At 46.0% G+C, this 136,570-nt stretch overlaps 17 protein-coding genes and 3 pseudogenes across 24 annotated transcripts; 10 read left to right on the top strand and 10 right to left on the bottom strand.

Moving 5' to 3' along the window:
• Positions 1-4,332: 4,332 nt before the first annotated feature.
• Positions 4,333-6,386, top strand: LOC117860385 (uncharacterized; annotated as a pseudogene).
• A 3,726-nt stretch (positions 6,387-10,112) lies between these two features.
• On the bottom strand, positions 10,113-14,086 carry LOC117859726 (uncharacterized). Its single transcript, XM_034742906.2, has 6 exons — positions 13,965-14,086; positions 13,507-13,865; positions 12,459-12,671; positions 12,083-12,231; positions 11,944-12,012; positions 10,113-11,739 (listed from the first exon to the last, which is right to left on the bottom strand). Exons 2-6 carry the CDS (start codon positions 13,804-13,806, stop codon positions 10,407-10,409), a joined length of 2,064 nt encoding a protein of 687 aa, XP_034598797.1. The 5' UTR covers positions 13,807-13,865; positions 13,965-14,086; the 3' UTR covers positions 10,113-10,406.
• Positions 14,087-45,983: 31,897 nt separating this feature from the next.
• Positions 45,984-50,557, top strand: LOC117860964 (uncharacterized). Its single transcript, XM_034744408.2, has 7 exons — positions 45,984-46,262; positions 46,941-47,088; positions 47,469-47,660; positions 48,334-48,462; positions 48,921-49,090; positions 49,657-49,787; positions 50,191-50,557. The coding sequence occupies exons 1-7, from the start codon at positions 46,079-46,081 to the stop codon at positions 50,266-50,268; spliced, it is 1,032 nt and encodes a 343-aa protein (XP_034600299.1). The 5' UTR covers positions 45,984-46,078; the 3' UTR covers positions 50,269-50,557.
• A 402-nt stretch (positions 50,558-50,959) lies between these two features.
• LOC117860961 (WPP domain-associated protein) lies at positions 50,960-55,333 on the bottom strand. 2 transcript variants are annotated; one of them, XM_034744404.2, is made up of 5 exons: positions 55,091-55,333; positions 52,359-54,046; positions 52,053-52,179; positions 51,773-51,874; positions 50,960-51,341 (listed from the first exon to the last, which is right to left on the bottom strand). In XM_034744404.2, the coding sequence occupies exons 1-5, from the start codon at positions 55,316-55,318 to the stop codon at positions 51,291-51,293; spliced, it is 2,196 nt and encodes a 731-aa protein (XP_034600295.1). In that variant the 5' UTR covers positions 55,319-55,333; the 3' UTR covers positions 50,960-51,290. The 2 variants fall into 2 exon arrangements, with proteins under 2 accessions (XP_034600295.1, XP_034600296.1); XM_034744405.2 differs by lacking the exon at positions 55,091-55,333 and adding an exon at positions 54,903-55,063.
• A 124-nt stretch (positions 55,334-55,457) lies between these two features.
• Positions 55,458-58,872, bottom strand: LOC117860962 (2-succinylbenzoate--CoA ligase, chloroplastic/peroxisomal). Its single transcript, XM_034744406.2, has 10 exons — positions 58,453-58,872; positions 58,298-58,370; positions 58,006-58,180; positions 57,801-57,899; positions 57,595-57,692; positions 57,192-57,385; positions 56,978-57,105; positions 56,322-56,692; positions 56,022-56,230; positions 55,458-55,860 (listed from the first exon to the last, which is right to left on the bottom strand). The coding sequence occupies exons 1-10, from the start codon at positions 58,710-58,712 to the stop codon at positions 55,734-55,736; spliced, it is 1,734 nt and encodes a 577-aa protein (XP_034600297.1). The 5' UTR covers positions 58,713-58,872; the 3' UTR covers positions 55,458-55,733.
• Positions 58,873-59,024: 152 nt separating this feature from the next.
• On the bottom strand, positions 59,025-61,309 carry LOC117860963 (large ribosomal subunit protein uL10). The gene is made up of 4 exons (XM_034744407.2): positions 60,833-61,309; positions 59,927-60,025; positions 59,452-59,844; positions 59,025-59,353 (listed from the first exon to the last, which is right to left on the bottom strand). Exons 1-4 carry the CDS (start codon positions 61,157-61,159, stop codon positions 59,213-59,215), a joined length of 960 nt encoding a protein of 319 aa, XP_034600298.1. The 5' UTR covers positions 61,160-61,309; the 3' UTR covers positions 59,025-59,212.
• An 826-nt stretch (positions 61,310-62,135) lies between these two features.
• LOC117861697 (respiratory burst oxidase homolog protein B-like) lies at positions 62,136-66,538 on the top strand (annotated as a pseudogene).
• Positions 66,539-67,974: 1,436 nt separating this feature from the next.
• On the bottom strand, positions 67,975-73,141 carry LOC117860830 (BTB/POZ domain-containing protein At1g30440). The gene is made up of 5 exons (XM_034744216.2): positions 72,711-73,141; positions 72,183-72,581; positions 70,911-70,980; positions 69,572-70,798; positions 67,975-68,731 (listed from the first exon to the last, which is right to left on the bottom strand). Exons 2-5 carry the CDS (start codon positions 72,239-72,241, stop codon positions 68,126-68,128), a joined length of 1,962 nt encoding a protein of 653 aa, XP_034600107.1. The 5' UTR covers positions 72,242-72,581; positions 72,711-73,141; the 3' UTR covers positions 67,975-68,125.
• Positions 73,142-73,395: 254 nt separating this feature from the next.
• On the top strand, positions 73,396-80,792 carry LOC140223164 (uncharacterized; annotated as a pseudogene).
• A 739-nt stretch (positions 80,793-81,531) lies between these two features.
• On the top strand, positions 81,532-85,942 carry LOC117860597 (hydroxyproline O-galactosyltransferase GALT2). Its single transcript, XM_034743928.2, has 7 exons — positions 81,532-82,474; positions 83,053-83,285; positions 83,387-83,677; positions 84,349-84,477; positions 84,776-84,949; positions 85,094-85,201; positions 85,294-85,942. Exons 1-7 carry the CDS (start codon positions 81,694-81,696, stop codon positions 85,498-85,500), a joined length of 1,923 nt encoding a protein of 640 aa, XP_034599819.1. The 5' UTR covers positions 81,532-81,693; the 3' UTR covers positions 85,501-85,942.
• A 357-nt stretch (positions 85,943-86,299) lies between these two features.
• LOC117860596 (pentatricopeptide repeat-containing protein At1g53600, mitochondrial) lies at positions 86,300-89,785 on the top strand. Its single transcript, XM_034743925.2, has one exon. The coding sequence runs from the start codon at positions 87,737-87,739 to the stop codon at positions 89,783-89,785; it is 2,049 nt and encodes a 682-aa protein (XP_034599816.1). The 5' UTR covers positions 86,300-87,736.
• Positions 89,786-90,308: 523 nt separating this feature from the next.
• Positions 90,309-92,938, top strand: LOC117860598 (cytochrome P450 703A2). 2 transcript variants are annotated; one of them, XM_072294383.1, is made up of 3 exons: positions 90,309-90,450; positions 91,083-91,954; positions 92,120-92,938. In XM_072294383.1, exons 2-3 carry the CDS (start codon positions 91,106-91,108, stop codon positions 92,768-92,770), a joined length of 1,500 nt encoding a protein of 499 aa, XP_072150484.1. In that variant the 5' UTR covers positions 90,309-90,450; positions 91,083-91,105; the 3' UTR covers positions 92,771-92,938. The 2 variants fall into 2 exon arrangements, with proteins under 2 accessions (XP_072150484.1, XP_034599820.1); XM_034743929.2 differs by lacking the exon at positions 90,309-90,450 and having other exon boundaries at positions 91,029-91,954.
• A 2,283-nt stretch (positions 92,939-95,221) lies between these two features.
• Positions 95,222-96,187, top strand: LOC117859519 (non-specific lipid-transfer protein A). Its single transcript, XM_034742642.1, has 2 exons — positions 95,222-95,634; positions 95,821-96,187. Exons 1-2 carry the CDS (start codon positions 95,273-95,275, stop codon positions 95,828-95,830), a joined length of 372 nt encoding a protein of 123 aa, XP_034598533.1. The 5' UTR covers positions 95,222-95,272; the 3' UTR covers positions 95,831-96,187.
• A 3,402-nt stretch (positions 96,188-99,589) lies between these two features.
• On the bottom strand, positions 99,590-103,568 carry LOC117860869 (glycerol-3-phosphate acyltransferase RAM2). Its single transcript, XM_072294410.1, has one exon. The coding sequence runs from the start codon at positions 101,387-101,389 to the stop codon at positions 99,893-99,895; it is 1,497 nt and encodes a 498-aa protein (XP_072150511.1). The 5' UTR covers positions 101,390-103,568; the 3' UTR covers positions 99,590-99,892.
• A 136-nt stretch (positions 103,569-103,704) lies between these two features.
• Positions 103,705-108,192, bottom strand: LOC117860870 (uncharacterized). Of its 4 annotated transcripts, none has more exons than XM_034744274.2 (10): positions 107,977-108,192; positions 107,675-107,865; positions 107,408-107,552; positions 107,155-107,245; positions 106,207-106,404; positions 105,862-106,097; positions 105,402-105,533; positions 105,151-105,218; positions 104,835-104,896; positions 103,705-103,954 (listed from the first exon to the last, which is right to left on the bottom strand). In XM_034744274.2, exons 2-10 carry the CDS (start codon positions 107,833-107,835, stop codon positions 103,821-103,823), a joined length of 1,227 nt encoding a protein of 408 aa, XP_034600165.1. In that variant the 5' UTR covers positions 107,836-107,865; positions 107,977-108,192; the 3' UTR covers positions 103,705-103,820. The 4 variants fall into 4 exon arrangements, with proteins under 4 accessions (XP_034600165.1, XP_034600164.1, XP_034600166.1 ...); XM_034744273.2 differs by having other exon boundaries at positions 107,675-107,886; positions 107,977-108,185; XM_034744275.2 differs by lacking the exon at positions 107,977-108,192 and having other exon boundaries at positions 107,408-107,541; positions 107,675-107,814.
• A 367-nt stretch (positions 108,193-108,559) lies between these two features.
• Positions 108,560-113,040, bottom strand: LOC117860872 (probable sugar phosphate/phosphate translocator At3g14410). Its single transcript, XM_034744277.2, has 8 exons — positions 112,635-113,040; positions 110,913-111,020; positions 110,726-110,760; positions 110,050-110,162; positions 109,690-109,951; positions 109,340-109,608; positions 109,052-109,242; positions 108,560-108,951 (listed from the first exon to the last, which is right to left on the bottom strand). The coding sequence occupies exons 1-7, from the start codon at positions 112,773-112,775 to the stop codon at positions 109,097-109,099; spliced, it is 1,074 nt and encodes a 357-aa protein (XP_034600168.1). The 5' UTR covers positions 112,776-113,040; the 3' UTR covers positions 108,560-108,951; positions 109,052-109,096.
• A 3,142-nt stretch (positions 113,041-116,182) lies between these two features.
• On the bottom strand, positions 116,183-122,111 carry LOC117862139 (uncharacterized). Its single transcript, XM_034745654.2, has 16 exons — positions 121,676-122,111; positions 121,464-121,576; positions 120,796-120,952; positions 120,586-120,724; positions 120,235-120,328; positions 119,949-120,077; positions 119,700-119,800; positions 119,502-119,615; positions 119,042-119,259; positions 118,465-118,521; positions 118,206-118,387; positions 117,994-118,117; positions 117,822-117,877; positions 117,178-117,323; positions 116,894-117,067; positions 116,183-116,782 (listed from the first exon to the last, which is right to left on the bottom strand). The coding sequence occupies exons 1-16, from the start codon at positions 121,960-121,962 to the stop codon at positions 116,501-116,503; spliced, it is 2,373 nt and encodes a 790-aa protein (XP_034601545.1). The 5' UTR covers positions 121,963-122,111; the 3' UTR covers positions 116,183-116,500.
• Positions 122,112-125,084: 2,973 nt separating this feature from the next.
• Positions 125,085-128,082, top strand: LOC117861476 (E3 ubiquitin-protein ligase RGLG4). The gene is made up of 11 exons (XM_034745041.2): positions 125,085-125,546; positions 125,764-125,848; positions 125,947-126,087; positions 126,250-126,363; positions 126,473-126,570; positions 126,652-126,731; positions 126,825-126,930; positions 127,062-127,189; positions 127,292-127,418; positions 127,561-127,617; positions 127,723-128,082. The coding sequence occupies exons 1-11, from the start codon at positions 125,370-125,372 to the stop codon at positions 127,807-127,809; spliced, it is 1,200 nt and encodes a 399-aa protein (XP_034600932.1). The 5' UTR covers positions 125,085-125,369; the 3' UTR covers positions 127,810-128,082.
• A 699-nt stretch (positions 128,083-128,781) lies between these two features.
• Positions 128,782-129,834, top strand: LOC117861479 (major pollen allergen Ole e 10). Of its 3 annotated transcripts, none has more exons than XM_034745044.2 (4): positions 128,787-129,022; positions 129,125-129,180; positions 129,259-129,499; positions 129,593-129,834. In XM_034745044.2, exons 1-4 carry the CDS (start codon positions 128,953-128,955, stop codon positions 129,616-129,618), a joined length of 393 nt encoding a protein of 130 aa, XP_034600935.1. In that variant the 5' UTR covers positions 128,787-128,952; the 3' UTR covers positions 129,619-129,834. The 3 variants fall into 3 exon arrangements, with proteins under 3 accessions (XP_034600934.1, XP_034600935.1, XP_034600936.1); XM_034745045.2 differs by having other exon boundaries at positions 128,792-129,022; positions 129,128-129,180; XM_034745043.2 differs by having other exon boundaries at positions 128,782-129,022; positions 129,128-129,499.
• A 180-nt stretch (positions 129,835-130,014) lies between these two features.
• On the bottom strand, positions 130,015-132,158 carry LOC117861478 (mediator of RNA polymerase II transcription subunit 21). Its single transcript, XM_034745042.2, has 5 exons — positions 131,781-132,158; positions 130,910-130,981; positions 130,755-130,806; positions 130,573-130,656; positions 130,015-130,219 (listed from the first exon to the last, which is right to left on the bottom strand). Exons 1-4 carry the CDS (start codon positions 132,069-132,071, stop codon positions 130,580-130,582), a joined length of 492 nt encoding a protein of 163 aa, XP_034600933.2. The 5' UTR covers positions 132,072-132,158; the 3' UTR covers positions 130,015-130,219; positions 130,573-130,579.
• Between the last annotated feature and the right edge of the window lie 4,412 nt (positions 132,159-136,570).

Below are 136,570 nucleotides of genomic sequence, written 5' to 3'. Positions count from 1 at the left end.
GTAGGAGTAGCTACACAAAGAGTAAGAATGATTCTTGTACCAAGTTGAGTAGTGAATAAAGGTTTGAGTTCTCATATAGTGTTGATCTCCCGTGTTGGTGTCAAGAGAAGGTCTCCTCAAAGTAGTATGGGTATAGGATCCATAGAAGAAGTGGTATCGTAATACTTTGGTGCCACTTGAAGTCGATGTCAAGGTTGGGCGCTGATTTCTCAACAGTTGGGATCATAGTAGGTAGGTTAGGGACCGTCATTAGGAGGAGCGTGTAGTGAGTACAGGGCACACATAGTGGTCGGTGCATGGGGCTTACATTACTCGGTGTGCCACCTAGAGGCACTATTAAGGAGAGACTCTATCGGATATCACAGGCTGGGACTGTGAAGGAACGTTAGTCTGAGACCAAGCGTAGGTGATGCAGGGCATCAGTCGAGATGTTGGATCTCTTAAGACTTGTATAGAGTCCTACTTGATGGGTCAGAACCTATGGGAGATAGTGGCAAGCATCGAGACTACTCCTCCATCAAAGGACAATATGGAAGCCTTGAGGAAGTGGAGAATCAAGGCAATCAAGCCTATGTTCGTGTTGAAGATGATGATGGAGGAAGACCTAGTGGAGCATATCAAAGATGCGGAGACACCTAATGCAGCTTAGGAGACATTGCGAAGCTGTTCTCGAAGAAGAATGAGGCACAGCTCCAGCTCCTAGAGAAAGAGCTTGACTTGTGTGGTGGATACTTTACTAAAGGTCGATGTTACAAACTGGTACTAATGTGGCCATTTAGTACCGGGTGAATGATCCGGTACTAAAGGAATCCCCCTTAGTACTGGATTCATGGTACTGGTCACGAATCCAGTACTGGGGTTCCCAACAGGTACTAAGGCCCCCGTTTGGAAGGGCTTATCTTAGCTTTGACTTTACCTATTTTACGCAAAATGAGGCGCTGTGGCATGAAGCCGTTTTATAAGCCAAGACTAAAATGAACTAGAAATTGGGTGAAGGCACTATTTTTAGCTTCACCGGTGAAGCTGTTTTGGGAAAAGCCCTCACAAACGGCCCCTAAAGGTCATTTCTATGGTAGTGGTTGTTTTGTAGACATGAATCAACTATGCAAAGAACTGAGCCTAGGTCAGTTAGTTGTGGATGTAAGCTCATGCTACCCAAGTTCAAGTACTTGCTGAGAGAAATTTAGGTCGTATTTTCTTCTTAATATTAGCCACCTAATTCCCCCTACGTTGGTGAGGTGAAGCAGCTTTAACAATCTTCCACCACACATCCAAGTAAATGGTCAAAAACTCCCCTTTTTCCCTCCGGTAAAATGGTGGATTTTATATTTTCTAGAAAATGATGGAAAAAAATACAAAGCTAGTTCCTTTTACACGCAAGACCAAAGTTTTGGACCTTGCGTTTCAGGCCGCTTAATTTGTGCAAAGCTAGCTTTTGGTAGAATAAGGGCACGTACAACTCGTAGAAAACACCTATCTATATAGTGCCACGCAAGAGAAATCAGCTGACGTGTACAAGAATTAATGATGACGAGACGACAGCTGCTGCGCGTGCTCCGAGGAAAAATCAACAGATCAAGCCGCATTGTACGCATCATCTCTTCCTGACGACGGAGCCGGTCGATCTGCTGCGGTGAGCGCGTTTGGCGCGGAGAAATCGGTGATGGCGTTAAAAAACCCATCGCGAGCACATCTACATCCGTGTTCTCTCCAAGTCAGGCCATGGGGTGAGGGCAGCGCAAGGAGGCAGCGACGTGTCGAATGCTGGATGCGGCGGTGGGCCGGCGGCTCGGGAGCGGAAGGGTGCGGCATCTTCAGCACGGCTGAAGGGGGCGGCGCGGCACCGGAAAGATGCCGCAGCAGTGCCGGCCTCCATGTCTAGATTTGAAAGCGGCAACATGCTAAGGTGGGATGCGCGGCCAGGAGCTGTGGCTTACTCCATCGATGGGATCCGCGGCTAAGGCGGGGTCACGACAGCCACGGGCCAGGAGCCCGACCAAGCATGGTTGCCGTCTTGGCACAAAGTAGATATAGTACTATAACAATATATTTAATGAAAAATCTAATAATATTACTCCCTCCATTCTGTTTTGATAGGGATATTTCACGTTGACAGAATGATCAAGAAAAATAACTCTACTTATCATCTAATTAATGCAAACAAGCTTTTCTCATTAGTCCTCCAATGGTTGCCGTGATGATTTCTCATTGTTGATGTAGTTTATTGCTACGGCTCACGTTGTTGGCAAATAGGACTATCATTGTGAAAATTTTAATTTTAGAAATATGCCTATCAAAATAGAATGGAGGGAGTATTTGGTATAATAAATATTAGTAGTTTATTGTATAAATTTGATCAAATTTGTAATGTTTTGACTTTCCAAGAAAGTTAAAATGACTTGCAATTTGGAACGGAGGGAGCAGCTCCAATATTGTCCATCCTCGTGGAAAAGCTTATGGTCATGTAATTAAGCATCAAATTTAGATCATGCACGCAGAGAATATACCTGCCGAATCTGCATGGACAGTCTATATTTGGAGGGTGTTTTGAAGGTTGAGAGCAAAAGAACACAGTAGTTTATGATTATTATTACTCCTTTGTCGCCCTTTTGGGTGGACAAATCGGGGTCTATCCTTCCTACTCTCACTATACCAAATTATAAGGAGTCTAAATATGTCTCAAGTTAAAACGTCCTACGTTTGATCAAATTTATCGAAAAGAAGTAAACTTTGAAAATATACTTAACGATGCTCATTTAATTTGATATCTTAAATGTTATTGATGTTTTACAAAGTTTGCTCGAATTTAGGACAAATTCAGAAACGTTTATATTTTTGTACGAAGGGAGCAGAAGACACAGCGGTCTAGTTAGTATCTTTACCTATTATTAAAGCAAGTAATGCCTCTGTCTTGATTTTCGTCCGTCGTGATCATTTTGCAAAAAAACCCCTGACGTTTCGTGAAATCAACCCGCAGTCCACTTTTGAGGAGACGGGGGGCTCGGTTGCTAAAAAGTGCAAAGGGAGGGTGTTAAAGGTGAAACGAGTAACGTCTCTGCCACATTATTTTCGTCCGTCATCCTATTTTTCAGAAAAGCCCCTGAAGTTTTTAGAAATCAACCCGCAATCCATATTGTAAAGAGAAAGGGGTTCGGGTGATAAAAGGAGAGAAGAGGGGGAGGTTCCTCGAAATAGTGCCAGCATCAGTCCCCACCCGGTCACTGCGTCAGCCACCAAGAAATCGCTAGGTGCACCCGGTAAGTGCACACGTCTTTTTACCTAGAGCCCTTCCCTTGTCCCAAAAATTCCTCAAAAATTCTCAAAAATACTAAATAATATCCTATGCCTGTCCACGCCTTTATTTTCTATTTTTCATCTCATATGAGCTCTATTTTTCTGTATCACTGGAGCAACGTGTGAGCGTGTCCATATCCAACCGCGCGGAGACCGCACACGCAACAAACTGCCGGAGCAACGCGATAAAAATGTTACGCAACATGATAAAAAATATGGTGCGCTATATGACACGATAAAAACATTGTGCGCTAAGTAACGTCGTTTCGCCGTAGCAACGCACGGGCATCTTGCTAGTATTAATAATTAATAAAAATAGTTATATTCTTTTTTTGATAAAAAAATTAGTTATATTCACGAAAAAAAATTTCTCGCAGCCGCGCAGCAGAAGCAGCAGCTCGTTGGGCTGAATCAGGTCAAGGCCCAGCCCCAGGCGCCTGCTGCCTTCTTCCTTCGGGCCTAAAGGGCTCGAGAAGCTGCTCAATCAGCACGCCCTCTGGGCCGAACCATGCTTGCATTGCTCCTCACCCTGGCGGCGGCGGCAGTAGGTTGGTCCGGCGGTGGCAGCAGGACGTAGGCGACGTCGGCTGGGTGGCGGGGGGCCGGGGGCGAGGCAGCCGGAGCAGAGCGGTCAGGGGAGGGCAGAGGAGAAGACAGTGGTGGCGGAGGACGGCGCTGCGCGGCACGGCACGACGGCGAGGTCAGCTTGAGCGGTTTAGTTTCCATGGGAACATTCAGAGTTCATGTTCGAATTTAACAAGGATTTTCTAGAACGAAGCACAGTCCGCGCTAGGGTTGGGAAGCTCTTCTCCGATTACTTGCCGATCCGGGATTGCCCCCCGTTCCCTAATACGTCTCTCTGTTTCTTTTTGTGTGTGTACTATTTACAGAATAAATGAATTATTGAATCACAGTTGATATATGATTTGTTGCTGTCAGTGGCAGGATTTGTTGAGAAACTTGGCCTGGTGGAACACGAGGAGAGGCTAGCCTTGATGAAAGCTTCTTTTGGCATCCCATCTGGACCTCCACGCGACCATGGCTTTGATTACCTTCCTGAATGCAGTAGAGACCAGAGGCATGTTGGGGATCGAGTTTGGCATAGGTACTACCACATGAGTAGACTTTCAGAAAGTAAGTTATGTCTACTTCCCAATCTTATACACATTCCAATCTTTACTCTCTTTTTTTTTAAAAAAAAAGATTCAAGTCGGTGGTTGTTTCAATTGCACTGCTTCTCTTAGACTATTTGTCTACATTGGTACATATGAGATTATTAGGCTTTAAAATTTTATTACTATTTTAATGTCATTTACAAATGGTAAGGTATTAGTGCAGATGAATTCTTGATGTATTATTAAGAATTAGAAACTGAGCAGTTAATGGGGAGTGTGGGTGTACACCCCCACAAAAGAAAGTCTTTTTTAGCTACTGACACATAAAAAATTCAGGGTATAATTGAGCATCTTGGTTTACATGATAATCTAATTTGCAATCATATAATAGTATAATTTATTTAAAGTCCATCATAATGCATGGTCACTTTGCTAGCTGGTACTGATCTCTTCATGTGTCCTTTTATGACTTGCCGGCAATGCGCTACACCCAATGCAATGATCCATGGGTGTAACGGTGTTTTTATCGTCCGACCCCTATTCTACAGATTTTCAATGTGAAAGTGCAAACATGTCTAGCGGATGTGGCTGGTCTGGTCGAGGTTTACGGGATTCTTGCTGTCCGTGATGACGAGGATTACTGTCGTGATTATTTTTTCAACCGATCTCGAGAAAATACACTTGATATCAGTCTTGTAAGTAATATATTCCTTTGTTTTGATGTTATGTTTTCAAAGTAAGGGTCTTTAGGTATGCGAGAATTTTTTAATATATCATTGTAGAATCTACTAGTTGCTACATTGATGTTGGGTTTTGGGTTCATAAGTCATCTCAAAACACTAGGTTATAAATAAATACACTTACAGAACATCAGGGATATTGTGCTAGTTATCACAAAACACAAAACTAAGTATTTTCCACTTAATTCTTAAAACTACAAAAAGTTGTATAAAAAATCAAGCCATCTTTGGTATCGAGAGTATATTTATGATCTATGGTCTTGTAATATTAAGCACGATTTTTGGTGATTTTGTTTGTGTAATAAACAACCCTGCTGTATACAGATGATCTCTCTCTCTCTCTCTCTCAGTTTTTTAAAAAAGTTAACTCGGCTCAGCTTGGCTCATTCTTTTTTTAAAAGCTTAACTCAGCTCGGCTATATGACTAGTTCAAAGGTGACAACTGGACCCACACAGTATACAACTTAGGCCGTACAGTCTGGTCATAATGCATAGTTATTTCCACGTGCAAAGCTGTGAAGATGAAATAATGTTTCATTATTCATATATTCTTGTTTCTTACAAACTTTCAGACTGGTGGCTATCTCCGCCTGTTGAGCCCTAGAAGAGGCATGTCCATGAAAATTAATTGCCTGATTGAAGTTGATATCAGAGTGAAAGCAATAGGGGATGACGATACAAAGGACAAGAAGGACAAGACCCTGGCTGATGGATGCATGCAGTTCATGGAGGATAAAGTTTATTTCGATGCACTCTCCACATCCACTATAAGCGGTCGATAAGGTTCCGTGGCTTTTGATTATATTATATTTCGGTATGGTTTTGAGGCAACCATAGAGCTGGACTTCCTGCAAGTACCGGAAGGCGGTTTCAGCATGCAAATGTGTGGGTACACTACTGCTCAGAAGAACTACTATGATTTCATTGGCAAAAATTGTGAGTGCGATAGCTTCGTCCGCTCGACCAGGAGATTTCCACAGTCCACAGTATTATGTGGCAGCTGTGGAAATGAATGACTACTTTCTCGTGGACATTGCGGGAGGAAAATCACCTCTTATTTTTAAACCAACTATCCATGGAAGTGAAGAAAAAGAGTACTCTTTCGACAATGGTGCTCTGGTGTCCGTCAAAGTGTCATGGTCCACGGCCTACTACTGACAATGTCCACAGCCTACTACTGACAATGTAACGTTGACGTTTTAGATCGGCTGTCATCTTTAATAACGCTGCTCCTTAATTTTTCTGTTGTTGTCTATGGATCATTTTTGGACACATATACAGATAGAGGGGCCTCCAGCGCGTTATGTTAAGGTATAGCCTTGTGGGATTATATCATCTCACTTTAACTGAAAGCTGAGATTGATTTTGGGCGAGACCTATGAGCTGTATAGAAACATATATAACTTTGCAATGTTGTTTGTAGCCATGAATCAGCTGCGCAAAGAATTTAGCCTAGCTCGGTTGTCGGTGTGAATATACGCTCAGACTACTAATACCCAAGTTCTAAGTATTTGTCAAGACCGATTTAGATTATATTTTCTTCTTAATATAAAAGCCACCTAGTTCCTCCTTAGTGAGTCTAGGCCTTTTATGAATTGGCTGCACTACGCAATCTCCACATGTTTCTACTCTCATTGACGGCATGGATGCATCCATTTTCAAATCTCATCATTCGCGGTAAGGTGAAGCAACCAACTCTAAGGCCAGTTCGGCTGGGCATTTACAGCGGCTTTTGGTAATGCCCTGTTAAACGGGCACAAATAGAAAATGGCTTTTGAAAGCAAGCTTTTGGTAAAATGGTTTTGAAAATAGGTAAAAGAACAAAAGGCAGCTTCAATAGCTTCTTCTCCCTCCCCAAGCATTAAGTACCCCTAAAATCACCCACATTGCCACTAAAAAGCCATTTTACCAAACATTTTTCCAAGAGTTTCAGCTCCATAAAAAAAAGCTACTTCACCATTGAAAGTAAAGGCAGAGCCATCTTAGAAGGAATCAGAGCACTGTCAAACAGACCCTTAACAATCTTGCACCATGGATCAAAGGAAATGGTCAAATTTTGCGTTTCTTTAATAAAAAAAACAATGGAAAAAAAAAAGAGCCAGTTCTTTTTACAGGGAAAGGCTAAGTTTTAGGCCTTACGTTGTAGGCCGCTTAATTCGTGCAAAGCTAGCTTTTTCTTTTTTTTTTGAGAGAGAGAGAGAGGCAAAGCTAAGCTTCTGGTAGAATAACAGTGTGTCCTTGTTTTTATTACCACAGGTAAAATTAGCTGCAGCGCAGATTTGAGAAATGCCATGAACTAACTTCCTATCGCTTCTCTACTGTTTTTTTTGTATGTATATTTCTTGTATGTCGGGGATCTTCCTTCCAACCTATCACACGGCCTATATAAAGGCTGGGCACCTCTACCTCCTTCCTTCACCACAACAAGCATTCTCATCCTTAGAACAAGAGCTTTGATTCACTAGACCACGCTTGCATTGCATTGGCAATGGCAATGCCATGGTTTGAAGCTGCAAGGGAACTACAGAGATCTTCTTTCTACAGGCAGAGTAAGCATAGGTGGCGATGGTTTGAGATGTGCCTGGCTCCCTGTATGCCACTCATCTAGAGCAACAACACCAATCCTAATGTTGCCTACGATGGATGGCGTGCACGAAGCCAAGCATCTCTCTATTTCCGAGCTCCTTCTCGATCCCTTCTCTCATATCGCCTCTTTTCGGATTTAGTTTTTGTTGCATTTATTGTGGTTTATCTAATTGTATACCACTATTCTTTCTATGGCTTGGTGAGGCACAATGGTTGTTTTTCATGGTATTTAAAAAAGACAGTTTTTCCGACATTCAAATCAATTCTACTTAATTTCCATTCTCCATAGATGTTTTTTCTGATGTTCATGTATTAAGCCGAAATTTCAATGGAATATTTGCATAACTTCAATCAAATATCAATGCAGATTATTTTCCGTGGCTAATTACCCCCACACAAAACGGGGTTATTCCTGATTGTTTGTTGCGCACTGAAATATTGTGCTTTGTACTGAGCGTGGCATTGTGAGCAGAAGGTAACAGGTATTGAAATGGATAAGGGTCAACTACATGGACTGAAATTTATACCATTTTATTTCAAAATCTTGCAATGTCATGATCTCCTTATTAGCCAAGCACATGTTGCAAATTGGTCATAACAAACGGAAGCATTTCCGAAGAGGGGGAGGAGGGGAAGCAATGGAAGCATGGCTCAGATAACCAACACTGACCAGCAAGTATGCCACAAGTGTCCTGATGAAATAAAGGGTGGGACATCATCAGATCAAGACCACCTTGATTCAGAGTTTGTGCCAAGTTATGGAGAATGAATTCAAATGATTTTATCACTGTTACGCCTTGTATTTTGTATTTGAGTGTTTCACTACTCTGCAGGATACCAAGAAGCAGTTGGCAGCTTTGGAGAAGTTGATTCCCTATTTGAAGAGCTACATGGCTTGCGGTTCTGAATCTTCACTGTGTGGTTCAAATGTAACTAATTCATTTTGTCAGCAAAAAGAGCGTGTATAAGTGAGTTTACATCCACATCTGTATATTCAGCCAGTCATAAATGTACAGTGTAAACCGTGTACGAAAGAATTCAGTCCAAATTTTTTGCAATCTGCCAATACTCTTGAGTGCCATCAAATATCTCTCTCGACATTAGGTTCAGGCTTAAGGACTGTAAACTGCAACTTGCCAATTACCACTCGATCGCAGAATCGGCACGTGAAAACTGTGCGTTCCTTGTCTTCTCTCTTCTATATCTCCCCCCTGTCAAAGAAATTAACTGAAGAAGATGGCTGCACGACATGATTGAGCCCGGCTGAACAGTTGCCCATATAGTAGTCGCCCTGGAAAAGCCATCCGCATGCAGATGATTCAGGTAATGGTCGGCGTACCATCACCCAGGGAAGGCCCGCCGGCTGCCACTCTGACGGCCGCACAGTTTATATAGCAGTAATTGTGTGTACCTCAGATGTGTGCCATGGCCTCACGTGCCCTGTGCAACCCTACCTCCAAACGCATGCATCCATTGGTGCAGTGCTTACTGCTCATACTGACCAGGCAATGCACACCGCGGATCACTATGTCATCAATCATCACAAAGAGAAGTGCAGAAGCAATGGCACTCCATTTCGCATTCGCAAATCCGGGATCGAGTTAATCGAATCACATTCATCCGTTAACGGATGAAAAGTTCAGGTCGGTGTCGCGCCTGCCATGGCGTCCCTTGAAGAACAGTATCTCAAAAAGGCACCAACCATGGACAACCTTCCATGCATAAGGGATGTAAGAACAGATATAGATACATGTGCATATAAACGAGGACCAGGATGAGGATTCAGCATGCACCAGGCAGACAGCTAGCTTCTCCATGTGTGAAGCCAACAATCATGAACCCAAATTATTGGAGGCCAAAGCCCTGGCGCCGGCGAGGCTCGCCGGCAGTCTTGTCGCCCACGTCGAAATGCCGACACAGCGCTACACGTCATGACCGCTGAGCTGGTGGCATCGTCGAGGCCTCAGCGGGCCCAGCTTGCTGGTCAGGCTGCAGATGAAGCTCAAGGCTGCCGGCCGGCCAGCCAGCCAGCCATTGCTGCCCCTGAGGAAGGACAGCCACCATGTTAGGACACCCAGAGCAGCTGCAGTGATGGAATCCGCCAGGCTCCAGTGTGTAGACAAGCTAGAAAATGCCACAGGGGGTGAGCACTATGCAGATGCAGGAGGCTGCGTCCATTTGCAAACTGCAGGCCTCGCCATTGCTTGTTCCTGCAGTGGACAGAGGAGGGAGCACACTCAGATCTTGCAGCAGCCCATTATGCAGGAGATGTCCAGCCACAGATGGAACCACGTACTAACATCTAAACAGTAGTGACAAGGCTCCAAGAAATTTTCATGGCAAGCCACCTTGTGCAGACAATGTGAGACCAGTGGAGGAAAGATTCTCCCCAGTCACAAAACAGTGACTGCTGTGAGAAATTGGTAACCAGGCAGCAGTTTTTACAGATACTTTGGCACAATAGTGACAAGGAAAATATATACAGCTATGATGATCGGTATGATTCGTCAACTTGCTAGAACTACGAATGATTGGTTATGATGGTATTTGGAGAGTATTCTCTAGATCTGAGTCTCAAAAACAGAACCGAACCATTTGACCAATCTCTCTGTAGTTCAAACAACATTCTACTGGAAAGAACTTCCATCAACGGCGAGGAACACGGACATGGTTACACAACATTTTGGTTGATCTCATTTGTGATTTCCTGGAAGACCCGCAGACGGTTCTGTGGCCTCCATGACACTGTACCTGCCGCATTATTATGCCAGCGATGAGTGGCCTCGGTGCGACTAGAACCCTGAGAGTGCTCATTATCACCAAACGGCACATAACCATGGCCATATCCTTCACCCTTTGATTTCCAGTCAGGAAAAAGCGCACGCTGAGATGCGCTGCTTCTCCATGGTGCTTGTTTGCTGCCTGAAGTGTTCTCCTTGAGATGAGCTGCGTTAGGCCTTTGGCAAACTCGACCACTGTGATCCTGTACCTTATGCTTGCTCCATGTTGGAGCAGTCCTGACAAGATCCCAGTTCACTTTGTTATCCATGGAGATTTTGGAATTGCTGCGTCTCCATGAATTCGCTGAAAAACCTTGTTGGTGACCACCTATGACTGGTCTGTGGAGGGTGCTGCTTCCTTGAGAGGGTGGTGGTGTTCTGTACTCCTGCTTACTTGCATGTTTGCTGCTTTCAGTTTGCTCAGTAGTGCCCACACCCACTGTTAACTTGTCATTGCGCAATTGATGTTCACCCTTAGCCACCATGTCAGTCCATGACTTGTCCTCACCCAATTGTTGCTCCTCCTCATCAACCATGTCAGCCCACGTTTTTCTAACACCTTTGGTCAATAGCTTGCCCCCTTGCACAGGATTCTCGCTAGCTTTATGGTTTCCCTCAGAGTTGGGCAAGCATTCAGTTGGAGTATGAGTCTGAATCTGGTCATGAATGCTACTTTTTGGTGCCTCGTTAACTAACCGCTTCCGAAGTTTTTCAAGTATTGAATGAGGTGTAGCAGCATCATTGAAGAGTCGAGAAAGATCTTGGAACTCTGCACAGCCTTCATTCTTTTCTGCATCAACAGTAACCAAAATTCGTGGTTCTTCACGCTTCAACTGACTTATGGGAGATGGAAACCATGAACTGCACTTCTCATGTTGCTCTGCATTTGCTGAAACTGAAATATGTGGTTCTTTATATTTCAGTTGACTCAAAGGAGTTGATAGAGTTTGTGGCTGTGGATCTTCAAGTATCTCCACATCAGTAGCAAGCAAAATCCGCGATTCTTTGGACTTCATCTGAGTTATGGGAGAAGGGAGTGATTGCAACTCAAGGTCCCTAAGCATTTCAGTAGCCCGGGAAAGAGATTTGACATGACTTTCATCATCGCAGTTGTAAGGTATAGCTTGGAGCAGGTATTTAGCTTCAGCCAACTTTCCAGTCTTCATCAAACAGATGGCTAAGTTACACTCTTTGTTGTAGTCAGCTTCTATAGCAAGAGCTTGCCTGTTCCAAGTCAGTAGTATCCAAAATTAGTCTGTTTTTCCTTTTGAGATATAAGGGAGGTGCACGCAGCACACCACACGCACACATGCGAGTATGGCCACGCATGCTCTTAGTATTGTGGAGTGTTTATAGGTCCATTCACGATATGCCATTGAGAAAATTCATGATATCTAAAAAAAGAAGAAGAATGAACCCAGGATGTACCTGTAGAGCATTTCTGCTTCATCGTAATTTTCAGACTGCATATAGGCCCATGCAAGGTTCCCCAATAACCTTTACAAGAAGCAAGGGACTTAGTGTTTACAAGTCAAATTTCAAACGGGAATATAAAGAATTTTAGTACCTTGCTTTTTCATCTCTAAGAGAAAGGTACACTACTCTTCCATGAGATTTAGAGAGTTTTGTTTTCCACCGGCCAGAAGCTAGCTCCTCATCAACAACTCTCAGCTTTATCGTCAACATCTCAATCTGCTCTTCTGTCCTACCACATTTCTGGTTTAACATGAAAATTATTGGTTTCAGAAAATTGTATTGGTGACATCTTCATCAAAAATTCATGTGATAGTTGATTATTTTAAGATGACTCATTCACAATGGACAATGCAATATTCTAAATGTGTTCCATATCTATCGGCATAACCTAACCTCAGGACAGAAGCTACGGGGGAAGATTTAGCTTACAAAACTTAACATTTTTCTTTGAAAAAGGGCAAAGATACCTTGTAAAGGTCAAGAAGAATATTGTCAAGGGAATCCTGAGCTTCATAGGGACAACGATCACGAAAGGATCTTATTGCCTCAATGGCTTCTTCAGCCCTATTTGCTTGTTTCAGTACATTGGCCATATCTTTCAATGCACTCTCAATCCGATCACCGCTGTTTATAGCTGCCCAGAACAATGGAACTGCCTTGTTTGGGTCCTTTTCAATTACCTGGAATGGATAGAAACAACATAAGGAAACAAAAACCTTGCATATTTCAGCTTATGGTAGTTCCTATATTCAGGATGGCAAATGCAATTTCCTTTACAAGAGCTGACGAACATGTAGTACGTTATGTGCAAAATAAGCAAAAGAGCATGGAAATGAGCATCCACAATTGAAAGAAACAGCTGATGCCAGTACACATAAAAATCTTGACTTAATAGTGTCTGTCTAATCTTTTGGTACAACAGGTTTCTCGTAAAATGAAGCATCGTCAGCAGGACCAAAATTTGGTTTTCACTTCCTTGGTTCATGCTAATGCTCATTTAATCTACAATTTTATCTGTGCAGTGCAATTTCCTGGTCTTTTGTTACAGCTACATGGTGTCCTAAAATGATGGGAGTTTTAGCACGTAAAACAGCCAAGGTTTCCTTAAAGGCTACTGCATCCTTATCTCCTGATATGTTACTCTCGAGTTTGCAAACAAAGAGAATGAGCATTGCACACACAGCAAACCAAATGCCATCACAAAGACAGCTTGCAGGGTAATCATGCGTTCACTGACACTGACAAGCTAGAAGGCTTGATAGAATTGAAGTGTTAAGGGACTGCATGTCAAGGTACTGATCACTGCAACCTTGTTGAGGAGAAATGCCTAAACCATTTCGTGGTAGTAGTAGCAGAGGACAGTTCCATACTTCCATGTGTGAGTCCAGATAACGATTTGCACTAATTGCCGACTATGGTAGGCTGGTAGCCATGCATAGCTAGTCGCGGAACGATCCAATTCTGAGCCAAAACATGACCGGAATGGTACCCGAGCCACGGCGATCATGAAATTACCTGCGCCTGCTTGGCCCGCACGTAGGGCGAGTCCAGGGAAGGTGGCGGCCTCGGCGGCCGCGACGAGCACCCCCCGGTCGACGGCGGCGTCACGCGCGCGGCCCCGCCCCCGCCCCCGCTCGTCGGCGGCGTGACGCGCGTGCCGAAGCAGCCTCCCGCGCTGACGGGCGGCGTCCCGTAGCCCGAGCCCGGGCCGCAACCCGCGCCCGCGCCTGGGGTACCAGCAGCAGGGCTCCACCTCGGCGCCCCCGCGCTCCTCGGTGATGTCCACGGCGGCAGCCGCCTTCCGCCGCTCGGCATCGGCCGGTCGCGGGGTGTCCCAACTTCCGTCGAACACCTGGCGAGCGCGCGGTGCGGGCCTGCAGCAACGTCACGATGAAGGCGCCGGAATTAGCTAGCCCCAGTGGTTTGCCCCGCCAGGGTCAGCGCGGCGTCGGGGAGGGGATCGGAGCGCTCACCTCGGTGAAGCGGAGCCGGCCGGGCGCCGCCGCGAAACCCTAGCCGCCCTGCTTGCCTGCGCCGCCGCCGCGGCGAGGTGACCCCGAGACGAAGCGCGCGCGGAGGGAGGGGAGGGGAGGGAAGCAGCGACCCAACGAACGGAAGCAACCGCCGCGTCTTATACGACACGCGTCGCGTGGGGGAGCGTTTTGAATTTCGAACGGGCAGCAGGGGCAGGGGGTGCCGACGTGGATGGGGCAGCGGGGCCCGCCTGCCGACGTGGACGTCGCCGCGTCACGGGAAACCCGCCCCCGCCGGGGAGGGTGGGCGCACGAACGTGGTGACGTGGCGTAGTTAGTGCAGCTCATGCCGTCATGCGTTCTCTGTGAATAGAGATCATCTATGAACATGAACATGGACCAGAACGGTTAATTTTGCTGTACCTCATTTTTACTTTTTCTTTGCTTGCGAGGAACCTCATATTACATTTTAGAATGCGAGAAATGTATCCGGAATTCAAATTGGATTGTTCATATGATATGAGTGTGAATCTTTTCGTCGAATCGCAGTGTTCCGAAAATACACATTACGTGAAAAACTATTTTTATTAAAAAATAAAGTAATTAAATTTATGGTAACCACGTGCACTCCTTTTTTTTTACATGTCACATTTAATTTGTCTTAAATCAAATATGTTTAACTTTTACAGAGTTTGTAGAAAAATATAAAAACAACCATGACACATGGGTACCATAAAAAAAATCGTGACACATGAGGCACGATGAAGGTTTCAGAGTTGTGCACTGAACATCCAGTGTCGCATTCTGAAAAACGCTGGAGGCATGAACGCATTGAATCCAGAGCAGAGCAATAGCACCAAGGAGGGAATGGAAAGCCACACAGGCCGCCTGTCATCTCTGGATCAGAAGCACGAGTGCAGGCTAGGTACGGCTTCACCCAACCATGCAGATTGCAGAGAGAAGCACTAGTGCGGGTACGGCACGAAGATTCTGAGAAACACCTGTGGCGTGAACGCATTCAACTCAGGCCTTGTTTAGTTGCCAAAGTTTGGAGGTGCCAAATTACTGTTACAGCACTGTAGCACACTGTAGCATTTCGTTTGTATTTGTAAATTATTATCCAAACATTGACTAATTAGGCTCAAAAGATTCGTCTCGCAAAGTACAATAAAACTGTGCAATTAGTTTTTAATTTCGTCTACATTTAGTACTGCATGCATGTACCGTAAGTTTGATGTGATGGGAAATCTTCTTTTTCATAGTGCCAAAGTTGGGAGTTGGGGGCGAACTAAACAAGGGCTCAGTTCGTAGTTGTTTTCTGCACACTGCAACGCGCATTCAGTGTTGTGTTACTTGCCAGGGAGCAGGATAAGTAGACATACCCATCACTCTCTGGTAAAAAAATTCTTCCACACATGAGATGTGTGAAAAGTTGATTTTTTTTTGTTTTAAGCATACCTATAACAATTCACTACCCTTGTGAAAAAATCGATTACATCGTAGCGTTTCCGGGGCCGAATTCATGCGGAAAAGCCTGGAATCATCGTCGGTGAAACCACTGGTTTCAGGAGCAGCCCATATCCATATGTTGAAGCAATAATGATTTTTTCCTAGAAAAGAATCAAGAATGGCGACTTGGTTGATCTCATTTTGCATTATAGGGCGTGGGCTTTTGGTAAACGGCAATTGGTAAATAAAAGTTTTAGTTTTGAAACAATTTTTTTGAAATAGTAAAAAAATTAGCAGCAAGCAGTTTATTTTCACCACCTTTTTTAATTTTACCTCTTCAAACAAAAACTTACTGTCCTGCGAAGAGCAGTGTGCACCAGTCATCTCATTTCTAGTTTCACCTTGTACCGGTGCATGAGCTGACACACGAGCAAAGAAGGTATCACAAAATAAAGGTGCTAGCATGCATGAGGGTGCTGAAAAACGCTCGAGGCATGAATGCATTGAATCCAGAGCTGCGTTCTGCACACCCTGCATACCAGACTGCACGTTCAGTATGTGTCATTTGCCATCACCAGGGAGGAGAGAAGAAGAACAGAGACTGTGACTCTGTGAGAGAATGGAAGTCACACGCAGGCTGTGATTTCTGAAGGCAGTGGAACATGAGCAGATACGGCATGCAGAGAAGAAACTGAATGCTGGTGCCATAAAGATTCTGAAAAGAAAAACGCTTGTGGCCGTGTGGGATCAAGGCATTCAATTCAGACTTCAGAGATCGGCACGCGCAGATGTGGAGGAGCAGATTTTCACGCAGGCTCATTGTTCTCTGGTAAATTATTCAAAATATGGCACTTGAAAAGTCAATACATAGCAAATTTCAGAAAGAAAGATCATTGGGAGCGGCTATTCGTGCTGAAATCCTGGTTGGTCAAAATGTATCCTAATACTTGTGGAATCATAGAAGTTTTTGCTTCTGTGATAATTTTGTCAGTTACTTTTTTCTTCCAAGGCCATTTTACCTAAGTCTTGCTGTGGCAAAGTTCGATGATATGCCTACTCATAGGGGCAGTCTTCTCATTTGCTTACAATGAAGCTCCTGCAATTTTTTTTCGATAAGGGAAGTTTTATTAAAATCAAGATGATTACATCGAGTTGATACGAAGCTCCTGCATAGAAGAGACCTTCAGTTCTTTTCTCTAAATACCATTATAATGCTTAATTGTTTACAAGTTTATACGAAATTCTTCTTACCTTGTAATTGAAATATAAGGATTGGACATGTCGAGGATGTTATACAAGTGATAAATCACGTACTCATAGACAATAAAAATCCAATCTCTTTAATTGGTTGCTTCTAGATTAATGCATTAACTTCGATTCCATTGTTGAAATATCACACATGCAGACTGAGTGGCCGGTATATGCACGTGCTTGAAAATGCAATCTTTAGTTGGTAGTGTGAATGTGTATGCAGGCCGCTAGCGGTTGAGGATGGCCCAACAGGCGAAGCTGCACAATAATAAAAATATCAGTGAGAGCGGATAATGAAAATATTTAGGAGAGTGGATGTCCTGTGGGGACAATAATTAGAGTAATTATTATGGACCTAAAATTAAACTTATTCGTTAGCATGTCCCTAATTAGCGATTGTTTGCCAAGTTGCAACTATGCGACGCAAAGGCTGGCATCTACGACAGAACTCTCAAAGTAGATGCTTCACTCTAAATTCGGCAGTGCATTTGGTCGCCTTTTACTAGCTTTTGCGAAGAAAAGAAGACTACCGAGAGACACTAAGAATCCTTTTCCATTGGGATTGTTACACATGCTAGCCACGGATTAGTTGGTCGTCGCTACGTCAGAAATGATTAGATGCTGACAGATATGATTGCCAACCGCGAGCAGAAAAGTTCAGTGACCAGCCCGTTCAAACCTGTCACTACAAATGCATTTATGTTAGCAGGTGATATAAGCACCGCCAGCATAAATGTATTTCAATTTATATTGATTGGAAGGCCTAAATATTTCTAACTAGCCAAAAACTTAATCGAACATATCTCAATATCTTTTTAACATGTATTAGACTATGTATATGCATTTGTGTAGGAGTTTCAAAATTTTAGCAGTGATTTGTAATTTTCTAATATTCAAATAATTATAACCATGTTTATTGAAATTAATTGATCTTTGAACTAAATTTTTCACAAATAAGATAAAAAAATTGCAGAAAATGACAATAAGAAAGTATGTTCCATTTTAGCTCAAATCATGAAATTACATGGGAAATTTCAAAAATTTGTTAATCTATTTATCACTTCTATTACAACTTTTGGTGGGAAAAATTCTAATAATATCTAAATATGGTCCGAAAATTATATAAATTAGTAGGGAGCCATTTTGTGAGTCCACAACCTTGACATAAAAATTTTAGCATGTTATGAGAAAATTGGACTATACATTGTTCACAAATATATACGTCACATACAACATTCCGTATAACTCCAGTCAAACCTTAAGCTTATGAACTAACTTAACAAACAAAACTATCATATACATATCGATATATTTTTTTTACATGCATGAGACTATATATATATATATATATATATATATATATATATATATATATATATATATATATATTCTTTCGTAGAAGTTCCAACAATTTTTGAAGTTATATACTTGCATTAAATAATTAAAAGTAAAAAAGAAAAATGTAGATAGATTTGTACTTGCGGGTGATGATACACATATGTCACCCATCAGCAAAAAAACAAAAACATTTCGCGAACATAGAGCACGCAGTTGTGGCGGAACCGCCCAAATTAACCTGACTAAAATGCACTTAAGTCGCCTGACACGCGATCATGCACTTTAAGCAAGTCAACTTGGTTGTTCATCGGATTTCATCCAATAAACCACTTACTCAGGATCGAGAAGTATTGCTCACACGAAGGTGAGTAGGCACAGAGATTACAATATTCCCATCATATTAATATAGTTCAACAATTTATTACATCAAAGTTTTCGAAATTCAAATAGAGTTTGCAAGGTTGTAAACAACGAAGAAGTAAAACAAGCGGAAGCTACACGATGATACACAATACCATGGCGACGCCAACCATGATATCAATTCCCACGATCCACACTGTCTGAGGATGGTTTCCACTCGACCGTCCAACCCGGAGGGAGTTGGGTCGGCCAAGTCAAACTGGCAACCATTTTCTCGAAATCAGCACTACCTGAAAACATAGCCACAAGCAAGGCAACACGACTGACCTGACAAGTGATAACTACTTCACCGACTCCTAGACATGCAAGGTTTTTTTTGCTGTGGGTTTGTTTTGCCAAAAGTGACTAAAGTTGGTCCTTACTTTCAACAATTTAGCTCAAATTCTAAGTTCATTAACCAATCTAAATTAGCAACTTTTACTAAGCAAGTATAGTCAAGATTTATATCATCATCATGTTCCATCTTTACTCAGTGCGGAATAGCGATCAAGCAGTCCCAAACTGTGAGAGGCAGACGAATCGATCTGAATTTCTTAACCATGCATGGGGAACCTAATCTCACGACATCCGCGCACCACGAAGGGTTTCTTCACTTGTCAGCCGTCCCCATCGATCCCTTAGGCACGTGTTAGGTCCAAACTTCCTTTAGCATGCAATGCTCCATAGTCCCGATCTCTGTCGTACTATGACCGCACTTGCACCCACATGATGCACTATGGGAACGACGTTCCAAGGACAGCAGGAATATAAGCCACGCCCCAGTTCAATCAGGTATTAGGCTTCCCCATCCCATACTAGGTATGAGATTAGTACTTTCAAACACTTGATCACGAACGCCGACACGTTTCGACCTTAGCAAGTTCATCTAGACAGACGGGGCAAACCACCATATTGGAACCATTCCCGATCCCGTCCGTCGTCCTTATAGTTGTAGTATGAGTAACCAACAACTCCTATAGCTCGCGAGTGATAGGCAATCACTCGACTTTTACCAAGTCCTATTTAGCACAGCAACTACTCGACTTTAGCAACTAGTGTTCAGATCATAGGTACTAAGTTCATGCATCTAAGGTTTCAATCAACTCCTATAAATGTAAATGCACAATCATAAGCATCAACATATTGCATAATTTAAAAATAGGAAAACATGCACCGGGGCTTGCCTTCAGGTTCAGAGAAAGTTAATTGGTCTTCGGGGTGTTGATCTGGCTCAACTTCCACGTGATGTAGCTCTGCAGCGGGTTCCTCTTTCGGCGTAGGGTGGAGCTCGTAGGTTCCGTCGGCGATATTAGCTTCTACACGACATGCGTATGCAGAAAGTTCAAATTTCCATGCTTTCGTATGAAGGATGCAAGACATGACTTATTGTTGAAGTGAAAGTTGCATTTTGACCACATTCACCTAAACAAGGTTCTAAACTTTCATTATCTTCATGAAGTAAGGTCTGCTGTGGTTTAAAACTCAGGGCTAACTTTGATGGTGATTGTGTACATAGTTAAGGTTCTTACAACTTAGAACTTCACAAGGAAGGTGGGGGTCGCTTTTAGGATTGTTCGGGATTCATTTGGAAGGTCATTTATTTCTGAATGTTTCTACGTACCTCTTCCAAAAATTACCAATTAAGCTTACTAGGACTTAACATTTTCTTTATTCATTTAAACCGATTCCTCATCCAAAATTTGTTTCCACAATCAAACAGTAACATATAACATTGAGAAATTAGTAGTACCTCACTCATGTCATCAATGAGTTACTGTAAAAATTTGGGATCCACTGGATTAGTACAAAAATTATTTTATTATCCAAGGGTAGCATGTACTTAACTATTTTTATCTCAAAACCTACAGTGATTCTGAGGGTGAAACTTTAACAGTGGGTTGAAGGCGTGTTATAGAGACTTTGCTGAATTTTTCATGATTTTTAGTGAAGGACAGCTATTTCCCATATATTAATCCTATTTATTTTTCTCTAAAAGGAAAAGTGGGTTTCTTTCTATTTTTGACCAATTTCTAAATTTTTCCTACAAACTACACTTCACCACCAACCTATTCCAATTAGTTTCACATTTTTATTGTTTTTGGATTAAAACCTATGCAAAAAGAAAGGTCTACCTGCATATTTCAATTAATAAACTAAAACAGTGACTTAAAAGTCTATGCTAGACTCCTAACCATTTTTCTAAGTTCCTACTCTCTGAAACATACACCTGAGAGTTGGATTTACCTTTTTATCTTTTTTTCAATTTACTATGATTTAAATGGCCCAGACAAGAAATAAAACATAAAAAAATATTTCTAACAGTAACATGTGCAAGATCATTTTTTTATATGAAACTATATAGTTCACTGAGCCCAACAAAATTTATTTGGCATTTTTTTGAGTTTTCTACGATTTATGGTGCATTTACAAAGTTTAATCTATTTTCTACCAATTTAAAACAATTAACCGAAACAAACTTACCATCTAACCCTTACGTCTATGGTTTAACTGCGCATGGGTCCTTGGTTTTTGTGCTAAGACCCCTGGATAAAATGCAACCGATGCAATGTGGTCCCTATGGCGTCCACGGCGGTGGGCGAAAAAAGTCCCGGTGATCTAGGGCCGGACTTGCGGGAACAAGGGGTCAGGGGTGCGGGTGTGCTCACCGTGAGGGGCTTGGGGCAGGTCTCAGGCTGTGGCGAAGGCGAAACGATGGCAAACGGTCATGGGGACGAAAGGCGGGTGCGGCGGCGGGGAGCTCCGGTGTTCCAGTACCGGCGGACTTCCTGGCGGGCAATGGGCGGTGGGGAGAGCTTCGCAGGGTGGTGCGGAGGCGATTAGGGGCAGTGGCGAGTGAGGGTGCTGAGCGGAAAGGAGGTCTCCACGGTGGGATGCACGACAGAGTGAAGCAAAAAATAGAGCAGAGGCGAGCTCAAGTGCGGGGAGCTTCGGGTGGCGCATTGGTGCTATTTATAGCGCCAGGAGGGAGTGGGGGAGTGAGGCGAGGCTCCGGGCATGGGTGGATAAGACCGGAGGGGCGCTGGTGGTGCGGCTGGTGTGTGGGGATTGGGGCGGACACCATTGGCGACGGGCACGGAAGCTCCAAGATAGGATCTTCGGCTCGCTCGGCGTAGGCGATTTGGGGCGCTGAGTAGCGGCTTTGCCAGGTGGAGGGATTGGCGAGTTGGGCGCCGTCGAGTCACTGTCGTGGTGGTGCATTGGGCGGAGGCGCGGAGCCAGCGGGCAGCGGCGGCGTGGCGCAAGCAGAGGGGCAGAGCTTGGCAAGCGAGATCGCGGGGAAGGGAAGAGATAGGCGCGCCGCTTGATTGGGTAGCTGGGGCTCATCATCGTGTCGAGTCGGGGCCAGGGGTTGGCCAGCGGCGAGCCACCGGTGAGCAGAGGCCACGCGGCGGGCGGCGCACGAGCGAACATGCGGGCGCGTTCTGGGCGCGAGCTAGAGCAGGGTGTGCCTCGGGGCAGGCCAAAAGGGTCAGGTTTGGGGGCCTTCTGCTAAAACATTTTCAAAAGAACTCGTGAAACTCCAAAAGTAAAACATGTAACCCTAATGTCCAGCTCAAAATTTTACAAAAAGAGTTTGCTCAAAAATGAAATGGATTTAAAGTTATGTGGCTCCAAAGTCAGTGGGAACGCACTCCTCTCGGACTTAGGTGTTTCAGCAGTTTGTCTGATTTTTAGGAATTTTGGCCGGTTTCGATGCAACTTTTGAGGGGTTTGGGATTGAATTAGGCAAGGGTGTTATTGAAGGAATTGTTCTTTGACCTTAGGAATTCAACTTCTACTAGAGACTTTTCTCGAGTTCAGTTCAACTTTTAGGAGGAACGGGCTTGCCAAGATGCGCGCTCTGGACGTTCTTCGAGACTTAGCGCAGAAATGCATTTGCGCTGGTTTGACTATTTTGAGTGACTTTGACCAAGCTTTTGAACAGGTTTGGCTGTGAATTAGACTTGAGTCGGTATAACAAAGTTGTAACACACTTGCAGCACTACAATTTTTATTAGGATCTGACTCAAGTTTAGATATAGAATTGTGAGATAACAGATTGCAAAGTTGAGGAAAAATATGAATTCCAGGACTTAGGTCATTTGCAGGATTTTGATGTACTTCTGATTTGATTCTTATTTTTGACCTTCTCCCACTCCAAATCAGCCAAAGTGCTATTAACAAAAGTTATTTGAAATTTAAAGTTTTACAACTTCTATTTGGACAAAATTTCAAGTTTGTATATAAAAACTCAAGTTTCCTATTTAACTCCAAAAAGAGCTTTTTAGGGGCAATTTGGACATTTCACTTCCTCTACTTAGTGACTAATGACTTTCTTAAGTTTAACAACACCTAATTAAGGTAGAGTTGTTACAGCAGTGAAAAAAATGGTGCGCGTTTGAGCAGCTCCGTGCCTCTCTCTTATCTACTCTCTCTCCCTTATCTGTTTGCTCATTTCTATCTCTTCTGCTGCTCCTCTCTCATCCTCACATCTCTTCCTTATCTCTGCAGGAGCCGCAGGAAAGGCGGCCGGTGGGTGTTGGTGGGCACAAGCACAGCGGGCTAGCAGGTGCAGGCGTAGGAGCAGCGGCCAGTGCACCTAGGCGGCGGGCTCATGGGCACTAAGGCCGGTGTGGCCGGCCGGCGGGCATCGACGGGAGCAGTGGCCAGCGCAGCCGGACCTGCGAGTGCTGGGCTGACGCGCCGGGGTGTGGCAACAAGGACTGGTGGGCGCGGGCCCAGCGCGGCCGAGCCCGCGAGTGCTGAGGCCGGCGTGCCCAGGCGGCAGCAACGACGACCGGTGGGCACAGGTCCAGTGCGGCTTAGGCAGTGGGGGGCTTGCACGAGCTACGGCCGGTGCAGCTACGGATGGCGCAGGCGAAGGAGGTGCGGTGAAGGCGGGTGGAGGAGTGTCGGCAAGCAACGGACCACGCGGGCGGATGACTAGCAGCTTGGATTGGCTATTTGTGTCTCCGTCCTTCTCACCTCGATCCCGGAATTGCTGATTTGTTTGGAATGTGTAACTAAATTTGACACGTGGATGAATTCGTGTGGCGAAAGTGTTGATTGGCTTGGGATTGTGCAAGTGTTAATTTGCTTGGGTTTGTGCAAGTGTTGATTTCCTTCGAGGATGCATGTTTCTTGAATGCTCATTCTCGGCATCGAATACGGCAATGTGAGCTGCAGCGCGGCTACGAATATAGCAGCACGAGCGGCTACAACTGTTGGAGGTATACCCTAGAGGCAATCATAGAGATGATGATATTCCATTTGTATCCATGATTTGTATGTTGTGTTCATTGAATATCCATTGAAGGCTACTTGAATTGATTTGCAATTATGTGAATTGTATGTGAAACTCTTTACTTGTATGGTTATTCTAAAGTTGTCCCTAGTCGGAGTTCATGTGAGGACACACATGAATATTAGACTAGCACATGTATTAGTTGATGACTATGTTTCACAAGTCATGGACATGGAGATGTTGAACTAATAATGTGGACACTTAAGGGGCTGGAAGCCCAATTCGGATCAGATCCGAGTTGGATTAGGTTTAGAAGTACTAATGAGCCTCGGATCAAGAGGTCCGTCAGGAACCTCTATAAATAGAGGGGTGGGGGCGCCCTAGGGTTTACACCTTTTTGGCGAAACACACCTACGGCGCCTCCCACGCCCTCGCCTGTTGCAACTCGCGGATCTAGCAGTGCGGCTTGCGATGCTTCCTCCCTGCACGTGTGGATACCTTGAAGGTGTTGCGCCTGCAGCACTTGGACGAGCCGCCGACGAATCGCCGACGAGCCACGACGAGCCGACGACGAGCCGCGGCACCGGAGGCGATCTTGCTGCACGTGGACGAGCTGCTGAGGAGCTGCTGGACGTGATCGACTACGTACGACTACGTTGATCAACTACGTACGACTACGTGATCGTCTTCACTGCATCGACGCATATCTACATCTTCCGCACCAGTAGTGCGTCGAGTGGTAATCCCGTGATCCTTATGCGGCAGTTCTTCCTGGTTATACGCGGTAGAATTTTTGAATTGCGCTAGTGTAGCCTACCTCGTATCCCAACAGTGGTATCAAGAGCCGTAGCTGCTTAGTTTTGGATTCGGGATGTGTGCATATGGATATATGCGAGTTTTCCATTTGATCTATGTCCTGTTTTCGTGCCCTTGCTGCAATGGTAGTGTAACGACATACTACTACCGGTCGGTTTCCACCATCGGAGTTAAGTGATACACGTAAATCCAGTTGCAGTGAGCGAAGATCAATATGATTGGTCGAATCGAAATCCACGGTCATACACCAGGCGCATTAGATGTGCAACAGTAGATGAGATCTACTGCCGGGGTCGGGATTTTGCCGTTTGCGTATGCTTCGGTAAATCGGCCGTAACTTTTCGGTACGATCTCGGATTGGGGCGAATTTTATATGAAAATTGATCTACAGAAAAAGTTACACATGAAATTCAACGGCTTTGCCGTTTTCGGCGAAATTAGATTTCCCAAATTCGGCTTGGAAGATGGAGTTTTCGGGCATCCGAAGTTTGGAACGTTAGGACGCCTAACTATGTTTTGCAGGATGTATGTTTGTATCTTGTGATCAGTATGGCCCCCTTGTGTATGTGATGCATGTGTGTAACTCATTCGTGACCTGCGTGTCGCGCGTACGGCAACACGGCAGGAGCCATATGTGTTGTCACTTTATTGTATTTAATGGTCTGCGTACCAATCTGTGATGATCCAAGCAACTATGTAATCTACATTACTAGATTCTTTACTAGCTATTAGGCGTAATAGCATGTTCTAGTTCTTGGAGGACTCATCACCAGGAGGATGGCGCACATAGAACATGGAGATGGAGATCACCATGGTGAACAGCTTCTATGGAGATGGAGATCACCATATGAAAACGGGGCCATACTGTGTCACAACTGTGTGAATGCTATTCTGTTTATGTTTTACTTTCTGCATGCTGTGATGTTAGAAGTAGAACGATCCCTCACAAAGTTTAAGTTAGTATGCCCTCCCAACTAAAACTTGCACCGTCCCATGTCTTGTACAATTAGTGGTGGGTCTATAAAATTAGGGTACCACTAGTTTTCCTTGACTAGACGGGTTTGTGTCGGACACTTACACGCATAAGGGTTGGTTTGCTTAACGAAGTCATCTTAACGGTTAAGGACCTTAGGGCATAACGGTTGGGCGCCGAGACATGGAGATGTCACCCAACAACAGGAGTCATATGTGATATGATTAGCAAAAGTTGCTTACCGATCTACCTTGTTTGCTAGCGGTGATGCTAAAGCTCACTAGTGGACTTGTTAGTTGTGGATCCTGAATCACTAAGTTTCAATAGAGGGATATTGATTTTAGTGGGAGTAGATTCTGTTAAAATAGTTTAATGTGATTTGCTCTATCATGGATACGTTTGTCTTAGTGTATTTTGCATTACTTTGTTGTAGATTAAATGGCACCTAGCAGCACTACACCGTTTGCTTTGCGTTCGGTCCTTGAGAAGAACAAGTTGAATGGAACAAATTACTCAGATTGGATCCGTAACCTGAGAATCGTTCTCAGGGCTGAGAAAAAGGAAGATGTTCTAGACAACCCACTACCAGAAGAACCTGCTGATGATGCACCCGCTGCTGGTAAGAATGCTTACAAGAAAGCATGTGATGCTAACCTCGAAGTAAGCTGTCTTATGCTTGCTTGCATGGAACCTGAGCTGCAGATGTAGTTCGAAACAAACCATGAGGCGCACGATATGATCGTGGCGCTTAGAGACATGTTCCAAACACAGGCCAGGACTGAAAGGTTCAATGTGTCTAAGACCTTTGTTAAGAGCAAGCTAGCAGAAGGCGCAGCAGTAGGACCACACGTAATCAAGATGGTTGGTTACACTCAACGGTTGGAGAAGCTAGGCTTCCCACTGGGCCAAGAGTTGGCCACTGATTTCATTCTTTCGTCTCTTCCGCCTAGCTATGGGAACTTCATCTCGAACTACCATATGCATGGGACGGAGAAGGGTCTGAATGAGCTGTGTGGCATGCTTAAAACAGCAGAGGCTGACATCAAGAAAAATGCTAGTACCAGCCATGTGATGGCGATACAGAACAAGCCTAGCTTTAAGAAGAAGGGCAATTCTTGGAAGAAGAAGGGCAAGGCTGGAACGTCCAAGCCAAACCCACCGCCCAAGGTTAAAGCTGGACCTGGGCCTGCTCCAGACAAAGAGTGCTTTTACTGTCATGAACTTGGTCACTGGAAGAGAAACTGCAAGCAGTACCAAGCTTCCTTGAAGAATGGTGGAAGTAAGAGTACTCTACCTCAAGTACGCTTGTTGTTAATGTTATAGATAACATATTTCTCGCTGATACAATTATTAATTCTTGGGTATTTGATACCGGATCGGTTGCTCATATTTGCAATTCGATGCAGGGAATGATAAGAAGTAAAAGCGTGGAAAGAGGAGAAGTTGATTTCCGCGTGGGCAATAATGCAAGAGTTGCTGCGTTGACCGTCGGGACGATGCAACTCCACCTCCCGTCAGGATTTATTATGGAGTTGAATAATTGTTATTTTGTTCCTAGTTTAAGTCGAAACATTTTATCTCCTTCATGTTTGATGAAGGATGGTTATTCATTTGCGAGTGAAAACAATGGTTGTGTGATCTCTAAGAATAATATGTTTATGGCTTTTGCACCCATTGTGAATGGATTGTTTTTTTTTAAATCTTGATGGTTCACCTGTCTGTAATATAAGTGCTAAAAGGTCTCGGCCTAATGATTTGAGTCCTACCTACTTGTGGCATTGTCGTTTGGGTCATATAAGTGAAAAGCGCATGAAGAAGCTCCATTCTGATGGACTTCTAACTTTGTCTGATTTTGAATCATACGAGACATGTGAGGCTTGCTAGGCAAGATGACCAAGACGCCTTTCACAGGATTTCCTGAGAGAGCAGTAGACTTGTTGGAACTCGTACATAGTGATGTATGCGGACCAATGAGCACGACGGCTAGAGGAGGATTCCAATACTTCATAACTTTCACTGATGATTTTAGTAGATATGGCTATGTCTACTTGATGAGGCACAAGTCTGAAACCTTTGAAAAGTTCAAGGAATTTCAGAATGAAGTTGAAAATCAGCGTGGCAAGAAAATTAAGGCCTTACGATCTGATCGTGGAGGTGAGTATTTGAGCCACGAGTTTAGCAATCATCTAAAGAGTTGCGGAATTGTTCCACAACTTACGCCGCCTGGACACCTCAGAGAAACGGTGTGTCCGAGCGACGTAATCGAACTTTGTTAGACATGGTTCGATCAATGATGAGCCAGTCGGACCTACCGTTGTCATTTTGGGGATACGCTCTAGAAACAGCAGCTTTCACACTTAATAGGGTACCATCTAAATCCGTAGTTAAGACACCATATGAGATATGGACTGGAAAGGTTCCTAGTTTGTCTTTTCTAAAGATTTGGGGATGTGAAGTGTTTGTCAAGCGACTTCAGTCGGACAAGATCACACCCAAGTCAGATAAGTGCATTTTCGTGGGATATCCAAAGGAAACTTTAGGATATTATTTCTACAACCAATCAGAAGGCCAAGTGTTTGTCGCTCGAAACGGGGTTTTCCTAGAGAAAAAGTTTCTCAAAGGAGAAAAGAGTGGAAAGACAGTGCATCTTGAAGAAGTTCAAGATGAGCCGATCGGGCAAGAATCAATGAGTGATGCTAACGTAGCAGAACTGTGGCGGAACCACCTCGGATTAGCTTGATTAATCAGAGTTTAGCCGCCTAACATGCGACACTCCTGGTTAACTCGAGCTAACACGAAGCGTCGTCGGACTTCATCCGATTTAACCACCTAAACAGGATCGAGTTCAGCAACCCACACAAGGTGAGCGGTTACAGAGAATACAACGAGTCCACGGATTTAAACAAGTTTTACTCATTTTGGTTCCACCATAAAATCCAACATTAGGGTTTACAAACAAAGATCAACAGAGAAAGCTAGCGGAAGACTTCGTCGGGGTCGGATGTCCGGGCAAGGCCAACCAGAACATCACTGAGTCCTCTCCTCGCCGTCCGAGGAGGGGTCCCACTCGACCGTCCAGCCTGGCGGGAGCTGGGGCGGCCAAGCGCCAACAAGGGAGGGGTCGGGAACTGCAACTTCACCTGAAAAACAGGAGCCACAATAAGGCTGAGCTACTAAGCTCAACAAGACTTAACCGGGGAGGAGCCAACTACTCTTCCAACTAGACATGCAAGGCTTCTTGGCTGAGGGGTTTGTTTTGCCAAAAGCACTAAGTAACCTATTTTCAAGTTTTAGCTCCGGTTCTAGGTTCACTTACCGGTCTAAGTTGTGCAACCTATTCTAAGCAAACATCGAGTCAAACATGATGTGTAGATAAAACAACAATATTGCCATCATCAGATTCCTCATTTACTCAGGGTGACATAGCGATCAAGCAATCTCAGACTGTGAGAGGCAGACGAATCGATTCGAGTTCTTTAACCATGCATGGTGAACCTAGCCCCACGACATCCGCGCACCCGGAGGTCGCTTCCTGTGTCGGCCTTCCCCATCAATCCCCTAACCCGTGTCGGGCCCATTTCCTTTGGTGCAAGGTTCCACAGACCCGGCCTCTGCCGTTCTGTGACCACACATTGCCACCACGTGCGACAACCAGCAGGGGAAACTCCGTTCCAAGAACAATGGGGCGATCGCTCACGTCTAGGTTCAATCAGGTACTAGGCTTCCTCATCCCATACTAAGTATGAGGCTAGTACTTTCAAACACTTGATCACGAACACCACCACTGTCGGGCCTTAACCAGTTTTTATAGACAGACGGGGCGTCCATCCGACCACCAAAGAGTTACCAACCCTACCCCGTCCATCGTCCTTATAGTTGTAACAGGAGAGTAAAACATGCAACTCCTATAACTCGCGAGTGACAGGAGATCACTCGGCTTTTACCGTCTCCTATTTAAGCAATGCAGCTACTCGGTCCAACAGCTAGTGCTCATATCAAGGGTTACTAAGTCATGTATCTAGGGTTTCACACAACTCCTAAACGTAAATGCACAAACATGCTATTCGGAAGGCATGCGCAAGTTTGACAAAACACGTAGGATTTCCATGCAACCGGGGCTTGCCTGCAAGCAAAGAGGGCTGGAACTGCTCGACTTCGGGGGCGGCTTCGACTTCTGCGGGCAGGAACTCGGCTACTGCTTCTCCTTATGGCGCCGGGTGCAGCTCGTAGAAGCCGTCGGCGAGGTGCAGCTCTACACGAATGCAATGCAAGGGTTAGCTTAACGTTTGATTCGACAGCAACACTGGCTCTCCTGAGCCCAGAAACTTGCGACAAAGAGCAGGAGGTTGAGGCGGTTTGAGAGAGCTGATGATAATCAACAGGTAAGGGTAGGAAGGGAAACTAGTGGTCTGATCCTTGAACTAGAGGATGTGATAACTGGGATCCTCAGACGTAAGCGCTGAAGGGTTCCCACGTTTTACACTTACACCCTCGAGTTGAAGAAAAAGATCACAGCCAAGCCCTCGGGCGAGGCGGATAAAGGTCGGCGGAACAGACAGGGTCGGACGAGACGGAACTGGGGTCGGGCGGATAGGAGGGGTCGGGCGAGGCGGACTTAGGGTCGGCAACTCACCTTCTTCCTGAAAGGAAAGCTTGGGGCCGAGAAGAGGCAGACTTGGGCGGAGGGACTAAAGCTTCGAGCAGGGACTAAGAACGGCAATGCTCCGGCGGCGGCGCTTCTTGCGGATCGCAAGAGAGCTCTACGCAGCACAAAGGAGCAAGCTGCAGGGTGACTTGGAAGAACTGAGAAGGAACTGGGAGAAGAACTTCTCAAGAACCGGGTGGGTGGCGCTAGAAGCTTGAGCAGGGAGCTAGAGGAGACTAAAGGCAACAAAGGCGGAGGGAACTCCGGCGACGGGGGCATTCCTTTTATAGCTGTTGGAGCAGAGGAACGGAAACGTCGCGGAGAGAGAGAAGAGGAGCGGCGCGAAGGCCGGGGAGAAGCAATGGAGTGCTCTGCCGTGGCGGCGATTGAGCAAACCGGGCAGTGCTGCAGAACTCCGGGGGTGACGCCAGCGATCATTGCGCTACTCCGTCAGGGCGGCGTAGGCGCGGGTAGACCGGTGGTTGGGATTTGGCGGAGAGCGGGCGTCGTCGTGCGGAAGAGGTGATAGAAGCGACCGGTTAAACGGCGCTAGGATCGAGGGCGCACAGGTGGGAAGACAAGCGGACGTGGCGCGGGGGAGAGCGCGGAACAACAGATTGTCGGGCGGCTTCTGACAGAGCGGGGAAAGGAACTATCGCGGCCGCGGTCGGGGTTGGCGGTGGGGGAATCGTCGTGTAGCGACGACCGGGCGGCGCAACTGTTGCTGGAAGGGACGGAAAAGACGGGCGACATCGATCTCCGGGGCCGGGATCTGGTATCGTGATGATGGGCGCGGGAGACGAGGGTCTGCAGAAAGGGGTGCAGAGGGCTTCCGCTGCCATTGGGGAAAAGGGGCGTGGGAACCAACTCTGTTGCTTGCCAGAGACAAAACTGGGCGATGGCGTCGGAGAAGACGAGCCACGCGGCAGGAAAACTCTGGGGCGGCCATGCAACTCGAGTGCGGCTGACGCGGGGGATCTGGAAAAAGATCTCACGGGTCCACCGGGGGATAGATCGGACGGGCGAGGAAGATCAGCAGGATCCGACGGCGGGCGGAACTCGCCAGAGTCGGAAGAGGAACGAAACGGTAGGGGTCGGATCTCAGGGGTCGGAACTGGCGGAAGACTGAGCACTTAGGTGCGGTCAAACAAAACGGCTGACTAAGGTTAAGGGCTGAGATCGAACCTAACTGGGAAAGGTTAGGGGTCGGTCGTTACAGCCTACCCCTCTTAAAAAGAATCTCGTCTCGAGATTCAAAGATCAAGGGTGTGTTGTCCTTACCTCTTTGATGGGATAGAAAACCTGGAAAACGCTTGTTCAGGTATTCGTCCGTTTCCCATGTTGCTTCATCTTCGGTGTGGTTTCTCCAGAGGATCTTATACATCTTTACCACTTGGCGTCGGGTGTGTCTTTCCTTTTGGTCAAGAACTCGATCTGGGTACTCGGCGTAGGTCAGGTCAGGTTCTACTTGAAGCTGTTCTTGTTCTAAGATCTCTGCTGGAACTCGGACACATTTCTTCAACTGAGACACATGGAAAACATTATGTATGGCTGATAGCTGTTCTGGGAGTTGGATCCGGTAAGCAACGGGTCCACATTTCTCCACAATCTCATAAGGGCCAACATAGCGGGGAGCTAACTTGCCTTTTATTCCAAACCGTTGCACTCCTTTGGTTGGGGAGACTCGAAGGTACACATGATCACCAAGGTCGAACTGCAGGGGTCTCCTCCTCTGGTCAGAGTAACTCTTCTGTCGCGATTGGGCAGCCTTGAGATTCGCCTGAATCACCCTTACTTGTTCCTCGGCTTCAGCCACTAAGTCAGGGCCATAAACCTGTCTCTCTCCTGGTTGGGACCAGTTCAAGGGTGTCCTGCATCTTCGGCCGTATAGGGCCTCAAACGGTGCCATCTTCAAACTGGCCTGATAGCTGTTATTGTAGGAGAACTCTGCTAAGGGCAGGCACTTGTCCCAGTTTTTGTCATAGTGGATGACACAAGCTCTTAACATGTCTTCGAGGATCTGATTTACTCTCTCGGTTTGGCCATCAGTTTGGGGATGATACGTTGAGCTTCGGATGAGCTTGGTGCCCATGGATGTTTGTAATTGCTCCCAAAAACGGGCCACAAACTGAACTCCTCGATCAGAGATGATGGTCTTGGGTACACCATGTAGGGAAACGATACGGTCGAGGTACAACTCTGCATATTGCCTGACTGTGTAGGTGGTACGAACAGGAAAGAAATGTGCCGTCTTGGTCAGACGGTCCACTATAACCCAGATGGAATCATACCATTGAGTTGTAAGGGGTAACCCAACTATGAAGTCCATGCTGATGTCTTCCCATTTCCAAGAGGGAATACGTAGCGGCTGCAAGGTCCCTGCTACCTTCAAGTGACTGGCCTTGACACGTTGACAAGTGTCGCATTCTGAAACATAACGAGCTATCTCCGATTTCATCCCACTCCACCAAAAGGTCTGACGGAGATCATGGTACATCTTGTTGCTGCCAGGGTGGATTGAGAACTTGGAAAGATGAGCTTCATCTAGGATCTGCCTCCTCAACTCGGGGTCGGCGGGCACTACTAGTCGGTTTCCATAGTACACACCTCCCGTTTGGTCCTGCCGGAAAAGCTTATATCCCTCGTCTTTTACCAAGACCTTACTGATGATCCGTTTTACTTCTTCATCCTTAGCTTGTGCTGACCGAATTCGGTCCTCCAAAACTGAGTCAAGGATGAGGTGATCAAGGGTTCCATGGGGAACAATCTCCAGACTTAGTTTTCCCATCTCGTGACACAAAGTGTTGGTGAAGGCTGTTGACAACAAGCAGTGGCAATGGGGTTTGCGACTGAGGGCATCGGCTACCACATTGGTCTTGCCAGGATGATAGTGCACTTCCAATTCATAATCCCTTATCAACTCCAGCCATCTTCTCTGACGCATGTTGAGGTCGGCTTGCGTGAAGATGTACTTGAGGCTCTTGTGGTCGGTGTAGATGTTGCAGTGAGCTCCCATTAAGTAGTGCCTCCATATCTTCAAGGCATGTATCACTGCTGCCAACTCAAGGTCATGGGTCGGGTAGTTCAGCTCATGAGGTCGCAACGCACGTGAGGCATAGGCAATGACTCGGCTGTCTTGCATAAGAACACATCCGAGTCCAGTGCCAGAGGCGTCACAGTATACGTCATACGGCCTGGAGGGATCGGGTTGAGCCAATACTGGGGCGGCGGTCAGCAAGTGCTTCAGGGTTTTGAAAGCTTCTTCGCACTTGGTGTCCCACACAAACTTGACCTCTTTCTTCAACAACTCGGTCATCGGCTTAGCTATCTTGGAGAAATCCGGTATAAAACGCCGATAGTAACCTGCCAGTCCAAGGAAACTCCTGATCTGGTGTATCGAGGCAGGAGACTTCCATTCCATGACCTCTTGCACCTTACTGGGATCCACGGCAATACCGTCCTTGGAGATAGTGTGTCCCAAAAACTTGACACTATCTAACCAAAACTCACACTTGGAGAACTTTGCATAAAGCTGGTGATCTCTCAGTCGCTGGAGAACTATATGAAGATGGTTGGCATGCTCTTCCTCGTTCTTCGAGTACACTAGGATATCGTCAATGAACACCACTACAAACTTATCCAGCTCGGGCATAAACACCGAGTTCATCAGGTACATAAAGTAAGCGGGTGCATTGGTGAGTCCAAAGGACATGACTAGGTACTCATACAGTCCATATCTGGTAGAGAAAGCTGTCTTGGGTACGTCGCAAGGTCGAATCTTGATTTGGTGATAACCAGAACGAAGATCGATCTTGGAGAACACTTTTGCTCCGGCTAACTGATCGAACAAGACATCAATGCGGGGCAGTGGGTACTTGTTCTTGACTGTTACCGCATTGAGGGGTCGGTAATCTACACACATCCGTAAACTGCCGTCTTTCTTCTTCACAAACAGGGCGGGGCAACCCCAAGATGATGTACTGGGTCGAATGAAGCCCTTTTCCAACAGATCATGCAACTGGGTCTTCAACACTGCCAACTCAGCGGGTGGCATCCGATAGTGTCTCTTAGATATCGGGGCCGTGCCAGGAACCAACTCTATAGAAAACTCCACTTCTCTATCAGGTGGCATGCCTGGCAAGTCTTCTGGAAACACATCTGGGTACTCACAGATAACAGGGAGGTCGTCTAAACGGGTTCCCAAGAGAGGATAAGCACAAGGAGTCGAAGACTCACGATGGGTCAAGGATAGGGGAGAACTGCCATGAGAGGGCGAGCTGATGAAAAGAGATCGGGCTGATGTATTTAAAACAACATGATGTCGGGCCATCCAATCCATGCCAAGGATGACATCTAGGCCTTCGAGGTCAAGGATGATAAGGTTTTCCTTGAAGAGGGTGGGGCCTAGCTGGAGAGGTACAAGAATAACGACCTGATCCGACGTTATCCTTCCTCCAGGAGTGGCGATCACATAGGGTTCCTTAGTGTGACCTACACTCAGCCCACATCTTTCCCTTGCTTTACTCCCGATAAAGCTATGAGAGGCTCCCGAATCAAACAACACAACAACAGCTTGATTTAAAACAAGGAAAGTACCCGTCATTACTGACGCACCTTCGGGAAGTTCGGTCAAGCTGGTGTAGTTGAGTCGGCCTTGTCGGACTTGCACCTTGGGCCTTCTTCCTCTGGCTGCCATGGGGTTCTGGCCTTGCTGCTGAGTCTTGCTCCTGGGGCAGTCCTTTGCAAAATGTCCCTCATTGCCGCAGGTAAAACATCTGTTACTGGCTGCCGGACGAGGTGGCATTGGCAAGGTCCGCCGGGGTACTTGCGGTTGGAAACCCGGGAAACTAGGCATCGTTGCCGGCGGGGGTCGGGCGATCCATTTCCCTGACTGTTGGGGTCGGCCAGGGGCTTGTGGAGGGATCATCCGAAACCTTCGGGTTGGCAGGCTCGGAAGAGCCACAGAGGCTTTCCTCTTCTGGTCGGCCTTGAGAGCTTGCATGCAGTCCTCCTGGGAGATGGCCAGGTTGACCAACTCGATATAGGTGTCCACCCGGATGGGGTTCAGCCTTTCCCTGAGCTCCAAGCTCAGTCCTCGGCGGAATCTGTCCCGCTTCTTCTCATCGGTGTCCGCATGATATCCCGCATAACGGCATAAGTCATTGAACGCCTGGGCGTAGTGCAGCACATCCCGAGTTCCTTGGGTGAGGGCCAGAAACTCATTGAGCTTGCGCTCCAGGAGACCTTCAGGAATGTGATGCGCCTTAAACGCCGTCTTAAACTCGTTCCAACTGACCACGTGACCAGTAGGTAGCATGGCATGGTAGTGGTCCCACCAAAGCCGTGCGGAACCACGCAACTGCTGGGCGGCGAACCGCACCTTGTTGTTGTCAGGGCAGGGAGCGGTGAGGAGCTCGAACTTGGATTCGATCGTACGAACCCATGCATCAGCGTCGAGCGGTTCTTGGGTCTTTTGGAACAGCGGGGGCTGCGTCCCCAAAAAGTCCTCATATCTTGCGATATGCTGCTGCTGCTGTGCTCTACCACCATGTGGCTGCTGTTGTCCTTGCACCAGATGCCTGAGCAGCTCGGTTTGAGTTGCTAGGATTGCCTCCAATGGCGATGGTGGCGGGGGCGGGGGAAGATCCTGGCGCTGGTCACTGCCGCTGGGCACAGATCCTGACCTGGTGCGGTGCGCCATCTGCAAGAGTTAACGCCCCATCAATCTCATAACCTTAGGTGTACTCCAGCAATTGGGAACGTATGAATTAAATCCTTTAATGCGACTCTTGCCAGTGGGGCATCACACGTCCTCATAGAGGAAGCACATTCCTCCCATTTTCAACATAGATAGCCTCTACTTGCCCTGATATTCCACTTTAGGCACACATACCACATACAGACTCCTAGGGTCTGATCCACTCGAACCAAGGGGTCGGATACGGTCCGTACTCAAAGAGGGTCGAACGAAGCGGTAACTGCCTTAAGGGTCGGCGCACGCTGGCTCGCAAACTAGGGTCGGCCAACTGAACAGGCTCCTCGAAAACAACACAGGGTTATGGCACCACTCACTCAACCCTGGCATCCACACCATACGAAGGAAAGGATGAAACTATGCACCGGGTTGACTTTATACACACGATGTTTCAACACAGGGAGTACTCAACTCAAGGCTAACCTATTACAGCTTTCCAAAACTAGGCTGCCGAGGAGTACAACAAAAGAAAGAAGGTTCCCGGAGAACCCTTAAGCTACCACTGGACACTATGAGTCGGAGAAGGGGCGCCATCTTCTTCTATGTCCATGCTGGACGCTCCCTCGTCTTCCTCAGGGTCCTCCTGAGCTTCAAGCTGCATGTTGAGGGCATGCATATCTTCAAGCTCAGCTTGGTGCTCCTCTAGGTGGGCATTGGCAACGGCCAACTCCATTTCCACCTCCATCTTCTCCTCCAAGAGCTCGATCAGGCCGTCCACGAGGTCGGCAACTTCTCCTTCCAGCTCGGAGATCCGGTCTTGCATGTCGTGGATCTGGATTCCACGTTGGATCAGCTGGTAGGTTTGGTCTACCAGGTCTCTTCTAGCTGCCTGGAGGTACCCGTGGGTGTCTGCTGCCGTCCGGGCAAAGAGAGTCATGGCTCTTCATTGGAGCTCTATCAACCGGTAGAAAGCAGTCATGCAACGGACGTTGGTGGAGATGGTGACCGTAGCACAGGTAGTGGCCAACACCTCGAGGTTTCCGATGCGGTCCAGCCAGGCCGGGTCCAGCCGACTCCTGACGGGAAAAAGACCGATCGGGTCCAGGGTGATCTCCACAGGGTGGAACTGACAGAACTGCGTGAGCAACTGAAGAGCGGCGGATTCCCACGTATCTTCCGGAGAAAGACCGTAGGCTATGATGCCCAGAGAGGGCCAGTCGGGCCGCGCAAAAGGGGGTGGTACCAGCGCTTGCACCTGGCACGTCTGGATGCCCTGCTCCACATACAGCCGCCCAAAATACAGGGGCGGGGACTGATACCCAAACCATCTCAACGTATCCCACAAGATCGCGGGAAACCCCTCGAAATGCAGGCATGTTGATTGGAAGGTACCGTCCGCTCCAAACACCACATGCTCGGGAACAGCCATCTGGAACCAAGAAAACCGAAGCCACGTGAGATAACTCCGAGGATCCGGGATCGGATAGAGAAGCAGAAGGGCTTAACCGAGAGCAACTAAGAGGAGCTAGAAATCCTTAGATCCAAAAGAACTCCGTCGGACAAGGTTGCTGTTGAGAAGAAAACATTACAGATTTTAGGTATGACGCATGCACGGCCTACCGTACTCTTAACCAAAAACAACTGCCCGAACCTTGGGTCTTACGCGGTCAGCGCCGGTGACAAGGCAACCATACGTCTCTCCCTATATTAACTAGTCGGTTCTAGCAACATCTTAACGAACGCGGTTAGCAACCTGCAGAAAACACACACACGAAGCTTTCGTGCCAGCACCCACGAAAGCGTTCCCAAACATTACCGTTCACTATAGGAATGGCACCCATGCGTCTAAGGCTGCATGGACAGCACTCAACCGTGGAAAATAGGTTCCTTCCGAATAGAACCATATAACCCTTCGCATACTCGTGATGCGGCATCGGCACACGTATGACAAACGTGGCGAAACAACCGTGCCGATAGGTTCGTTGGAATCGAACTGTATCAACCTTCGTCTGGATCACATACGGAACCTGCGCACGTATAATAGACGTGGGCGAAAACAACCGCGAAGATAGGGTCCCTTGAATGGAACTCCCTATCAACCCTCGCATGCTCGCGATGCGGAACTCGGCACACGTATGATAGACGTGGCAAAGTGCTGGAGGAGTTAGCAACATAACCAGATATTTATTAGTCACCTAAAACAACCCCAAAATCCCCTACGGCCTCTCGCACTAAGTCATCCTTAACGTTCCTACGAGATTTTCGAAAGGCTCTTGCAACTTTTATATTTTCAAAGAAGTGGTTAGGGCTCATTGGGTTCCCTGATATGCTAAACTCGGCTCTGATACCAGCTGTGGCGGAACCACCTCGGATTAGCTTGATTAATCAGAGTTTAGCCACCTAACATGCAACACTCCTGGTTAACTCGAGCTAACACGAAGCGCCGTCGGACTTCATCCGATTTAACCACCTAAACAGGATCGAGTTCAGCAACCCACACAAGGTGAGCGGTTACAGAGAATACAACGAGTCCACGGATTTAAACAAGTTTTACTCATTTTGGTTCCACCATAAAATCCAACATTAGGGTTTACAAACAAAGATCAACAGAGAAAGCTAGCGGAAGACTTCGTCGGGGTCGGATGTCCGGGCGAGGCCAACCAGAACATCACTGAGTCCTCTCCTCGCCGTCCGAGGAGGGGTCCCACTCGACCGTCCAGCCTGGCGGGAGCTGGGGCGGCCAAGCGCCAACAAGGGAGGGGTCGGGAACTGCAACTTCACCTGAAAAACAGGAGCCACAACAAGGCTGAGCTACTAAGCTCAACAAGACTTAACCGGGGAGGAGCCAACTACTCTTCCAACTAGACATGCAAGGCTTCTTGGCTGAGGGGTTTGTTTTGCCAAAAGCACTAAGTAACCTATTTTCAAGTTTTAGCTCCGGTTCTAGGTTCACTTACCGGTCTAAGTTGTGCAACCTATTCTAAGCAAACATCGAGTCAAACATGATGTGTAGATAAAACAACAATATTGCCATCATCAGATTCCTCATTTACTCAGGGTGACATAGCGATCAAGCAATCTCAGACTGTGAGAGGCAGACGAATCGATTCGAGTTCTTTAACCATGCATGGTGAACCTAGCCCCACGACATCCGCGCACCCGGAGGTCGCTTCCTGTGTCGGCCTTCCCCATCAATCCCCTAACCCGTGTCGGGCCCATTTCCTTTGGTGCAAGGTTCCACAGACCCGGCCTCTGCCGTTCTGTGACCACACATTGCCACCACGTGCGACAACCAGCAGGGGAAACTCCGTTCCAAGAACAATGGGGCGATCGCTCACGTCTAGGTTCAATCAGGTACTAGGCTTCCTCATCCCATACTAAGTATGAGGCTAGTACTTTCAAACACTTGATCACGAACACCACCACTGTCGGGCCTTAACCAGTTTTTATAGACAGACGGGGCGTCCATCCGACCACCAAAGAGTTACCAACCCTACCCCGTCCATCGTCCTTATAGTTGTAACAGGAGAGTAAAACATGCAACTCCTATAACTCGCGAGTGACAGGAGATCACTCGGCTTTTACCGTCTCCTATTTAAGCAATGCAGCTACTCGGTCCAACAGCTAGTGCTCATATCAAGGGTTACTAAGTCATGTATCTAGGGTTTCACACAACTCCTAAACGTAAATGCACAAACATGCTATTCGGAAGGCATGCGCAAGTTTGACAAAACACGTAGGATTTCCATGCAACCGGGGCTTGCCTGCAAGCAAAGAGGGCTGGAACTGCTCGACTTCGGGGGCGGCTTCGACTTCTGCGGGCAGGAACTCGGCTACTGCTTCTCCTTATGGCGCCGGGTGCAGCTCGTAGAAGCCGTCGGCGAGGTGCAGCTCTACACGAATGCAATGCAAGGGTTAGCTTAACGTTTGATTCGACAGCAACACTGGCTCTCCTGAGCCCAGAAACTTGCGACAAAGAGCAGGAGGTTGAGGCGGTTTGAGAGAGCTGATGATGATCAACAGGTAAGGGTAGGAAGGGAAACTAGTGGTCTGATCCTTGAACTAGAGGATGTGATAACTGGGATCCTCAGACGTAAGCGCTGAAGGGTTCCCACGTTTTACACTTACACCCTCGAGTTGAAGAAAAAGATCACAGCCAAGCCCTCGGGCGAGGCGGATAAAGGTCAGCGGAACAGACAGGGTCGGACGAGACGGAACTGGGGTCGGGCGGATAGGAGGGGTCGGGCGAGGCGGACTTAGGGTCGGCAACTCACCTTCTTCCTGAAAGGAAAGCTTGGGGCCGAGAAGAGGCAGACTTGGGTGGAGGGACTAAAGCTTCGAGCAGGGACTAAGACCGGCAATGCTCCGGCGGCGGCGCTTCTTGTGGATCGCAAGAGAGCTCTACGCAGCACAAAGGAGCAAGCTGCAGGGTGACTTGGAAGAACTGAGAAGGAACTGGGAGAAGAACTTCTCAAGAACCGGGTGGGTGGCGCTAGAAGCTTGAGCAGGGAGCTAGAGGAGACTAAAGGCAACAAAGGCGGAGGGAACTCCGGCGACGGGGGCATTCCTTTTATAGCTGTTGGAGCAGAGGAACGGAAACGTCGCGGAGAGAGAGAAGAGGAGCGGCGCGAAGGCCGGGGAGAAGCAATGGAGTGCTCTGCCGTGGCGGCGATTGAGCAAACCGGGCGGTGCTGCAGAACTCCGGGGGTGACGCCAGCGATCATTGCGCTACTCCGTCAGGGCGGCGTAGGCGCGGGTAGACCGGTGGTTGGGATTTGGCGGAGAGCGGGCGTCGTCGTGCGGAAGAGGTGATAGAAGCGACCGGTTAAACGGCGCTAGGATCGAGGGCACACAGGTGGGAAGACAAGCGGACGCGGCGCGGGGGAGAGCGCGAAACAACAGATTGTCGGGCGGCTTCTGATAGAGCGGGGAAAGGAACTATCGCGGCCGCGGTCGGGGTTGGCGGTGGGGGAATCGTCGTGTAGCGACGACCGGGCGGCGTAACTGTTGCTGGAAGGGACGGAAAGGACGGGCGACATCAATCTCCGGGGCCGGGATCTGGTATCGTGATGATGGGCGTGGGAGACGAGGGTCTGCAGAAAGGGGTGCAGAGGGCTTCCGCTGCCATTGGGGAAAAGGGGCGCGGGAACCAACTCTGTTGCTTGCCAGAGACAAAACTGGGCGATGGCGTCGAAGAAGACGAGCCACGCGGCAGGAAAACTCTGGGGCGGCCATGCAACTCGAGTGCGGCTGACGCGGGGGATCTGGAAAAAGATCTCACGGGTCCACCGGGGGATAGATCGGACGGGCGAGGAAGATCAGCAGGATCCGACGGCGGGCGGAACTCGCCAGAGTCGGAAGAGGAACGAAACGGTAGGGGTCGGATCTCAGGGGTCGGAACTGGCGGAAGACTGAGCACTTAGGTGCGGTCAAACAAAACGGCTGACTAAGGTTAAGGGCTGAGATCGAACCTAACTGGGAAAGGTTAGGGGTCGGTCGTTACAAGAATAAGTTGAGATACCCATGGCAAGAGAAGTACCGCCACAACCACGAAGGTCGGCAAGGCTCCGCGAAATGCGGGAAATATTATTGTTGGACAATGATGAGCCTGCGACATATGCAGAAGTAATGATGGACCCAGACTCCGAAAAATGGCAGAATGCCATGCAATCCGAAATAGAGTCCATGGGAGACAATCAAGTTTGGAACTTGGTTGACCCGCCTGATGGTGTTAAAGCCATAGAGTGCAAGTGGATCTATAAGAAGAAAAAGGACATGGATGGAAATGTTCACATCTATAAAGCACGACTTGTCGCAAAAGGTTTTCGACAAGTTCAAGGAGTTGACTACGATGAGACCTTCTCGCCCGTAGTGATGCTTAAGTCCATTCGGATTATTCTATCTATAGCTGCATATTTCGATTATGAGATATGGCAGATGAATGTCAAGACAGCTTTCCTGAATGGAAACCTAGCTGAGGACGTGTATATGATACAGCCCGAGGGTTTTGTTGATTCGAAAAATGCTGGAAAGGTATGCAAGCTTCAGAGATCCATTTATGGATTGAAGCAAGCATCTAGGAGTTGGAACATTCGTTTTGATGAAGTGGTCAAAGGGTTTGACTTCACCAAGAACGAAGAAGAGTCTTGTGTTTACAAGAAGGTTAGTGGGAGCTTTGTAGTATTTCTAATCTTATATGTGGATGACATATTACTGATTGGAAATAATATTCCTATGCTTGAGTCCGTAAAGACTTCACTGAAAAATAGTTTTTCGATGAAGGACTTAGAGGAAGCGGCATATATTCTGGGCATTAAGATCTATAGAGATAGATCAAGAAGGCTTATAGGTTTAAGCCAAGATACTTACATTGACAAAGTGTTGAAGCGGTTCAGCATGGAAGAGGCAAAGAAAGCGTTCTTGCCTATGTCACATGGCATACATCTCAGCAAGACTCAGTGTCCTTCGACTGCTGATGAGCGGGATCGCATGAGTAGAGTGCCATATACCTCGGCTATTGGATCTATCATGTATGCAATGATAAGTAATCGCCCAGATGTTTCATATGCGCTAAGTATGACAAGCAGACACCAATCTGATACAGGTGAGAGTCACTGGACAGCGGTGAAAAACATTCTTAAGTACTTGAGAAGGACTAAAGATATGTTCCTCGTCTATGGAGGTGAGGAGGAGCTCGTTGTAACAGGTTACACCGATGCTAGTTTCCAAACCGACAGAGATGATTCAAAGTCACAATCAGGATTTGTGTTCACGCTAAATGGTGGTGCTGTTAGTTGGAAGAGTTCCAAGCAGGAGACGGTGGCCGATTCTACGACAGAAGCCGAGTACATTGCGGCTTCGGAAGCTGCGAAGGAAGGTGTTTGGATAAGGAATTTCCTCATTGAGCTTGGTGTGTTCCCGAATGCGTCCAGCCCATTGAATCTCTACTGTGATAACAATGGGGCAATTGCGCAAGCAAAGGAGCCAAGGAACCACCAGAAGAACAAACACGTAATGCGGCGATTTCATCTCATTCGAGACTTCGTTAACCGGGGTGAGATCAAGATATGCAAAATACACACGGATCTGAACATTTCTGATCCGTTGATAAAACCACTCCCGCAGGCTAAGCATGATGCGCATGTAAGAGCTATGGGTATTAGGTACCTTCTAGATTGACTCTAGTGCAAGTGGGAGACTGTTGGAGGTATGTCCTAGAGGCAATCATAGAGATGATGATATTCCATTTGTATCCATGATTTGTATGTTGTGTTCATTGAATATCCATTGAAGGCTACTTGAATTGATTTGCAATTATGTGAATTGTATGTGAAACTCTTTACTTGTATGGTTATTCTAAAGTTGTCCCTAGTCGGAGTTCATGTGAGGACACACATGAATATTAGACTAGCACATGTATTAGTTGATGACTATGTTTCACAAGTCATGGACATGGAGATGTTGAACTAATAATGTGGACACATGTGGAGACATGTGCTAGGACTGACCCAACACGAGAAGTAGTTCTCTCTTTAAACAACATATACGCTTTGTCCTTAGACCTGAGATTGTCGCATGTATTCTAGATGTGGATCGACCTACTTAGGGGCTATCAAACGCTACGCCGTAACAGGGTAGTTATAAAGGTAGCTTTCGGGTTTGTCAAAAAGCATGCTATGAGACATGGTCAATCAAGATGGGATTTGCCCCTCTCTGATTGAGAGTGATATCTCTGGGCCCCTCGAGTGATCGGATCCGAAAATGCATGGCCATGCTACGTACGGTTAAGAGTTAACCTACAAAGGGATTCCGAATCACAGGATCGAGAAAGAGCGGTCGGCTTGAAGCTAGACCAAATATCGTGAGGCAAAGGGAATAGCATGTATATTATGTTGTGATGGTTCGTCTGATATGATCTTCGTGTGCGTATAGGAGTTGGCACGTCTTGCTAGAGGCCGCTACCGACTATTGGGCCGAGTAGGAGTACTCGGGCCATGTCTATACGTATCCGAACCCATAGGGTCACACACTTAAGGGGCTGGAAGCCCAATTCGGATCAGATCCGAGTTGGATTAGGTTTAGAAGTACTAATGGGCCTCGGATCCAGAGGCCCGTCAGGAACCTCTATAAATAGAGGGGTGGGGGCGCCCTAGGGTTTACACCTTTTTGGCGAAACACACCTGCCGCGCCTCCCACGCCCTCGCCTGTTGCAACTCGCGGATCTAGCAGTGCGGCTTGCGACGCTTCCTCCCTGCACGTGTGGATACCTTGGAGGTGTTGCGCCTGCAGCACTTGGACGAGCCGCCGACGAACCGCCGATGAGCCACGACGAGCCGACGACGAGCCGCGGCACCGGAGGCGATCTTGCTGCACGTGGACGAGCTGCTGAGGAGCTGCTGGACGTGATCGACTACGTACGACTACGTTGATCAACTACGTACGACTACGTGATCGTCTTCACTGCATCGACGCATATCTACATCTTCCGCACCAGTAGTGCGTCGAGTGGTAATCCCGTGATCCTTATGCGGCAGTTCTTCCTGGTTATACGCGGTAGAATTTTTGAATTGCGCTAGTGTAGCCTACCTCGTATCCCAACAACAACTAGCCTTTTTTTCCCAAAATTATCTTTGCTGGCGGGCTTCTTAACCATCCGCCAGCGCAGATAGTATCGGTGCTGGCGGGTGGCTTGAGAGGCCTGCCAGCACAAATAGCCATTTGTGCTAGATCAAGGTTGCTGGTGGGTGCGGTACCCGCCAGCATAGACCTCTTCTAGCCGCTAGCATAAAGTTTTTTTAGCGTAGTGTGTTTTAAGTTTTATGAGAGAGAGGAAAAGGAGAGACTAGACGGAGATCAGGGTACGCAATCTTGCCCATTGATATTTCCAGACGAACGGTCTCGATTACACACTACGTAATGAATGTAATCACGATGAACAATGTACTAGAATGTTACACAGTACCAAACAGTGCTGGTTCTAGCTGTGTGCAGTACAGTGCTGATTCTAGCTCTGTGCAGTCTCAGGAGTCGGAACTATTTTCAAAAAAAGAGTAAATTGTACCCACCGTACAAGAACTTGTGAGGCGGGTATAGATTAGTCCAATAACTTATAAAATGCTCAATTTAGTAAGTAACTGATAGGGTGCGGATTAGTTCAACAACTTGTAAAATGCTCAATCTAGTACAATAACTTGACAGGTGGTGCAAACTGGTCCAAGAACTTGTAAAATGCTTAACTTAGTGCACAAATTGGTGCATCTGCAGTCCAAATATTATCACAAACAACATATTTTCTAATATCGGACTAGAGTATATTCGCGTCAGAATAAGTTATTGAGCATTATTTGATAATTGATATTCGTGTCGTGATGGTAACATATTCGGCCAGGACTGAACCTCCAGTGTTTAGGAAATTATTGTCATGTCTTCGTATTAGCTATTTTTTATACAAAGATTAAATTTTAATTAGGAATATTTAATTTCATATTCAATATTGATTCCATGTTTGATTATATGCATTTTTGTTCAACTAAAATATCCAATATGTTAATACGTACTAAAAATTAATACCTTTGAGAAGTTTAGCATAAATATTTTTAAAGCCTCGTACTTGTTTAGAAAGAAAAAATGAGCTAAGAAACAGGCATACTTCTCTACAGTTGTTGAATACATGAGCAAAGGTGTTGAAGAAACCTAAGGTTATAGGATCTCTCTTGTAGACTTTAGTCTCTCACTAATACTAATGGTGTAATTGTAAAATTTGATTCAATTTTAACTAATGAACACAGTTGAGTCATCTACTTTGTTTAACACGATGTTATTGTAAAGTTTGAACTACATGTGCACCAATTTTTTAAGTTATTGCACTAAATTGAGCATTTTATAAGTTGTTGAACCAATATGCACACATATGTCAAATTATTGTACTAAATTAATTATTTTACAAGTTGTTCGACCAATTTGCACACACCTCACAAGTTATTGCACTAGATTGAGCACTTCGGCCAATCTGGTAAAAAAACAGTGCTGGTTCTCTCCTCTCTGCACCGGATCCTGGCCCTAACGATGCTCTCAACTCCAACAAAGATTACTTTCACTAACAGGGGATGTTCTTAGTGAATGAACATACATGAGTTTATAAAGAAAAAACAATGCTCTCAACTCTCAAGCACACTGCACACGCTACAAAACGAATCCTTCTCCTAATCCCGGGAAAAAAAATCTTCGTCAGAGTTTGACTCCCTCTCCCCGTCTACCTCGCCGCCCGAGAAGCGAGGAAGGGGGGCCGAGAGCCAAGCGCGAGATGGGCGGCTACGAGAACGGCGACTCGCCGGCGGAGGACGGCGTCATCCTGGGCGTGGACGGCGGCACCACCAACACCGTCTGCGTCTGCCTGCCGGCCGCAATGCCGACGCCGGAGTCCCCCGCCGCCGTCCCCGTGGTCGCACGCGCCGTCGCCGGCTGCTCCAACCGCAACTCCGTTGGAGGTAATCGCCCGAGGATCTCCCCGGTCAGAGGGTGGCTGGCGCGTGCCTCGTGGGAAAAAAAATGGATCTTGGGAAATTGGCGACGGGTCTTCGTGTCGGTTTTGGGGGATTTCGTGTCCGTGAAGTGCCGCGCGGTCGCGGTTGATTGGTCATATCTAGCGTGCGGGTGTCTTGAGGCGTACGGGAAGCATTGGATCTTGGCAATTAGGGGAGAGTTTCAGGGAAATAGATGAATTTGCTTGCGTAACACCGATTGTGCATGCTCCTTATTTTGTTTTAAGCTTTTGCTCGAATATTATCAAATTATCCTGCCCCATCTTGTTTGCTGTGAATTCTTTGGTTTCCTACACGTTAATCATTAGTTGCTGAACAGATAATACCATTACTTGTGCTAAGCTTGGTGACTATAGAGGAATCTTGTAATTTTACCGATGGAAACACATTACTGCGTCTTGCACTTCCTCTGTATTGCTAAAGGAATACTGCACCCAATGTTTAACCAGAATCTATAGTTCTTATGCAGATCATATATGTTTCTGTAAGTCGTAACACAGTATATAATTGGAGCATGGGAATGTTTTTCCGATGATATGAAATCATTTTTTTCTTGCCATGTATGTGTATATGTCGGAATTTGTTGCTCAAATATGTACTGACCTCTATGTCTCTATTTATCAGAAAGCGCTGCGTTGGAAACTCTAGAGCAGGTCATGACACAGGCTCTCGCAATGGCCAACACAGATCGTTCAGCTGTCCGTGCAGTTTGTTTAGCTGTATCTGGAGTTAACCACCCATCAGATCAGCAGAGGATGCTGGAATGGATCCGGTATGGTTACTCTATATTGATTAAAATTCATTTCCCCTAAAATGTAACTTGTTACATTGTTTTCGTACATATCAACTACTTGATTTCATTTGATATCTTCCAAGCTTCAAACCCATGCTGATATCTCCAAACACGTAGTTGATGCTCAAATGACCGAGCTAATTCTTTTGTACATTTGTGACACCATGGATAGTTAGAGTGAGTGGTGCTGTTTTTGTGTGTATCATTACAACTCACAGCAAGCTGACAACTAATAGATAGGAAGTCATCATTTTGTTGTTCATTTGCATTCACCCAAAATGTTATCAACCAAAGAAGGAACCCCTCTAATTTCTTCTCTTTACAGTTTTACTGCTAAGTGAACCTTGTCTCTTCTCCAGGGATCTGTTCCCAGGCAATACCAAGTTTTATGTGGAAAATGACGCTGTGGCAGCTCTGTCTAGTGGGACAATGGGAAGGCTGCATGGCTGCGTGTTGATTGCGGGCACTGGATGCATTGCTTATGGGGTCACAGAAGATGGAAAAGTGGCAAGAGCAGCTGGCGCTGGGCCTGTTTTGGGCGACTGGGGTAGGTGAGTTATATTATTTACATGAACAGGGTACATTAAACGATCCTCAAGACAAATGCCTTGTTTGAACTTTGAAGTTGGATTGTTCGAACATCATTCTTCATTTATGATTTGGATTTTAGAATATATATATATAAGCACTTTCAGTTGCCATGTGCTCTTTCTTCAAAAGTTTATGCCTGATTTGCAACATGAGAATCTGATATAAGTGTAGGGGACAAGCATCAATTGTTGGTCACACACCCAGTAGAGATTATACAGCTCTATACCTTTTAGTCCCTAGCATATGGCAGAAAGACTGTTTATATGTGGTCGTTGCCGAACTGTGAATTGGGAAGAATGATGACACTAGTTGCTCCGGTTAAGGAGGCCTGATCGGGAATTTGGATTCAGTGTGAGTGATTCTGAGGTGTTAGGGAGAGACCATGAGTGAATAGTTGGCCAGATAGTTTGCACGTTTCTCCTTCTTGCAGTCCATTTGACTCAAGTGTTGCAGCTCCTGCCTCCCACAAGAATTGCTGGGTCCTCGAATTGTTTGGTATTTGACTGTTGTAGTTAAAGTGATTTATTTCTGTGCTTGTGAAACCTATTATTGTGTCACAAATTTGTGTGATTCCAATACCACTTGCTTGTGACAAAGGAAATTGTAGGTGACTATATGTGTACATTAATGCAGTGGATATGGCATTGCTGCACAGGCCCTGACAGCAGTAATAAAAGCACATGATGGTCGTGGACCACAAACTAGTCTTACAAGAGATATCCTTGAGAAGCTTGAACTTTCGTCACCAGATGAAATCATTGGGTAAGTTATCTCACAGTAATGCATCCTTTGTCTACAGGTCAGTTATATTCCCTGGGAACTAGAATGATAGCTTAATATGTTAAGAAAAAGATACAAAATAGTGTTATAGCATAGCATGGTTCATTCGTGTAAAAAATGCATGCAGTATTCATGTGACCACTCTATGGTATTATATGGCTCATCAGAGTTAAAATAAAGCTAACCAGGCCTGCATTGTTTCACCAGGCCTTTGCCATTAGGCATTGATCCTTAACTTTATTTGACAGTGGTGCACTAAGCTCCTTGCATTCAGTATTCATAGTTTTACGCTCCTAGAAAGATCAGTAGTGTAGTATTTCATAACTTTGTAATATCTGGAGCTTCTAGAAGTTTGATGAATAACCAATATGTGGAATCTTATACGTTCGAGAAAAAAGAATGTGGAATCTTATACTTGATTGTCACTGTATCTTGCTCAGGTGGACATATGCAGATCCGTCTTGGGCTCGTATTGCAGCACTTGTACCTGTAGTGGTATCTTCTGCTGAAGATGGTGATGAAGTAGCTAACAAAATTTTGCATGATTCAGTGCAAGAGTTAGCTGATACTGTTATAGCTGTTGTTCGGCGTCTTAGATTGTGTGGTGAAGGTAATGTTTATGTTGATCATGGAACATCACTTGGTTTTAATTTTGTCCACCAGCTCTATTTTGATTATTCTAATGGAGTAATTGCATCGTAAGTGTAGATATTATTTCTCTGGTGTTGAGACATCAAGTAACATCCATACAAATGGATGTCATTATGTCTTATTAATTAAGCAAAGACTGAACTGGTATTTTCCCTGCAAAACGCTCTTTAGTTATTGCGTTGTAAATGAGCATTTATCAAGTGATGTAGTTTGCTGTTATAAGTGAGCAGAAGACTTAAGATGCTCTTGTAGGGTTCTTTTTATGGTCCAAAGATATTGTACACTACTTTTTGGAGCTGAGACTTGGAGAGTATTAAGAATTCGGCTTAGATTCTGTTCCCATTTCCAGATGTGGTGCATGACACATGCTGATGTTACATTCTGAATAAGGTTTATGCCAGGGACATGGCATGCATGTTGCTAGATTTCTAAATTGTTAAGTTGCTAACCATGCTACTAGAGTGTTGGGACTCACAGTAGGAAAGCATACTCCGTATACCTGAATGTGTTTTTTTAATCTGGCAGATGAAAATGACAAATTCCCTCTTGTTTTGGTTGGAGGGGTCCTTGAAGGAAATAAAAGGTGGAATATTAGTGGTGAGGTCATAAAATGCATTTCCAAGGTCTTCCCAGGCACCGATCCTATTTGGCCTGAGGTTAGTATATTCGCTACTACGTCTTGTTCAAAACTTTTATCTCTCTTCTGGGCACATAGTCCCGTTCAAAATAAAAGGTGGGATATTAGTGGTGAGGTTTTAGGATTTTTTTTAACTTTAGCATTCCAGGGATTCAAAGGAAAGATATAGCCATTCTCAGGAATAATAATTTTTTTCTCAGTAATTTGAGATGATACATGGCATCTGTAGCTGATATAGTTGGATTAAATGTGCATACATTTCTCCACCACGAAAGTAAATAGTTTATCAATTTGAAAAGCACCACCAGATAACAAAACATTTACTCCCAAGAAAGTTGGAGTAGGCATCCAGTCTACTTGAAATTTTTCCCAATTCAGAAACTTTGTTTGACAAAGCTAACAATTTTGTAATGAAATTTAAGGTTGAACCTGCAATTGGTGCCGCCTTACTCGCTTGGAGCCATCATCGCAAAGGATTGAAGCTGGAGAATGGAAGTTGATTCCCCATGTGGGAGGATGTGAATTGTACATTGAGAAGTTGGCGAACCTAAGGATAAATTTGGTCCCAAATACATATTTATCAGCATGATGGCTGCTGTTGTGTAAATAATAAATATTGGATTGATGCAAACATAAGGCGGGGATGAAAACATATTTCTGATGTAAGTAGGTAGAGTGTCAAAAAAGTTGTAAAAGTAGACCTTTGATCCTAACTCTTGGTTATCTTTGTATGTGTGCTGTTTGAGTTTAGAGGGAAAAAAATCATGGATAACTGATCTTTAAAATGTACGATACTTGGCCTCCAGACTTAGTTGACATGTTGAACTTGTGATGGATTCCTACCATTTGTTCTCTTTATGATTATGTCAAGAGGGACGGGTTCTGTGCGAATTTGCATTGAATTACATGAATTCAAAATAGCCTTCATTACAATCCACAAGTATAGTGTTTGACAACTGCCAGGTCTGAACTTTTCTGAAATTCTACCTGCATTACAGTTTCACAACAACATTTATAACATCGCAAAGTTCCAAAAACAGAGCAAAATCCAAACAATGTCTTTCAACTCAAATTTCTCATCAGGTTACCATCAGACCGTCGAACTAACAAGTGAACGACATGCATCTTCGCTCTTCAGCCACTGAGCAAAAAGAAAAAAGGGAACGCCATACATCAGGTTCCCAGGAAGAGGAAGAGGAACATCAATCCATTACAACTCTTGCTCATTCAAGTAGGTCACTGTTACAAGAGTTCACCTTAGCAACCGAGCATAACGGGTGACAACCAAAAGCCAAACACAACTAACAGCTAAGGTTGGATCATTTACAAAGTGGTAAAAGGCTACCAAGACTAGCCTACAAAACGGAGCAAGCCACTCTGCATCACCTAGTCCTTGAGTTGGAAACAAAAGCTATCAACCTTCTACAAAGGTTATCTCAAACTGCTGGAAGTACGATGTCAAGCCAACAATGCCACGGTTATAGTTAACATTGACTACCTGGTGTTAACAGGTAGAAGCATTTCAATTTGCCATGCTAATATGTTTCTTAATCATGGTCAAGGTCTCCATAACCTACAAGAAAGTGATAGTGCAGTTAATAAGGAACAGAAAGACTAACTCGTAAGGATACATGATGCAAATTGGGTGCGTACAATTTTTTGAAATTTCTGGTAATTGAAATTTCTGTTAAAATCTGTGCTGGGTCACTTCATATTTTTGCACTGAAAATTTTGAGAACATGATATGGGCTACAATAATCTATATATTTTAGCAGGATAATGAGGAAAATGTACTTCACTGACAACATCCTTCTTGCAACTAAAGCGTGAACCTATAGATATCAATGGACATCAGTTTATAAATAGAAATATGAGCACAATGAAGCAGTTCATGCCCAAGATTATTTTAGGTAGAACACTTGTGGGAGAAACAGAAGCAGAAAACAAGGAAATCATGTCAAAACTCGAAAGTACTGTATGCTACAACACAAAAATGAAACTTACACCAGTATAGTGTTGCAGGACTGGAGAATAGTGGTCGAGTGCAATGTAAACTTTTGCAAGAAGATCTGTTAAGGCCTCAACCTCATCACCAAGTAAATCGACCTGCACACCAAATAAAATTAATTAATTTTGTTATTGTGTTTCAATCCTTGATCCCTTGCCTTAGCTAAATGTGAAACTGAACCATATTACATCACTTTTACCCTCATCGTAGGTTAAGCTTTGAAAAATGAAGCTAAATCACTACTAGCTACTTAGCTAGGCTTCACAAATAAATTACCTCGAGCTCAGCTTTCTGAAGATTAGAGCCTCTTGTCTCAGATATCTCTTTGTATCGCAGTGCCTTCTTCCTTAAAAGATTGCCTTCTTTTACAAGGTGTTTACATTGTTCTTTTAATACACAGAACCTGTGAAGAAAAGCATACTATACTCATTATTCACAGAACATTCTATAAATAGGTAACAAGGATCAACAACTGCAGAGGTAATATTAAGACCAAATAGAGATAAAGACAAAACTTTTAATCCTATAACCAGCACATTTGCCTAGAATGAATAAGTTCAGGGTGAATGAAAAGACAGGCACCTTGATTCATTGTGCTGGACTTTATTCGCAATAACAGTTAGTTGATCCGACATGAATTTTTCAAAACCTCTCACAGATTTAACAACACTTTCCATGAATTCATTCAATTCCTTGTCTTTGGAAACAGCAGATGTCAATCCCTTCTCTTTTTCTTCAATGATAGTATGCAGAACTTGGTTTTGTTTCTCCAACTCCTTTAGGGAGGCTGAAACGGTTCTGAATCTATCATTCAACTCACTCAAAATAGCATCATCATTCTGAACATGCTGCTGAGCTTGCTCCAACCTGCCCATAATGATATCAAACTCCTTGTTTTTTTCAGATATGTAGGAATCTTGCTTTCCCACTTTTTCTCTTAGCAAATCAATTTCATGGCACAGAGAGCCCACACGAGCCTCCATTGCCCTCAATCCAATCTGTGACACAAATTCCTCCTTTTTCCTGACTACTTCAGTAAAAGAATCCACAATTCGCTTCAAGTTCTCAATCTTTTGCTTCTGTTTAGATTCCTCTTCAGCACAACCCTTTTTCTCCAACAACAAAGAATCAAACATTGCTTGAGCAACAGCCTCATTCTGAATTACTGAGCAAACTTCATGCTTCATATCAAGCTCCATCTCATAACCATGCAATCTTATTTTCATTTCACTAAAGAACTCTTTCATGACAATCTTTTCTACCTCTTCTCTAATGGTGGCTGCAGTGCTGGCATCTTCAATGTCAGATTCAAGCCTTATAATATGCTTTTTATGATCTGTCTCTACATGCGGAGCCTGAGTTGGAATAGACCAAGGTTCTTCGTTATTAGTTGCACCACCTTGTAGCTGCATGACATCGGAATCTACTACATTGTTCTTGTCATGTTGACCAGGGAAGGCATCTATCTTGCTGCGAACGAAGGTTCTTTTATTCTCTAAGAGAAGCACATCCAACTTTGAGAGGACTTCCCCTATTTTCTTCCTCATGTGCTCAAGTTCTTTGTTGTTTCGTAAATGCCAAGGATTAGGTCCTTCTTTTTTCAGGAGGTCGCGCTTTAGTTTGAATATCTCTTCTGTCTGCCCATGCACAACTGTATCATGCTGCCTTTTCATCTCATTCATCGATTTATTAAAATAGGCTATCAAATTATCATTATCCATGTGCTTCAGCAGTTTTGGATCAGCAAAAACCTCTTCTTCAGAACATATTTTCTTTGCTACACCATTTCTAAATTTTTCCTTGCTCCTCTGCTTGCTCGCATCTTCTGAACCTTCAGAGTTAAGCTGTGATCCCAAGAAACCCCATTCAGAACTCAATAGTGACTTTGAAATGGTATCAAGCTGCTCGCGAAGATAATAAAATTCATCATATCTTTTATCCCGGCCCTCATGTAAAATTAAGCTGCTATTTTCGAGCTGCTGAACCTTTTGGTTCAGTGATGCTATATCTGCATCCTTGGAAGCAATCTGCCAAGCTGCTTCTTGCTGCACATCAGCTAAAATCCCCATCATGACTGTGTCAGTCATAAACTTTGAAATGTTAAGCCCGGCAATGACTTCATCATACAAAGAAGCCATACTGTCAAGGTCATGGCACAAGACGTCTTCATGGGAAGGTTCAATCTGAACTGCAGCACTTCCATTGGCATCATCAGGCGCTACATCCAAGCTCTCTGCCATTTCTATCTGACTGTGAGTCGATCGACACAGCTGCAGAAACGGAAAGACACACAAAAAAGAAATGTTAAACTCATGAATTATAACCAGAGCAGGATACTATGGGGGTGTTTGGATCCCCGGTCTAAACTTTAGTCCCTGTCACATCGAATGTTTAGATACTAATTACGAGTATTAAACATAGACTATTTACAAAACCCATTGCACAGATGGAGGCTAAATGGCGAGACGAATCTATTAAACCTAATTAGTCTATGATTTGACAATGTGCTGCTACAATAACCATTTGCTAATGATGGATTAATTAGACTTAATAGATTCGTCTCGCCGTTTAGCCTCCATCTGTGTAATTAGTTTTATAATTAACTCATATTTAGTCCTCCTAATTAGCCTCCAAATATTCGATATGACATGGACTAAACTTTAGCTCCAGGATGCAAACACCCCCTATTTCCCTCAGAAAATTCATCTTAACTTTTATAGCTCAGCTGCAGCCTCACATGTACTATTAATGAACCACATCAAACATGACGTGTGGTATTAACCACACCACCCCGAAGCTTCTGACAATATTCTGTGAGCAAAACCCTACCTTAACAAGAAGACCAAAAGGTCACAAATTTCCTGTATCAACTACTACTTCTACCTCCAATGCTCGGCAATTAATGGCATGGGAACCCAAAGAGACAGAACATCTGGGTAATGCTAATTGCTAACCATGACAGGGGCATGGACCGAGATAGTCCAAACGACAAAGAGGAAACAATCAAGCTCTAACTAAATTACTACTCGAATTGGTTAAACAAGACAAGCAGCAAAAAAGAGTAAATCAAAGCCTAACCAAGCTACCCACCCCCTTAGATTAAGGAGGCCGTCTGAAGCAAGCTACCTTATGCTCAAACCATGGGGATGCGACGAGACAAGCCACAAAAAAAAATCAATCACCACAAAGGTTGGAGCTCCATCCGTCTCCCAATCCGCAGAGCAAGAAGCGGGTACCGCGAGGCGAGGAATCCCTGCCCAAAAATACAAGCGGAAAGGGGAAAGAAGATGGTGCGGTGGCGAATCATGCTCTACCTTTTCTCGCTTGCCGCTGCCAGTGCCGCCGCCAGTGGGGGCGAGGGGTGGTTCGGGGACACCGAAAGCAGCCGCCTTTCTCCTCCTCCTCCACCCTATTTTCCCCCGCCACCGTTCAGTGCTGCCTTGGACTGCGACTGCTGCTGCCGTGCAGCCGTGGTGGGGTGGTGCTGGGCAGGTTGCCGCCGCTGAGCGCTGACCTCCCCTCTCGTTTGCGGCCCGGCCCATGGTTTTGGCCCAAACTTCAGCTTCACTCTAACGGCCCAATATGAGAATGCACTTGTTCCTTTTTCGGGAGAGAAATTCACTTCATTTTTTTGCTCTTTTTATTTCTCTCAGGACTCAGGACCATGTAAATTTTGTCACATTGAAGATGAGTCATAGATATCATAATTCACCAAGAATCGCATACATCGTTTTCAGATTTGTGATGAACGAGGCTGCAAAATTTATGCACTAATGCCCAGAAAGGCAGAAAAGACTCTAACCTGATCAACTACTGAATTACTGAACTACATGACATAAAATAACTCAAAAAGGAAGGGAAAAAAAAGAACACATCATTGAGACGCCAGGTAAACTCAAGGCCTCAATTCGAAGTGAATCGAGCCACGTTCAGAAAACCGATCTTTGCCTCAAGAATCTACAAGTTGCTGGGTATTTGCATTGTTGCTAAGATTTCCCTCTTCAGCTCCTCTCTTCTGATTTTGCCTGTACTGGTCACGGGGAACGGCTGCGTCCACTGATAGTACGACCTCGGTACCTTAAATCTGTTACACAGGAAATTGAGAACAGTGATGAACTGATGATAGCTTCATTGATAAGGAATATTTGTTCTCAAACATTGCTCGGGAAAAAAATGTTCTCCAATAGTTCTGCATTCGGTTTAAAAATGGCACTATGTTCTCGGAGGAATATATGATGAGATCACCTGCTCAGTTTTTTCATCCTACAGTGGTCATGAAGGATCTGAGAAGACACTTCTTTGGCTTCGCCTTGGTTCTCAGCTCTTGCATCAACCCACTTCCAGCCATCCCTGATGCTAACACAAGCAATAACTTTCTCACCAAGACGACTATCCGGTATACCAACTACCACAACTCTAGCTACTCCAGGGTGCTGGGACAGTATCAATTCAACCTGAACAATTTTCAGCCGTTACATTGTCAAATTAAATGTTATAGTTGAAGATTGAAGAATATGTTGAATCGACTAGTTATGGAACAAGCACCTCTTCTGGGTATACATTTTCACCTCCAGTTTTGATGCGGCCCTTTTGCCGACCCATGAGCCACAGATTACCTGCTTCATCCATCCATCCAGTGTCACCAGCGTCCAGCCATCCATTCCTGACACAATTTGATGAATCCACCTTGTTGTTTGCCCAGTACCCGACCATGGTATGCAAGCCTCTTGTTAAGATATTCCCAGTTGGTGAAGAACTAGTGTTGTTACCATCCAAGCCGATTTGTATCTCGACATGGGGTGCTGGTTTACCGACACAAACGCCCCCAGAATGGCTGCCTGGTTGGTTGTTGGGTTCTTGGAGTTTCGGTTTGTTGAGAACCATGAATGTCAGAGATGAGCAGGCCTCAGTCATCCCTGTTGAAAAGAAGGCACTATTATTTTTTTTTAACAGCAGGAGCACTGCTATACCATTTTAAGGAAAAGAAGCATCCCAAGTTTTACAAATGTGGTTAACATCTTAACATGAGGGATTTTGGAGTAGATAAATGTGAAATTAAGGACAAGAATCTAAACGTGAAGAGTCATTAGCAACAGAATTTTGGAGTTCATGAGGATAAGGTATGACGAGTAGTAGGTTATGCTTGCAAACAGTAACAGTTAAGGAAGTCCAGTGTAGTGGTAATTGGTAAGAAGACATACCATAAGCAGAGAAAATAGCAGCATGGGGAAATAATTGTGAAGCTCCATCCATCAGTTCCTCAGACAATCCACCACCACCATTCAGAATCTTGGTCACTGTCATCACAGGGCCTGATATCCTCTCTTTTCTGGTTGACAAAGTCCCAACAAGTTAGTGACTCACCAACAAATTGTGGATTCCTAGACTTTTAAAAATTCGAGCACTCTTCCGTACCGAGCATAGGACAGTAGATCAGCCATGATCGCAGGGACAGTGATGAAAGAAGTGACTCCATGTTCCTTGATGGCATCGAAAGCTGATTTGGCATCAAATTTTGGTATCAGGACATGACAGCCTCCAGCCATCAGGATGGCCATACATGAGGAGATCCCTCCTATATGGCACAGAGGCGCTGTATGCAGGTAGATCTGCAGATCAACAAGGGCAAACATTCAAGTACAACACGTATTGTTTCTTCTGAAAATGATATCTAATTACATTACCACGTCATAAAAGTTTTTTCCTTTTTGGTGATTTATCAAGTTGGCAGCTACAACTACTGAGCTACAGCCTACAGGCCAATGCAATTTTCAGGGGAAAGCTATTACACAAAAGTACTTGGATCCTGAAAGCATACATCATCCTCACCGTAGCCAACAATGGCGATCTTCGCTAGGGATTGAATGATCAAAGATGTATGGCTTATCGCTACACCCTTTGGTCGTCCAGTAGTACCTGAATCAGAACAGCTTATCGCATCGCATCAATTATATGAACCCAGTTTCAATTCAAACCGGGTACACAGCTTGAGGTAGGAAATCAGCACAAAGTCTGGAGATGTACCAGATGTGAAGCATATCAAAGCAACATCCCTTGGAGCCGACACGGGTTCCATCGCCGCATCCCATCTCACGCTCCTCTTGACGCGATCAACTGATTCGACTGAAACAGCATGTATGAAGGAAGAACATGAGCATGTAAAATCACCAAGCTTCATACAGATCAACCCAACAGGAACAACAGGTTCCAGCTCCAGCCAAATCCTTACAGTCTGCAGCGTGGCCTGTGCTGCAAGTGTCCCCCACCCCCAGGATGAGGTAGAGGCCAATGGAAGAACACTCGTTGCTGCCCGTCAGCCGGAGCGCCCAAGAGCTGAAGCCGCCGTCGAAGACGAACGCCGTTGGCCGCACGAGCTCCAGCGCCTGCACCGCCTCCTCGAAGCTCTGTCTCACAAGAAAAATCAACTGCCGTTTCAGATGGTGAAGAGAACTAGTTGAGCAGTAGCTGCTGAAACTGAAGATTACTGAAAATCAATTGCACGAGAAGAAGAAGGTAGTTACCCAGCGGTAGTTGAGAGGAGCGATGATTGCTCCGACGTAGGTGACGGCGAGGAACAGCTCGACGTACTGGATGCTGCGTGTCAGAGAGGGCACAAGAATGGTTCAGTGAAACCCAGTACTCAGCTTTGCCCGCCGCTCCGGCTCCCCGCACGTACCTGTTGAAGGCGACGACAGCGACAACGTCGCCGGGACGCACTCCGCGCCCGACGAACCCGGCGGCGAGCCTCCGCACGCCATCGGCGAACTCCGCGCCGGTAAAGCTGCGGCCGCCTGAGTCGACGGCGACGGTGGCGGCGCCGCGGCGCGCGAGGATTCCCCCGAGGCACTGCGCAATGTGGCCCCGCGCCATCGCCGACGACGCACCACGTCGCCTCCCTCCGTCGACGGTCGTGTTTTTGTACGCGGGTTTGCACATGTGGCAGCCAGCGGAGTGAGTTGCGGCCACAGACGGCAGGTAACCAGATCGGGAGACGACCACGTTGTCATGTTGTTGATAACATTTTCTTTTTTAGATCACGTGTTGATATCATGCAAGAGAGGTCAGCTTGAAGATTCGTGATACCTGGTCCATCAAACATTATTTGATTTAGGTGATCTTGAAGATTCGTGACACCTTGACCATCAAACATTATTTGATTTAGGTGAACTTGAGAGCATGTTGCTTTGCCTGTCAATCTTGCCAATTTAAAAGGTCATCGATGTCAAGGATGACACAGACACAAACAAATAGGACACGGGCAAATGCTTAACATAACCAGATTCCCATCGTCGATTACACACTACTAGAGACACAACTGAGTTCTTTGTCTACTAATAAAAAACATGATTCGCTAACTGATAAGATGACAATACTTTGGTGGCGCTGTAATAAGAGAAAGCCTAAAGTCGCAGCAGCGTAGACGGATGTGAGCAGCTCTAGTCGTCGAACAGGCTGAAGCCCATCTCCTCGTCCGACTCCTCGGCAGGCTCAGGCGCCTTCTCTTCTTCCTTGGGAGCAGCAGCCGCGCCAGAGCCCGCAGCAGCAACAGGGGCAGCAACGGCGAACTTGCTCGGATCCTGCAAGCCAAAAGCATCACAAGATTAGGACCGGCTTAAACACTTGCAAAAATACAATAATCGCTGGCATACTCTCTCTGCTGCACGAAGAGGATTACCTTGAGGTACTCCTTGATCTTGTCGGCATGCGGGTACGAGTAGTCTGTCTCCACAGCAACGGCAAGCACGTTCTTGTACCCATTGATGAACATGTGGGGGGCAGCAGCAAGGGTCGGGTACGAGAGCGCCAGGGAAAGAGAGGCAACCATGGAGACACCAGTGGCAAACTTCTCAACCAGGTCGTCCTCAGTCAGGTCGAGCACCTCAGGGCTGAAGACAGACCCGTCCTCGTAGACATTGACGATCTGAAGACCATACGAGAAGGGGCGGATACCCAGCTTGGCAAGCAGGGCAGACTCGGATGAGCCCACCTTGTCACCCTTCTTGATCAGCTCCACAGGGGTGATGATTTCCACAGTACCCTTGTTAATCTTGGTGGGGATGTTGAGCACCTGGAACAAACAATAGGTTTGAAATTCTGATGTTGGTACTTCCAGCATACTGTTACAGAGATGTATTTCCTCCAATGCTCACCTGGAAGAAAGAGGTCTGGGAGGGATCCAGACCAGTGTTGCCAGGGGGGACAACAACATCCACAGGAGCAACCAGACCAACACGAGCAGGAGCGCCAACCTGTATTATGGCAAAATAAAACACAGTCAGAACAAATTGACATGATGGATTCTACAAGAATTACCGATGTTCTTATTAAGCTTCTTTTATACAGCAATAATGTATCTGAGACAAGAAAAACAATGAAGTGCAATGTACATACTTCAACATGTGTTATAGATTGATGAACCTCAAAATACTATGCATCATAAACAAGAATGCCACTTGACATGCCTCTTCTCAATATTTTAATGAGAAAACTGTTATTTTCAATGTATTAACAGACAGTCCAATATTAATTTTGATCTACTACGAACAGTAGCCACAAGCCCTACAACATTAGTGACAGAGCAATGCAACAGATAACAGAACATACAACTTTTTCAGAGTACAAACTTTTACAGCCAACTAAATACCTGTTTCAAAGCAGATAACCACCCAAATTCACAAAGAAGAATAGTAAGCACCATATACCTAACAAGATAGTATTCTGAATCTGCAACCCCCAAACATCCCAACAACCCAAATCTGCTACAAAAATGCAATGTACAAGTAACCTACTAGCACATATCAGTGCATCTTAATTGACAAGCAGCCACAGGCAGCACAGATTGAACTATGAACATCACATCAATAAACTAGGTGTGATGTATATATAAAAAAAACTGGTGATGTGAATTTGGATCTACTGTGTGACAAGAATCCACAAGCATCGGACAAGAGACAAACAGCATACAGAACAGTAGAAAATCGCGCAGTTTCTGAATCGCCCAATCCACCATATTCAGAACAACAAAATCGCACGCGAGGGGAGAAAATCCAATTCACCTTGTACTTGGCAACCTCCTCGCGGACCTCCTTGAGGTCACCCTTGGTGAAGATGAGGCCGACGTTCCCGACAAGGAGGTCCATGAGCGGGTCGAAGGTGTGGTTCCCGGTCTTGTCGGCGTACGCCTTGATGCAGCGCCTGATGAGCGTGTTCTTCCCCATGAGCACCACCGAGTCGCCCCTGAGGCCGCGGCGGATGTCCTGGAGCTGCTTGGAGCCGACGTTGTCAGCGAGGGCGATGAGCACCTTGGTGTACTCGTCCAGCAGGCTGCACAGCTTGCGGTCGTACGCCTGCTTCTTCTCCGCCTTGGTACGCTTGATCGCCATCGCTGCTGCAGGGGGTGGGGGAGACGAGACCTAACCCTAGGGGATGGTGGAGGTGGGGATGCGAGGAGGAGGACCAAGCCTTCGAGGAAGAGGAAGGGCGAGGCGGGCGGCGGCGGCGTCGCTTTAACCTAGCGGAGGAGGGGCGGCTGGCCGTGGGTTTCTATAGGGGAGGGATGGGGAGGCTGGGGGCGGGCGCGATAGGGTTTGTTAGTGGGCTGCTGTGGGTGGGCTGTTGCAGTTGGGCCGGGAGGCAAGGCAACTGAGTAGTTGGGCCTTAAGATGGACATCATTATTGAATATTGAGGCAACTGATTTAACTAAAAATTACGAAATTTCTCAACAACACAGGGTGTTAACTTTTTTTTTATGTCATAGAGCGCAACTACGTGGTTCCATCGTCTGCTACTAGTAAATGTTTACTCTCAAAGGATGCCTGGGGCTGAACCGCTGCTAGTAAAATACATGTGCCTCATCCCTCAGTTCGAAATTAGCAATAATGCACTTTTTGGCTCCCAGAACCTCAGTGCTTAGCGTTTGTTTGCACCTAACCCCGCTCCAAATAAAGCTCTTGCTGCTCACTCTGCGGCCACCATTCCCTGCGTTTCGACTTCTGAATTCTGACCGTGTGTTCCCGTCAGCTCTGGTGGCTGCTCCAGCGGTGGAGTTGTTGCTGGCCTGCATTCCTAAGGTTTTCTTTTCTTTACCTTTTTCCATAGAGATGAACTTATCCTTGGCAAAACTTCAGCAGGATGTATACCCCTTCCTCTTGTTTTTGCTTTACTTGACTGATTGTATATGCATAGACGAGAAAGAGACATTCTGTAGCTTCCAAGAAATGTATTGTAGTTGTACTAAACTACTAACTAGATTTTACTTGGGTACTTATTGCAAGGTTTTCTCCTATTTTCATCCTGGTTGCTAACTTATCCTTTGATCAGATAACAAGAAGAACTTGTCCGGAGCAGTAGCGAAGAATATGGCAGGCACTGAAGCTGCTACAGACCTGGGCATGAGTTCAAGGAGGTCACAAGAACATGATGATGAGATTGTGGAGGTCGCCCTTGATGTACAGCGTGATTTATTGGCAACCGAAGATGTCAGGGCAGTCGATGAGAGTGAACCGGGGCAATTTGTCATCACTTGGGTCACCTTCGTCATCAGGGAGTGGCAATCTCATGTCAAAGTTAACGCAGGTGACAAATGGGCTAAAGGAAGCTCATGAACTCGAGGAAGAAGGTGCCACAGGCACAATTGGGAAAGAACATTTGGAAGAGGTTGGACAGAAGCCTGTTGCTGTAGCGCTGAAGGGCCTGCAGCTTGTGACTGCGATAGTTGGCCATGCTGATTGGGCTGCAGTGGAGCAACGATTCAACCAGATACAGGTTGATGGAATGCTGCCTCGTTCAAAATTTGGGGAATGCATAGGTAATTTCAGCAGTACTGTAGTGAATTTGTATCTCCATACAGTTATTTGAATTTGAAAAATGCTAATACAAGAGTTGCTTTGGATTGTGCAGGGATGGAGGAAGGATCCGAATCCGATGACTTTTCAGTGCAAGTGTTTGATTCATTATCAAGGAAGAGAGGGATGGTGCCACAAGCGCTGACTAAGGATGAGCTGAAAGATTTCTGGGAGCAACTCAGTGATCAGTGCACGATCTTCACAGGTATCACTTTTCACGATACCTAAACTTAAAAGGTGGAATAGCGATTTTCGAACCATTTCCTATAAGAGAATGGTTTCCATTACTTTGAGAAATGGATTCTATATCAAACTATAGCTATTGCATTAAAGAAGAAACTAATAGAAGTCGAAGACGCGGAATGGTAGTGAATAGAGAAAAGATTCTTCTGATTTTCTTGTTCCTGGAAATATTCTATCTATCTCCTAGACGCCGTAGAGAATTGAGAATTTTCATGTCTTTCAATTCTCGTACTCGTAATTGGAAAGTACTCGTAATTGGAAAGTTACGGAAGGAGATCCATATCTTAAAAACAATCAAGCAAACCCATTGTAAAAAACTTACATTTACTCTTTCTGAGTTCAACAATTTCATATTGCACTTTACATTTGTTATTTTTCTGTTCAGGGTTTTCAAGGATGCTGATGGGAGGATCACATTAGGGGAGGTTAAGGAGGTATGTCAGAAGGCTCGGATTTAAAATATAATATGTTCATGCTGTACATAATTAGGTGCTAAACAAGTGATAATATGCTCTTGCAGATTATTGCATTTGGTGCATCAGCAAACAAACCTCCCATATTAGAGGAACTAGCTGATGAGTACACAACACTCATTATGGAAGAACTTGACCCCGACAACCTGCGATACATCAAGGTCTGTCCATCACTAACCCATGCCAAACCATTAACAGCTCGAGGATCTGAAGGCACTTTTGCTGCAGTCATCATCTCGAGCTGCTGCAAGATCAACTACCCATAGCTTGGAACTTAGTAAAGCTCCTAGCATGAAGCCTGCATCAAACAAGGACACTAGCAACTGGCAAAAGTTCACGTACTTCCTTGAGGAGAACTGGCAGCGCATTTGGGTTATGACTCTCTGGCTCTCAATCTGCATTGGCCTTTTCATTTGAAAGTTCATCCAATACCGTAATCGAGCTGTGTTTCACATCATGGGCTACTGTGTGAGCACTGCAAAAGGTGGTGCGGAGATCCTCAAATTCAATATGGCCCTGGTTCTTCTTCCTGTCTGCCGAAATACAATCACCTTGATTCGATCAAAGACAAAGATCGGAGCTGCTGTGCCCTTCAATGACAACATAAACTTCCATAAGGTAAAACTATACGTGTGCAGTTACATTATGATAGATAATTCTGCAATAATCATGCTGTGAGCTACACATGCTAAGATGGATGTTAATTACATTATGTAATATGTGTGCAGTTATTGTGCAGATAATAGCAGTAGGTGTTGCAGTAGGTGTTGGTCTGCATGCAGGTCCTCACCTTACATGTAATTTTCCTTGGCTGCTCCATGCGAGTGAGGCTACCTATGAACCAATGAAGCCTTTCTTTGGAGACAGAAGACCGTCAAATTCTGGTGGTTTGTGAAGGGAACTGAAGGCTGGACAGGTGTGGTCATGGTCCTACTTATGACTATAGCTTTTGTATTAGCCCATCCATGGTTTCGGCGTAACAAGCTCGATGATTCCAATCCCCTCAAGAAAATGACTGGCTTCGATACCTTTTGGTTTACACACCACTTATTCGTTATTGTGTATGCTCTGCTCATTGTCCATGGAGTCTCCTTATTTCTAAGCAGGAAATGGTACAAGAAAACGGTAAATATCTGTACCTCATAGCCAGAAAAAATTCTTTTCTGAAATTTAAAAATTACAGAGCAATTGTACCATTGCAGACTTGGATGTACCTCGCTGTTCCTGGGCTCTTGTATGTAAGTGAGCGCATTCTTCGTCTGTATAGGAGACATAATGCTGTTAGGATTAAGAAGGTACCAAATATTCTATCCCTTAGGTTTTGCCATGTATTTTCCAACTTGCATATGGTAAGAACAAAAGAAAATTTCAGTTAGTGGGTGGTGTGCATGTGCTGTATTTTTTTCATGATACAAAGAAACCATCTTACTCTGTAGCATTTTCATTTTCTTTCTAAGAAGTCATTTTTTAAGAGTTCTTTTATGGTACACAATACTACTACTTAGTAGTGTATATATAGTATACAATTACTACATTGTAAAAAGTGATATTTCAAATGGAATGTTCTTTTAAATATTATGCTAGTGTTAAAAATAAAATTAGTGATGCCATTTGTGTTCTTTTACCATGATATCTTTATACTACCTACACTACTCATGTATACTGCTCATACCACATGTGAAGGTTTGAGTAGTATACAATTAATCTTGACAGTCGGATGTTTTTATACTAGTCATTTTCGAACACTAGTACATCCTAGTATTGTGTACAGTAAAAAAGCTCTTTTTAAAAGTTTGGTTTTTCCATTTTTACTTCTAATTTTGTGCGCCCACAGTAGGCTGTAATATATCCAGGGAATGGTTTGGCTCTCCATATGAAGCCACGTGGATTCAGATATCAGATTGGGCAATGTCTTCATAAACTGCCCTGCTGTGGCTCGATTTGAATGGTAGCCAATTACGCCCTTCCTCTATGAAAATGATGTAACTCAACTATGTGATCAGCAGATGATGCCTAAAGTGGACAATTCGGTTCTCTTGCAGGCACCCATTTTCCTTTACATCCGCCCTAGGAGATCGTTCTGTTAGTGTCCACATCCGCACAAAGGCTGATTGGACTAAACGGCTTAAGGATGACTTCGTCAAGGTAATTTGGCTCCTAGGTTTTAAATCAATAGTACTTTTGACGAAATAGCATTGTTTTCTTGAATCACTGGTGCAACAAATATTGTGGTTAAAGTTTGAGAAAAAAGTTAACAGTGTTGCACCTATATATTTAAGAACTGCCGGCCTCCAATTGATGGAAAAAGTGGGCTCCTTAGAGCTGACTTTTCCAAGGGGAAGAGCAACGCGAGGTGAAAAAAAAATACTTTGATTTGTTTCGAAAATGTAGTACAGTAAAAAAAATACATTTCTTACATTCATCTGATCAAGAATCTTGACATGCTCTAGCTGCCCAAAACTCTTCATGGATGGACCATATGATGCTCCGGCGCAAGACTACCGGGAGTACGATGTGGTCCTGCTCATCGGGCTTGGCATTGGAGCAACTCCATTGATCAGCATTATAAAGGATGTGCTTAACCAAATCAAGCGGGGGAGATCCGTTGCCGAGGCCAAGAAGAGGCCCTTCATGACAAAGAAGGCCTACTTGTACTGGGCGACCAGAGAAACAGGATCCTTCCAATGGTTTCGTAGGGTTATGGACAAAGTGGCTAAGAAGGACAAGATGGAGTGCTTGAACTCCACATCTACTACACGAGTACCGTGTACGAGGGAGACGTCACCTTCTCTAGAGCTAGCATCAAGATGCACTTTGGACGGCCCGAGTGGCCAGACGTCTTCAAACATGTTGCAGAGAACCATGAGAACCAACGCATCGGTATGTCATCTTGCAATCGTATTATTGAAGTATTAGGAACGTCAATTGACTTCATCACCTACTTAACATCTGAATCCAATTCAGGAGTTTTCTACCGTGGTGAACCCCGCCCGATGACAGATATACGGAACTTGTCAACAGATTTCAACCAAAAGACGAACACGAAGTTTGAGTTCCACAAGGAGAACTTCTAATGGCACAGCTACCTGGGGAAGCTGGGGTGCGCGCTAGGATTAGTGGGCTGCGACGGGTGTGCATGGTTCAGCCACTTTTCCATTATTGAGAAAATATTCAAGGGAGAGTTTTCCATGTTTCAGCCACTTTTTCTGAACAGCAGAAACAATAATCCAGCTAGTTATTTAGCCATCAAGAATCAACTGGAATTCTTTTTTGTTCCTGTCAGTTTTTTTATTTTTTGAATGTTTTTTTGGTTAATACAGTTTTTTTTATGCGGCACATGATCATATTGTAAGGAGAATTTTTTGTTTCATGGGCGGATTATATAATTTGGTCTATATGTGCTAGATTATATAATCCAGATTATTATAAGCTGGAAAGAATAGCTGTAGAGGTGTTTGGCAACCTAGATTACTGGAGGTTTAGATTATTGATTTGGAATATTTATTCTCTAAAATGTCCTCGTTGCTACCGTATCTCTACGTACTTCACTTGCTTCTGCTGCTAGCTGCACGTTGTGCTTGCTGCTGCCGTTCAAGGACTGTGCCCTTGCACATCTAAACTAGTTGCGGAAATCATCAACATATAAACCTAAATGTCAAATGCCTAACCTCCGGGTTAACCTTTTATGTGAAGCGAGCATAAAAACATAATTAAGCGGGATTGGTGCGAGTGTGTGTTTTACTCAGTACACGAGCAAGGCTGAGCCATATTTTGTACCGGAGCGTTACATATGTCATTGAAACTTAATGTATTACTACTAAGGGTTCTCATACTATCAATGGCATTATTAGGAGAATATCAGTGATTAATTAAGCGCGGTACAGAAGGTATCGCATACTTTGTTGTTACCTATCTATAATCAAAATTTCCCTTACAAAACAATCTATCTATAATCAGATCATAGCTAGGGCATCTGCCGGTATGTGTAGTATATCATGAAATCGTTAAGCCACAGTTTGTAGCTAGTCTGAAGATCATAAGACAGTCAAGATTGAAAAAAAAAACCATACGACACTTTCTATTCTACAGCAATAATCAAATTCCAATCTACTAACCTTTTCACTGCTTGGCCGTTTTTCCATCTGGCACGGGATTGATCTCTTGGGGCCTGGGGCTGCCTGCTTCTCTGCAATCTCGTTGATGGAGCAGCCGTGGCTGCAAGCACCCCTTTCCACTCGGCTTCCCTCCAGAGTTCCGAACCTCCCTTCCCTTGCCGCCTAGGGTTCCGCCGCCTTCGTCGGCCATCTCTCGACCTGGCACCCGACGATCGCCGCCTTCGATTCTAGAAGACGATGCGGGGACGGGGGGGATAGATGGGCTGCGCTTGAAGCCGCAGCGGGGCCAAGGCAACTAGGCCCACGTAAGCGGAAGGCAACAAACAAATTAGCCCGTGAGCAATTTCGAGCAAATGTAATTTAAATCAGAGCTCTTTTTGAATTTTGTACAAGAGTTAGTTTGGAAATTAGTAATTTCACTGGAATTTCGCAGGAAAATCTTTTGAAATTCATGGACATTCCTCCAATGAGGTATCCGAATATCCAAGCACTGCTGCAGGAAGGATGTGAAAACGGCTGGCATGCAAAAATCCAATGACTATTAAGATGGAACAAAAGATGCTGACAGTGCTATTCATTTTCACCGAGCAAAAGTCAGAAACTTTAGCACAAGATGGATATTTCAGCAGGCTTTCAGTTCATCCTGGGTCTGTACTATATGCATGTAGAATATCTAACAGGTTGACAGGTTCATCTTGTGCTTCCTGAGCTTCAGCTGCGGCGCACCCTCACCGCCGGCACCACCCTTCACCACGGCCACCTTATCCTCGCTCTCCGTCGCCGGCGTCTTTGACGTCTCTGGAGCAGTGTCCTTGTCCTTGGTGCTGCAAACCTGCGGCTTGGCGGTGAGCGCGAACGGGAACCTGTTCTTGCCGACGCTCTTGCTGCGGCCGAGCCGCTCGATGTCCTGCCGCATGGTGGAGCACTCCTTCTCAAGCTCGGCCACCCGCTGCTTCATGCTGTCCATGCCTTCCCGCAGGGTCTGGTTCTCCCTGGCGGCCAGGGGCCAGCCAGCGCCGCCACCGCGGTGGTGCTCGCCAGAGACAGGCATGCCGCCGAGCTGCCGCGAGATGCCTCCATCGAGGGGCTCGGAGATCATGAGGCATTCGGCGATGGAGCTCCGCAGCTGGAGCTGCTCGAAGAAGAGCACCTGCACGATGATGCGGAGCGGGAGGCGCTCGTTCTGTGCCGCATGGGTGCAGGCCTCCAGGGACAGCTTCTGGCAGTCCATCACCCGGCAGAGCTCTTCCTTGTCTGATTCAGAGAGATATGGATGGGCCTATCAACGAAAACAATGCAAAGTGAACTGTGAGCAGTTTCAACAGGAGCATGAACAGTTTATCGCAAGAAGATGGCACACCAACAGCACTAATTACATATGGTTGGCTTGACAACTTCATTGATGGTGATGGAAAATAAAAGCAGTAGCAGCCAACATACATGTGTCAATCATACAAAGCGCCAATCATTTTTTGTCAAATACAAGCAAGATAAATATCTGTCATAAGGATAATGGACAATGGAAAATGCAGTAGCAATCTCAGAATGACAGGTGATAGCATTAATGGCTATATATTGATCGGTGGGATACAAATATTATGCCATAAGCAACATCACAGTGCAGCAAAACTAAAAATTCATTAACCTACACAACTAGGGAAAAAGGCTACACATACGTCCACTACATAACTGTTGGAAATATTTGGAGGTGGTCGAAAGGAAAAGAAATGTGCAGAGAGAAAAACGGGAGGGATAAGTAGCGCCCAACTCGGACTCCTCTCGCGCGGCCACCTTGCGCCTTGATCGCCCGAAGGCTGCCGCCGCACCACCATTGCCGTCACTGGACAGACGAGGTGGAGACCTGAAGGAAGGCGGGATCTACTCCGAGCCAGTACACCTACGGCACCCATCATCCCGGCCTCGTCCACGACTCTAATGGCCGGATCGTCACAAGCTGTGGCTGCTGGTTGTGATTCTAACCCTTTTCTGAGTGGTGTTCATGTTTTAGATGCTAAAGATCCTGTTTTAGATGCTAAAGATCCTGTTTTAGATTAAGCTGAGTAATGTAGTTTCCTCACGTGTTAATGGAGAGAAAAAGGCAGAAATAAAATAATGTTACCTTGAGATATATGTCGATAGCACGATAAAGTCCGTCATCTATCGGGCGGGCATAGTCGGGTATAGCAGCAGCCAAAGACCGGAATTTTGGCAGCTTCAAGTTCTCGTCTGGTGCAACTTCAGCCAGATAACCATCAATCAACTTAGCAACCATAGTTATCGGCATTAAAGATGGTGAAGCTAAGATTTGCCCATCTTCACCAAGGCCAGGGGAAGCCCCACCAGTTTCTTGGTCCATTGCCAAGAAATGGTCTACAATCCTCTGCACACAGTCCACATCATATAGTATTTCTACAGACTCGGAGATATTTGGTATCAAAAGGTCTTCCAAACTGGCCTTGTCTAGCTGCATACCTATCCGTCTCTCCAAGTTGGACAAGCAGGAGGGGCTGGCTTTCAGAAAGATCGCTGTGCGCAGAAGGCCAAACAGTAGCTTGCAAGATGTTACACCTCTTTGGAAAGGCAGCAGTCTATCGATCTCCTCAAGAAGATACTTCTGGTCATCTTCAGAAGGGATGGATGTTAAGGATGTCATAGAAAGACAGTTGCTGACATCACTGATGCTTTTACGCCGATTCAAACCAGGCAAACGCCTTTTGGCATAATGATTAAGGGATCCAACGATAATCTCCTGACTGATGCCCCTGTATTCCATGGCTGAGATGAGTTTTTTGTATAACGGAAGGCTTAAGCATGAGACATCATCATACCACCAATCTGGGCTGCTATTTCTGGGCCTTGCTCCAGTGCTAATACCATTCCACAAGAGGCTCCCTCCAGGACTCTGCATGGGGCCTCCATACTGGGCTACTGGCCAACCAAATAGATCAGGATCACTGCATGATCTAGTTGCAATGGAGTCTACACACCTCTTTATGATTTGCAATCTTTCAGCAATATCAAGGACGTCATCACAAGTTTGAAGTGCCTTGACTGAATCTTTCCAGCTCCTGAGGACTGTTTGGGTAAGGAAGTTCTCTGTCTGTGCGATCAAATTTCCTTCAGACATCTCTTCTGTCATTTCAAGATAATCAGCAGCACAACGAAGGTGTACGACATTGGAGGCAGTCATTTCAAACTTTACACCATAGCAAAACTTAGCAGCTAGTTCAAAAGCCTTTGCTCCACCAGGAATATCAGATAGATCAATGACCCAACTGTCTTCCCCCTTATCAATTTTCTCCCTGATACACCTCTCCAACAGGTCACTTTTTGATAACAGGGGAAACTGAAATTGCCACCAAAATTCAAAGAAATGAGAAAACCAGTTGTGCAAATGCTAACAAAAAATGGTGTGAAACAAAGAAACAGCTGTGTGAATCATTATGGCGAAAATTTACCTTGTGAAGATGGAAAGACTGCTCCCCAACTACCACACTTATATCACTAGGAAGACCAGATGTGCAATACCTGCATAATGGACATATCTGCTATAAGTAATTTTCCCTTTGGATAACTCAATTTATAGTAAAACATTTATTTGGACAACTTTAACAGATAGACATGCATGAAAACTAGTAGAGAACTCATAAAAGATAATTTTCTTGCCAGTCCTAAGAAGGATCCACAATAGACATCATGTCATGGTACCCCTGGACATGGAACATCTATAGAGTTGTGAGTTTTCGACCTTGAGTTAATTGATATGTACAGTTGCTATTTACAAACATTGAGGCAACAGTCACATTAGTTCTTTTCTCCTCCTCCAAATAGTCAGTTCTGAATTATAGATTTGTCCAACAAAAGATCGTTCTTAAAGGTTTAGGCATCGGACTAGCTACTGCAATATGTTATCTCAAGTATCAGACTTGCAGTAGTGTATTTACAAACTGCAGGGCCAGTATGGCAGTATCTGCCACGGAGTACTCAATATAATGTGGTAACAGGGCACAGTGTGAAGAAATAAATTTGGTTAATTTAGTGTTCACCATGTGCATACTTACAAGTATGAACATAAGTCGAGCCCCAAAAGTCAAGAGAAACAATTATTGCACACAAAAGGGGAAATCAGAGCTGTAAATACTAAATCAAGGACAAGATCTTCTGCACTGTACACGTCCTATCTACCCACCAATGCCTTCACCTCAATAACTTCAAAAAAGCAGTACAACAAAATGTAGGCATTCATAAATAGATCAAATTTCGCTGCGCATAGAGCACATCAAAATGGAAATCTTGGCATATTTATATTAACAGGCTGTCTTTTCACCAATCGATCACTAGTTCACTACTTCACAAGGCCGTCCAGAAAGGTGTATCAGCTAAAAACAAACAACAAAGTTGTAGTCTTATAGCTGGCTCCCATCTCTTGATCAAAGCCATCCATCAGGAATTAATTAGTATATTATAATGGGAGCCCCAGATGAAGCCAACAGGAAGAGGTTTTGGCAGCGGATGTACGGGAGCTTCTAGTATCATGCATGGCAACTTTCATTCGGCCCATAGACAAATACTAGTGGTCTATGCGGCCTTAGGTATAATAATTGTATCAACGAATTAGTCAATTAAGCACTGCACAAACTAGAATGTAGGCCAAGTCTAAAAAGATGCATGATTGTGCAGATTAGGAGTGGCAAGGCAACATGGTAGGGAAAGCGTGGAGCAGCACATACCATTCCTGTCCTTGCTTCCTGAACACATCTGCTCTGGATCCCAGCTTCTGGCACGCCATCTCGGAGCGGTTCGGCTGCTGCTTCCAAGGACCAGTACAGACTACAGAGGACACCACACTACATCAATGAGCCAGCCGCTGGGTTCCTTGAGATCGAAGGCAGCAAGGTTGCAGCTTTCTTTTTCTTTAATTTTTTTTCCACGCGACTTGAGCCGAACTCTCCAGAAGAACACTGACGAAGGGCACAGTCAGCTTTCCCCCAGCCAACTCTCCAGACTGGAAGCCGCGGCGAAGCGAAGAACGCGCGGTGGAGCGTCAGAAGGCGACGCTGAAGATCCGCCAGATGACGCGGAACAGCCACACGAAGTTGCACATCCGCAGGCGGGAGAGCTTCCGAGTTCTGATCCAGAACAAGAGAGGAAATCGGTGAGAACTCGAGAAACCCGCACGCCAAAAAAGCGAACTTTGGGAAGGGAGAAAGAGAAAGAGAGAGAGAGAGAGGGAGAGGGGGGGGAAATTCGTGGCATACCTAAACCGCAGCGGAATCACTGTTCAGACCACCGCCGTCCCAAGAACCCCCTCGCCTCCCCTGGCGGCGGCGGAGGCGGCTCCAATTGAGCCGGCAAGATCCAGACTTTGCGCGGGAACCGGAAAGGCAAGAAGCCGGCGCGGCGCCCCCTCTAAACCCCCGCCAGCACCGAGACAGAGGAGGAGGAGGAGGAGGAAGGAGAAACCCCCTGAACCCGTGAGGAGGAGGATTAGGGAAGAGGAGGACTGGAGGAGACTTCTTGTTTGTTTATGGAAGGAGAGGTGAGGAGGGGTACAAGGAAGGAAGGGAATGGAATGTTGTGGGCGCAGGAGCATCCAAGAACATTCCGTTCTATGGCGTGGTGCGGCGCGGCTTCACGGTTTTCTATGGGAAGAAACAGAGGACAGGGGAGGAGGTGGTGTGTGTGTGTGTGGGGGGGGGGGGGGGGGGGGGGGGGGGGGGGGGGGATTGGAATGGAAGGAGCAGCTGGAGCTGACTGGAATAGGGGGATCCACTGTTCCCAACTGCTGGCGACGAGGAACGGAAGGTGAAGCGGAGAGAGAGAGAGAGAGGAGGGGGTGCGGGTGGGCCCGAGCCGGCCCCAATCCACTTTGTCGCTGTGCTCCCCCGTCTTTATTTCGGATTCTCACCGCGTCTCCATCCATGGAATGGACAGGCGGCAGCCATGGAGGGAGGAGGGGAAGATGGAGAAAGGGTGGAAGAGCCCGGCCGGCCGGCTGGCCGGGACCTGGTGGTGAGTGGTGGGGCCCACACTGCCTGCTTGGCACCCCCAGCCCAACTGCCGGCTGCCGGTCAGTCAGGTTTGTGTGATCGGTTGCTGGCTGGTGGTTCTGGTTGGAGTTGGGCTCTTTTTTTTCTTTCTGCCGTACAGGTCTTTCATTTGGTTGTAGACTTGTGGTCTTCTGATCGTGGACCAGTCCAGCAAATTAGGCGTAGAATGTTCTCGACTTTATATATGCGGGCGATTTTCATTAAAAAAATGTTCCTAAATTTTTAGAATAAAACATTTCTAATATCATGAACATGTTTGGCTCCCAGCCACATAGGGTCTGTTCGCTTCAGTTTATAAGTCGTCTGAAAAGCTGAAACGACTGATTTGTTATGAGAGGAAAATATTGTTTGGTGGCTGATAAGCAAGCTGAAGCGAACAGGCTGATAGCAGGTACACGCCGCCTCACTTGCGGTGGCAAAAACAACGGAAGAAGTGCAGATTCATCGTCAATCAAGCAGGGTGCAAGATTGGTGGAGCCGCCGCACTTGTGGTGTGGCTGCTCGTGGCAGCCCTAATATTTTCCAATCAAGATAGTAAGCATCTCCAGCGTTAAAATTATATCGCTAGAATTAGAATTCTACGTACTGGAATTTTTCCATGTCACCAAATGTATAGCGGAATATATGACTACGACGTTCGTACGTAAGAAGAGAGATAAAAAATAGTCGCCAAACTGACGAACGCATTCCGAAGATGCAAATGCAAAGGAAAAGGCTTTCATTTTGAGTGGGGATTGGGGAATTTGCTTCTTTTGTTGGAGAGCAAAACTAACGGGTGTGCAAGAAACGGCCACCAAACTGACAAAACGACCTTAATTTTGCACCGTTTTCGACGGGAAAAGGACGAATGCAAAATCCTGGAGGGGATCCGAATTCATCGATGAGCGTCGTCGTCGGCAGTGGGCACGGTGATCATCGTAGCACAGCACATGATAGCGTGAAGCTAAAATTTGGCAAGTTATTAAAAAAATTATGTTCCAACAGAGTTGTTAGAGCAACTCCAAGAGAATACTAAAAAATTCTTCCCAAAACTATGTATTGGGGGTTCTTCCAAAAAAAATTTCTTCAAAAAATATATCAGTCCACAGCAAATCGCTAATAAATAGCCCCCAATATTTCAAACACAGGCCACGTCATCGTATTGGGTCCATTGGAAGGGACGCGCGGGCGTGCGGGAATCAGGATTGGGGGAGGAACGCCAACGCTAAAATATACGCGGTGGCAGGCTGTTTTTTAGCGTTGCTAAAAAATTAGGGAAGGTTTAGGTGGACTGTTGGAGTTCATTTTTTCTCTCTTTTTCCTAAAAGAAGATATTGGGGGTAAGATTAGCAGCCTCTTGGAGATGCTCTTATGTAGCTCTCCATCCCATCCGACTTACCAAACTTTCCCTATCACTTGCCAAACAAGTCAATTTGCCTTGCAAAGTGTGGGGCCTACGCGCAGTAATTGCCAGAACAGGGAGCGTAAAATGGAAAGATTGTTGTAGTGCGAAATGGAGAGGATGTTGGAGTGGATGAATAGTGTATATTTTTATAGAGGAACCTAGCTGTTGAAATTTAAAGAGTGGGAAGTGGATAGTCTGTTGAAATGAGAAACTCAGTATGGAGAGAAAATATTTTTCTAACTTGGTGTAAAAATAAATAGATAATATGTCGGAGATGCTCTAGAGCGCCGGAGTTGATTAAGATTAAAGTAGCACTCCTGTCTTTTTGGCTCAAAAGATAGGCTGCTAGTGTCACTCACTGTACATGAGCATGCCCCAGCTGCGCATGCATGATTAAAGATTGGCTGAGCCCCTATGCTTCTAGGCTCACCATGCCTTTGCGAGCTGCTGCCTTGTTTCTGAAGGCAAGAAGATTCTGGCATGTCCGGTACTGCTCTAGCTAGCATCAGAACTGAATGAATGAATTACTGAAGTGAAAGAGCAATTTGCCTTGTTTCTTTTTTCTCCCGGTTGTTTGACACGAGTGCCGGGCTGCCACCAGTGTGACACATTTCGAAACCATCCCAACTGGACACTGTACCTCTAGGGAGCACCTTTTGACCCGGTCCAGCTTTGCACCTCTGGCTCACCACCATGATCGGTTAGGTTTGTCCATAATTCTGTACAAATTGTCAGGACTTGAAAGTTGGGGACAAAAATATGAAGTCATCATGCATATAAAAGTGCTAAACATTAGTACAACCATACTCCACTAGCAGGAATTTGTCAGTGATAGTACAGTAGTGCATTCGATTTAATAAAGTAAAGCTTGATTAACTGATTGCTTAGATATGGCGTGGTCTCCAATAAGCACCTTTTGGTCATGCAATTTTATTTGTTACTTTATATGTAGACGGTGGCAACCATAATCTTTGCAAAAACAATTTCTGTTTGTATTAGCTATATGAAATGTAGAGTCGGTATGCCCACTACTAGCTAGTCGGCTACTCGGCTTAGATCCGGCCGTTGCCGTTCCAATTATCTATTAATAGCAGCTGTCTTGCATTGTGCTATTCGGTATATAGATTGATAGGCTGTTGAGGGAGTGAGAGCACACCTGTTGAGTCTCTCCATCATCATCGACTGGCAGAGCAACAGGTACATCAGACTCTCAACCTCATTCTGCATTTCTACTTGTTTCCTTGAATCAAGTCAAATTTCTATACGCATCAGTTTCATTGATCAGCCGGAGTCAGAGGCGATATGCATATGAACGCATGTGCTATTCAATTTCCTATAGTGGGCATTTTCGTCCTTTTCTTTCAGCTATGCTATAATGAATCCATTTTTCTATCTGTACTTTTCTCGAGGAACGAAACTCATGACATGCATGGTGGTCAACTTAGAGCATCTCCAAGAGTTTTTCAAAAAATTCTTCCCCGAAATGAAATATCGGGAGCTAGCAATTTCAAAATTTTATTTCCCGAAAAACATATCAACCCACAGCAGATCGCTAATAACTAGCCCGTAATATTTCAAAACAGGACAGGTCTTCATAATTGTGCTTATTAGTAGGCTGTCCACCTCCCCCTCGCGTCCTCCCTCCCCCTCGCAATCTCCAGCACCGCGCCAGGACCTCTCATCACCCCTGTGTACGGAGGATTTTGCCGCCACCCCTGCTTAAGAAAAGCAGTCCCTGCGATCTCTAACTTCAATTGGAGATTAGTAAAACGGAGTCGCAATGAGTCGACGAAGCTTTCTCATGCATCTCGCGTTGGATTCATCATCGTCGGATGATGAAGGATTGCCTCCGGGGCGGGGGAGGGGGGCAGCCGGAACGCGGGCCCCTGTATTTTTACGGCGAGGAAGGGGTGTTGTTGGAGCGGCAGTTTTTCATTTTCTCCCAAAAGTTTTGAAGGTTTTGAGGGGTCTTTTGGAGTTGCTCTTACAGTTTTACCTTATGACTTATTAGCAATTTGCATCATTTCCTGACTGGCTGGCTATCATCGGTAGTGATTTTTTCCAAATGTTTGATGTGATCTTGCCAAAAAAATTATGCATTTGTGACGGGGGGAGATACCTTTTTGCGTGGATATAATAATTTTAGTGGAAGAGTTCCGGTGTGAGGTGGGGACTGTACCGGCGAAAACAGTGTGTAGAGTTGTGGATGACAACCATAATTTTTTATTTTTGCAAAACAATTCCTGTGTGAGGGGACCGGATCCAAGTATAGATCGATTTGTATATATATTTGCCATATAGAGTCGGTACAAGCTCTCTATCGGTTGTCTGAACCAAGAGATACCCTAAAGCTAAAGCCTGAAGGTACTGCGTTGTCAATTGGCGGGGCAGCCATTGTTTCTTACGTTACCACTGCTCCCTCCGTCCTAAAATACAGATAGTTTTTTAAAGTTAAATTTATTTAACTTTGACAACAACATCTCTAAAAGTAATTTGTTTCAAATAGAAAAGATTACGTAGTTAGTTTCGCGATAAATCTATTAACATCATTTTTATATTATTAGTTTATATGATTATTTCACTATTTATGGTTAAAATTGAAAAAGTTTAACATTAAAAGAAATCTAAATATAACTAGCTATATTCTGGAACGGGGTGAGTAAATCTCAAGCGAGCTAGAGCAGAGTTTAGCAAATCAGTGCTAAATGAAAGCAGGTACATACCACTCTCTGGTTCGTTCGATTCACGGAGCAGCGGGTACATTCTCAACCTCATCCTGACTTCTTTATCCCTTCGATTGAGTCGAAATTTACAGGTTAATATATTTGTGTCTGGCTGTCCTCGACCTATCAGCATGCATTATCCATAGTTATACTAACTTGGGGAAAAGAAATATTTGGATATGGCGTACGTGGTCTCCATAAGTACCTCATGGTTGCTCTATTCGTTAGAACAATATATTAATAAAATAAAATACATTACATTTATGAGATTTAGAAAGTCCTTCCAATGCAAATCTAGGTATATATTATTTAGTGTTTCCGAGCCAAAGATATTTACGAATGACTAATGGAGTAACAATAAAGTTTTCAAATATTTGATGGGATCTTGTAGAAAGAATATAATTTTGGATATGTTTGGTTGCATGTACCATTTGGTTCATGTATGCAATGATCCAAGTTAGATGATTGCACTTTTGTTTGGACGAGTAAATCGTACCAACTCATTAAAGACGAAACCACCCAAATTAATACAAATTTTAGTCAGAGGAGTGAATCACATGATGTAAAAAAATTTGATACCATTTAGGATCATCCATATGCATGTGTTGTTTGGTGCATCCAACCAAACATATCTTATGTGGTGGGAGTAACCATAATTTTTAAGCTGCTATATCTCACCGAGTGAAAATAATGCTTCCCCCACTCGATTTTTTTCAACCATACGATCCGAAATCGATGGCCGAGATCGAACCGGCCTCCTCCACCTTATCCACCCGACTCCCCCCACCTTAGCGCTGTATCCGTTCCTCGGCCTCTTGTCGGGGGCACGCCGGCGCTCGGCGTCCGGCCGGTGGCGGTCGAAGCTCCCCTGGGCGGCGGGGTGGATCCTGTGGGCGGCGTACGTGGCCGCCGAGATAGCCGCGACGAGCGCCCTCAGCAACCTGTCCCTCTGCGGCTCCGATGCGTCGCCGGATGAGCAGCAGGTGATCGTGTTCTGGGCGCCGTTTCTCCTGCTGCACCTCGGCGGGCCGGACAACATGACCGCCTACACTCTCGAGGACAACGTGCTCTCCCTGCGCAAGTGGGCCGAGATGATCCTGCAGATTGCGGTGGTCCTCTATGCCATCTGGAACTACGTATATCGCTCCCACAGCTGGGATCTGCTCGCGGCGTCGGCCATCATGCTCGTCGCCGGCGGCGCAAGGTACGTGGAGAGGACGCGCGCGCTGTGGCGAGCCAACTTGGACAACATGCAGGACGCGAGCAAGAAGCTGGAGCTGGAAGAAGGGTCCGGGTGGTCCCGCTCCACTGATGCCGTCGTGGGATCCACGATCACCAGGATCCAGGGCCGCCGGAACCGGGAGCTTAAGGATGACGAGGCGCTGCTCCTTGCTCAGGATTTGTTCCACATCTGGCGTCATGCCCTGGTGACTCATCCGTCGACCCCCGATCATCTAGCCAGCGCACCAGCATTCTCGCTGGGGTGGGAGAGCATGTGCAAGGTGGTGGAGATGGAGGTCTCCCTCATGTACGATGTCCTCTACACCAAGGCCACCGTGGCGCACACCTGGGCAGGCTACCTCATCCGTCTCCTCTCGCCCCTCGCCACCGCCGCCGCCGCGTCCCTCTTCTGGTTCCACTGCAACAGCAATAATCATGGCCGGCGGATCAGGGGATCTTTCATCGGCCGGGATCACCTAGCTCGTGATGGGCGCCGCCTTCGCCCTCGACGTGGTGTGGCTGCTGAGAGCCCTCGGCTCGACCTGGACGTACGCCTTCCTGAGGAAGGAGGCATGGGGTTGGTTGCAGCACCATGCGCTGTGCGCTGGGAGATGGCACCAGCTCCGCCGCGCCGTCGTCTACCTTGATCCGCTGCGGCTGGTGTTCGGCATCGACCCGGTGGAGCTACAGGAGGTGGTCCGGCACCATCGGGCGGTACAACCTGCTGCACCATGACGGCCATCAGGACATGCTGGGGCAAGGAGGCCCTTCACAGGGGCATGGACATATTCGAAGGGAAAGGACTGCCCAAGTTCGGGCGTGAGTTCGAGGAGGACGTCATCGCGTGGCACATCGCCACCTGCATCTTCCTCTCGCGCATCGCGAGGAAAATACCGGCGGAATCCTCGGCGTACATCGTGGAAGCCATCGAGGTGATGTCGGAGTACCTGATGTTCCTCGTCGCCGTACGCCGGCGGATGCTGCCGGGCCTTGTCCTCCACATCCTGCTCGACAAGACCCGCGACACCTTGGATGATTTCCTGTGGGACAAGGACGGCGAGGGTAAGGGAGCTAGTAGTCGCTACAGCACTGATCCTGCAGCAGGGGACGATAAGGAGAAGCTCGCCACCATCCTGTGGGAGATGGGGAACAACAAGCCACACTGGGCGCTACAGGACGATAGCAAGCTGCTTGTCTCGGATGCAGTCGTGATTGCTGGCGCGCTAGCAAACTGCAGCAAGGACGACCACAAAGTGCCACAGCTGCTGGAGCTCGTCTTCAACGTGTGGGTCGATAAGCTGCTCTACGCGGGCGTCAGGTGCAGCAGGGAGAGCCACGCCAAGCAGCTCAGCGCTGGCGGTGAGCTCACCACCATGTTGTGGGTGACTGTGCAGCATGCCGGCCCATTTCGCATCGGAGAGAAGAAGCCCGGCTACGACGAGGCAGAGAATATATAGAAGGGAGACCGAGAAGAAGAAGAAGCCCGAGACTGAGGAGAAGAAGAAGAAGAAGGAAGAGGAAAGGAAGAAGCCTGAGGAAGAGAAACCACCTGTTGTTGCTACTACCACGTGGGTACCCCCCATGGTTTGCGCCGCCACAGCGGCGGCGGCGGCGGCGGATGACAGACCTTGATGAATCAGAGGAAGCCGACGAATCTGGGATGCCCGCAAGATGAACCTGATGAGGATGCCGAAGAATATGACGTGCCGATCAAGTATGTTACATTGTACTGATGATGCGTTGAATACATGGTGAGCGTTTGCATCTCGTCCATTGAGGGTTGAGTGAAATTGGTAGATCAAATGTACTAACTCACATTGTGTTCTGGATCGACTACAAAGTTGCAATGGTTTGGAAGGAAATATACATCTACTGCCTCTACAGTGTGTTTTACAATTTCTAGCTAGTAGCACTTTTTTTGGAAGGAAATAAATGACCTGAAAGGACCTCATTCAGATTTTACTTTTTATAGGCCATTTCATGTCAGGTATCTTGTTTCCCTTAATACTCCTACTACATAATATTAATGCCAGCAACTTCATACTAAAAATATTTATTTGTAAAAATCATTAAAATCTTAGGACAACAGTGGAGGTTTCCTCTTCCCCTCCAACGTACTCCATCTGTTCCAAATTATAGGTTGTTTCGAAATTCTAGACATAATCTATATCTAGATACATAATTATATTTATGAATCTAGAAAAACTAAAACGACCTACAATTTGAAACGAAGAGAGTACAAAATAGCAATGGAAATATGAAAGTAATGGTTGAAACTCCTCCTGTGATGAATTACTTTATTTTTCCTTGTGTAAGAAACGCATGCCCCTCTTGTATATATGGAAATTATACGTGACCTGGTGTGTCCCCTGTTTTCCTTTTCTTTTATCAAACCTCCAACTTGGACTTTGGAATGAAACCAAGAGTCCCCGATCCGACGTGGCGCCACACCCGTACACTTGGCACGAAGGAGCCACCCGGTCCCACCGTGGACCCACCATCCTGACCCCACCAGCAGGCCAATCGCATTCACGCCGCGGCCGGCCGCACGGGACGGGCAGGCAGGCGAGGCGAGGCGAGCAGCCACCACGACGCCTCGGCCTCGCTCCCTCCATTTCCTGTCCTGTGCGGTGCCCCACTCCCCCGCGGCCGCACGCACGCCGCGCCCACCACCACCACCATTCCCCCCCTCCGATCCCACCCGCCCGCCGCTAGATCCGGCCCACGCCGCCTCCCCCTCCCGCCGCCCGCCCGCCTTCGCCCGCCGAAGCGGGAGGAGGCCTGCCAGAGTGTGGGGGACTCCCGGTCTCCCGCCGCGCTTCGCCCACGGGAGGGAGGCGGGGAGAGGAGCGCAGGCGCAGCGATGGCGCGGCGGGTGCGGCCGTCACACCTGGTCCTCGCGCTGGGCGCCGCGTATCTCCTCCTCATCTCCCTCAAGTTCCGCCGCGTGCTCGACCTGGCCGCCGCCGACCTCGCCGCCGCCGACCCCGCCGCCTTCTCCTCCCCTTCCTCCTCCGACCACCTCCCCCCGGGCGCCTCCTCCAACTCCACCCCCACCCCCTCCCCCCCCACCTCCACCGTCCAGCCCTTCTGGCACCGCTACGACCGCGTCTCCCTCCCGGACCCCTCCACCCACACCCGCGACCGCGCCTCCGCGCTCGACCGCATGGCCGACGACGCCTGGTCCCTCGGCCTCACGGCGTGGGAGGAGGCCGCGTCCTTCGCGGGCGACCCCTGGGCGCTGCTCGCCTCCGCCACCGCCCGCGCCTCCGACGCCTCCAGGTGCCCCTCCGCCGTCTCCCAGCGCGCCAGGGGGCGGGTCGTCTTCCTCCCCTGCGGCCTCGCCGCGGGCTCCTCCGTCACCGTCGTCGCCACGCCCCGCGCCGCGCACAGGGAGTACGTGCCGCAGCTCGCGCGGATGCGCCAGGGGGACGGCACCGTCATGGTCTCGCAGTTCATGGTCGAGCTCCAGGGGCTGCGCGCCGTTGATGGAGAGGAGCCGCCCAGGATACTGCACCTCAACCCGAGGCTCAGGGGGGACTGGAGCCAGCACCCCATCCTCGAGCACAACACATGCTACAGGATGCAGTGGGGCGCCGCGCAGCGTTGCGACGGCACGCCCACCGACGACAACGAGGACAAGGGTACGATGTATGACTTGCATCGCCATTTTAGGATTAGAGGCATCGCCAGCCTAGTAGTGTCATGTTTCTGTTAGAAAAAAAGTAGTACGAGATGGCCTGCGATGACTTCTTCTGAACAATCACCAAAAAGCAGAAGTACTAACAGAGTTAGCAGTACTTGTAGAGAATTTTGAGCCAACATTTTTGTCACAATTGCCCTTTTTCCCACAATTGGCTGCTACTAAGATTGACATTCATGGCTACTATGGATGGTTTCATTTCTTGTGGGTAGATAGCAAACTAGCAATAGTTCTCTATTAATTGTTAGTTTACCTTATGTAATTTTTGCAATAGTTTCATTAACATCTTCGCACTTTTTACCTCATGTTCCTATTAATTGTTAGTGAACTGACTGTGGTTATAACTGCCTTTGTCAGATTGAATAACTATACAAAGTTAATTCCTATTAAGTGTCCTATTTTTCACTGAGAGACAAATCAGAAAGGTGTCTGCATTCTGTGGTTTAGAGTGACATGATGTCCTTTCATCCTCAGGCTAGCATATTTAGCTAAAACCTACAATTTCATATTTTCTGACAGTTGATGGATTCCCCAAATGTGAGAAATGGATACGTAATGATATTGTTGACACCAAGGAGTCGAAGACAACTTCATGGTTGAAGAGATTCATAGGGCGTGCAAAGAAACCAGCCATGACATGGCCATTCCCCTTTGTAGAGGAGAGGCTGTTTGTTTTGACTATACAGGCCGGAGTTGAAGGTTTCCACATTTACGTCGGCGGTCGACATGTGACATCTTTTCCTTATCGACCAGTATGTTCTTTAGACATGTTTGTCTGCTGTTTCTTTTCAAACTTCTTTTTTGTTATGGTATTTATGATAAACACTTAGGGGTACCAGGTGATCATTTTCAGGGGTTCACTCTTGAAGAAGCAACAGGATTATTTGTTAAGGGAGATGTAGATGTACATTCAGTTTATGCCACTGCTCTTCCTATGTCTCATCCTAGTTTTTCTCTTCAACAAGTCCTTGAGATGTCAGAAAAGTGGAGGTCTCGGCCACTCCCAAAACGTCCTGTTTCCCTTTTCATTGGAATATTGTCTGCGTCGAATCATTTTGCTGAGCGCATGGCTGTGAGAAAAACATGGATGCAGACTCCAGAAATTAAGTCTTCTGAAGCAGTTGCTCGATTCTTTGTTGCACTGGTAAGCAAATTATCCATCCAAATAGATGATTCTGTAGTTAAACATTAAGCCCTTACATGCTAACAAAAGGGGCACAAATTCAAAGATGTCTATATTTATTCTTAGGTGCATATGCCCATTGGAACATACGACTGATTATAATTAGTCATGCCTAAAATGCTATGTAACTAACAAGGTGTTGTAGCCCTGTTATTTGAGGATCTGATTCGTGCTAGATCAAAATGCATCTTCAAGTCCTTCTGGTATAACTTGCAATCTGTATTTAATTCTATGCCTAGTAAAATGCGCATAGCATGGAATGTTGAAAGTGCAGATAATCAAATGTATGACAGCACCAAGTTGTGTGTGAAATTGTATATATGTTGAAGACTCTGTCTCTGTGGCAGCTATACACCTTTCATCACCATGTTTGAAATGCAATCATCTTAAATTCTGTGGAATAGCTACCCAGCAAGTCACCACCCTTACTGCCTTACCATTCCTCATACTGTGTGAAATATCTTGCTTAGCAAACTAACTATTATCAATTGACACCAAACTCCTAGTTTTCTAATGAAATTATTATGCTCCCAATGATGGGAAATATTAGTGGCATGTTCATTTTCTAAGAGAAATTATAAATGTGCTAAGAATTAAATACCAGCTGCTTCATGATAAAACTGTGGTTGCAGAATTCAAGGAAAGAGGTCAATGTAATGCTGAAGAAAGAAGCAGAATACTTTGGAGACATTGTCATTTTGCCATTCATAGATCGTTATGAGCTGGTTGTTCTGAAGACAATTGCTATTTGTGAGTATGGGGTAAGACACTCATCCTGTTATTGCTCTTGTACTTCTTGCATTTGTATTGTTTGCCAATGTCAACTATAGCGAACTTGCAATGGCTTGTGATCTATTTCTATCTATGCTCAATAATTGCGGCTCTTTTGACAAGTCGCTTCTAGGAGAAGTTAAGCCTTTCTATAGTTGGCTAATCGACTATGGCAATCATGAAAGTCCCTAGAAATTTTAGTTGCCACCCAAAACCTGCCAATCAATAATAAGCACCCTGTGTCGACTAATTATGAACTTGATGTCTACTACTCTTATCATCTTGCAGGTCCAGAACTTGACTGCTGCATACATAATGAAATGTGATGATGATACATTTGTTAGGGTAGATGTGGTTCTTAGACACATCAAGTTGAACAACGGTGGCAAACCGTTGTATATGGGGAACCTTAACCTCTTGCACAGACCATTGAGAACCGGAAAATGGGCAGTTACAGATGAGGTAATACCCTAATTTTAAAGCAGGAATTGCCAGCTCACGCATCATTCCTTGTTAACTTGTACTTGCAGCCCATTTTGTGTCGTCAACACTTACCTCATTATCTTCATCGCCAGTCCTGACTCTTTACCAATAATTATACTGCAGGAATGGCCTGAAGATATCTACCCGCCTTATGCAAATGGACCGGGCTATGTAATCTCTGGTGACATAGCAAAGTTCATTGTATCTCAGCACGCCAACCAGAGTTTAAGGGTGAGTTTGGCGTCTGCTTAAGATATATTTTCACATAAGCTCTGTATCCTGATGTTCCAGCTGGTCAATTTCTTTGTGTTGGTGCCTTGCAGCTATTTAAGATGGAAGATGTAAGTATGGGTCTATGGGTTGAAAAATTCAATTCCACGACGCCTGTCCAGTACTCCCACAGCTGGAAGTTCTGCCAGTACGGTTGCCTGGAGAACTACTACACTGCCCACTATCAGTCGCCTAGGCAGATGCTGTGCTTGTGGGATAAGTTGATCCGCGGCCGGGCATCCTGCTGTAACTACAGATAGCGCAGTGAAAGATTGGCATCCCACTATCCCAGCCAGGTTTAGTTTGCTTGGCTGGTGTTTTCTTTTTTCTGACACGGATCTTTAGCGTAGGTGTTTTTGCTCATCCATTGCCGGCTCAACTTTGAGCCAAAAGAATGGATGCAGAGGTTGGAGCTTGAAGATTAGGAAGCCCCAGCCAGTGCATTCGCCTGTTCTGCATTTGACATCTTGTGGCGTTGCCATTGGCATCCTGGTTCTTGTAATTGATCCCAATTTTGATGTGGTAGGTCAGATTAGCATAATCAGATCAGATTGTATGCCCCTATTCTTGTAACTAGACGACACGGAATGCTGTCTGTCCTTTGCTCGGTCTCCTGCTGGTGCTAAAATGTGAAATCAGCACCATTCCTTTCTTTCAAACTTTTGTTTAATTTATAATTTATTATGGCACGTTTGAACGCAATTTTTTTTTGACGAAATAGATAAACTAGGTGAAAATTTTCAGGAACAAGCAGTTTATTCTTTTAGGATATTGAGAAGGAAACGTATCTGGTGCAAACCGTCTACCATGTGCAACCTTGAAAATTATGAACCATGTGCAACCTTGAAAACTATGAATTAGGTTATAATATACTAATCCAATGAATAGGGTTAGTGGTGGGATTATTTTGCAGTTAATGGTGGGATTATTTTGCAGTTAAGCTCCCCACCCGCCGATCACTTTGATGCAGCATCTTTTCCATGATATGCAAAAGTGATCGGTAGGTAGGGGGCTTAACTGCAAAAAGCATCTCGTAGCTTTGATTTATAGTTTCCAAGATTACACGGGGCAGATGGTTTGCATCAGATACGTTCCTATTGAAAAAGAAGAATGCTTCACATACTACTCAGTGTGTTTGGGACTACTGATCCGCTTCAGGTTTTGTAGCTCCATTCCAAAATTATTCTGCCAAACACTTCCAGCTCCAACCATACTAACTTGGAAAAAAAACAGATGAATCTAGCCGCCGCTCTAAACTTTTTCTGATGCTCCGAAAACACACGTTTCGTAACTTCTTTGGTGGAAATTAACCGCGCAGTACCATTGCGTACACCGCTTACCGCTTCGTGAGGGAAAATAAAATCGATCTCCTTTCTGCCGCCGCCCCCTCCCCTCCCGACTATTCACCTGCGCGCCGCCCTACCCCTCACAACACAGTACCGCCGCCAACCCTTCCTTGCTCCGGCGTCCAGAAATCAGACGAGATGGATGGTGACGACCGTCCCCATTCCCAAATCCAATCCTACCGGTGCGCACGAACAAGGTGGGATGAATGAGCTTGGCATGGCTGTTGATTTGATTGTTGATTGATGCAGTGGAGAGGCTTGTGGTGTTGTGGAGAATCCGTGGACAGAAGGAATCGGGCGGCGGAGGAGCTGAGGTCGTGAATCGCTCGGCGGCGGCGGCGGAGCTTTGTTCTTGCAGACAGAAGAAAAGAAGAACGCAGCAGCTGCAGCTGCAGCTCAAAAGTGCACAAAAATGCAGTCCCTTCTTCGATGAAATTCCTCTAAACCAAACACCAACTTGTCCTGAGCTTTAACCAAAGTTGAAGCTGGTACAAACTTCTACAAGTAATAGATAGAACTTTTGCTTCAAAGATTAATGAATTTAAAGATACGAACCGCTGAAATCTGGGAAAAACACGGTTTCCTTCAGAACCTTTAGACTCTGTCCGTCAGTAACATTGGAAATACTGAAACAGTGTACAATTCATTCTTTAACCTCCAATTTAAATATCCAAACTCATAACCATATATCACACGTCCCATTTTGAGTAAATTTATTCAAAGTGTTAGCCACCCGGGGCACAGTAGTAGTTGGGTAATGTAGCTTGCGAAAAGAAATCCCAACCCGAGCCAAAGGTAATAGAGACTATTCCGACTTAATTCCTACGATTTCTGAAGCTGGAGTTTACACAGTTAGTCAAACAGATCCGTAGCTCCCTATTTTTCTAGAGTTGGTGGAACGAGTAAAAAAAATTGGAGTTAGTGGAATGGAGCTGTTTTTTATGGAGCGATCCCAAACACGCCCTAACTCATGAACAGTTTGTAGTTACAATATAAGATGAACTTAAATGTTCAAAGTTGAGCAATAATCCAGGTGATTTCGAATTATTTGACCTCATTATTGTAATTTGTAAAGGAGTTGTACGACGATTTATGTGTACTCGTGAAAAGATACGAGTGGAGGCATTCCCTGGCAACGCGGTGGACGGCGATGGCCGCGCTGCGGCTACCCAGAGCTCCGGCCACGGCCACCCTGGCCGGCGCGGGCGTCCCGCACCGCTTCCGAACGCCGGAGCAGCCTCCACGGCCACCTCGGGTCCCTAACACGGCCCACCTCAACGCGCTGCTCACGGCCTACGGCCGCCGCGGCTGCATCCGGGACGCCCAGCAGCTGTTCGACCGGATGCCCCGCCGCGACGTCATCTCCTGGACGGCGCTCCTCACCGCCTACGCCGACGCCGGCGACCCCGCTTCCGCGCGCCTCGTCTTCGACGACATGCCCCGCCGCAACGCCGCCTCCTGGAACGCGCTGCTCATGCTCTACCTCCGCGCGGCCCGGTGGAGGCCTGCCACTGCGGCGGCGGCCGCGCACGCGCTCTTCGCGAAGATGCCGGCGAAGAACGCCGTGTCCTACGGCGCCATGATCACGGGGCTCGCAAGGGCGGGCATGCTGCGGGAGGCCGAGGCGGTGTACGGGGAGATGCCGCCGCAGTGGCGGGACCCCGTTGGGTCGAATGCGATAATGGCTGCGTACCTGAGGGCCGGGGAGCTTGGCATGGCCCTGAGGGTGTTCGACGGAATGGCGGCGAGGGACATCTTTTCCTGGAGTGCTTTGGTTGATGGGCTGTGTAAGTATGGGACTGTATCGGAGGCGAGGAGGCTGTTTGAGGCAATGCCGGAGCGGAATGTGGTGTCCTGGACCTCGATGATCCGGGGCTACGTGAAACGTGGGATGCGCAGAGATGGTATCTTGCTGTTCCTGGACATGAGAGATGAAGGTGTTCAGGTTAATGAAACGACACTCTCAGTGGTGCTGGATGCTTGTTCTGAGGCCAGTCTTGTCAGAGAAGGAATTCAGATTCATGGGTTGATTATAGCAATGGGTTTCGAAAAGGATGTTTTCTTGGGTGACTCGATAATCATAATGTATTCCCGCTTCGGTTGGATGGTCGATGCTAGAAGGGTGTTTGCTTTCATGGAGCATAAGGACATAGTATCGTGGAACTCACTGATCACAGGGTATGTTCAGAATGACATGATTGAAGATGCACATGTGCTTTTCAAGTTGATGCCTGAGAGGGATGCTGTTTCTTGGACATCAATGGTAGTTGGGTTTGCTAGTAGGGGTTGGATGAGAGAGGCCACTGACCTCTTTGAGCAAATGCCAGGAAAAGATGGGGTGGCTTGGGCTGCAGTTATTTCCAGTTTCATTGCAAATGGAGACCACGTAAATGCTGTGCGGTGGTTTCGTCGTATGTCAAAGGAAGGGTGCAAGCCTAATACAGTGGCTTTTAGTTGTTTGCTGAGTGCTTTGGCTAGTCTGGCAATGGTGAATCAGGGATTGCAAGCTCATGCCTATGCGGTCAACATGGGATGGGTATTGGACTCAGCTGTTTACACTTCATTGGTGACAATGTATGCAAAATGCGGTAGGTTGGCAGAGGCTCATCGTGTTTTCTCAAGCATCAGCAGTCCAACCCTCATTGCCACTAATTCTATGATTACGGCATTTGCACAACATGGCTTGGCAGAAGATGCGCTCAAACTTTTCAACATAATGCAAAATGATGGCCAAAGGCCTAACCATGTGACATTCTTGGGAATTCTGACTGCTTGTGCACGAGCTGGTTTAGTTCAACAAGGTTATAACTACTTTGAATCCATGAAATCAGTCTATGGCATTGAACCAAACCCTGACCACTATACCTGCATGGTTGATCTTTTAGGCCGTGCAGGCTTCCTTGCTGAAGCACTGGAAATGATTAACTTGATGCCCCAGAAAGATTATCCTGATGCATGGGCAGCTTTGCTTAGCTCTAGTAGCCTCCATTCTAATCTTGCTTTTGCAAAATTAGCAGCAGAGAGGCTACTTGAGATGGATCCTTACAACGCAACAGCTTACACAGTCCTGTCAAACATGTTCTCCTCAGCAGGGATGAAGGATGATGAAGAGATGCTAAAAGTTGCACAATTGTCCAACATGGCTAGTAAAAGTCCTGGGTATAGCCTCATCATACAGGAAAAGAATAACACGGAATGAGCACCTCCAGGTGCAGATAACTGGCATAACTGGCATATTGTAAGACAGGAATATAGGATTCACAAAGGAACAATTCTAATGCCAAGAGTAGATGTCAATTTTTTGATATGTTTTGTATGCCATTGCAGAGTCAGTAATTGGAACTGAGATAGCATAGCACACTTGGGCAAGGACATTTTTCATTTTTAATGCCTAAGTATATGTGGATATCTGATAAGATAATTACTGATATGAAGATTAAGGAGCCTGTTGATCTGGATCAACTATTTGGTTAGTTTTACTTCCTACTTCACCTTATGTTTTTGGGATAGCAATTTCAGTATGCAACTGATCAGTTGTATTTGATTCATGGAAGAGTTTTTTCTTTTTCTTTTGTTTGGATCCCTGCAAAGGTAGTTTGGCACATGTAAACCTTATCCACATAGCAGAATACAGTACCATATAATGTTGTTTATATTCTTTACAATTCTGATGTTTATTGCATCTGTTGCACCCTTTTTCAGACTCTGGAGAGTCAATGATGCTTCTGCAAATAATGCATCTGCTATCATGACATGTTGTGCAACAAGAAAATCCTTTGGTGCTGTGTGCTTTCAACCTTCAGGAATATTTGTGCAAGATATAATCTTCTCATCCATTGTTAGAGAAGAGAGTCATTTAGTGAGGTAATCTTTATGCTGATTCAGTCATTCGGATGAGGCAACCATACCAACGTGAATGGATAATTAAGCTTTTGTTTTTAGAAGTTTCCAAGTAATTCATGAAGGTCTACGATGCTCTGCTCAAAAAATAGGGGTTTATCTTTGTGCCTTTGTTATAGATGTAGCAGGTGGAGTTTGACTTGCATGGTAAACTTTTTTTGGTTTAGCAAATTGCTGAGTAATGAGCAAAAGATCCTAATTTTGGGAACACAACATCAGCTCGTTCTCTCTGAATACATGGTCATGTTCATGAACTTTCTTTTGTTCTAATCCTCTTCTATTTATTCTATGACATTTTTTCAGTGCTCTACAGTCTACGTTGCACAAGTCATGTCAAGATCATGACGGTTTTTATATACATGATGGTAGTTGGGGTGCTTAACCATATAGATCAACACAAGAATCATGACTAGTCCAATACTGTAACCAATTCGCTTCAACCTCAATCACTCGATTTTCTTTGTACTTTACCGGAAGGCTTGTTGGGATCCCATAAATAGCCAACATTTGCAATTCAACTTTAATTGCCATCTGTTTCTGAACCATGGATCCAGTTCTTCTCTCCATCCTCTTATGCTTATGGATCTTTATTGTAGTGTATTGGAGGAGGAGGAACAGCATGAGGCAAAGGCTTCCACCCGGACCTCCAACATGGCCAATCTTTGGTAACCTTCTCCAGTTGAGCCCTCTTCCACACAAAGACTTTGCTCGATTCTGCACCAAATATGGCCCCCTTGTCTATCTCCGCCTAGGAACCATTGATGCCATCACCACCGACGATCCTGAAGTCATCCGTGAAATACTCATCCGGCAAGATGAGGTCTTTGCTTCACGACCTCGGACACTGGCTGCTGTCCATCTTGCCTACGGGTGTGGCGATGTGGCTCTTGCTCCGCTGGGGCCAAACTGGAAAAGGATGAGGAGAGTTTGCATGGAGCACCTGCTGACAACCAAGAGGCTCGAGTCTTTTGCTGCTCACCGAGCTCAGGAGGCTGAGCACCTCTGCCAGTTTGTATGGGCCAAAGCTCAGTCTGGGAAGCCCGTGAACCTCAGAGAGGTTCTCGGTGCGTTCTCCATGAACAACGTCACAAGGATGTTGCTGGGGAAGCAGTACTTCGGGATCCAGTCCGCAGGCCCTGGTGAAGCGATGGAGTTCATGCACATCACCCATGAGCTGTTCTTCCTGCTGGGCCTGATCTATCTCGGGGACTACTTGCCGGCTTGGAGGTGGGTTGACCCATATGGGTGCGAGAAGAAGATGAGGGAGGTCGAGAAGAAGGTGGACGACTTCCACCAGAAGATAATTGATGAACACAGGAAGGCTTGGGAGGCCAAGAAGAGTGCTGCGGCTTCCCTGGATGATGACGATACCAAAGAAGAGATGGACTTCGTCGATGTGCTTCTATCTTTGCCTGGTGAGAACGGGAAGGAGCACATGGATGATGTCGAGATCAAAGCTCTGATGCAGGTACGCTTATACTATTACAAAATCATGTGCTTTTTAATTCTGATTATTAGGCACAATAATACATGTTTTAGTTTTAGAAGTGTTGTGCATACTGAATTGTTCAAGCAGAACTGATACAATCCCAGTGTAAGTACATGAATGAAATCAATGCATGTTCATATGCAGGACATGATCGCTGCGGCTACGGACACTTCATCAGTGACCAACGAGTGGGTGATGGCGGAGGTGATCAAGAACCCGCGCGTGCTCCGGCGGATCCAGGAGGAGCTGGACGCGGTGATCGGGCGCGACAGGATGGTGGTGGAGTCGGACCTCGCCCACCTCCCCTACCTCCGGTGCGTGGTCCGGGAGTCCTTCCGGATGCACCCGGCGGGTCCCTTCCTGATCCCGCACGAGTCCCTGAAGCCGACGACGATCATGGGGTACCACGTCCCGGCGCGCACGCGCGTGTTCATCAACACGCACGCGCTGGGCCGGAACCCGCGCGTGTGGGACGCCGTCGATGAGTTCCGGCCGGAGCGGCACCTGCCGACGGCGGAGGGCGGCCGGGTGGAGATCAGCCACCTGCCGGACTTCAAGATCCTGCCGTTCAGCGCCGGGAAGCGCAAGTGCCCCGGTGCGCCGCTGGGCGTGGCGCTGGTGCTCATGGCGCTCGCTAGGCTCTTCCACTGCTTCGACTGGTCCCCGCCCGACGGCCTCCGACCCGAGGACGTCGACACCCGGGAGGTCTACGGCATGACCATGCCCAAGGCCACGCCGCTCGTCGCCGTCGCCACGCCGCGCCTCCCGCCCCACATGTACGCCTCCTTAGCCTGACGCCTAGCAGCTGGTGCGCCATGGCTGGCGCCTGGCGGCAGCGAAATGTAACGCCAACCATGGTGAATTGGTGATCCTCCATGCATCTTGGTCGCCATGGCTAATAGTAATTGAGAACTGATCCGATATAAACATATATGATGAATGCAATTACAAATTCCTCCTTAATTTGAGTTTGAGATAAATGTTTAAGAATTAAGATTGATCTTGGTGAGCTACTCACAATGCCATGGCGGCGGCGGAATGTACTTCCTGTCATGGCCATAGTGAATTGGTGATCCATGCATCTTTGGTCGCCATGGCTAATAGTAACAGCGAGCTGATCCTATACGTAGACATAAACGATGAATGAAATGTGAAATTTCCTCCCTAATTTGAGTTTGAGATAGTACATGTTTAAGAATAAAGATCACTTGATGATGAGCTACTCATAACGCGACGAAAAAGCACAAGCATCAAACTGTTGAAACGGCTGCTGACGTGGCCTCGAGATCATGCACGGCATGTCGGCATGACCAGAAAACCCTATCCGTCTGCCAGTTTTTGGCATACCAATGCATCACTCGCGGCCGCCATTTATGAGCTTGGTATCAGCACCAACAGCCCAAGAGAGAGCTGAAACGGCTTTTCCTTTCAAAAAAAAAAAAACGGAACTAGCGCCGGAACGTACGATCCACGACGATGAGATGCGCGAATGCCATCCAGACATTATGTAATAATAACATAACAGCCCGATCAAGCTTTGGTTCTTTGATTTGCTCAACAGAACGCTTGCTGCTGGAGTAGCACATGCCAATTTTTTTGAACGAATCGTCGACAGTGCGAGTTTTTATTGATATAGCAGAAAAAATACAAGACTACGGGAAGGTCATAGGTAGGAACAAGAAAAAGAAAAGGAAGAAACAGCTAGACTCACCTTGGGACATCAACGCGGGTAACCACTCACCTCTAAACCGCCGAACCCGACCGGTTGGATTGGGACATCAACACGGTCACACCACTCCACTTAAATAGCGGCAACAGACCACACTACACCACTCGACGCGCAACAATGCAGAGCCGAAGCCTTTATTGCGGCACCCCTGACAGTCTCACACTCATGTAGTCGCCAAACCTCCAGGTGTGACTCCGCGTTGATAGGGAACCGATAGGATCATACCGCAACTCACCGAGAAGGCTACCGCCATGCGGGACCCTTCGCCGTAGTGCTGCTGCAACACCACACTCCACCTAGCAGAGTGAAACCACCAGATCCGGATTTCTCGCAGACTGCCTTGCAGTCGCCACCACGAAAACACAGCGCACAAGGCCTCGCCACACCGCCGTTGGACTCCACCTCACTCTCACATGCGGGGGCCTCGCCACGTCTGCAACAATACTCCATGTCACGGATCCGTTTCTTTAGTCGCCGTTAGAATGGTGAGCAATGTTGCCCTGTGTCCCAAGGTCTCCATTGAACAACCAAGCTGCCGCCGCAGGTCGACTTCGCCTCGTTGCTCAACCCGCACACATAGCCTCCGCCGCCGTGCCAGCAAGCCAAAGAAGTCGCTTTTTTCGTCTTCCTACGATGTACCACACCAGAGTAGCCTAGCAAAGTCGAGCAACCTGCCGCAGTCCGCTGCAAACCTAGTCGTCCCACGATGTCATTGCTGCAAGTGTCGTCCTCCGACGTAGTCCCACGCCGTACTGACAGCTGCTAACCAACGCCAGCCGCTGCGGTTCGCTGCAAGTAGCCAACCCGGCAAACATGCAGCGACCTCTGGCTGCCACCACAACAAACGATCGCCTCCACATGAGCTTGGCAACCCCCATCAAGCTAGCCATCTTGCACCATGTCAGCTTGCCGCACCGCAAGCCCGTTGCGGCAGGACCCCGCCACCGGCCGCAGCCTCCCATGACTGCCAGAAGCCGATTTCGGTCCCTAGAAACGACGCCTCCTAGGAGGGCACAACACCAATAGTGCCGCCGTCACTCGTCCATAAACTGGATAGGGTTTTCACCCAGAGAACCCTGTGCAGTAGGGATAGTGCTTCAACATGGCACCCCCAACGGGAGGAACGACGCCCAAAGATGCCGCCGCCATCGCCACCAGCAAGATTGCCAGCAAGGGCTTTCGCCCGGAGCATCCCATCCTCAGCGCTGCACGCCCTCAGCCCGGCAGTACCAGGACCCTAGCCATGAAGAACCACCCGGGGGTGGCTGCTGATGTGGCCTCGAGATCATGCACGGCATGTCGGCATGACCAGAAAACCCTATCCGTCTGCCAGTTTTGGCATACCAATGCATCACTCGCGGCCGCCATTTATGAGCTTGGTATCAGCACCAACAGCCCAAGAGAAAGCTGAAACGGCTTTTCCTTTCAAAAAAAAAGAAGCTGAAATGGCTTCGCCGACCCTGAGCCCTATAAAACCCCAGCTGCTGAGCCACTCCACGATCACAACCCAGAGCAACAGCAAGAGCAGTAGCAGCAACACTAGCAAGGAAGAAACTACAGAGATCGAGATGGCGAAGAAGGGCAGTGCGGCGGCGGTCATCGTGGTGGCGGCCATGGCGTTCCTGGTGGTCACGATGGCGGCGAGGCCGGCCGAGGGCGCCGTGACGTGCGCGGAGGTGGACTCGAACCTGCGCCCCTGCGTCGGGTACGTGACGGGCAAGGAGGCGGCGCCGCCCGCCGAGTGCTGCGCCGGCGTGAAGCGGATCATGGCGCTGCCGTCCGGCACGGCGGAGCGGCGGCAGGCGTGCGAGTGCGTGAAGCAGGCCGCGGCGAGGTTCCCGGGGCTCAACGCCGACGCCATCCGCGACCTCCCCGCGCGCTGCGGCTCGCCCCTGCCGTTCCCGCTCACCCTCAACTTCGACTGCACCACGTACGTCGTGTCTAATTAAGCACCTAGTTACATATATCTTCGCTAAATTACTGCGATTCTATTTACATATATATATATATATATGTATATATATATGTATATATGCTAACTTTATCAATTAGCTAGATTTTCTTGGTTATATTCTAATTAGTGCAAATTTTCGTTTTGGTTTCTGACTTTTTTCAGAACTCCATGAACTGAACTCATATGAAGGCAAAGAGGCCATCCTGAAAGTGTGGAGAGACTAAAATATGTAGAGAGGGGAGTAGAATAAGAGAGTTCACTCACTCTAAGTGAACTTGTTGCTCTTGTAACAATAATGTCCCTTGCTTTGCATGCTAGGTTTTATCTAATGTACTGGAAATAATGTGTTGGGCGTCGTCACCATGCATGCTTTTAGTGGTTTGTTGCATTGCATCTCTCCCTGCCTGGAGAGGAGTTGTCTCGAGTTGTTCAACGCTGGTGTTCACAATATTGATGACCTCCAGTTGTTTGTACAACTTGTTTTTCTTTACCTCTTCTAATAAAACTTGCTGGAAATCTCTTGATATCATTTTGGGGGGAAAAAAGACAACACCAGTCATGATACTAGGAAGAAGCGGAACTAGCGCCGGAACGTACGATCCACGACGATGAGATACGCGAATGCCATCCAGACATCATGTAATAACATAACAGCCCGATCAAGCTTTGGTTCTTTGATTTGCTCATCAGAACGCTTGCTGCTGGAGTAGCACATGCCAATTTTTTTGAACGAACCAGCACATGCCAATTTTTTTGAACGAACCGTACGAGATAGTGCGAGTTTTTATTGATATAGCAGAAAAAACTACAGTTCTGGAAGGTTATAGACAGGAACTGATAGGAGCAGACCGCAACTCACCGAGAAGGCCATCGTCATGCGGGACTCGTAGTGCCGCTGCAACACCACATTCCACCTGGCAGAGTGAAACCACCAGATCCGGACCTCTTGCAGGCTGCCTTGCAGTCGTCACCACGAAAACACAGCGCACTGGGCCTTGCCACATCGCTGTTGGACTCCACCTCACTCTCGCACGCGGGGGCCTCACCACGTCTGCAACAATACTCCATGTCACAGATCCGTTTCTTTAGTCGCCGTTAGAATGGTGAGCAATGTTGCCCCGCGTCCCAAGGTCTCCATCGAACAACCAAGCTGCCGCCGCAGGTCGATTTCGCCTTGTTGCTCAACCCGCGCACATAGCCTCCGCCGCCGTGCCAGCAAGCCAAAGAAGTCGCTTGCGCCGTCTTCCTATGATGTACCACACCGGAGTAGCCTAGTAAAGCCGAGCACCTGCCGCAGTCCGCTGCAAATCTAGTTGTCCCACGATGTCGTTGCTGCAAGTGTCATCCTCCGACGCAGTCCCACGCCGTACTGACAGCTGCTAACCAACGCCAGCCGCCGCGGTCCGCTGCAAGTAGCCAACCCGACAAACATGCAGCAACCTTTGGCCGCCACCACAATAAACGATCACCTCCACGTGAGCTTGGCAACCCCCGTCAAGCTGGCCATCCTGCACCATGTCTGCTTACCGCAAGCCTGTCACGGCAGGACCCCGCCACCAGCCGCAGCCTCCCATGACCATCAACATCACCAGTATTGCTAGAAGCCGATTTCGATCCCTAGAAACGACGCCTCCTAGGAGGGCACGACACCAATAGCGCTGCCGTCGCTCGTCCATAAACTGGACGAGATTTTCATCCAGAGAAGTTTGTGCAGTAGGGATAGTGCTTCAACATGGCACCCCCAACGGGGAGAACGACACCCAAAGGCGCCGCCGCCATCGCCATCGCCACCAGCAAAGGCTTTCGCCCGGAGCATCCCATCCTCAGCACTGCACGCCCTCAGCCCGGCAGTACCAGGACCCCAGCCATGAAGAACCACCCGGGGGCGGCATTGCCGCCATGCCTCTTCGTGTCGCGCCACGCCGTGCCGCCGTGCCTCCTCATCCGCTGCCACTGCATGCCTCAGACGCGCCATCGACCTCACATCCGTCGCGCCGTAGGCCGTACCCCTGCCGGGGTGGAGCACCACCTAGCCCTTTGAGCCGTCGCTGTTCCTCGCACCGTGCCGAGCCGCCGCCGCGCCCAGGCCACGGTAGCGCGGCCACCTCGCGCCTCGCCGGGTCGCCTTCGCCTCGCCCGCTCACTGCCGTGGCCACGCCACGTGGGCCCCACGGCCACCGCGCAGCCCAGCCGCAGGAACCCGTGCCTGCCTAAAATCCGCGTGCAGCACGGCCAGTGCGCTGGCTGCCCCCGCAGATCAGGCCTCAGGGGCGCCGCATCTATCGCCCCGAGCCGCCGTCGCCGTCCGCACCTAGCGGCGATGCAGCCTTCGCTCGGCCTCCAGCTCCTCGCTGGCTCGACCACGCGGCCTTCTCGCGCCGCACCGGCCGTAGACCCTGCCTCCCCGCACAGCCGCCAGCGCGAGACTGAAGCCGCCTGTGCATGCGCCACCTTCGAGTCACCTTCCTCCCGCTGCCAACCATGCCAAGCTGCTGCCGCCGCGGAGGCCCCAACGGCCCGATCTAGTCTCCAGCACGTCGGATCCGCCCTTGCCAGCGTGGATCTAGCCCGCCGCGCTGCGGCTAGCATGGCCGTCGATGGAGGCAAGCACGGGACAGACGGGTGGCCTGTGCCCAACCACAGAAACCCAGGGCCCCGCTGCCGCCGTTCTCACGGCTGCACGGCCTTCTGGCAGCACGCTCAGGCGGCGGCGAGGCGAGAGGAGGGAGCGAGGTGGGTTGGCGGCGGCGCGGCAAGGGTCACCGCCCGTGTCGCCCGAGAGCAACGCGGGGGCCTCTCTACCTTTTGCTTTAATGCAATGCCGCAAATTAGCACATGCCAGTAAGACTAGTGGATAATACTGCTCATCAAGCTAATTAAGCAGTGCATAATGTTGAGGGCGATTATATAACATAGTCAACTAAGAAGAACAAATTAAAATGTTATATACCTGGCCAGTGGCGGATCCAGGACACGAGCTGCAGCCCTGGTCCAACACCAGAAAATCAATGGAGCTTTAAGGCAAGATATATAGATACTAATTAATGGTGCAAAACATTTTTCCTCTATTAAGCTTGGATCAGCCCCCATCCTAACCAGTTCCTGAGTCCGCCCCTCGTGTAGAGCAATATATACGATCGATATACAAATACAACTGCTCACGTATAGCAGCATATATACGCGTACACGTAAACCGAGGCGAGACGCCTCAGCGCGCCAATCCGATCAGGAAAAAACCTCATCAGTAACTGAAGTTTAGGACACCGTGCGACAAACAAAAGCTTAAGGGCAAGTAGCAAGTATATTGGGGTTGTCTAATAGACGGTCTTATGTATTGACATGTAATCATGAGATGACTTAACAAACAACTTGTGCAATAGGTTGTCTTTTTAAGTTGTCTTATAGTAATTCTATTCCCTTAATTTGTGCATAGAAAAAAAATATTATGAGTTGCATGCAACCACAACTCGTACAATGGTAGAGTAGTTGTCTCGTAGTCCTAAAATCTAGCCTATGAGGTGGTTATTTCGCGAAACAACGACATCTTTCTCTCTCATCATCCTCTCTCCTCCATATCAGCAAAAATCTTATATGGCATTGCATGAGACGACCTATGAGACTGCTGAGGTGTAGCAATGTACTTGCTCGGGTAAGTAATCATGTAATCATGAGACAGTTAATAAATAATCTATACAATGGGTTGTCATTTTAAGTTGTCTCATAATAATTCTATTTCCTTAATTTGTGCATAGAAAAAAATATTATGAGTTGCAATGCAACCACAACTCATACAATGGTAGAGCAGTCGTCTTGTAGTCCTAAAATCTAGCATATGAGGCGATTGTTTCGCGAAACAAGGATCTCTTTCTCTCTCCTCACCCTCTTTCCTCCACATCAGCAAAAATTTTACGTAGCATTGTATGAGATGACCTAGGAAACTGCTGAAGTGTACTTTCTCTAAATCACTCTACTACGTTATCCCACCAAAGTGAAAATCATTGAGGTATACCTCTTGATTGTATTCTATATTTCTTTACCGAAAAATAGTTGGGAACTACCCTGTTTTGTTTTGGTAACTTAAAATCACCCAACACCATTATACAACAAATTAAAAGTTCACAATGCAAATGGAGAGAAAATGCAGCATCCCCTGCTTCAAAGCTCACAAACAACACGCGCTCCGGCGCGATGCACTGCATGATTTGCTTGGCTCCGTACACACCACAAAGCTCCACTACGACGACGACGACGGCGACCTCGCGTCGACGCCGTCGTGGCCGGCGATCATCCGGTACTTGTCCCTGCGCGTCAGCTCGGTGCACTCGAACCCGAGCTCGTCGCCGATCATGCGCTGGACGCCGTTCGCCACGTCGCGGCTCGAACTCGACGCGCCTCCGCCGCCGCCGGTGGGCACCGGCGCGAGGAGCCGGATCTCGTACCACGGCGCTGGGTTCATGAGGAAGAAGACGGAGTCCAGCCACTTGTGCCCCCTCACCGTCGAGCCGTGGAACATGGCGCCGCCGGCGCGGACGGCGACAGGCGTGACCTCGCCGCCGGCGATCTCGGCGAAGAGCGGGCTGAACCGGAGCAGGTACGGCTCCCGGCAGGTGGTCCCCTCCGGGCACACCACGAGGTCGCCTTGCTCCAGCTCGGACCGCATGATCCGGCTGTCCCGGGGGCGGTCGCGCGTCAGCCGGACGGTCGGGATCGGCGCGATCAGCTCCGAGAAGCCGGCGAGGCTGTACGTCACCGCCGTCACCTTCCGCCGGAGCACCGTCGAGAGGATCACTGGGTCCATAAGCGTCTGGTGGTTGCACGCGAACAATGTGCCCCGGCGGCGGCCCGCTGGCCCCGTCGCTCCGGTGAGCCCGCCGCCTCTTATCCGAAAGCCGGTGGCGGCGGCAATGAGGAGGCCGGCGCCGTGGGGGAGGAAGCCGAGGAGGAGGCGCATCACGGAGAGGACCACGCCGAGGGGGACCCACAGGAGGATGGCGAGGAAAGCGAGCGGCTCCGGCCGGCGGACGAGGCGGCCGTCGTGGAAGACCAGCGGCCGCGGGTACTCGCTCCGAGGCAGCGGCGTCGCCTGCGACTTCTCCGGCGCCGACACCGCGCGGCGCTCCTGACACACCTGCAAGAACGCCGGTTGCCGGCGGTCTCCGGCCGCGCCGGTGCACAGCCCGACGTCGACGATCGGCCGGTCGCGCCCGAGAACGGCCAGCAGAGCTCCCAGGCTCCGGTCACCGCCGGCGGCGACGCCCGGCGAGGCCATGGTGCCGGAGAACCGGCCCCCGACGACCCGGAGCTCCGCGCCGACGACGCGGACGTCGGCGCCGAGGTACTCCCTGACGAACGGCTCCGCCATGAGCCTCGGGAGGCGCGTGACGACGTACCTCTCGCCGCCGTGGCGCGCCGCCGTCATGGCACGGAACGCGCTGCGCCGGAGGTCCGCGAGGAAGAACCTGGGCAGCGTGGCCCTCGCCACCGCCGCGACGTCGCCGGCGGCGAGGCCGGCGGTGGACAGGAAGGTCATGGCGAGGAGGGGGAGGTCGTCCGACGAGAAGGCGGCGCCGAGGAGCGCGGCGAGAGGGTAGGCGGCGAGCAGGGCGGCGGCCCTGAGCGGACCGCCGGCCTCGAGGGCGACGAGGAGGAAGTACGGGAAGAGGCTGCCGGAGATGAAGAGCGTGCCCTCCAGCTCGGCGGCGACGCTGGTGCACCGGTGAGAATCGGCCATGGGTGGAGTTGCGACTCACTCAGCTAGCCAAGGAAAGCTTAAATATCAGTGTTGGGTACGACATGCCTGTCTATGCATACACTGTACACACTGTTATTTCAATTTTTTGGCCAATGGCGAGTCAAACATCTACAGTAACATTACACGTGTATTTTGTTTAAAAATTTTTGTACGTGTAAACTTGCCTTTTTGGAAATAATATACCGCTTATATTCCTTCGGCTCACAAATTAAATGTTTGACATTTTTGACATGTTTGCTGGTTAAACTTTCAAACTCAGGCGAGAGCGCGTATGTGAGCATCTGTGTGTCAGTACTGGCTTTCACAAAAAAAAAACACTTGTCAGCTTTAAATTATTTTAGTTTGGTAGTCTGAAAATATACGTGTAAATTCATCTTTGAAAACAAAAGGGACATTTTAGGATGAGGAAACATTCAGTTTCATGTGAATATGTGATCATGGGAGAGCGTAATTTCCATGGTACGGTAGACGGTGAAGCTCGGCAATTGGTCGAGTTGTGACACACAATGTAGACGTGACATAAGAACAAAAGGGACATGTAGCATCGCACGAATTTTCAACCCTTTTTACAGCGTCGAATATGCATACGATGCATACCTGCAAACAGTGCTTCCTGGATGATGAAGAAGAAGAAGACCAAAGGTGGCTGGCGATACGGATGTGTCACATGAGAAAGGCATGCATGGGCGATAAAGAAAGATATGGTGCATCCAGACATGTAGCTGGGATTTCATTTGATATGCCCACATCCAGAAAGGTCCTTGTGACACAAATGTAAAGTGATGGCAAATTGGCAATGTGGTAGTAGTTGTATTGTTTACTGAACCTACCAACCTGCATGTTTGGCAATCTGAATTGTCTCCTGATTCTTGTTCTAGTGCCAATGAGAATGGAACTGCTATAAGAAATAATGTAGAAAACCATGCAAACAAACAAACAAATAAAAGGTAAAGTCGAAGGTTCAGTGATAACATCATGAGAAAAACACAGATATGTTGCACGTAGGCATTGGCCCACAACCAACCAGTTCCTCATGACGAGAAATTAAATTGATAACAATATAAGCATTTAGTTTACTGGACCCCTACTGGACTGTAATGCATCTTTGGCATTCTAGATTGCCTCTTGGGATTTTCTCAATAAAAAGTGTTCATGTGAAGTAAGAAGTAGAATATATCTCAAGAAAGTAAGGCAGAAATACAAACTTACTATGAAAATAAATCAATGGCACGAGGAAATAAATCAAAACTTAATATCTTTTTTCAGGAAGTTTTTTTTTTATATTTGTCAAGTTCCCACAAGGATAAAAAAAAAGATCCCTTGATTCAAACAAGTCTGAAACCTTCCAAACTACCTGGTCCAGTAACATATTTTCATTACTTTACAAAAAATGTGATTTAGGCGTAATATACTTAGAAACCTAAATCATTGCCCTCAGCATAGGTTTACATCACGCAAATAATCTTCCTAGAAAAGATGGCCAGTGTTTTCAGTTTTTAATTGCATGCAGGAGAGTTCAGACCTACTTTGCTGCTTGATCCATTTCCATGTCACTTTACAAGCAGCCCATCACTTTACAAGCAGCCCATCACGACGGATGGTCAAACTTTTTTGTCATCTTGTTACTGTCGTCAAATGAGATGCAACAACTAGGCAATTCATTTGTTTAGGCATTATGCTACGCTAATCCTACGAGGCCAAACAAATCAAGAAGCAAAACAAGCCAAGGCAACTCTTTGGACTTACAAGTCGTCATAACATGAGGATAGCTGCGTGCATCTCACGGTGTGGAGGCTAAGGTTTTTCCGCTCCAATATCTTCTTTTTTAAAAAGAGAAAAAAGTCACAGCATGAGGGTGGCAACCACCTCATGCGAAGTTACCATTAATCCCAAGTGTTGAGATCAAGGAGATCATGAAAGCAGGCAACACAAAACTGTTGAAAGAAAACAACCTTTCAACATCCAGGACTGGAAAAAGGATATAAAATTAGAGTAATTGAACAAAGCAGGAATTGTACAGAGCATTTAAAATTAGAGGAATTGTACAAATCATTTAAAACTAGAGGAGGGTGTACCAACAAGTACTAGCAAGCAGCATTGCATGAATTGTTGTTAAAAGAACTGAGACCTAACATTTACCTACCACATCCTGAGTTAAGATTTGGGTAACTGGCAGTTTGCTACCATTTGAGTATTTGACTGTCCAATCCATGGTTAGACAACTGGTGGAACCTGAATTTTTGTCTCCTCATAATCAGATGCATATGTTAAATGTGAATATCTCAGAAAAAGCATGAAAACCAAATTTACTATATTATCATTTTTGTTGCTGACAAGGAAAACCAGTGTTTCAAGCGAAAGGCGAGAAAGTAGGACATGAATGGTACAGGAAGATAAACCAGAAAATGCTTTATGTCGGTAGTTTACTGAACTTGGCAACAAAAAGACCACTGGTTTGCGAAGTTGCAGGATCAAATCGCAAGGTCTTGGGGATGCCACCACTTCGGCAGGGCCAGCTATCAGACAAATCATTTTTTTGTAAATCTGCAGGTTGTAGACGTGACATCAGGGGATAATTGGAAAAACAAGAAACATAACCCAGAAGGCCATCAATGAAGTTTGCCATCAACTTGAATGATCAAAGACAAATATCACATGATATAGGCAGCACTTCCATACTCCACCAACCAAAAATTAGTGAGACCTTGTTTTGCACATTTCAAGATCAGATTCGCAGTGAAAGAGTTTCAATACCAGAACAAAAAAGCTGATTTGCAGTTCAATTTCCATAATTTCCAAAGAACATTTGCACTTTTAGAGTTGCCTGTAGTTTAAAAAAATTCCTATATTCTTCCTTTTTTATTTTTGTTCTTGAGTTTTTGTTATAGGTTCTATAGGATTTAATTATCATTTTATTTATTAGTTATCACCTCTAATCTTGCCTACATAAAAAATATATTACCTAACTGCTGCGTAGCTACAAGTCAAAACATCATTTAAGCCACAATGCATTCAGGATAATTCTGGTCTAGACAAGTCCAGTTTAACGCTGGACACAACTATTTACACATTGGTCTAGTCCAGTGAGCAAGCTACAAGATCAGGCCAAGTAACACCATAGTTGGGATGACATTGCTTGGGCAGATCTGGTCACCTACCCTGAGCATGAGCTGGGCTGATTTTGCTCCAACCTCATGAGGACAAAAAACAAAAAAAAAGCAATGTTTTGAACATTAAATTTCTCTGTAACGGAAAGTGTAACTGGCCATGTTTTATATCACTAAGTTTCACTAAAACGTATTGAACACATTACTAAGTATGTTTAGAAAAGATATAACAGCATGGAACTCTAATGAGAAAAAAGAGTATCTAGTCTGCAAATTAATAATAATGAAATTACTGAAGCGAGAAACCTAGTTCTTACCTGCTGAAGGCTGTGTTGAAAGGAATTGCTGAACCACATTCTCATTTTGTGCAACTGTCATGCTATATGAAGGCCAAAGCAGAAGTTGTTACACAATATGACATGGAAATACAACAGAAGGTACAAATTTGGTGAAACTGAAATATATACGGTTTCAAGTTCATAGTCCACTAAGACCAAATTCCCAGAATATTTTTTTATAAATTGCTGCTAGGAGTTACAAATTTGTTCTGAAATTCCTAAAAAATTGAAGACTAAACTTCCATGATGGGATAGAGGCATGAGCTGTTGCACTATAGTTGAAGAGATTGCTCACCTGCAAGTACTATATACAAGTGATCCACCAATTTTCAACAATCTAAAACCATTGGTGAGAAGATGCAACTGCATAACAAATGAAGTTCATCAAACTATCTGATGAGCATATACAGCATAAATTTCATGAGTAATAGAACAGAAACTTCAATGCAAGCACATATTAAGATATTTAATTAGATCTAAAATATAGATAAGAGGATGCCTGGATAAGGTACCAACCCACCAAGCTAATATCAGTGAAACAGGTACCTGAAGCTGAAACAGGTTATCAGTTCTTTCAGCATCAAGTACACGGCGATCTAAAGTTTTCCATCCCCAGAACTCAAATTTCTGGATATGTTTTATGGATCCATCATGAGTACACTCCGCGTCCACTAGGACCTGCATATATTTCATCCAAATGAAGTGAGAATCATGCACTGTTGGCTATGAGGGCTTCAAATTTCCAGATTCAGCATGATGTTTCTTATTTCTAATTATGAAGAATAGAGCATTTTCTAATATAGTTTGTTAATTATCACACAAGATGTTTTCCCCTGCAGCAGATGAAGATATTCACTTGAGCACTTCTAAATCACAAACAATTTCCACTTCAAACCATATTATAGTCCATTGGTTGAAGTCACAAAATAATTGCATAGTTCCAATAACATCCAGCAATATATAACATAACCTAAGCCAAAGATGCTATGAGGTTACAATACAATACCTTATCATAGCCAGATGTACAGGCTTCATCATCAACTGCCGGACAAAGGACATCAGATTTACGTAGTCCAACTAATCCTGAATGTTTACCATAGTATATTAGCTCAGGTTCTGAAGATGATAGTAGATGTTGTGAACCGGTTGCATTTGCTTTCTTAGCCTTCTGTCGATCCTTCCATGATCTCCTCGAAGTCCATTCTGAGAATGTACTTCCATTTTCTTCAAGGCCAATTGACCCTGTGACAGATTCAAGAAGATGCATCAACTCCAACAATGATATATTCCTTTTGCATGTTCCAAAACAAGAAAACATAAAAAGAGCAGGGGTTCTATAAAACCAGAATACCTTCCCTTCTTTGCAGGTTGGAGTTCACAGGCAAAATGGAAAACAAAGTTCCATCAGCAACAAAGAGTCGAGTACGGTCACCAAGAGAATACTTCTGCAACATTGTACGACAGGCTGAAAGACGGTGCTTTGCAACATCAACGCCAGTCAGAGAACCTGTGCTTCCGAGCATATCTGCAAGCATGCAAAGTTTTGCACCTTGCATATCATATCAGCATTGTCAGCATGGTCAAAATATCACAAACAAGGAAAGATCTAACACAAGCTACTGGACTAACAGCAATATAATTTAATTTAAAAAAGTATGGTTAGACATGTCTATTGAACTTGAGACTGTACTAGTCCAAAAATAACAGGAATGCAACTGGGTGCCACTAGGATGTAGAAATTCCTAATCTAGCAGTCTTTATAAATGGAATAGATAATCCTGTAACAGTAATCTATTAGACAAAAGTATTTGAGAAAGACTGCATAGTGCAGCTAGTCAGCAGTCAGCTAGTGTCATGTCTCATGGGTAAACACCATGGGGTAAAGCTTAAAAATAAATTCAGGACACAAACATGTGGACTTGTGGAGTCATCCTGAGAACATAACACTGCATGTAAGGCCTTACAGGCACCATACTGTACCACAGATGCATAACTATAATCCCATACACTGGAGACCATGGTATTAGAAGGATAGCAGCAAGTGGTTCATACAAGTGGAACATGCAGCCAAATAGATGCATGTGGACCAAAATAGTTCCCCAACCAAAGATCAAGCAGTCTGGTACTGACTTCATGCTCTTATAGTCCCATGGTAATTGTTATGCATAAAACTAGTTCGTCTATACTGTGACAGCCATGCAGTTAACCAAAAAGGCACATTTGTTATTATTAATCCATTTGATACTTAGAAAACGATGCTCCAAATATACACAAAACAAATTATAGTAGAAATAATTACCAGGGGCAGCACAGAGATCAAGAACATGGTCCCCTGGTCGAACATCAAGTGCTAATATAGCAGCTCCAGAAGCTGCATCGATTCCATAGATCTGCAATGCATTAAAAACATGCTTAGCTGGAAGCAAATGGAAGAAAAGAAAAAACATGGTATCATGGTAAGTTTGCCACAAGAAATTCCAGCTTCTGCCTCAAATTGCAACCCGGAGTAAATCCTCTAAACAGGAGAAACACATCGTCAAATCTCTTCTCACCTTCCCTTGCTGATAAGCCTTGGAGCCAGCAATCTGAATTTCCGGCGGAATAGCATAGAAACCAGGCAGCCACGAAACCTTCTCGAGACCGCACTTCAACTCGCCTTCGATCTCTGCTACCTGGGACTCCATGCCTGGTTTTAGCCTTGGCATTAGAACAAAAGAGATCAAGCTCCCTCTTCCACTAACTTGTAGCAGCAAACAAAGCAAGCATAATGCGAGACAGCGCGCAACAGAGTTGTGGGCTGACCGGCCGAGCCTCCTCACCTTATGTAGCGCGGGATGGTGGCTGCCATGGAGTACACCGCTGGGTCCAGGCCATTCTCGCTGAGGAACTCGAGGAAGGCTGGCGGCAGCGGCAGGGACGCCTCCTGCTGCTCTCCTATGCGCTCAGGAACGGAACCTTCTGGACAATCCGTCTCCTCCATTCTCGCCGGGCCGATTTCCCCAAGAAGGAGCTGCGCAACTAAGCTGAAAACCTGAGAATCCCGCACGCGACAACTTCAGAACGGGGGAAGCCGAGCTCATCTCGAATGAAATTTTAATGGCGCGCGAAGTCGCGAACGAACCTCGAGCGTAGAGGATGGGCGGCGTCCCTGTGCCAGGCCCGCCACCGCCTCCGCCGCCGTAGAGTAGGCCCGTGGCAGCCGCTTGCTCTGCTGCTGCCCCGCGCTGCCGGGCGCTAAAGCCCTGCTCTGCAGCTCGCCGCCACCGCCGCCGCCGCTCGGGATCGAGATGGGTCGGGCCAGAGAAGGTCGGACTCGACCCAAAGTCCCAAACGAACCCAATGGCCAGTGGGACCAGGTGACACGGGTATTTTGGTCACAATTTTATTTGTGTTTTTGTATTTAAAGAATTTTATATATAGTAAAAAAAGTTCATAGATATTACACCACTTTTTTAATCATTACATGTAGCAACTAACATCTAGTGCCGAAAAGGTTATTGCACAAATTGCAGCAGATTTCATTTAAACAATCCTTTTTGGGGAAAAAAATAGAAAAAAGACAGAAGAGAAAAATCGCGTGCCAGGAACAGCACACCATGCCGTTCAACCTCTGCAAAATAAGAAAAATAAGGTCCTTTAGCATCTGGCAACATGCACAGCAGAAAGAGAACCCTTCAAACAATCAGCATACAAGAATCGCGGGATTCAAAAACTTACATATCTCGCATTCTTTGATCTGCCAAAATTACATTGTCCTTGCAAACATGCCTCATTTCATATATAGGTACATCTTAGGTCCCATTCCCATGATTCCCCAGTCAACCAAGTACAAACAGGGATTCAGGTCTGCCTCTTTAGGAGCACCTGATGTGTTTGCTACAACAGTTCAAAAGAAAACATGACAGCATTTACATGGCCTAATTTTCATCTGTATGGCGCCCTCCCACCGTTTTGAGCAACAATAGTACAAATGCGATGGAGGTGTATTATCTTGATCATTGTACAAAATGTCTTCCCTGAAGATGGTGGGAAGAAAAATGAATGTATAGTTCCAAGGAGAGCTGGCCAACCCAACAAAAGCGAGACTGCAATTCTCCTGGATCACAAGTAAATGCAAACATCACATCACGAAATTTCTGTGGATGGCATTTGCGTGCTTGGTGCAGTAGCGACATCAATAGTTAAGTTTGTGTTACCTTTCTGAAAAAGAAAACTGTTTCAAAATCTCGCTACTTTTGGTGCTAGGAAGCTTCTTTTGTAGAGTTCATTGATATCTCAACATCTCGAGGGTTTCCTGGGCTGAACTTGTTCTCATCACCCTGCTGTGGGTTTGCTTGAGGTTTCACCTTGAGCTTGAGATTGTTATATGCAACAACTCCTGCTATGGCTTCAGGATGCAGAATTTAAAGATAAAAAAAAGTTACCAAATAGATACAGAAAAAGTAATGATGAAGATCAATAATCCATATCCATCAGTAGAATACCTATGGCATAACCAATTATGTTTATGAAGGTAAGCTGTGTATCAGCAAAGATGGCAGCTGACAGCAGAACTACAGACCAATCCCTCACAACTCCAGTAACACGAGCTGTCAGTGCACTTGTCCGAGATATGACAAGGAAAACCGACATATTGAGTACAAAAGTGCACAGGCAGTTTAAGAACAATGTAAATGGTGGGAAGTTCCACGAAATACTATCATCCATCTTTGGCTTCTCTAAGAACAACCAGGGAATAAAGAGGCACAGAGCGCTGCAAGAAAATCATAAATGAATTAAAACAACAATTGGTTTTTTCAAGTTAATTAATCAGAAGAGTTAACGGACAATGTACCTGCAAGGGCTAACATAGTACATCATGGATATCAAGTTCAGCTTGACGCCCTTTTTCTTCAGAAATATCTCAATGAAGATAAGTCTTAGGGCTTCTGCAACAACTCCACCCATCTGGTAAACCACTCCAACCCAACTAATTGTAATTTCACCAACAGAAGCCACAATAACTCCGACGCTAATGACAGACATGATAGCAAGCATTTTATAGCTCATTTCTTCTAGGCCAAATGCTGCTCCAAGGAGAAACACAGCTACAGGCACTGTAGTGTTCAGTAAAGAGAATATGAGCACCATGTGTACAGTTAATGAAAGCCTATGCTTTCCCATCTCTATCCAAAAAAAACAGTAACACACATACTTATTGCCTTCAACATCTGTGCAAATGCAACAGATATGTAGAGGTACGCACTGTTCCCTAGCCAAAGTGTCATTGCAAACATTGCTCCAATTGGAATAACTGAACTGATATATCTGAAAGTTCAACTGAAGTGGTAAGAAAAAATAGTGCAATTACAGCACGCACTAAGAACAAAACAATGAATTCAGAACAGCACAGGAAAACAATATTCCCACTGCTTCCATAGTTTAAATCAAAACCTTCCCAAAAGAATATGCAGCTAACTTATTCTAGAATTCAGATTTAACTTAAAAGCATGGTAAAATTACTGTTTAAGAACTACTAAGGTCCAAGGACTATCAATATTCTCATCCTTCCATGCCTACAATTTTGGCATATGCTTACTCACAATTATTCCCTAATCAGAAGCTTCAGCGTCAAAAAATAAAATCCACTAGTCAATTTCGACTTTTAAGGTCTTCCTTTCCTGCTGAGAATGCTATTGTATTTGCTCTAAGGAAAAGTATGTCGAAGGTTAAACTGGTGTTTCTTCGAGAACTTAAATTTCAATATTAGAACATAAGGGAACATAAGACATGTATGCATGTGTCTTCTCATGGCTGAATGGGCACAGACAATTTTATGAGAAAAAAAAGTAGTTTATAATTCTAAGAAATTAGAGTGATCCGAGACTCACATATCTGTAGTCATTCCCTCCTCAATCTTTATGATCTGGGAAACATCATCAAGACAAAAGTTAATAGTAAGCACAGTCCCAGATCTATAGAATATCAATGGAGCAAATGGAACCACAGGAAGTCTCAGCCTCTAAGTAGTAACACAGCAAACAAATTGTGTGTCATTATAAGCTCATGAATCAGTACCTTAAAAACTTTCGTAATTGCAAAGCACACAACAGATGAGAAGACCATATGAAGCAGAGTTAGTGCCACCGGATAGGGGAAGTTGATCTCTTTTGAGGATAAGACCCACTGCATCAAGCGAAAACAAGTCTTAACAAAGGCTGTTCAATGTCATAAAATGAGTTCAAATTCATATTCATCGCATGAATGATGCTTCACATATTTGCAACCGGCGTAGGGGAGATCCATTAGGGCATGAAATTTTTGCTACTACACCAAAACTACTACATTCAAACAACTAAAAGTAATTTTGCAGAATTCACACATTGAGTCAGTGTGTATTAACTGAAAACAAAATCCTGCTTTACAATATGACGTCAAACAAAACCAAGTCCTCAAGAGCCCTAAGCAATGACGATTAATTCAATAAAAGCCACAGTAATTCAAATTTACCCTCATATCGCAGCATATGGAAGAAAAAAAACCAACACCTGTCCTATAACCTATTGGAGTGTTCTTAGTCTTGTTACTAAAAATGAGATAGAGCCGATGAAATCTGCAGAAATTGTTAATTTCTAAATTTCAATGGGGTGATCTATTAGAGGCTATCCAATTGACCGGGAAAAAGAAGTATGTTAAATTTGCGAAGTGTCCACTGCTGAGTGTTGATTTCCAGGTCAAATGATCTATCTTCTAGAACAGGCCTCCAAGTCAAGCAAAACTCAGTTTGAAATGTTCTCAAAGCACCTACCACTAGAAATGCATTTCCAGGAGAAATCTGGTCACCGGAGAAAAAAAATATTCTTCAAAATTGCCAGCAGAACAAGTCATAGTATCAAAAAGGACCTCTATATCCCCTTCAGGGACACTGCACTAGACTTTACTAATCGTCACATGTTTTGCCAACTTTAGCAGCAAAGGAGAGAAAAAAACAGAAATAATTTTCTCATTGCTGAAGCAGATATGAGCTGTCACATGAGAAGCAAGTCAACTCGCCCCAACAGAAAGGAGACCCACATCGTGCGAGCAAAGGAACCCAGCAAGCAACAAAGTCAGCCTGAAGCATTCACCAGATCTCAAGCTGCAGAACAGTGAAATCGATGGGAAAGGCGAAAGGGGATCTGCAAATGACATTCACGAAGCCCAGTTTGAAGGCTACCTAAATGTGTAGGATAATCAGCTCCCAGGAACGGCAATTTTGTCCTGAAACTTGATAGGAAGCTAAAATGGCTAGGATAATCGGCTCCCAGGAACAGCAAATTTGTCATGAAACTGTCTATAGTAAAACGAATTTTGAAAAGGTAACAGTACAGCTACATGAGCACACTACTCCGGCAGTCCGGCTTTTCCCCCTGGCATACAGAAGCATATACTGATTCAGTGATGAACATAGGGGGCCAAGGATGAATCCATCGCATCACCGGAGCAAAGCAAAACTTAAACTCGACGATCACGACCGGTCCCGTCCCCAAATCTCAGCGCACGCACTCCACAGCATGTCAGCACCCACCAAAAAAGTCCCCCAACCGGAGCGCATTTCGGCATCCAGGATTTCAGCAGGACCGAGCACGCCATCTCCCGCCCCCACGCGACGAATCAGCACGGACCCCCGCCCCCTTCCTCAACGCTAATCTACGCAGAAAGCCCCGAGGAACCCGACCCATTTCCGCGGCCGCGGTAGCGCGGGGCGGGAGGGGAGCCCGTCCGGTAGGGAGCGGGGGATTTTGGAGGAGTCGGGCTTGCCTTGTTGAAGAAGATCTGGCCGCCGGAGATGGCGATGTAGAAGAGGAGGTGGAAGTAGGTGACGGCGCCGTCCCTCCACGCCGCCTTGCTCTCCGCCGGCTGCTGCGGCGGCGGCTTCCCGCCATTATTACTCCTCTCCATGGGCACCCAGACCGCGGGGGCTCGTCGAGGGGGTGAGCTCGCCTCGCCGTGGCTGACCCTGGCGGCGGTGGATGGCCGCGCTGGGGCCTGGGGGTTGGTGCTGGTGCTGAGGCGCCTCGTGATTCGCGTGCGCTTCTTCCCGTCGAGGGAGGGGAGGGAAGGCAGTGCCGCAGGGTGGGTGGAGCTTGGAAGACGAGATCCGGCACCGGCAGGGGATGTTTGCGTGCGCCACGCCTGCCACTGCCTCGGGCTTCGCAGCAGGTCGGCCCAAGCAACCGTGCACGGTATGGCCCACAACCCCTCTGCTTTGCTCAGCTTTGGGAAGTCAAAATTAGGCGAGTCAAAGGTTGGGCACGCAGGAGCACGACGCTGTTGGTACTGGCTGCTATCGTGCCGGTGCGTGCTAGGTGAGTGTATCCCGTACTTGCAAGCCGCCGACAATCCTTTTTTCCACCTTTCGGGGGACGGGTCGTCACGGTGACGAAAAGGCGAGCACACGGTCATGTCGTCGTGTGCATGCCGAATCCATTTTCTCCGTTGCACTCTCATTTTTTATGAAATAGGAACAAACACAGCTAATAAAAAATATATTCTCCTCGTTCTAAATTACTATTTATTTTGATTTTTTTAAATACATAACTTTTGATATGCATCTGGATGTATATATTATCCAGATCCATAGCAAAAGTGATATATGCAGAAAAGCTAAAATAAATAATAATTTAGGACGAAGGGAGTAGTATGCAATGCATAAAAAAATCATAAGTACAAAGTGCAGCTTGTAATTGAAGTTACCATGAAATAGACAACCACTACTAGCTTAATTACATAATACTATAGTCCTTAGTGCTAAGTCTCGCTTTAAAGTTTTGCGCAATCTATAGGGGCCGATGCCCCTCCTGTCATACTAGGGTGCTATGTTTCCGTGGCATTTGTTTCCTGCCATCACCGGATTAAGAGACAAAACAAAGCTACATCACAAGGAAAAAAAATTAATGATTCGATGTGAAGAATAAATGTTAGGATCTAGATTTTGCTCGCGGTGCAGGGGTAGCAAGGATGAAGTCGTGGCCTAATTAAGCGGCAGAGTGAACAGGATTTAGGCACACTTCGATCCCATTGCCACGGCCGGTTCGAGAAAACTTAATTTGTTTTGCAGATGGGAGACGATGTCTGTGGGATTTAGTAGACGATACAGTAAGAAGGGAAGCAACAGGTGAGGTTTTGAACCTCTTCGCTTCAAAATGGCAGGAGACAATAAGAGAGGTGGCGAAGTTCACATGTAAAAGTGTTCTTAATGAAAATATCCTTTGAATGTAATGGTTGAGCGGTTAATTGATGTAAAGTACCATTGTAACCTCTCTATAATAGAAGGGCATAGAAACCGTAGAGGAGAGGAGGAAAAAGTGTTGTATTCACTTCTCAAGTACCAGTACTAGAAGGAAGTTTAACTCTTCATTCCCCCTCGGCTGTTGGTCGTGTGTCGCATGGTTGATCTTTTATCCCAACAATTTTAGCGCCATCGTGGTTCAAATTTAAACCATAAATCTACAATGCCGGTGAACGAAAAACCTAAACCTACTAATCCACAAAACGTCATTGATGACCCTTAGGCGGCGAACCCTTTTGAAGTTGTACCAAATTGCTCCGACGAAGTTGAAGCATAAGACTTTGTTGATGGTGAGCTGCAAGTTGATTTGGCAGAAGCCGGAGTAGAAGACAAAGACCTAGCTCTTGACAAGGAGATGCAGTCCACTTCTCAAGTGCAGACAAGGTCTCAAGCTGAGGCAGCGACTACTACGGGAAAAGCTTCTCAATAGGCCGAGGAAGAAAGATTGAGGTATCGGGCTATGAAAGAAGAAGTTAAAAAGCAAAGAGTGCTTGAACAGCTGGAAGCCAAAGAACGCAAAACTCAATCAAGCAAAGAACAACACAATTGATGCTACAAGCCCAACAGAGTGAAGAATGCCAGTTGAACGAAGATACTGCTTCTGACGAAGTGGAAAGTACATCAGATGGTTTTTATCCAAAGGTGCGGAACATATACCGCAGCACAAACACCAGGTGTAGCATGCATGAACCTTTTGTTTGACTCATTTTTAAGATTAAATTGCTAGACTCTATTAATTCGGTGGCCACACTCTAATTGGTTAGCCAGTTAGGTGACGGTTTGAGTGGCGAACCATATGGCCCCTATTTTTCTTAAGAATGAATAACAAAGCTTCTTATTCTTAGTTTTGACAATAAGAAGGAAGCCACTACACATAATGGTGGAGTCGGATCTCGACACAGGGAGAGGAGGCAACAAACGACCCACATTTCCGGTCTTGTTCGCCGAGTCATTTTAAAGAGCTCAATGATAAACCTTATGGGGTTTTATTGACGTATGTTCTTAAAAATATTGTAGACCATGTCAATACAACATTTCAGCTTATTTTGATTCATTGACATAATTGGAGAAAAGTAATCTTAGAATATAAATGGAGTAGAGACAACTCAAAATATTGGCATATCATTTTATAAAATATTTAGCATTATGCAATATTTACTAGCTTAATTAGATTGTACTATAGACCAGAGTGCTAAGCCCTGCTTTAAAGTTTGCACAATTAATAGGGGCATATGCCCCTGCCAAACTAGGGGTGGGATCCCACCCCATAAAGTTTAGCCCATCACATCGAATGTTTAGATATTAATTAGGAGTATTAAATATAGATTATTTACAAAATTCATTGGTGGAGGCTAAATGGCGTGACGAATCTATTAAGTCTAATTAGTCCATGATTTGACAATGTGCTGCTACAGTAACTATTTGCTAATGATGGATTAATTAGGCTTAATAGATTTGTCTTGCCGTTTAGCCTCCATCTGTGCAACTAGTTTTATAATTAACTCATATTTAATCCTCCTAATTAGCCTCCGAATATTTGATGTGACACGGACTAAACTTTAGCTAAGAAACCAAACACCCCCTAAGTTTACCTGGCGGAAAAAGAGGCAAAACTAAGCTGCATCACAAGAAAAGAAAAGAATGGTGCCATGTAAAGAACATGTGCTTTGCCAAAATATCCCTCGACGCTCTACACCGTAAAAAATAAGTGAAATCACCTAACGAATTTGGTGTGGTGAGGGATTTTGGGCAGAACAGAACAACGGGTTCCACACTTTGCAATAAAGTTTATTGTAGAATCTCAAACTCAAGTACCGTGTGGAGTGGTTTTTTAACTTTCTTAAGTATCTAAGGCTTGCTAACGTATTTGGAGATTACTGAAGTAGCTTGTTAGATAATTTGAGTTTTTATTTTTCTTTGTACATAAGATCTTTTGATGTTTTGGCTGCATATTCGTTTAGAACATGTGCCACTTTATAATGTTTGTGGTCTGATGCATTCTTGTAAAAGAATACCGGAAGCCGGAATACTATCTTCCATTATTAAAAAATCTAAGGCTCGCTAGCACCCGGGCCACAGATCAGCACAATTGGTAGCGTTTGTTCCGAACTTTTCTCGGGACGATTTTCTTGGCTTCTATTTAATTTCCACTGATCTCGACTGAAATGTTTCATCATGTGGATACTAAACTACGCAACGTGTCATGCTGTTCCTTTCCACACCGACAAGAGCCTCCGTCACGACTGCCTCCAGCAATGTACGTAGCGGCAGATGTGGTGCGTGCCATGACAGACACCTACCCAGGAAAAAAAAACAAAAATCAAAATCAGAGCCCCTAGTCCAAAGAGACGTTGATCTTGAGGCGAGACTCGGTGCTGATGGTCTCCTTGTTGGTGGCGCCGGCAGGATGGTCGCCGCACTCCAGCCGCAGCCGCAGGTGAACGGGCTTCATCACCACCAGGTCTCTCGCGTCCCCGCGGCTCCCCATCAGCAGCTCCACGCAGGCGTGCTCCTCGCGGCGCTGGCAGCACATGATCTGCTTGACAAGGGCTTCCTGATCCGCGCGATCGTTGGTCGCCCTCGCGAGCTTCAGGTACAGCGCAGCAGAGGCCACCAGCTGCAAATCATATGCATGGTAGTGTGATGTGTTTGATCTGCATTGTACTATGGAATGGAAGTATGTAGGAATGGATGAGAAGTTTTTGCTTCAGATGATACTGTACTGTACCTCACATGTCCCAGGGCTGACATTCACCGCACAGGTGAACTGCACCCTTCTCTGGTCTTGGTAGCTTTGATCAGCGGGTTTGTCATCGCCTCCATGTGCAGTAGTAGGTTCCTGGGCGACTTCAGAGAAGGCTAGGTTGTCCAGCTCATCGTACCACTGCTGTGCGATACCAACCTGATGGCATGTGTATCCACATGAAGGATTTAGACTTTTGCCAACTAGATTTGGACTAAACTATCAGGAAAAATCGCAATGCACACTGGAAAAAAGGCAGTGCTTTTTACCTTTTCTGTGGGCGTGTCGGGTCCATCAGAACCAGAGACCTCAGCACCAGATCCCCTCACTTGGCGACAGATACAATTCTCAGCCAAAGGTGCAGCAAGTTCAGTGTCAGCTGGAATGTCTATGTAGACCGTGATATTGCATCTTCCTGTTAAATTTTAACACCCTCCAGTTACAACGCTATTCTTACTTGATAACATACTAGGAAGCAACACCCCATTAATTGAGAAAACAGATGGAGTCACCCTTGAGACTATGCATTCTGATACCTCAAATTAATTTTCACGATTATTTCAAGTGTGGTTGTCCATTTAATTCTTGAAGTTCTTTAATTATGCAGTTGCATATAACTTCCATTATCAAATCACAATATTAAAAAATGAAGGAAATTTTTTTAAAAAAAAACTAGAAATCACATGTAATGAGTAGCAAACAATATCAAATTCTCTGAGAGAAAAGGCATTCTGTGCTGCAGTCATGCAGACGACAGAATCATGAAATGGTTGCGCCATCTCAGGGAAAAAAGGGGAGTGGTCCAACTAACAATTGCAGGTAGATATCACATAAATGCACGCTAACTACTACCAACACTAAGTATCTACTACCAAACATATTAGCAGAAGAAAACCAGCCATACGAAAGTTACCAGGAAGCACATCTACTTGACGGACATGCTCCTCAAATTGTTCAGTTGAACGACCCCTGCAAATTCAAGGCAATGACAAAGAAATGTTAGAACACTTAAAAAGGGCAGGCTTCTGTCATCACCTTAATCAGCAAAATCAACTTCCATGCATGACAAAGAATCAGCAGCTCACCAGGTTGATACTCTCTCAAGATTGCAAATAGACCAATATGGCAAACCAAGGACCTCACAGTTAGAGAAATTAATATTTGAGGTGTTCTTGGTATCCAAGTCATGCTTCAGAACCCTCTGACCATCTTCAAACATAGGAGAAAGAATTGGAATCAACTTTTATATGATTTGACACCAAAAGAAAACCTTAATATCAAACAACTATAGATCAACCTGTATCACCAAATATAATATAATTATGAAATCTTGAGACTGACGATACAAGTTCCTTGCTGGTGACCTTCTCCAACAGATCAGAAAGTTCCTTAGCAGTTGATGAACGATTCGTGTGTATATCCTTAAGAAGGGCAAACCTCTCATTTACTGTTTGCTGATATGACTCCATTACTTCAGCTCTACCTTCACATAACTTTAACTCAGTGAGCTAAGAAAAACAAGTAGTAACATATAAAACAAAAGAAGCCATGCTAACCTTCCAATATCCTGTTTCTCGCCAGTTGATATTCTCAAGATCCATGGACTTTCAAAGCTGCAAAATAGCAAGTTTCAGGAGTAAGAAGAATTACTAATAATTCAATAGCCAGATCATATTTCCACAGTGGGAACAAACCAGAGTAGACTATTGGCATATTGTGCCTGTATGCAGCATTAAAAGTTTTAAAACTTCAAACATAGCATTAAGCCATGAATCACCATTAACATTGGTTGAACACTAACAGAAAATGCAGTGAATTTCACTAATATGTGCTTTGTCCCTCGTATAAACTAAAAAAAATGGATAGAAAGTATTTACAATATTATCGTTGGGCCTCACTATCAGAGTCAGCATAAAACTGAGAATTAGGTTGAATTACAGAAATGTATTAGTATAACATATCAAGCCCAAAACCAAATTGGGTCAACATAGGAAGGGTGGACAAGACAAAGTGCATGAGGTAAATCAGGATTCAGATTATACAAACTGCTATTGAAGCATTATACTATGAGAACGAGTTAATCAAATTGGCATCTGAAAAAGTCAAGAGTAGGAGATGAGAAGAGGCACCTACCTGCGGTCTGCAACTAATAAGTCATCCTCTGAAATCTGTATCAAATGCCATGGAAGTGCTACTGAGTCTGCATCAAAATCTTGAATAGTTGGAGCAATTTCTTTTCTCAAACCAAGCTTATCAGTAATCCAACTCCAAATGCCACTGCTTTTATTAGACACTGGATAAACTGTTTCTAAAGTCCTCCTTCCTAAATCTGCTTTTCGGACAGCGTGATTCTGCAAAATGTTTCACAAAGGGACAAATAATACAATCTTTAGTGTTGTGGGTAGTCATCAATCTTCACAATTAAGAACAACTAGACACTGTGACTTCCAACTAAGAATTGGGTATATCTCCAAGCACCTTAGTAGTTTTTACTGATCTAATATAAAATCAAAGAAACAAGTAAGTAAAAGTTAAAAGCATGTATTTATGGTGTCAAAATGAATAGGCAAAGGCAATCTACTGCGGATAATACCTCCGAATCTACAATATATAGACAGTCTTCATCAGCATGGTAAAATGATGACGCTGGGCGCAAGAACTTGGCTGATTCAAACTCGCCATCCTCAAAGCCTGGGGAAGATCCAATCTGCAAAGCAAATGAGCAAAAATCAATTCATCATCTTCATACAAATAAAACTGCAACCCAAGTTAAACAGCAAGCCATGCTTACACAGTCTAAAATCATCCCATCGCTGTTGCTAATGATGATCCTATGATGGTTACTGTCAGAGATAAAAATACGATTCCCATCTTCATCAACTGATATGCATGCTGCAGCACATTAAACTGTATATTACCACATCTGGATGGAAAAAACAAAGATATAGTTGATTGGAATATGCACTATATCCATATATTTAGGGTCCACACTGATCCTTGAAGTAATAAGTTACATGAAGGAATAGCTGTAACTAGGTACCTGGGTGGTTAAGTAACAGGTTTCTGAAGGAACCAACATATGGCTCTCTGACAACATCTTCTTTCTGCCAAGAAACTCTTGATAGAACATTTTCAGAAGGTTCTTTCAACAGACTAAGTTCCTCTATGGCTGCATTCAGAACGGTTCAATGTTTAAGAAATATAGCAAATATGGAGGATATCAACTTTTCAAGATAAATCGCAGAGAAGCTAAAGAGTTCGGCAAAAATAAACAAGAAAATAGCATTTATAGCATCAAGAGTATACAAATGTTGTTCAGATTTTACCCTTAATAATGACATCAGGCTCCTCAACCCACTTTGTGAATAGCATAGGGTCCTTAGAACCTTCAAATAGCAAGTAGCAAGCACCATTTGTCATCTGAACACTCATCAAAGGACATTTCTTGTTTTAACAAAGTATTTTATATGATAGCTATAATGCATAAAACAAATGTAACACAAATCTTCAATGCTTATATGGAGAATCAGAGACAGATTAGAAAGGTAATGGAAAGTGACAAAGTGTATAATTACAATACAATCTATGGCATTCTACATGTAAAGTGCTTATGGATACAAGAAAAAAAATTCAAATTTCTCTAGTAATGTGACAATTGGCATGGGTGTGAGCCTCACATTGGAGAAGTCTTTGTCTATCATCAAGATAGGAAATGCAATGTACTCCGTAGCTATCGTATGGACTGCTTGGCTTTGAGCAGCTAAGGAAGTAATATCACTCCCATGTTGCACAGCAAAAACATTCAAGCGTGGATACCTAAAACAGGGGAGATCAGAAAAGTTCAAGATTGCAGTCGAATTTAAAGCTGGCAAGTTTTATACAACTACCTCTGTTGCAGATATTTCAATCTCTCAAAAGCAACTGAATGATTGCTGCTGATGTTTAATGTTCCACAAGATTGATATAAGAGAACAAGATATATTCCTTCTTCATTCATGTTCCTCCAAATGTCATTCATGGCGTTCAACCAACAGTGATTTTGTCCTGCGCCACAAAAATAAAGGAAAGGGTTAAAAGATAGCAATAACCCCTGAAAAAAAAGGATCAGTATAAGTCAGTGTACACATGTTAGAATAGCCACAACTATCATGTTCTGTAATTTGTACCAGATACAAGTCCATTTGCTCTTCCAAAAAATTACGGAACAATTTATCATGTCCATGGTATAGTAGTTCTGACAGCTTTAGTTAACCCACAAAGATACAACCAAAGTACACATGGCACAAGACTCCTGTGGCCTTGCAACCATGGCAAACATCATTAAAAGGAATCCTGCTATCTCTGCATTGTTGGGACATAAAAAATGGGAAGAACATAACTCCTCCATAACCAGTATGCCAAATACTCAACGATTGTATTATGTATGGGTCTGCTCTCATAACAAACAATGACAGCGTATAGCAGCCAGGAAATAACCTCCAGTTGAAATGGTAGTTTCGACGGGCGTTAACTATGAGCACTGAGCACAAAAATACATGGGGCGTCACATAATTACCTTCAAGCTTCCCAAACGTCGACTTGATGAAATCGACGATCTCAGACTGCGAAGCAGCAGTGGTAGTGCTAGTGCTAGCCTCACTTGACGCCGCCGCCGCAGGGCACTCGGAGCTGCAAGACAATGGCAACACGTCAAACAGTCGCAAGCAGGGCCAGCATTTCCGGAGAAGAGAAGAAGCAAGCGAGGAGCAGTTACGCGGGAATCTATACCTCGAAGCAGCTTGGTGCACCGCCCTGGTAGCCATAGCAGCCGCATGCTGCCGCCGAGGAAACCGGGAGCGCGGGTGGGAGGCGGGACAAGCGGAGTGGCCGCAGCCGCTTCCTCCACCGTCTCCCAAGAGGTGGCTCGGACCGGGCAGCGCACCAAGCGAGGAGGAAGCGGGCGCGGGATCCGAGGAGATGAGGCGGCGAGGGAGAAGCGCCGCGGCGGCGGCGGGGCCAGTGCGGTGGCGCCTGAGACGCCGCAGCAACGCAGCGGCGGACGAGGCCTGTGCCATCGGAGAACCGGCCGTCTCCGAACTTGGTCGGCGTCGACGTCAGCGGGAGTGACGTAGGATCAACAGAGCCGCAGGCCGCAGCGCGGCGGCGGCGGCGGCGATGGGCGGCGCGGCGGGAGGGAGGCGGAGAGGAGGTAGGGCGGAGCGAGTGGGGGGCGAATTGATGGCGAGTCTGGGTTGGTTTGTTTTGGATGGGCCGAAACTTTGGGCCGCTCGGCTAATTTGGGCTTTTTTTTGTTTCTGTAGAGAAGATGGGCCGCACTTCGAAGAAGAAGAGGAGGAGGCGCGTAACCGTAAAGCGTCTCTCTCTAATCGTGCCAAATAGCTGTAAGTCAGTTTACATTGCTTCAAAAAAAAGTCAGTCTACATCAGCATTTCCAATATACCATAAAAAATTAACAAAGAGATATAAAAAATTGACCAATATTAAATTTAAGAGGGTAGAAAATACGTCATTTTTTAAGATGCACTTTATTTTATGGTATGTGGCTGGATGTCTTTTTTTTTTACCTTTTCGAAGATGCACTTCTCCCAAACCAATGTTCAATTCAAAAACTCAACAACCGTTCAAGCAAATTGAAGCATATAATCTCTTGGTTGCAAAAGGAATGGACAAATTGTTTGGCTGTACATGGATAATCTCGATACTGTGAAGTGGTGTACTCCCTATGCACTTTATCTGGAGTAGTATGGTGGCACAAATTAAAATGTATATAGTCAATGTGACTTCATCTTTTGACCCTAATACGTAGCACTAATCCTTAAAGCCTATTCTTCATTTCTTTTGAGCAGCAAATGATTACATTTCCATACCAAAACCAGGTTGGTTTTCAACTTTGCATCTTTCAACCATGCCGGTTGTTTGATCGAGATATACAGGTGTGTGAGTTGCAGTTGTGCAAACCGTCAAACTAACTGAAGAATCTTGAAATGATTGGCTCCTTCTGGAATAGCTTGAGAAAGGCAGAATATTTCCAAGCACTGAACATATGCACCTCCTTTCAAAAGCTTCCCTTTCTTTTACAGGCAGTCGCAAACTCACAACACAGGGAGGGAAATTTGACATTTTGGCACCATTGCTTACCATACACATGAAATGTCCTACAAAGAACACGATTCTCCACTAAGGGTCTATATCTCTGCGACCAATGAAATATTCACTTTATAGAATGCATCAAAAATTCAAAAGTTTGAACCAGTGTTGTTTGCATGATTCTCCGTTGTGGGACCGTGACCAACGCAATATCCACTTTTATCAAAGGGAAAAGTAATACTCGATGGTTTGGATAGTTGGCATAGAAAAAGGCTATTATCATTTTCAGTCACGCCGCAAACTATAGCAGTTGCAGCACAAAATACGACATTCATCGCGAAATGCATATCTAAACCACAGTCCATAGGCGGTGGAGGATTTCTGAGGTTGGCGACGGAGTTGTGAAGAAATTCCATAGTCAATGTCTCAGTCGACGAACCCGTGCTCAGAAGGAGACTCGAAGTTGAATGGGCAAGTTCCATCATGAGAAATAATCTTAAGTATGGCTGACCTTTCCTAGATTGCTTTAAACTCTATAAATCACCACCAACGAAAAAAATTGCCACCGGACATGGAGCCCACGGATTGACTCGGTAGTTTCATTTCATCGTCAAGTGTATATCTCCATTTGGAACTTCCTGGCTGTTGTTCAGATCGTCATTGGGAAGTTTCTTGCATTGCCACAAGTAGCCGAGCAACTCTGATCCCTTTCTCTAAGGGTGTGTTTGGTACCGGGGACAGGACGGAACGGAACGATCCCAAATTTGATGGTGTTTGGTTCGGAATCACGAGGAATGGGACGGTTAAAAAATAGAATATGATGTGAAGATGCGGAGCGGACAGGGACATCCCACTTCCAGGCCGTCTCGCGTCGTCCTCCTTCGTCTTCGCCCGAGATTGGAGCGCGGGGGGTTGGAAGTGCGAGCGGGATGAGCGATGCGATAGGGGCCCAAGGCCAGCGGGGGTGGGATCCTCCGACGGCGCGGCCTGGGCTCGGGGCTGGTGGGGCGAGCGCCCCAAGTGGCGCGGCCAGTGCCCAGGGCCGGAGCGGGGGCGGGGTCCTTCGGCGGCGCGGCCGGTGCTCCGGGCCGGAAGGGCGAGCTGCCCAGGCAACTCTTCTGGCACCCATGGCAGGCTGGGCGAGCTCCCCAGGCGCAGGCGGGGGTGAGGTCACTGAGGAAGAAGATTGGGGAAGAAGATGTGTTATTAGAGTGATAAGTGGGGTCCGCTGAAAGAGGCTAACGGAAGGGGAAAAAAAACAGTGTTCATTCCACGTAGTGCAGTGCCTCCAACCAAACAAAAATCGAGACGAATCCATCCTAACCAACCAAACACCTGTCGGGACAATCTTATCCTTAAAAAATAGGACGGGACCTGGTCTCCAAACTAAACACGCGCTAAAGCTTCCTGTTGGCTGCTAGACAAAGCTGACATGGCACGGTACATCGGTCACATGACTTGCCAATTCCTTAGCAACATCGTCAGACGGTTCCCATGCAAGAATCTCGGCGTAGTACACCTTTAGCTTGCGACGAAACTTGCGATAGACTCAGCATCATCCTCATCTCGAGAGCCCTACTTTATGGCACCTTTGGTAACAAGAGTTATTCAAAACTTTGAGCAAAAGGGTGGTTTCAGATATTTACACTGAACATACGTCTTCCCCATGAGCATCAAAGATAAACAAAGATATGGTCCATTTACACACGCTTAGTTAGTTCAGTTTGCATATAGAAAATGGAGAAAATATATTTCCATTTAATCATGCATGTACGAGATCAATGTGCTAAATTATACATGCATAAGATTTAAATGCATAAGATTTAAATTCTAGAACATCACTCTTTTTGGAACAAATTTTGAATGCCAAAACATCATTCTTTTTGGACGGAGGGAGTATGCGTGTTTAGTGAGATCGCATGTATCGGAAGTCTCGGGACCTTTAATGTCAATTTCAAGATTTGTCGATCCAATCTTTCGTTAGTATTCACACAATGCATTTACGAATATGTGTTATTGTGTTTGAAAAACAAAACAAAAAAAAAGAGTGAGCATTAAAGGAATAAAGATGCTTCCCCCTCGTTCCCCCACACAGAAACGAGCAACGAAAGGCTCAAGAAGTTTCATTGCAGCTTCCCAAAATCTCTTCCTTTCTCAGAACAGAATCAGCTTTATCTTCTCCCTGCCGTGCCATCCGCTTGCCCAGTTGTTCTTCGCGTGCGCCTGTCTCCGCCGCATGCTTTGTTTTGATTTGTTATTCCAAGAAACCATCGGGGGGCTCTAGCTAGCTCTTTCTTCCTCCTCGCATGTTACCGGGCTGCTGCCATCAGCCAGCGGCAGCCTGTACCATCGCCTTGGCCACCGGCGGCGGCGCATGGGTGGCGTGTTCGGCGCCTTGTTCGGCAGCCACCGCCGTGCCGGGAGGGCGCCGGCCGTCAGGCACCGCGGCCTGGCCACGCAGCCGTCGTCGGCCTACGACGGCGGCCGCCGGCGGGCGATGCTCAGCAAGAAGTACTCGTACATACCCGACACCTACACGTCGCTCGACCAGGTGCCCCCATCGACCTGCCATGGCACTGACAGAGCCATGAATTCTGCAGTAGCCTCTTCTTCCCCTTGATTCCTGTTGGACCGGCAAAAAAAAAGATCGGCATGATGCTGATTTGATTTTGGCAAGGAAAAAAAACTTTCTTGGGAATTTTTTTGGGGGGAAAAACACTGGCGCGCCAATGAAAGTGATCATCCATGTCTGTCTGGATGATGTGCAGGTGGCGGCGGCGCTGCGGCAGCAGGGCCTGGAATCGTCCAACCTCATCCTCGGAGTAGACTTCACCAAGAGCAATGAATGGACAGGTACGCTGAAGGAAAATGCAACCAGCATATATGTATATGTTCATCTTGTTACTATTTGTCATGCATTGATCTGACGAAATGTGGCATGGCTCGATCAGGGAAGCAGTCGTTCGGCGGGCAGAGCCTGCACAGGCTCGGCGACACGCCCAACCCCTACGAGCAGGCCATCAGCATCATCGGCAAGACGCTGGCGCCGTTCGACGAGGACAACCTCATCCCCTGCTTCGGCTTCGGCGACGGTAAGCTGCTTGGTTCCACAACACGGTTAATAATATGGCAACAACAATGCTTGCTTGTCTCCATTATTTGATCTCATCAAGAACAGGCTCATCACTGTTAGTCTGTTGCTGCATCTTGTTGTCTTCTTCTTCTTCTTCTTCTTCTTCTTGATCTTGCTGCAGCAACCACCCATGACTACAACGTGTTCAGCTTCCACCACGACAACTCCCCGTGCCATGGCTTCGAGGAGGTCCTGGCTTGCTACAGGAAGATCGTGCCACACCTCAGGCTATCCGGTGACGATCAGATCAATCCTCTGAAACCATTCTGCATTGTTTTGTTGTCGTGTGTTGCTAACATCTCTCAAAATACATTGGTCATCCATGCATTTGTCTTCCATGGCAGGGCCGACGTCGTTCGCGCCGATCGTAGAGGCGGCCGTCGACATCGTGGAGCGGAGTGGAGGGCAGTACCATGTTCTAGTCATAGTTGCAGACGGACAGGTGCTTGCACTGCATTGCATTGTCAGAGAATGAGAATCCGTGGATGGATACTGACTGTAAAAAAAAATTGATGCGGTTCAGGTGACTAGGAGTGTTGACACAGGTGACAGTGATCTGAGCCCACAGGAGAAGAGAACAGTGGACTCCATTGTCATGGCAAGGTAGAACTAGCTCAAGACATACAATGCACAACAGTCACAACGCCAAGTCTATGAACTGTGAAAAATAAAATTCTGAAACTTACTTCATCTCAGCTCCTACCCGTTGTCCATCGTGCTGGTTGGGGTCGGGGATGGTCCCTGGGAGGACATGCAGAAGTTCGACGACAAGCTCCCGACGCGCGACTTCGACAACTTCCAGGTGAAGGATCAATCAGCAAAGAATGCTCCATCCACAGCCTGAGCTCTGAAGATGAACCACATATTTTTCATTCCCCATCCAAACACAATGCAGCCTGTGTGCTCTGATGTCAAACACAACCCTCAATGCAGTTCGTCAACTTCACCTCGATCATGGCGAGGAGCACGACGGCGCAGCAGAAGGAGTCGGCGTTCGCGCTCGCCGCGCTCATGGAGGTCCCCATCCAGTACAAGGCCACCGTTGAACTCGGCATCCTAGGGTAATGTAGGATGTTACTAAGCATTGTTCTTCCAACTTAAAAGTCTGTAGCTGTCTGAAAACAGACTTTCTTGATTGTCTGAACATGCATGAATGAATGCAGTCGAACGACTGGGAAAGCTAAGAGGGTTCAGCCGGCGCCGCCACCACTACCTCAGAGGCAGTCGTCGTTAAGGAGGGGGAGCAGCAACGTTAGCTCTACATCGGCGCCATCTCCGAGAGATGATCAGGTGATAACAAAAGAAAGGAACAACAAGAAGAAGATGACAAGATTGTCACTTTTCTTTTTCTTCTGTTATAAATTTTGAGTCTGTGCCTACACTCACATATTGGATCAATGATGTCACAACAAATGCTCTCGTGTCCATGCAGGTGTGTCCAATCTGCCTGACCAATGCCAAGGATCTAGCATTTGGCTGTGGCCACATGGTGAGGGCAAATTCAGACTCTCTGGTTCATAACAATGTGATGCAACCAAATCCGAAAATATGGTTACTTATGTTCTGGTTCTTTTGGATTTTGTGCAAACAACAGTGTTGCAGGGAATGTGGGGAGAGCCTCACCAGATGCCCGATATGTCGGCAGCCGATACGGTCGAAGTTGAGGCTATATTCAGGATGAATAGGCTGTGCTAAAACATAACTTAAATTGCCATTGAAAAACATAGCTCAATCGCCATAAAACAGAACATACTGTGATCATGTACAGAGTGTCAAATGTGTAAGAAAGGAGTCAAGTTCAGGTCCTCTTCGTCTCGAATTTGGATGAACCAATGTTTCATTTGTGAGGAAGTTTTTAGTAGTTTGTGAGCTATTCTATTTGTTTTTGTTTATGCCATGTTAATCTGTAATATGTGTGGGGGAAGATATACAGAAGGTTCAATTGGGTACGTAATTCTTACTTGTATTGCCAGCAAAAATAAAGGAAATACAACAGGACAAATTGCTGATGTTGCGATGCCAACAGAAGCAAGCAAAATCTGCTAATATGTTTTTGTTCTAAAAATACATGCGCTAAAATGCGCACGGGCTGATTGTCAAAATGCGTCAAGCCGTCACATGGTCCAAATCACCCACAAAACCATTATAATTTCATGGGGAAAAACATGGCACACACAAATTTTGGGGGAAAAAATCGACTAGGTTCCTCATGATCAATCTGTTCTTAAGGAGCCAAGCCCCTTAAATTTCAATTTTTTGTCATGGATTATTTGTTCCTGAAAGAGCAAAAAGCCTATGTGACTTCTACCTCTCCGCGATTTTCCCTTTCTTTTTTTTACATGTGATTTCTAAGTTTCGATGTCTAATTTGTTTTGGGGAAAAAGGACAAAACCCCCAAAATATTTGTCTAGTTTCCGAGATTATTTTGTTCTGAAATATTGCCAGGCACTATTAAATTTCTACGATTCTCAGAATCAACCTGTTGCTGAGAGGCAGTATTTCCACGTCAACTGAAGATGAGGAAATCATTCTGATCATGGAATACTAAAAAGTGTGGCAATGTTGCAACGGACACAGCCGTTACTATCCCAGTAAATGTGGCCATAAATCGCGTTGATAGCAACCGTTTCTGCTGCTCACGCCCTTTGTGCTTCTCCTCTGTTTCAGTTGCTCCCCGTCCTCCTCCCTATAAATTTTGCCAGTCCAAAACCACCTCGTCAGCAAATCATCTGCAAAAAATCTCCTTTGTTTCTACTTTGCTGTCGCACCAGAATTGTATACACCAATAGGTTTGTAGCATTCTCTGATCCAGAAAACACAAGAAATGGCATCGTCCAACGTCACATTGCTCGCCTTCTGTGTTGCCCTCACACTATCGTTGCTTTGCAATGACGGTAACATCTCTTCCGACTTCACTCAAGATCTCATCCTTTCGCACAACGAAATTGCGCTCGAAATCAACAAATTTTATCTGCTTCTGACAAATTTGCCTTCAGCAGCATCAGCATCGGCAGAAGCAGTTGCACAACCGTTACGGCAGAGTCACAGAAAGGTAGGCAAATCATCTCCTGATGATCTGAAACACCTAAACCAGCATGATCTTCCTTTCCTGCTGTTACCTGCTTCTCAGGCGTCCAAGACCTGGTGCGTCGCCAAGCCGTCATCAGAGGTGGCGGCTCTGCAGGATAACCTGGACTTTGCCTGCTCGGAGAGCGACTGCGGCGCCATCCAGGGCACAGGCGGCTGCACCCGCCCCGACAGCCTGCTGTCGCGGGCGTCGGTGGCGATGAACGCCTACTACCAGGCCCGGGGGAGGAACTCCTGGAACTGCTTCTTCAACGGCACCGGCCTCATCACCATCACCGACCCCAGTAAGCACAGAATGGAGTGTTACCTTGCTGTGAGTGTGAGTATCACTGCTTGTGAACTGATTGGGGTTGACATGGTGGCTGGCATTCTTGCAGGTCTTGGCACCTGCAAATACGCTTGAGCTGGGAGGAATGCGGCGCAGCTGAGCACGGAATCCGACCAAATAAGAATTTAGGATGATGAATGGCCGCTTTTAGTTTGTTCATGTCTTGCAGCATCAGACATGCTAGAATTTCTCTCAATGTTAGCTTCGATGTCTATGTAATCTCTAAAGGCTCCCAATGTTGGCTTTTATGTCCAAGTAACCTTTAGAGATAATCATATGCTTCTTTCACAACACTATTTCATTCCGTCAAAGGGGCCGGATTTCAGTTGTAGGCCTTAAGAACAGCAGTAATGGAGTTGAAGCAGGTGGAGTATGTAAAAAAAATCATCACAAATGGAGGCAACCAATAAGGACCACATCCATCCACAAGAATACCAGCACAACACACAACAGCTCATAAAAGGCCAGACAAGTCCAACAAGCATACGATGCGTTAATTCCTAATTCAGTAGGTGCTTTTGGAATAACAGCACACAAAAGTTGACGAGATAGAATTGGCATTAATGTTTACATATCTATCCAGTACAGAATTCGAAAAGACAGAATAAAGGTTATGCTCCTCGCATTCATGTCTCCACCTTCATCCATTCATGAGAATAATTTGCTTTCAGCAAGCCTATTATGGCAGACATCAACAGAACAGAATAAATAGTGACACATGGAAAATTTGAGATTAAGATCAACAATAGCCAAGAGCTTCAATAAATTGGTTCTCTTTCAAGCCTATGGATTTTTGGTTATTTGCTTTGTGCACCTAGAAATGGTAGTGCTAAACATCACATGGAAGATATTTTCCTAAAAGCTGTCATGACCTATGGAGTGGCCATGTGGAGAATAAGAGCGTATGTATAGATTTTTGGGTGGCAAACGCTTCCTACTGCCAAAAATAATTCATACTGAAACCCAAGCAGTGACTGTCAGGAACCAAAAAGAAAAAAAAATTGCGAATGAGAATCCATCCAAACTTACATGCATACTATTCTGGCTTCTTCAAATTTATACAATTGTCTGTCGCTTCATTAAACAAGACCTCAACCTGCTTCAACTCCAGTTCTGTAACAGCAGCAAGATGTATCGTATCAGCAATCACTCACACCTTGCTAAGAAATTCACGGAGGTGCAGGAACTCAGAACAGTGAGAAGCATGTTACCAGCAGCTTCAAGTTGTTTCTGAAGCTCCAATCCCACGACTTCATTCTCTGCCTGCATATTCCAGATTTATGCACAATTTACAGTAGGAGTAAGCCTGATGCCCATCCTAGAAAAATTGGTGTTTGGCAAATTAATCTGATTGTCTGGTACCTACCTGCAGCTCTTGGATTCTTTTCAACTGATCCTCTTCTGATGACAGTGGCAACGCCGCAACAAGTGCATCAAACTGCATAGAAAGACCATAATTATTCCTCTGTGGGAAAAGAATAAAGTTGAAAGCAATTGGTAATTGCTAAGGTCGCAATTCAACATATGCTTTTCAGATGGACAGAACATACGCACGAAGAAAGGATTAGTCCTTTTCTTGGAACCAGAACTATAGCGCCACTAATCATTCTATTGCCTGTGGAAATCGTAGCAAACCCGTTTGGAGCTCCACAGCTAAAGTTTAGTCCAATGTTTTGATGCTATTTAGGACATGCAAATATGAGCTAATTGTAAAACTAATTGCATAAGTCATGACTAATTCGCAAGACGAACCTATTGATCCTAATTAGTCCATGATTAGCTCATGTTGTGCTACAGTAAATATGTGCTAATCATGGATTAATTAGGTTTAATAGATTCGTCTCGTGAATTAGTCACGACTTGTGCAATTAGTTTTATAATTAGCTCACGTTTAGTCTTTCTAATTGGTATCCAAACATCCGATGTGACCCGAACTAAAAATTAGTCCAGACATCCAAACACCCCCTAAAACCAGTGAGTGGCAACACAGTTTCATTGGTGAAGACTTGGTTTTGTAATCAGTGCTCCACAGAAGCAGAATAAAGCAAAAGTTTAATACAGTAACTAGACCTTCAGTCTGCAGCCACAGACCGTAGTCAATGACATGATAAACTACACCCAGATCCCTGCCCTCGCATTTTCGCAGTAACAACACAAAGCGAATGAGGAATCCCCGGGCGGACATTTGATCGAGCAGGTGGCGAGGCCGCGAAGTGAGGGGCGACAGGGTACTGTACCTTCTTGGCGGCGAGGACGAGGGCGTGGCTCATGGCCTTGGGTTGCTCGGCGAGGTCGAGCGCGGGCGGCTGCGGCGGCGCGGGTGGCTGCGCCTGCGCCGGGGCCGCGCCGGGCGGGGCCTGGACCTGGGGCTTGGCGTCCTCCTCGGGCTTAGGGTTGGGGTTGAGCGGGTCCGGGTAGCTGGTGGAGAGGCGGTCGGGCGGCGCGTCCCTCTGCAGCGTGCCGAAGGTGTTGACGGCCAGCATGGCGATCTCGCTGAGCTGCTCCTGCAGCTGCGTGATGATGTCCATGGCGAATCCCCCCTCCCCTCTCTCCCTCTCCTCTCCTCCCTCCCCCTTGTGTGATGTCGTGCCCCGTCGGCCACCAAGAAGAGGCAGCAGCACGCAGGCGAAGAGGAAGGCGAAGTTTTGTTGGGCCAGGCTGACCTCCATCCTGGAATGGGCCTTGGAGGGCCCAACCAGCCCACAGACTGTGGTGGGCCAGACCGACGCCTGACTGGCCGGCCTTCTTCCAGTGTTCCCCCGTCTCTGGTGTTTTTTCCCCCATCCCTGTATAAATAAATAAAAATATGATCGTGACTCTTAATAAGGAATGTTAACTCTTAACAAGGAATATTAGCTGCTAATCACAGTCGAAAACCAAACTAATCTCGTGATTAATCAGATCCGACTCGGAGCAACTAATGGGAGAAGCTATATATACACGGGCGCATACGCCAGGTGATCTTGATCATCATCGCGTAGGGAGACGCCGCCGGAGCGATCGAGCGCGAGGTCCCGATCAACGAGAGGAGCCATGGCCACCGGCGCGAGCCTGCAGCGGCAGGAGGCGGAGGCGCTGTTCGAGGCGAAGCACGGGGAGCTTCTGGCGGAGGCCCGGGGCGTGGCGCTGGAGTTCGGCGTGGACGTGCGCGCCGTCGCGTTCCGGCCCGGCGGCGGCGGCGCGGTGCACCACGAGTTCGTCGGCGCCACGCGGGATGCGCGGGTGGTGCGGAGGATCCGGCGGGCGGTGGCGCGGGACGTGTCGGCGATGGGGATGGAGGAGGTGGCGGAGCACGAGAGGCAGCTAGGGATCATGCGGGCCGTCGTGGCACGCGCGCTGCAGGCCAAGGCGGCGGCGGGTGGCGCCAAGAGGGCGCCGAAGCAGCAGCAGGAGGCGGCGGCCGGCGCCGGCGCCGGCGATAGCAAGATCAGGATGATTATAATAGACTGATGATAGAGTAGCTTTTTGTCGCTGGATGCATGGTGGGACGATCGGGTTGGCCTCTGCAGGATCATATCGTCATCAGTGCTCGGCGACGCGTCCAGTTCATCATTCATCAGCTTAAGGCTGATGAATTATCTGTCATTAGTTTTAGAATTGCATTGATTCTTTGATTTGTTATTACTGTTAATGCGTACCATGCGTGTTTCTGTACTCAACGATTTGTTGCTGTCCCCTGTCAACGATTTGTTGCTGAAACAATAAAAGAGGAGAAACTACTTCTGGTACTATTTGCTTGGTTGAGAGGTTGTGTCATCGCACTGATGATCCGATCCAATCTTTGATCAGCATTCTTCCGTGTACTAGATGACTCACTCAACCAAACCAATTGGTTTATGCACCAAATATTGAGGTGGATGTACGATATAAGCTTGCCAATGTTTCAGGTATGAAAAAAAAAATTGAATAGAGTAATAGACTATAAAACTTCTGCACTTCAATTTTCTAATCTGAATGTAACCTTTTGAAAGTATGAGCTGGTCACGAGCTGATTAGCATTACAATATTGTAATATGAAAAGAGAACAGCTGATTACGATTTTTTTTCCTAAATTAGCGTTGTTCAAGATCTGTATGAAAATCCAAGAATCAAGTTCATGGACTGGCCTAACATACTATACAAAAATGAGGCATAGACATTGCAGTTAACAGTAAGAAAAGACACTGATTTTAGTTGTCCTCAACTGTACTGTCTGTAATGTAAGCAGCACACTACAAAGATAACCAGTGTAATGTACTAATGTCTACCCAAATTCCACAGACAAAACAATTAATGACAGAATGTAGGAAAATAAGAATGATTAGGTGAACAAGTTGAAAACATCACCTTTTTTGGAGCAGGTCCTGCAGGAATTTGGACCATCTTCGACGTAACTTCCAATATATCTTTTTACTGGCAGGTAGTTCATTTTCCACAGGTAAATGATGCTTTTCTGGCAACAAGTGAATCCTTACTCCAGAACATGGAGCAAGATTTGTTACAAAAACAAAGTGTCCTCTGCCATTTGATCCCTTCCACACAAAAAGAGCAAAGCTGTCAAAGCTATTCATCATATGTGGCAGTAATCCAATTTAAACTTCAATGAAAGTTTCATAATGATAAACAAAACTTCTAAACACATATAGATAGCGATTGAACCCTAAAATGCCAGTCACCTACCAGCTTTTTAATATCCACCTATTTTTCTCATGCTCATGCTTTCCTGAGAGAACCATGGAGAGTCAGGATGAAAAGACACCTACCTAAACAACATTATAATTCTAGCTGCATCAAGCAGTATACTCCATTGTTCAATTTGCATTCTGGTCATATCTATTCCTGCGCGAAATAGCAGGGTATATTTGAAACGCAGATGCTTACCTGCAGTAGTGATGGCTATCTACCTTTTCAGCTTGGTCAGTGTCTCAGCGAAGAGAGGCCACAAACAGCACACAGCTTGTTAATTATTGGGATGTTTATAGTTACTGACCCCTACTTCTTGTCCTGATTCTTGCTAAAATTTTAAGAATGCAAAGGTAAGATGCACCTACATATTCCTTGCAGTGCCTTGTAGTTTCCAGGTAGTGACATGCTCTTGTAGATTGAAGGTAATCTCATGAAAACAGACTGGCGACTGGTAATCAAAGCCAACATGCAGTATTAGACTATCAATGATAAAAAATGAAGTCTGAATTGTTTTACAGGCACTCTTACAGCAGGTTTTCTGACAACTGATATGCAAGACTATCACTCATTGCAGCAGAAAAATGATAATTTAAACTTGACATGCAAGAGGAGGTTATCAGTGTTTCAGTTAATTAGATAGATCAGCTGGGAATTAGCCCAGTGCACACATCTAGCTAATCATACTTGTGTTAACACAAGGGCTTGTTAAATTAACAGGGAGGAGATAGCATTTTTTTTCAACCTCTATGATTCCAATTTCATCAGTATATGCGTTGTCCATAATTGACTTATTGGCATATTTAAAAAGGTATACTTTTGATGTCTCAATCTTAACAACAACCATGAAACCCTCTAATAACCATGATATTCTATATGCAGAATTGAGAAATCTAAAGGTAGAAAAATATTAATCCAGTCGCAAAACTCGAATACACCAATCATGGTAAACCTCAATGCAGCTTTGAATTTGATGTTTATATCAATTGGAACTTAGAAACCTGTCTCAAATAACCAGTTTTATGAAACTCAAAATCTCAGCACCTATCTCAAATGGTTGGATGGGCCTGGAAGATAGAATTACAGGGCTTCAGACGGAGAGGGATGGGGCGGCAGATGGCCAGGCTGCCGTTTTGAGAAGAGTATGAAGCTTCAGTCACAAATATTCCCTCCCTGACGAATACTAACCAAGTTGTAACTATTAATCTAGAATCTGCAACTGCTAATTAGCAGTTTGGCTGTAAGTTAACTTCACTTATATATATAGCTTGCATATATCCTTGGCATAGCTAAAGTTGCACTCGTTCCTACAGGTGGGACTGAATAAATCTTTAATCCTCATTTTGCAAGAAGAACATAGCAGGTAGCAGCATCCATTTGTTATAACTAAAGGAATACTCATATTTTGATAGAATACAGTAACAGTACATTCTGAAAAAACAAAGATATTATCATCAGAAAGGTGTAAAATTATCCCCTGTAGGCAAATAATCAGGAGTGATGAGATGACAGCGGCGTACCAAGAGCTTCCTTCCCACGCGGTGGTGAGCGTTAGGCGCAAGACGGCGGCTGTTTCCTCGTCGATCCTGAGGCTTGTCGTGCGCATGACGACGACGTCGCAGGGAGCGGCGAGGATGACGGTGAGCAGCGACACACAAGAGCTCAGGTCATGTCCTCGTACGCCGCCCGTACAGCCGAAGCAGAGAATCCCTAGCCCGCCTTTCGTTTTGTCTAGTGATTTTTACCCACTTCACCTAGGTGGTACTTTTTCCTTGTTCTCCAAGAACGTTTTTCTAGTTTTGTCTATTCTTTTGCTAATTGTTTTTGACAGTATATGGGAATGCTTAAGCAGGCATTAATCAAGGTCACCTCTAATCGTTTTAAGAGTTTCTCGTTCAACCCAAGCCAATCAATGATACGGAGTATGCTTCCAGCCACCGCAACACCCAAATATTTAGACATACTCCCAGCCACCGGAACACCCAAATATTTAGAGTGTGTTCGGCTGCTCTTTTCAGCCGGCTTATCAGCTGTAATGCAGGTTATTCTCTCTCACAGAACATTATTGAATCAATCGTAAAAATTCACAGCCGAACACACTATTAATGGGTCAGATTTTTGCTCATCTTGGAAGACCATTATAATCTCGTTTTTATTGATATTAGTTTTAAACCCCGACATCTTTTCATAAATGTATAGTAGTAATTTCATATTCTGCACAGATTCTGCCTTATCCTCCATGCGGAGAATCATGTCATCGTCTGCGTATTGTAGAATCTCAATCCCATTTGAGATGTATCCCGAAATTAAGCTTTTAATCAACCCGTTTTCCTTGTGCCTTATGAATCATTTTGGCCGTGGGTGA

The sequence above is a fragment of the Setaria viridis genome, chromosome 6 (assembly GCF_005286985.2).
Source record: "Setaria viridis chromosome 6, Setaria_viridis_v4.0, whole genome shotgun sequence".
In the NCBI taxonomy this organism is placed as follows: domain Eukaryota; kingdom Viridiplantae; phylum Streptophyta; class Magnoliopsida; order Poales; family Poaceae; genus Setaria; species Setaria viridis.
This window is presented reverse-complemented; position numbering and strand designations above follow the sequence as displayed.

Excerpts from the sequence above, each read along its gene's own strand:
- LOC117860872 (XM_034744277.2), bottom strand. The coding sequence starts at position 112,775 with ATGGAGAGGAGTAATAATGGCGGGAAGCCGCCGCCGCAGCAGCCGGCG. Across the intron at positions 109,952-110,049 it reads ACAGATGTTGAAGGCAATAA|TGCCTGTAGCTGTGTTTCTC; the intron begins GTATGTGTGTTA and ends TGAACACTACAG. Across the intron at positions 109,609-109,689 it reads TACTATGTTAGCCCTTGCAG|CGCTCTGTGCCTCTTTATTC; the intron begins GTACATTGTCCG and ends ATTTTCTTGCAG.
- LOC117861479 (XM_034745043.2), top strand. The coding sequence starts at position 128,953 with ATGGCATCGTCCAACGTCACATTGCTCGCCTTCTGTGTTGCCCTCACA. Across the intron at positions 129,023-129,127 it reads ATCGTTGCTTTGCAATGACG|CATCAGCATCGGCAGAAGCA; the intron begins GTAACATCTCTT and ends TGCCTTCAGCAG. Across the intron at positions 129,500-129,592 it reads CATCACCATCACCGACCCCA|GTCTTGGCACCTGCAAATAC; the intron begins GTAAGCACAGAA and ends GCATTCTTGCAG.
- LOC117861476 (XM_034745041.2), top strand. The coding sequence starts at position 125,370 with ATGGGTGGCGTGTTCGGCGCCTTGTTCGGCAGCCACCGCCGTGCCGGG. Across the intron at positions 126,571-126,651 it reads TCATAGTTGCAGACGGACAG|GTGACTAGGAGTGTTGACAC; the intron begins GTGCTTGCACTG and ends GATGCGGTTCAG. Across the intron at positions 127,419-127,560 it reads CATCTCCGAGAGATGATCAG|GTGTGTCCAATCTGCCTGAC; the intron begins GTGATAACAAAA and ends GTGTCCATGCAG.
- LOC117860598 (XM_034743929.2), top strand. The coding sequence starts at position 91,031 with ATGGATCCAGTTCTTCTCTCCATCCTCTTATGCTTATGGATCTTTATT. Across the intron at positions 91,955-92,119 it reads AGATCAAAGCTCTGATGCAG|GACATGATCGCTGCGGCTAC; the intron begins GTACGCTTATAC and ends GTTCATATGCAG.
- LOC117860869 (XM_072294410.1), bottom strand. The coding sequence starts at position 101,389 with ATGGCCGATTCTCACCGGTGCACCAGCGTCGCCGCCGAGCTGGAGGGC.
- LOC117861478 (XM_034745042.2), bottom strand. The coding sequence starts at position 132,071 with ATGGACATCATCACGCAGCTGCAGGAGCAGCTCAGCGAGATCGCCATG. Across the intron at positions 130,807-130,909 it reads AAAGAATCCAAGAGCTGCAG|GCAGAGAATGAAGTCGTGGG; the intron begins GTAGGTACCAGA and ends TGGAATATGCAG. Across the intron at positions 130,657-130,754 it reads GAAACAACTTGAAGCTGCTG|AACTGGAGTTGAAGCAGGTT; the intron begins GTAACATGCTTC and ends CTGCTGTTACAG.
- LOC117860963 (XM_034744407.2), bottom strand. The coding sequence starts at position 61,159 with ATGGCGATCAAGCGTACCAAGGCGGAGAAGAAGCAGGCGTACGACCGC. Across the intron at positions 60,026-60,832 it reads AGGAGGTTGCCAAGTACAAG|GTTGGCGCTCCTGCTCGTGT; the intron begins GTGAATTGGATT and ends GCCATAATACAG. Across the intron at positions 59,845-59,926 it reads CCCAGACCTCTTTCTTCCAG|GTGCTCAACATCCCCACCAA; the intron begins GTGAGCATTGGA and ends TGTTTGTTCCAG.
- LOC117860596 (XM_034743925.2), top strand. The coding sequence starts at position 87,737 with ATGGCCGCGCTGCGGCTACCCAGAGCTCCGGCCACGGCCACCCTGGCC.
- LOC117860961 (XM_034744404.2), bottom strand. The coding sequence starts at position 55,318 with ATGGGCCGGGCCGCAAACGAGAGGGGAGGTCAGCGCTCAGCGGCGGCA. Across the intron at positions 52,180-52,358 it reads GTCCAGCACAATGAATCAAG|GTTCTGTGTATTAAAAGAAC; the intron begins GTGCCTGTCTTT and ends TTTTCTTCACAG. Across the intron at positions 51,342-51,772 it reads TCCTGCAACACTATACTGGT|GTTATGGAGACCTTGACCAT; the intron begins GTAAGTTTCATT and ends ACTTTCTTGTAG.
- LOC117859726 (XM_034742906.2), bottom strand. The coding sequence starts at position 13,806 with ATGCCGAGCGGCGGAAGGCGGCTGCCGCCGTGGACATCACCGAGGAGC. Across the intron at positions 12,013-12,082 it reads CTTAGAGATGAAAAAGCAAG|GTTATTGGGGAACCTTGCAT; the intron begins GTACTAAAATTC and ends CTTCTTGTAAAG. Across the intron at positions 11,740-11,943 it reads GAAGCAGAAATGCTCTACAG|GCAAGCTCTTGCTATAGAAG; the intron begins GTACATCCTGGG and ends GACTTGGAACAG.
- LOC117860962 (XM_034744406.2), bottom strand. The coding sequence starts at position 58,712 with ATGTGCAAACCCGCGTACAAAAACACGACCGTCGACGGAGGGAGGCGA. Across the intron at positions 58,371-58,452 it reads GCTGTCGTCGCCTTCAACAG|CATCCAGTACGTCGAGCTGT; the intron begins GTACGTGCGGGG and ends TCTGACACGCAG. Across the intron at positions 57,386-57,594 it reads TTGGCTACGGTGAGGATGAT|ATCTACCTGCATACAGCGCC; the intron begins GTATGCTTTCAG and ends GTTGATCTGCAG.
- LOC117860964 (XM_034744408.2), top strand. The coding sequence starts at position 46,079 with ATGGGCGGCTACGAGAACGGCGACTCGCCGGCGGAGGACGGCGTCATC. Across the intron at positions 47,089-47,468 it reads AGGATGCTGGAATGGATCCG|GGATCTGTTCCCAGGCAATA; the intron begins GTATGGTTACTC and ends TCTCTTCTCCAG. Across the intron at positions 49,788-50,190 it reads CCGATCCTATTTGGCCTGAG|GTTGAACCTGCAATTGGTGC; the intron begins GTTAGTATATTC and ends ATGAAATTTAAG.
- LOC117862139 (XM_034745654.2), bottom strand. The coding sequence starts at position 121,962 with ATGGCACAGGCCTCGTCCGCCGCTGCGTTGCTGCGGCGTCTCAGGCGC. Across the intron at positions 120,725-120,795 it reads TTGAAATATCTGCAACAGAG|GTATCCACGCTTGAATGTTT; the intron begins GTAGTTGTATAA and ends CCCCTGTTTTAG. Across the intron at positions 119,260-119,501 it reads TATATATTGTAGATTCGGAG|AATCACGCTGTCCGAAAAGC; the intron begins GTATTATCCGCA and ends AACATTTTGCAG.
- LOC117860870 (XM_034744274.2), bottom strand. The coding sequence starts at position 107,835 with ATGGAGGAGACGGATTGTCCAGAAGGTTCCGTTCCTGAGCGCATAGGA. Across the intron at positions 107,246-107,407 it reads AGGCTTATCAGCAAGGGAAG|ATCTATGGAATCGATGCAGC; the intron begins GTGAGAAGAGAT and ends AATGCATTGCAG. Across the intron at positions 105,534-105,861 it reads GTACATCTGGCTATGATAAG|GTCCTAGTGGACGCGGAGTG; the intron begins GTATTGTATTGT and ends AAATATATGCAG.
- LOC117859519 (XM_034742642.1), top strand. The coding sequence starts at position 95,273 with ATGGCGAAGAAGGGCAGTGCGGCGGCGGTCATCGTGGTGGCGGCCATG.
- LOC117860597 (XM_034743928.2), top strand. The coding sequence starts at position 81,694 with ATGGCGCGGCGGGTGCGGCCGTCACACCTGGTCCTCGCGCTGGGCGCC. Across the intron at positions 83,286-83,386 it reads CATCTTTTCCTTATCGACCA|GGGTTCACTCTTGAAGAAGC; the intron begins GTATGTTCTTTA and ends GATCATTTTCAG. Across the intron at positions 84,950-85,093 it reads AATGGGCAGTTACAGATGAG|GAATGGCCTGAAGATATCTA; the intron begins GTAATACCCTAA and ends ATTATACTGCAG.
- LOC117860830 (XM_034744216.2), bottom strand. The coding sequence starts at position 72,241 with ATGGCGTGCCAGAAGCTGGGATCCAGAGCAGATGTGTTCAGGAAGCAA. Across the intron at positions 70,981-72,182 it reads AGGAAGCAAGGACAGGAATG|GTATTGCACATCTGGTCTTC; the intron begins GTATGTGCTGCT and ends TCCATTATGCAG. Across the intron at positions 68,732-69,571 it reads CTATCGACATATATCTCAAG|GCCCATCCATATCTCTCTGA; the intron begins GTAACATTATTT and ends TTTCGTTGATAG.